This window comes from Dama dama, chromosome 10 (assembly GCF_033118175.1).
Source record: "Dama dama isolate Ldn47 chromosome 10, ASM3311817v1, whole genome shotgun sequence".
NCBI lineage: Eukaryota > Metazoa > Chordata > Mammalia > Artiodactyla > Cervidae > Dama > Dama dama.
This window is the reverse complement of record NC_083690.1, coordinates 27967202-28076272: the sequence shown is the minus strand read 5'-3', so window position 1 is coordinate 28076272 and position 109071 is coordinate 27967202. Positions and strand designations below refer to the sequence as shown.

Below are 109071 nucleotides of genomic sequence, written 5' to 3'. Positions count from 1 at the left end.
CTGGGCACAGCCAAAAATAAATAAATACTAATAATAGTTATATATAGAACATATTTATAATAACATAGCACTTTGATAAGACTTTTTGAGTATTAAGCACTGTTCTGAGTGCTGAGTATAGCTTGTTTAATTTTCTTCTTCACAATAAAATGTTGACCTGAGGATTACATTTTACAGATGAACAAATAGGAATGGAAAGGTTAAAAACTGTGCCCAGGGCTACACAGAAAGTGGAAAAGCTAGGTTCCTAGCCCAAGCAACCTGGCTCAGAATTTCTGCCCTTAACTCCTGTGCTTCAGCAAACATCGCCTGAGCGCTGCATAGTATGTACCAAGCTTGGGGCAGACCTAGAGAGGGAAGGATAAAAAAGGACCCTATAGCCTGTGGGTGAGATGCGGGTGAGACCCACCAAATCCAAAGTGTACTTGGACCAAATGTGGTAAGTGATGTGACGTGAAATCAAGGACTGTGGAAACTTCCCAAAGAGCGAGTCATCCATCAAGTAGACAACCACAGAAGAGGAAAGAAAGGTGGAAACACTGGAGCCAGGGTAACGGGGAGTTCACGAATCAGCCAAGGAAGTGCTGGAACAGGCAGAAGGGATGGTGGGGAACAGCCCTCAGAGCAGCACGCTAGGAAGTAGCAGGCTCAAACTGTGACTTCTGAAACGCTCCCTCGTGTGACTCTTTCTCCAGGCTTATCTCTCTCCGTGAACCTCTTCTGAAACAAAGGGGCCTCTCACTTCTCCTTAAAAGCCTCCTTACTGGCCATCCCTGCTCCTGCTCCAACCTTTCCCTTTGGCCATTTAGCTTCTTCCCTGCCTTCTCCTCCTCTGCTTGCCCTGCAGATAGCAGTGAACCCCAGTACTTCAGAGTTCTGTCTTTTTTTGCTTCTCCCTAAAAGCCCCAAATGCAGTCTGGTGGTGTGAAATGCAGCAGCCCTCAGACCGGTTCTCTGTAGCCTACATGTTGCTTTTAATTTTTTAAATATTTACTTATTTGGCTGCACAGGGTCTTAGTTGCAGCACTCGGGATCTTTGATCTTAGTTATGGCAGGTGGGATCTAGTTCCCTGACCAGTGGCCTTCTGCATTGGGAGTGAGGAGTCTTAGCCACTGGACCACCAGGGAAGTCCCTCAAGCTTGAACTGTTAACTTTTTCAAAAATGTGGTCACCCCCTATGATAATCCCTTCCTGCTTAAACTAAAATAAATCATATCAGCTGCAACTAAGAACTCCAATTTATACCATTGTCACTGCAGCAGGGTCTATATATTAAAATATTAGAAACCACCTAAATGCTTATCAACAGAAAATCTGGTTAACTGAGTTATTATGCAGCAAAATTTCTCAGTCTCAGCACTATTGGCAATTGAGGCCAGAAATTCTTTGTTGTGGGGTCTGTCCTGATATTGTTTCAGTTCAATTCAGTTCAGTCACTCAGTCGTGTCCAACTCCTTTCGACCCCATGGACTGCAGCACACCAGGCTTCTCTGTCCATCACCAACTCCCAGAGCTTGCTCAAACTCATATCCATCAAGTTGGTGATGCCATCCAACCATCTTATCCTCTGTTGTCCTCTTCTCCTCCTGCCTTCAATCTTTCCCAGCATCAGTGTTTTTTCCAACGAGTCAGTTCTTTGCATCAGGTGGCCAAAGTATTGGAGTTTCAGCTTCAGCATCAGTCCTTCCAATGAATATTCAGGACTGATTTCCTTTAGGATGGACTGGTTGGATCTCCTTGCTGTCCAAGGGACTCTCAAGAGTCTTCTCTAACACCACAGTTCAAAAGCATCAATTTTTCAGCACTCAGCTTGCTTTATAGTCCAACTCTCACATCCATGACTACTGGACAAACCATAGCTTTGACTAGATGAACCTTTGTTGGCAAAGTAATGTCTCTGATTTTTAATATTGTTTGTTGTTGTTTACTGTGTATTGTTTATTGTTGTTTAAATCCTAAGTCATGTCCAACTCTAGCCTACCAGGCTCCTCTGTCCATGGGATTTCCCAGGCAAGAATACTGGAGCGGTTGCCATTTCCTTCTCCAAAGGATCTTCCCAATCCAGGGATCGAACCGGGGTCTCCTGCATTGCAGGCAGACTCCTTACCATCTGAACTACCAGGGAAATCCTGTGTTTGGTATGATATTTAGCAGCATTCCTGGCCTTTACCCACATTGGATGTTTGTAAAAACCCCAGTCCTAATAACCAAAGTCTTCTCTTGACTGGAGAGGGTGGGATACAAAGTCACCCTAGATTGGGAACCACCGTGATATAACTATACCATGAGATTAAGAGAATGAGGTGAGGGACTTCTCTGCTGGTCCAGTGGTTAAGATTCCATGCTTCCATTGCAGGGGGCACAGGTTCGATCACTAGTCAGGGAACTAACTGAGGTCCCACATACCTTGCGTCGTGGTATGGCCAAAAATTAAAAAAAAGAAAGAAAGATGGATCTAAGTGTACCAGACATCACACCTTGAGACTATTTTCTAAATGAGGTGGATCTAAACCCACAGATGTAAAGACTATTTAATCTCTATTATTAATGGGAAGGGAGGAGCAAGTACTAAACAATATATGTGTAATATATTATTTAGGTTTTAAAGTAAGCGTTACTGATGTACATGTTTGTTTATGCATAAAATATCCCTGGAAGAAGAAAAACAAACTAGTAACAGTGGTTATTTCTGGGAAAAGAATATGTGAAACTTGGGATTGAACGTATGAAGAAAACTCACTTTTCCCTGGATCTTCCTTTACCTTTTAATTTAAAAAAATTTCTTTAATGTATTTATTTGGCTGCACCAAGTCTTAGTTAGGGTATGTGAGATCTAGTTCCCTGACCAGGGATGGAACCCAGGCCTCCTGCCTTGGGAGTACAGAGTCTCAGCCGCTAGGCCATCAGGGAAATGTATATTGACCAAAAAAGAGATTGACTCTTACAAAGTGACATAGCAGTAAGTGGTAAGAGGATATTGTAGGGTGAGACCAGTGGTGGGTAGTAAAAGGGTATTATAGGAGGATTAGTTTGGCAGTGGTGTGGAATGGATAGGCCTTCTGTGATGACTTTTCAATTGGGAGTTTACCAGATGAACAAGGCATTTATCAGCCCAAGAATGACAACAGAGGAAGGGGGAGGAGCCAACTTGACTGAGAGCCTATCTTCTGGGCACTGTGACAGGGTCCCTGTCCATAGGGCCCCAGCAGAAGAACAGGCAACATCTGTCTTCTTAGGGACTTTGACAGGCATGGAGTGGGGCTGTGAGCCAAACCTCGGCACTTCTTACCTGCAGTGCATCTTTGTGTGAGTTGAGAAGGCATTCCTTCCTCCAGGCCAGTACAGGCCATTCTGGGTCCAAGGCTTAAGGAGTAAAGTAGGAGCTGAACTTCACTCAGGGTGGGACAAAACCCTCACCAGTCTAAGCAGAAACCCTGAGGTGTGAGAAGACCCCACTACTTCCTATAACCCAAGATAAGAATGAAAGAAAACGACATGGTAGGTCTAATGTCAATATCAAATGATATTTCCACCTGCAAATCACCTGTGCCTCAGCCTAGAACATAATTGCATAAATAAATATTCTTTTTCTCTCTCATATGTCCTTCAAGATGCCTAGCTTCAAGGCTTCCCTGGTGGTCCCATGGCTAAGACTCCAGGCTTCCAATGCAGGGGGCCTGAGTTCCATCCCTGGTCAGGGACCTAGATCCCACATGCTGCCGTGAAGATGGAAGATCCCACATGCCACAACTAAGAAATAAGAAATAATTGCTTTATTATTTCCTTGGGCAATGCCCAGGATAGGGAGTGTCTCTGTTGGCTACTCTGGTTTTGTATCTCCATCGGAAGTTGTCATGGTAAACAGTTGTTGTTCTTCAGTGGCTAAGTCAGGTATGACTCTTTGCAACCAGCTAGAAAAGGGCCACGTGGTTCACTGGCTCTGAGCAAGAATGGCAGAAGGCCTCCAAGGAGGCAGAGCCAGGAGACAGAAGGGACACGGGGTGAGAAGTTTGGTGGTTCTGGTGGCATGAAAGGGCAAAGCTGTCCCACTGGAGCAGTACATCCACTTCCAGATGGGTTAGCGGCCCCGGGGGAACAAGCCAAACCCGAATACTGCTCCCCAGTTCATGAAAGTGAAACATGAAAGGCTCTGGTGGCATTTCCGCATCATTGCCTGTCAGGAGGGTCTCTCGCTCTGAAGACAAGGGAGAAAAGAGAAGGGCCAAGAAAAGGCAGCAGTACAGGGGCTTCCGGAGAAACAAGCAGAAACTCTAAAGAAACTTGTTTTTGCTTGACTTGTTTGTGCAAAGACCTGAACCCTGACATGCCAAATATATTTTTTTTCCAATTCATTTGCATGTTTTGACAGGAAGTAAATACAAGTAAAAGTTCTCCTTACTTTCTTTGTAGGGCAACTGAAATGAAAACTACACATATAAAAATACATCTCTAATGAATGTGCAAAGGAACTATCTAGAGCCTTAAGATCCGCTTCTGTACTTTAAAATTTTCTAGGCCATATTTTAAGAAGTAAAGCGAATCAGTGAGATATGCTGCACTATTCTTTTTTCATCCTGTCTTCAGACCTAGTGGGTTACCACTAGAACCTAGGCAAACTGCACTTACCAAGACTGTACAAACCGTCAGACACACACACACACCTAGAAGGGCCTCTGTTATAATTTCCACAAGGAATTCTATTTCCTACTAAACAGCTTTTCTTTAAAATTCTTTTTAAGAATTTTGCTGTAAGGCTCTCTCCTCTTAGCTGTCTAGAAACCAGAGAACTTAGCATCTCCTTTCTTTAGTGAAAGCTTCATATGAAATAACTTAGGAAAGTCTTACTTAAAAAAAAAAAATGTGGGGACTTCCTGGTAGTCCAGTGGCTAAGACTCTTTGTTCCTGTGCAGGAAGCCCAGGTTCAATCACTGGTCAGGGAACTAGACCCTACATGCTGCAACTAAGACACAGCCTAGCCAAATAAATACATATCTATTTTTAAAGTGTGAAAAAAAAAACATGGCATAATAGAATTAGATTTGCTTCTCATTTCAGGGGGTTTCCATTTTTAACATTATCTGTTTATTTCTTGGCTGCATCAGCTCTTAGGTGTGGTAAGTAGGCAAGCTCTTTGTTGGGGCGCTTGGGCTCAGTAGTGGTGTGCAGGCTCAGTCCCCACCTCCATCCCCCCACCCCAACACGTGGGATCTTAGTTCCTCAACCAGGGATCGAGCTGGCATCCCTTGCATTGGGAAGCAGGTTCTTAACCACTGGACCACAGGGAAGTCCCTCAAGGGTATTCTTACCTGCTGCTCCCTACTGAAATAAGAAGACATTTCTATGGGTAAATTTTTTTTTTAATTTTTGTACATTTTTATTTTTGGCTACACTGGGTCTTCATTGTGGTGCATGGGCTCTCTAGTTGTCCAACTTAGTTGCTCCGTGGTATGTGGGATTTTAGTTCCCTGACGCAATGGAACCTGCACCCTCTGCATTGCAAGGTGAATGCTTAACCACTAGACCACCACGGAAGTCCCTCTGTGGGTAAATTTGGCTTTAGCAGTTTTTCAGTGGAGCTGTATTTCTTCTCTGCAGTGGAAGAAACACATCATTCCATCACCCAGAAACCTAACCACCGTGGTATGTAAAATTGGAGATAACAAGCATGGTCACCCAACTGTATTTAATTGAGGCTTCTGTTATTTTTTTTTTTTTTTTTAACAGTTTCTCCTTTTGACCAAGTTGTTCTCTGAATGCATTGCCGGTCAAGAGTCAGGTTTTCTAGTTTCAGCAGTTTTTGTCATAAAACACCAGGAAGGACCTTTCCTGGGTATAGTGTCTCTTGTCAGAGGGTACACAGATTGGAAACCTGTTGAGGTCACATTTGGGTGACAAGAAGAGGAAGGAGGGAGAACGCCCAGACACTTTTAATCTAAAGTCCACATGTCATGCCTCGGAGCAGCTAAGCCCATGGCCCACAGCTGCTGAAGCCCACCCATGCCCCAGGACAAGAGAAGCCACTGCAATGAGAAGCCTGTGCATTGCAACTGCAGAGCAGCCCCCGCTCACCATAACTAAGAAAACCCTCTGCAACAAAGACCCACAGAGCCTTCAGGGGTCTTCCCTGGTCTCTGTATGGGCCACCAAAACGTTGACCTAAAATAAACCCACTGCCAGATATTTTTGCAGCAAAGATGGGTTTATTTAGGATCAATGGCAAATTGCAGTTGAGGGTCAGCAACCACTGGGAGCCACATACAAGTCCCGGCACAGCAGGGAAAGGAGAAGTCTTTTTCTAGAGGGGAAAAGGAAGTTGGGAGGGCTGCAGTAATCAAAGAATCCGTGGCTTTTCATTGACTAAGTCTTTGCCAGAAAAGGAGAGGGGTCTTTCATCTTTCTGATGGGCTCTCTTTCCTGTTGCATACTCTTCTGGTCTCCCAACTCTATTTAATTGAGGTTTCTGTTTATTTTTTTAAAACCTGAAATAATGTGCTTGTTCTTTATTAATATAGTCTGAATGGGTTTCTGTTCCCTACAGCGTCTCCCCCAGCATCTCCCCTCATACACACTCTCATTTTGTATGTTTAGAATTCAAAAAACCCAAAGAATATACAGGAGAAACATCTGCTCTGGTATGATTACCCAAGGTCTCACCTTGCTTCATCCCTCATCTTTACAGAAGGGTCCAGTGAGCTTTCAGACTCAGACCTCCAAGTCAAGGCCTTGTTGCCATGGTTGCTTCTCAAAAACCTTGCCCTCAGCGCCTCCCCCATCATCTCCTGGCCTCCTGTCTATCCTCAAGGGCTAAACCCCGCTCAGCCACACCCATCCAGTTTGGAGAGCCTCACAGCTGCTCTCCTCAGAGGCGGAGGATCTCTCTCCCAGACCCCAACCCAGAGCCTTTCCTCTCTCTCAAAAACAACCCTACATGTGGCATATAGCGCATCTCACTGAAACAAGTACTCTTGAATTAGGACTGCTTGTTTGAGACCAAAGTACTGAGTCCTGGGACAATTTCTGTCTCCAGTACTCCTCGGCTGCTTGGGGGCTATATTGGAGACAAGGATGGGAGACTGTGGTGGTGACTTTGTGTCAGCGTGGTCCCTGGAGACCAGGTGATAGAGGCAGAGGTGGGAGGGAGGGTGTCTGGTAGAGTGAAATGGAAAGCAGAGGGGTTATGCTTTCCTGCCACAAGGGGGAGCTTCAGGAGACTTCTTGACCACACTGTCAACTTGGCTTCTGCTGCAGATTGAAGTCAACCGATCAGACTTGATTAATGATCTTTCAAATATTCCCACTCAGAGGAACACTCCCTCCAGTAATATGGCATATGCATTTTAGAACCCACCTCAAGTTATTTTGGAGCACACTCCAGAAAGTCTCATTCTTCCGAGTAGAGAGGCAATAACACAGTAACTTAGCCAGACAATGTTATAGCCAAGGGAACAGGATTGCCAAATTTAGCAAATAAAATTGCAGGATGCCTAATTAAACCTGAATTTCAGATAAACACAAATAAGAATTTCCCAATATTGTATGGGACATAATTATACAAGAAATTACTCATTGATTATCTGAAATTCACATTTAACTGAACATCCTCTATTTAATCTAACAGTCTCACCAGGGGTTACATCTACTTTTAACAGTTTTCCAAACTACAAAATGTTTGCAGCCTTGCTCTGTGATGGCATTCTTCTGGTGTGCATTAGAGCAGACACACCAGATTCTTTTCCAATTTTTGCACATCATCTTTTCACAAGATGGCTTAGTCACAGTGTACATGGCCCTATCCTTAACCTGTTGAAACAATCTCCTGCTCCTTCTGCTCAGTTCAGTTCAGTCACTCAGTAGGGTCCAACTTTTTGCAAGCCCATGGACTGCAGCACGCCAGGCCTCCCTGTCCATCACCAACTCCCAGAGCTTACTCAAACTCAGGTCCATCGAGTCGGTGATGCCATCCAACCGTCTCATCCTCTGTCGTCCCTTTCTCTTCCTGCCTTCAATCTTTCCCAGCATCAGTGTTTTTTCCAGTTCTTCGCATCAGATGGCCAGAGTATTGGAGTTTCAGCTTCAGCATCAGTCCTTCCAATGAATATTCAGGACATATTTCCTTTAGAATTGACTGGTTTGATCTCCTTGCAGTCTTCTCCAACACCACAGTTCAAAAGCATCAGTTCTTTGGCACTCAGCTTTCTTCTCAGCACCTTTCAAAAGCTTGGCTGAGAGAAACAATATTTTTTAAAAGATTATCTCAAGAATGTCTTTTTTTTTTCTAGGTCAGTGATTATCAAGTTTTTTAGTGAGAATACTGATTCAGAAAAACAGTAACTTGTTACCAAACTTTTTAAAAAGAAGCTATCTTCTTTATCAGGAATGGAATATCAACAACTTTGTTTTAGTGTGCTTTTATTCTTTCTCCAGTCACTACAGGGCTTCATTATTTTGGTTAAACTTTCAGAAACTACACAGTATGCCAGCTCTGGTGTATCTGATGGAATGCGCCACCTTTTACCAAATTCCATGGTCTAGGCAAGAATTTTTGGAGCTGACTCGGTTGTTTTTCCTTAACTGACCCTGGAAGCCACTTAATTGTAAAATGTGTTTTGTCATTGTTTATTCAGGCTAAATGACCATACAGTAAAAGTGCACAAAGTGTGCTAAGTTTAAATCTCAATGAAACTCTACATTTGTATACATCTGAGTCACCACCACCTAGATCACGATATAGAACTTTCCTGCACTCCAGCAAGTACTTTTGTGCTCTTCCTGGTCAATACTTCCACCAGAGGTCACCACTCTTCTGACTTCTATAATCATTGATAAGTTGTGTTTCTTCTGAAATTGAATATCATTGGATTCATACAGTATGAAACTGATAGTCACTGAACATAGTTTCTGTGAGATCCATTCATGTGGGCTCACGTATCAGTAATTCATCCTTTTTATTGCTGCATAGTATTCCATTGTATGACAGTATCACAGTTGATTTACCAGTTTTCCTGTCACTAGGCATTTATTTTGGTTCTCAGGTTTTGCTGTTATGAATACAGCTTCTACAGACACTCTACTATGCTCACATCTCTTGGTGTACTTATCTCTTACATCTAATTATCTAATTATAAGAGTATTCTTATTGGGTCGTGATAGAGGTATACATTCAGCTTTACTGAATACTACCAAACAATTTTCTACCCACCCTCCCCACCCCACAGCAATGTATGAGAATTATACTCGGTCTGCATCTTTTTTTTTTTCCAATTTATTTGGCTGCACTGATCTTAGTTGTGGCACATAGGATCTTCAGTCTAACTTGGGGCATGTGGGATCTTAAGTTATGGCATGCTAACTCTTAGTTGCAGAATGTGGGATCTAGTTACCTGACCAGGGATTGAACCAGGGCCCCCTGCATTGGGAGTCTTAGCCACTGGACACCAAGGAAGTCCCTATTTATTTAATTGAAGTATTTTGCCTCCCAGGTGGCACAGCGGTAAAGAATCTGCCTACCAATGCAGGAGATGCAAGATTGTTTCAGGGTTCAATCCATGAGTGGACAGGATCCCCTGGAGTTGGAAATGGCAACCTACTCCAGTATTCTTGCCTGGAAAATTCCATGGACAGAGGAACCTGGCGGGCTACAGTCCATGGGTCAGAAAGAGTCAGATACAACTGAGCACATGAATGTGAGAGCACACAGCTGATTTACAGTGTTGTGTTAGTTTCAGATGTACAGCAAAGTGATTCATTATATATATATAATATATATAACATATATTAATATATATTATATAATATATTAATGTATGTGTTATATATTATATACAATATAAATAGTATAAATAATATATATTATATAATTATATTATATCATATGTATATAATAGTAATAATATATTACTATATAAACAATATAATTATAATTATAACAATATATAATATAATATCAGTTCAGTCATTCAGTTGTGTCCGACTCTTTGCGACCCCATGAATCGCAGCATGCCAGGCCTCCATATCCATCACAAACTCCCGGAGTTTACTCAAACTCATGCCCATCGAGTCGGTGATGCCATCCAGCCATCTCATCCTCTGTAGTCCCCTTCTCCTCCTGCCCCCAATCTCTCCCAGCATCAGGGTCTTTTCCAATGAGTCAACTCTTCGCATGAGGTGGCCAAGTATTGGAGTTTCAGCTTCAGCATCAGTCCTTCCAATGAACACCCAGGACTGATCTCCTTCAGGATGGACTGGTTGGATCTCCTTGCAGTCCAAAGGACTCTCAAGAGTCTCCTCCAACGCCACAGTTAAAAAGCATCAATTTTTCGGCACTCAGCTTTCTTCACAGTCCAACTCTCACATCCATACATGACCACTGGAAAAACCATAGCCTTGACCAGACGGACCTTTGTTGGCAAAGTAATGTCTCTGCTTTTTAATATGTTATCTATTTTTTTTTTACTTTCTTAATATGTTATCTAGGTTGGTCATAACTTTCCTTCCAAGGAGTAAGTGTCTTTTAATTTCATGGCTACAGTCACCATCTGCAGTGATTTTGGAGCCCAAAAAAATAAAGTCTGACACTGTTTCCACTGTCTCCCCATCTATTTCCCATGAGGTGATGGGACCAGATGCCATGATCTTAGTTTTCTGAATGTTAAGCTTTAAGCCAACTTTTTCACTCTCCTCTTTCCCATCTATTTCCCCATCTATTTCTGATTCTTTAAAACAAGAGTTTTTCCACTGCAAATAAGACACACAGTCATATCATAAAAATCAATACTCTTGGGACCTCCCTGGTGGTCCAATGGCTAAGACAAGGGGCCCAGGTTCAATCCCTCATCAGGGAACTAGATCCCACATGTTACAACTAAGAGTTCACGTGCTACAACTAAAGCCCTGGTGCAGTAAAAAGTAAAAAGATAAATACAGTTTCCTACATGTGTGCATTAGCTGTTTCATAAGCCATCCTCCCAACCTCCAAAATGCCTGGAATGAGTCAGTATGTTTTCATAGCCTGCATGGTCAAGAAGTGCAAAATTAGGCTAATATTGGTGCCATGTGAGTCTCAATTTCCCCAATGAATATCTGGGACTTCCTAATATTTGATCTTGGAATACACTGGAAAGACAAGTGACATAGTGGTCACCACTTCTCTGGCTGTGATAGTCAGGATGATGGACCCCAAAGAAGTTCACACTCTAATACCCCAGAAGCTAAATATTGTACATTACATGGCAAGAGAGGCTTTATAGATATGATTAAGAGTGAGGCTTTGAGGACTTCCCTTGTGGTTCCATGGTTAAGACTCCACACTTCCACTGCAGGGGGCACAGTTTCGATTCCTGGTTGGGGAAATTCCACATGCAATATAGTGCAGCCAAAAAAAAGAGAGAGAGTATGGCCTTTGAGACAGGGAAATGGTCTTGTATAGTGCAGGTGGGGCCAGTGTAATTACATGAATCTTTTTTTCTTCCAGTTTTATTGAGATATAACTGACATATAGCACTGTATAAATTAAAGGTGTACAGCATAATGTACACATGAAACAGTTATCACTAAGCTTAGTGAACATATCCATCATCTCATACAGACACAAAATTAAAGAAATAGAAAAAAATACTTTTCCTTGGGATAGGAACTCAGGATTTACTCTCTTAAATTTCATATGTAACACAGGGCACTGTTAATTATATTTATCATGTTGTACGTTACATCCCTTGTACTTATTTATCTTATAAGTGGAAGTTTATACCTTTTGACTACCTTCATCCAACTCTCCCCACCTCCACCCAATCTCTGGTCGCCACAAACCTGATCTCTTCTTCTATGAGAAGTTTTGTTTTTGAAGTATAATTTACCTACAACACTATTTTAGTTCCTACTATACAGTGTAGCTGGACTTCCCTGATGGCTCAGATGATAAAGAATCTGCCTGAGATCAGGAGACCTGGGCTCGATCCCTGGGTCAGGAAGAGCCCCTGGAGACGAGAATGACTACCCACTCCAGTAGTCTCGCCAGGAGAATTGCATGGACAGAGGAGCCTGGCAGGCTACAGTTCATGGGGTCAGAAAGAGTCAGATACGACTTAAGTGACTAACACATTTCAGAGGCAGCCTACATGAATTCATAAGGTACTTGTCTTTCTCCATCTGGCTTATTTTACTAAGCATAATGTCTTCTAGGTCCATCCATGTTGTAAATGGCAAGTTTTCATTCATTTTTATAGCAGAGTAATATTCCATTGTGTATATATATATATTATATATATACATTTTCTTTATCTGTTCATCTACTGATGGGCACTTGGGTTGCTTGCATATCTTGGCTATTGTAAATAATGCTGCAGTGAACATAGAAGTGCATATATCTTTTCTTTTTTACTTATTTCTTTTGACTGCCCTGGGTCTTTGTTGCTGCATTCAGGCTTTCTCTAGTTGCGGTGTTCGGGATTCTCATCATGGTGGCTTCTCTTGTTGCAGAGCACAGGCTCCAGAGCATGGACTCAGTAGTTGCAGCGCAGTGGCTTTGTTGCCCCGAGACATGTGGAATCTTTCCAGACCCGAGGTTGAACCCATGTCCTGTCCACTGGACCACCAGGGAAGTCTGCATATACCTTTTCTAATTAGTATTTTCACTTTCTTTGGATGAATACCAGGGGGAGAATTGACGGATCATATGGTAGTTCTGGGCTGCCCCAGCAGCTCAGCTGTTCTATTTTTAATTCTTTGAGGAACCTCCATACTGTTTTCTATAATGGCTGAAACAATTTTAATTCCCACCAACAGGGCACAAGGGTTTGAGTTCCCCTTTCTTTACATCCTCCCAGATCACATAAATCCTTAAACTCAGAGAACCTTTCCTGGTTTTGGTCAGAGGGAAAGATGTGAAGACAGAAAAAGGGTCAGAGAGATGCTACAGTACTACTTGTGAAGATGTAAGAGGGGAGCCATGAGCTGTGAATACAGCCTCTGGAAGCTGGAAAATGCAAGGAAATGGGTTTTCCCTTACAGCCTCCGGGAAGGAACTCAGTCCTGATGACCTGGTGATTTTAGCCCAGAGAAACCCCTGTCAGACTTCTAACCCTCAAAACTGTAAGATAGCAAATTTGTGTTGTTTTAAGCAACTAAATGTATGGTATTGTGCTACATCAGTAGTAGAAAACTAACACACTATTTAATCTATACTTTCCCCGTCCACCAAACACATCAGCAGTGAACCATGTGTCCATCCACTGCCTCTCTTACCAGAGGCATCCCCGTATAATTATTTTATTGATGATATTTGATCACGGTGCTATTGACTGACATTCTGCAGTACTATAAAAGTCAACCTTCTGAAACTCCTTGCTGTTTTTGCCAGAATGATACTGTTGAGGGAGATTTCCTTAACACCAAAGTGTCCTCTCCATGAGGACCTACAGGAGAAATTTATATTCTGTCCTAGTCGCTTGGGTTTCCCTCTTTGTATTGGCTATTAGGAAACTTAGAGCAGTGATTCTCAAGCTAGGGCATATTGGGGTGGAGGAATTATCAGAATCACCAGGGTAGCTTTTGCAAACTGCACTTGCACTCCCAGAAATTCTAATCTGTCTCCCTAGAGAAAAATGTTCCCTCTACTTCCCATGATATGCATTGCTTTGGTGAGTTCCTGTCCTATTTAGAGAGGTAAGTTCTATTCCTCAGGCCTTTTGGGTTGGGGAAAGGGTAAGAATTATTGTCTTTTGGAGGGGGTTCATCCTGTGTCATGGAATTTTAGTTCTGCGCCCAGGGATTGAACCCACACCCCCTGCTTTGGAAGCGTGGAGTCTTAAGCATTAGACTGCCAGGGAAGCCCAAGAATTAGTCTTTTTTTTTTTTTTTTAAGAATTATTGTCTTTAAGCAACATTTCTCAAGTATTCTTGGTAACCCCTGAAGAGACCCCAAGACCCTTTCAAGGGGTGCCCAAGAGCAGAACTATTTTCATGACATCAAGTATACAGTGTAGGTTTCCAAAGGATTCTTGACAATGATAAACCAATAGACTGGATGCAGAAGCAGATATGGGAATCCAGCTGTATCCTATTAATGGAGACACTAAGGGGAATTCCACACAGTCCAGTGGTTAGGAGTCTGCACTCTCACTGTTGAGAGCCGGGTTCTGTCCCTGGTCAGCCAACTAAAATCTCACAAACTGCCCAGCGTGACACTCTTATTAAAATCAACTCTCACTGGTTGAGCTGTTGCCAGGCAGGAAGAAAATCTTTCTTCCTCTTTCTGGGGGGTAGGAAAGTAGTGTCCCCTTCTGCTGGAGATGCAAAGTACTCTAGTATCTCTTCTGGTTGGGACCTGTATAGACATCAAGGAGTGTTTGCATGGGGCTTCCCCGGTGGCTCAGATCATAAAGAATCTGCCTGCAATGCAGGAGACCCGAGTTCGATCCTTGAGTCAGGAAGATCACCTGGAGAAGGAAATGGCAAGTCACTCCAGTATTCTTGCCTGGGAAATCCCATGGACAGAGGAGCCTGGTGGGCTACAGGACATGATTGAGTGATTGGAAAACAGTAACAAAGTATGTGCATGAGAGCTCCCCCTTCTGGCCTCCCAACTCCATTTCAGTGAGGTTTCCCTTTATTAATTTTCACACCACCTCATTTACCTTCATTGCCAACCATGGATTAGCTAAATTTAGCAAATTATCAGTTGAATCCAGTCAATTGTTAGGTCTCTGTATTTGCATTTCCTCTCCCTGATCACTTCTCATTTTCCCTAACTCTTGCCACCCTGGGATTGTACCTCCCAAAAAATCAAAAGTACTTAGGCTTTGCCTAGACCTCCCAAAGAAAGTCAATGCCAAAGAATGTTCAAACTACTGCACAATTGCACTCATCTCACACACCAGTAAAGTAATGCTCAAAATTCTCCAAGCCAGGCTTCAGCAATATGTGAACCATGAACTTCCCGATGCTCAAACTGGTTTTAGAAAAGACAGAGGAACCAGAGATCAAATTGCCAACATCCGCTGGATCATTGAAAAAGCAAGAGAGTTCCAAAAAAAAATCTATTTCTGCTTTATTGATTATGCCAAAGCCTTCAACTATACGAATCACAGCAAACTGTGGAAAATTCTGAAAGAGATGGGAATATCAGACCACCTGACCTGCCTCTTGAGAAACCTGTATGCAGGTCAGGAAGCAACAGTTAGAACTGGACATGGAACCACAGACTGGTTCCAAATAGGAAAAGGAGTACATCAAGGCTGTATATTGTCACCCTGCTTATTTAACTTATATGCAAAGTACATCATACTTTGTATGAGAAATGCTGGGCTGGATGAAGCACAAGCTGGAATAAAGATTGCTGGGAGAAATATCAATAATCTCAGATATGCAGATGACACCATCCTTATGGCAGAAAGTGAAGAACTAAAGAGCCTCTTGATGAAAGTGAAGGAGGAGAGTGAAAAAGTTGGCTTAAAGCTCAACACTCAGAAAAGTAAGATCATGGCATCTGGTCCCATCACTTCATGGGAAATAGATGGGGAAACAGTCGAAACAGTAGCTGACTTTATTTTTTTGGGCTCCAGAATCACTGCAGATGGTGATTGCAGCCATGAAATTAAAAGACACTCCTTGGAAAGAAAGTTATGACCAACCTACACGGCATATTAAAAAGCTGAGACATTACTTTGTCAACAAGGTCTGTCTAGTCATGGCTATGGTTTTTCCAGTAGTCATGTATGGATGTGAGAGTTGGCCTATAAAGAAAGCTGAGTGCCAAAGAATTGATGCGTTTTGTTTTTTTTTTTTTAGAATTGATGCTTTTGAACTGTGGTGTTGGAGAAGACTCTTGAGAGTCCCTTGGACTGCAAGGAGATCCAACCAGTCCATCCTAAAGGAGATCAGTCCTGAGTGTTTATCGGAAGGACTGATGTTGAAGCTGAAACTTCAATATTTTGGCCACCTGATGCGAAGAGCTGACTCATTTGAAAAGACCCTGATGCTGGGAAAGATTGAGGGCAGGAGGAGAAGTGGACGACAGAGGATGAGATGGTTGGATAGCATCACCGACTCAATGGACATGAGTTTGGGTAGACTCCAGGAGTTGGTGATGGACAGGGAGGCCTGGCGTGCTGCGGTTCATGGGGTCGCAAAGAGTCAGACACAACTGAGTGACTGAACTGGACTGAACCAAAGACCTCTGTTTTCTAGGAAAATTGGACAAATTGAGTATCTTTTTTAATATCTATTTATTTGACTGCACTGGGTCTTAGTTGCGGCACATAGCATCTTTTAGCTGCATCATGAGAACTCTTTGCAGAATCCACACTCAGAGTTGGGGTTATGTGGGATCTAGTTCCCTGCACAGGGTTCGAACCTGGTTGAACTTTGGGAGTGCAGAATCTTAGCCCCTGGACCACCAGGGAAGTCCCTGGACAAAGAGAGTATTGTTAGTTGTATTATTAGTTTATATTATTGATAAGAAAATAGATGTATGTGTGTGGGTACTGTTTGTGTGACCCTCCATTTCCACTCCCCATACTTCCCCATCCTGATCTGTCCCCCCAGAGGGTGACCTTTCTGGGCCACATCATGGGCGGTCTTGCACTCTGACTTCCGGTAGGTTTCAGGTAATGGGAGGAGCCGGCAGGTGACCAGAGGATAGGAGAAGAGTGAGGTGGGGACTTTCCTTCGTCAGCTCCCTCCCTGCTGAGCCACTGGTTGATAAAAGTTTTTGTTCCTCCCCTGAGGCACTCCTATTGGCTGGTCCTCTCCTACAGCCCAGCTCTCTCTTTCCCAGATCTAACATCTGCTCCCTCTCTCTGCCTCTTCAGGAGGGGCTCTCCAATATTACTGGCCCCCAAGTGCTTCACCATCCCTGATGGTTGCCCAGTTCCCTGCCTATGCATCTATAAATTAGTTCCTTCCTTAAACTGTCCTTGATTCCTCTTTGAAGCATCGTATTTCTTAAGTCGACTCCTACTGTACCTGGGTTGAGTGACTTTCCTAAGGTCATACGAAGTAAGTGGCACAACACCCGAGAGTACTTACGCTAGCACAAAGAAAGTTAGAGTCTTTTTCGGGCCCTACCAGCCTGCCCAGCCCCCTCCCAGAATCCTCTGCCCTGCCCCAAGCTGCTGGAATCTGTGATCCTTTTGTTGGGATGGGATTGAATTCCCTAGGGCTCCCGTCCCAGACCTGGCCAGCAACTCCAGTAACCAGAGCTGTGTGAGAATAAAAGGCCAAGCCATTGGGGTAGCCGCACCCCAAAGAGAGATGAAGTCTCAAGTGAGTCACGCCACTGAGGGGCCACCTTCCCTCTCCCAAGGGCCACTGCTGACCTGCAGTCCTACCTCACCAGGGACCCAGAACTTTGGCCTCCCAGCCTCCGGCCGTCCTCCCCTTCCCCCCTGGGGGGTTCTGTGCTCCTCCCTCCCCCACCCAGTAGGTGTCCAGAGCTAGGACCTCTGCCTGCCACCCCCGCCCGGGGCCTCTAGAGATGTGAGATGCACACAGGACTCTGGGTGGGGCCTTCAGGCTCCCTACTTCCTCCTTCCAGCCCCAGATCCACTCAGATTCCCAGAGATGGGCTCCAGCCAGGGAGGGCGGGGCTCTTTCTGGACCCTCAGGAGTCACGGGGTGCCGAGGCAGAGACGGAGCTGTGTGGCAGGGAGTGGATCTTCACCCATCGCCGTGCCTCCAGCTGACTCAAACGGACCATGTCCCAGCACCTGCTTCTCCCGCTTGTGATCCTTGGTAAGCTCAGGGGACCGGGCATGGCTGCAAAGGGCCTGGGTCATAGCCTCTGGGGAGCTGGAAAGCAGGACTCCAGGGGTCCACCTGGGGAGTAGGGTGTCAGAGGAGGACACCAGAAGAAGATGGGAGTGAGGTGTCGGGAGGGGCAGGAGGAATAGCCTATGAGAAGAGGGGGAATGGAGGTCTGGGTGCTGTGGGGGGATGGAGTACTTGCAAAGTTTGTGGGGAGGGAGCCAGGGAGGGCACATCATCGTAACTGTAGGTCTCCAGCCTCTTCCTGCCTCCATCTCTCCAGCCATCAGCCCCATCCCGGGAGCCTTCCAGGACTCAGGTAAGGCAGTACAACTGGGGGAACATCACCGGCAGAGGCAGAAAAGATGGGACGGGTAGCCTGGGTGCTGGCAGGGTGGCTGAGAGAGCAAGGAATTGGGGAAGAAGAAAGCAGGAAGGTGGGAGCTGGGCATTGTCAAGAGCTGGAGGTCACCAGTATTTTCCTCTCTTTGCCCCTCTGACTCCCAGCTCTCAGTCCTACTCAAGAAGAACCTGAAGATCTGGGTAAGGAATGGAGGTGGGGAGGAACCTCAGATCTTAAAGGAAGTTAAGGTTGGCTATGCAATGAGGTTAGAGAACATCACCAACTCAGTGGACATGAATCTGAGCAAACTCTGGGAGATAATGGAGGACAGGGGCGCCTGGAGTGCTGCAATCCATAGGGTCGCAAAGAATCTGGCAGGACTTAAGAGACTGAACAACAACGAAAGGTGACAGAGAGGTGGAAGTGATCAGAAACTTAGAAGTGCAGAACTTCTGGGGGTTTTTTTCCTCGGGGGACAGGGGACAAACTAAAGGGAGTGGGTGATGGGGCTTTGTCCTGAGTTACCTGGGCCTCCGGCGTGGGGGACAGGGGGCGGGCGATGACCTCCACCCTACCCCCTTGCAGACTGCGGTCGCCCCGAGCCCTCTGCCCGAATCGTGGGGGGCTCAGACTCTCAGCCGGGCACCTGGCCGTGGCAGGTGAGCCTGCATCATGGCGGGGGCCACATCTGCGGGGGCTCCCTCATCGCCCCTTCCTGGGTCCTCTCGGCTGCTCACTGTTTCGTGACGTGAGTATTCGCGCACGTCCAGTCCCTCTCCTTCAAAAAGCCGAGCCTGACCAGCAGCGGGACCCCGCGGACTCAAGGTTAACTTGAAGTTCGGCCGCCCCTGCCTCCCCACCCTCCTGAAGCTAAGTGCTCTGAGGGGTATCCGGGTTCTGAGTATCTGGCAAGGCAGCCAGCGGACTCGCCAACTATCCCCACCAGCTATCCGAGTCTGAATTCCATCTTTCCAGTTACCCGCCCCAACACCTCCAAATCGCATTCGCTCCTCCCCCTTTTAGGAAGTTAGCTCAACCCCGATCGCCCCAGCCCTAAATCTAGATGGGACGTCACCCGTCCCGGGGTGGCTGACCCCACCTTTTCCTTGACTCCGAGCCCCCATCCCCACGAGGGTCTGCCCGCTCCCTCGGGTCCACCTGACCCCCTTCCCGCCACGGCGCAGGAACGGGACCTTGGAGCCCGCGGCCGAGTGGTCGGTGGTGCTGGGCGTGCACTCGCAGGACGGGCCCCTGGACGGCGCGCACGTCCGCGCGGTGGCCGCCATCCTGGTGCCGGACAACTACAGCAGCGTGGAACGGGGCGCCGACGTGGCCCTGCTGCGCCTGGCCTCGCCCGCCAGGCTGGGCCCCTCCGCGCGGCCCGTCTGCCTGCCCCGCGCCTCGCACCGCTTTGCTCACGGCACCGCCTGCTGGGCCACCGGCTGGGGGGACGTCCAGGAGGAGGGTGAGTGGAAAAGGGGGGTGTCTCGGGAGGTGGGTGATTGGGGGTGGAGCCTACCAGGTGGGTCCCTCCCCTTGATGGGGCCATTTCTGCGATGACGTTGTCGGAAGAAGAGCAGAGAAGGGCGGGAGGGGACATTGATTTTGGGTATGGTGGATTTAAATGCCATGGCGCAAGGAGACAGCGATGTCCTGGAGGCAGTCGGAGGGGACCTAGCCATTATTGTTGCTCAGTCGCTTAGTCGTGTCCAACTCTTTGGGACCCCGTGGACTGCAGCACGACGGGCTTCCCTGTCCTTCACCAACTCCCGGAGTTTGCTCAGACTCATGTGCATTGAGTCGTGCCATGGCGCATGGGGACAGACATGTCCAGGAGGGCCCCAGAGGGAACCAGGCTAAGCCCTGGGGAAGAGGGGGCTGCATCCCTGCCTCACTGCTTTCTTCTCTGGTTCTGCCCACAGACCCCCTGCCTCTCCCCTGGGTGCTACAAGAAGTGGAGCTCAGGTTGCTGGGAGAGGCTGCCTGTCAGTGTCTCTACAGCCGGCCTGGCCCCTTCAATCTCACGTTCCAGCTACTGCCGGGGATGCTCTGTGCCGGCTACCCGGAAGGCCGCAGGGACACCTGCCAGGTGAGGGGAGGTGCCTGCACCTGCCTGCAGGACCAGGCAGAGCCCTAACCAATAGGAAGCAGCATGAGGAATAGACTACTCCTCCCTCTCTCATATGTCTGAACCTCATCCGCAAAAAGAGGGCAGGCTTGCCAGCGGGTGGGATCCATGTGAGGAATACAAATGGACGGAACTTGGGGCTCAACAAATGGGCACTTTTATTGATGGGCAGTATAGTGCAGTGGATGTCCAGTTAGAAGCTTAGCACCATTGCTTATGAGCTGTATGGCCTTGACCAAGTTATTTAACCTCTCTGTGCAGACGTTCTCATCAGAAAGATGGGGATGATAATGTTATCTACTTCGTCAGGAGGTTATGATGATTAAATAAATTTGTACATGTAAAAAGTATTTTGGGGATCCCTGGTGGCTCAGTGGTAAAGAATTTGCTTGCAGTGCAGGAGACTGCCTGCAATAGGACACACCGATTCGATCCCTGGGTCAGAAAGATCCCTTGGAGAAGGAAATGGCAAGCCACTCTGGTATTCTTGTCTGGGAAATCCCATGGACAGAGGAGTCTGGAGGACTATAGCCCATGGGATCTTTAGAGCTGGACCCCACTTAGCAACTAAACCACCACCGAAAAGGATTTAGAACAAGGTCTGGTCCTTGTGCATGCGTGCTAAGTCGCTTCAGTCATGTCTGACTCTTTGCACCCCTATGGACTGTAGCCAGCCAGGCTTCTCTGTCCAAGGGGTTCTCCAGGCAATTATCCCATACCATAGCCTAGGGCACAGCACCTGTTACTTAGTAGATACTCAACAAATAGTTCTTTTTAAAAGTGAATTAATCCTTCACAAAAGGGAGTTTTCTGGATAAGGGGCTGAAGGCCAAAACATGCTATATTTTAACCATTTTCCCCAGAAATGCCCCTCAAATGGCACACATTTTTGAGGGCACTCAAACATGCATGGTGGTGATGGGAATTCAGGCTTGATGATTTTCAGGGCCTCTCCCAATTATACAAAAAGGGGTTTCATGGTATAATGGCGAGCACTCTGGACTCTGAATCCAGTGATCCAAGTTCATGTCCCGGTGGGACCTTTCTGTTCGGGCTTCCCTGGTAACTCAGCTGGTAAAGAATCCGCCTGTAATGCAGGAGAACCCGGTTCAATCCTAGGTCAAGAATTCCCCTGGAGAAGGGATAGGTTACCCACTCCAATATTCTTGGGCTTCCCTAGTGGCTCAGTCAGTAAAGAATCTGCCTGCAATGTGGGATCCCTGGGTTGGGAAGATTGCCTAGAGGAAGGCATGGCAATCCACTCCAGTATTCTTGCCTGGAGAATTCCATGGACAGAGAAGTCTGGTGGGCTACAGTCCATGGGGTTGCAAAGAGTCAGCATGACTGGGCTACTAAGCATGGCACAGAAGCCAATTATGAAGTTCCAGGACCTATGGACATAATCCCTGCCTCTTGAACAGGGTTGCCAACAGCTCAACTTCCTCTAGACCAGTGCTGCTGTTCAATAAAACTTATGATGATAGAAATGTTTTTCCAGCTGTACTGTCCAGCATTATAGTCACTAGCCACACTGGCTATTGAACATTTTAAAAAATTTATTTATTTTTAATTGAAAGATAGTTGCTTTACAATATTGTCTTGGTTTCTCCCATACATTATTGAACGTTTGAAAGGTGGCTAGTGTGATTGAGAAACTGAATTTTTAATTTTATTAAATGTTAATTAATTCAAATACCACAGGGACTAACACATGTATCATATTGGACAGTACAGATCTGGATAATTCTGAGCTTTCCTTGTATCCCTCCTCAGGTCACAGAAATGCCTGACCTGGAGTATAGTCATATCTTAGGGACAATGCTCCAGCAGTAAATGGTCCCAGAACCCTTGTTTTAATGTCTGTTTCTTGTAGTTCTTCCTCCTTACTTACCTACAAATCATCCTTTCTTGGTGCTTTTCTAACAGCCTTTTCCTCCTGAATGCTGACATCTCTGATTTACTTTTTTTTTTTTTTGGCTGCGCGCGTTCTTAGTTCACTTGGGATCTTCAATCTAGTTCCCTGTCCGGGGATTGAACCTGGGTCCCCTGCATTGGGAGCAAGGACTCTTAGTCACTGGACTGCCAGGGAAGTGCCTGATTTCCTTTAACAGTTTAACAAGGAATTCTAACAGCTTAGAAACCAAAGACAGGCTTTAACTATTTATTGAGGAATCATTTGTCTCTGAATGAGACCGGCAGTCTTCTCAGGCATAGCCTTTACTGCATTAGCATGGTGCTCTTGGTTTTGGTTCCTCATCAGCCTTTCTGTTCTACAAGGCTTTCCCCTGCTTAGAGCTGTAGGGATCACAGAGGACAAGGCCCAGTCAATGTAGGTTTCCAGGAGAAGGTGGCTGTGTGTAGGACCAAAAAGAAGAGGTGTAGAACCTTTGTGAGGTGGTCCAGAATAAGCTGGTAGGTCCCTGGGCTGATCCAGTGACACTGAGTCATCTGTCATCAGGGAGACTCTGGGGGACCCCTGGTCTGCGAGGAAGGTGGCCGATGGTTCCAGGCAGGAATCACCAGCTTTGGCTTTGGCTGTGGACGGAGGAACCGCCCCGGAGTCTTCACTGCTGTGGCTCCCTATGAGGCATGGATAAGGGAACAGGTGTCAGGCTCAGAGCCTGGGCCTGCCTTCCCCACCCAGCCCCTGGAGGCCCAGTCAGGCCTTCCCGAGCCCATGAATGAGAACTGCACCATCGCCCTGCCAGGTGAGGAAGGCAGGACCCCTAGATGTCAGCTGGATCTGGGAGATTTGAGTTCAGGTGGAAACTGCCTGGGGTTCAGGAGGTCCTCTGACTCAGGCCTCTCACCCCCCAGAGTGTGGGAAAGCCCGGAGGCCAGGGGCCTGGCCCTGGGAAGCCCAGGTGATGGTCCCAGGATCCAGACCCTGCTATGGGGCACTGGTGTCCGAAAGCTGGGTCTTGGCACCTGCCAGTTGCTTTCCAGGGTGAGTGAAAACCCAGTCTTGGGCAGATTCTTGCTCAGTCTGAGACACTATCTAACTGGCCCCAGCCATTCCCTTGGGTAGGATAGGGGTAGGGGTGTGGGATCCTATTGGAGGTGTATGATCCAGCTCAAAAATCGGGGTCCTAGTCTCTCTGGGACAAATAGAGGGGCAATAAAAATTCGACCCAAGATTGGGCGGAGGGGTGGGGGAGGAAGGCTGAGTGCACAGTTCTCAGGTCAGGGATGCAGAATCTTGCCTGGAGACCCAGACTCTAAGCCAAGGGTGGAGGTTTAGAGCTGAGCTTGCAGGATCCAGCCCACGTCCCCAGTCTCCCCATCCCGCAGTCACATCAGCTCAGACCGCCCGCCCAGCGACCTGGACTACTGGCGCGTGCAACTGCCCTCGCGCCCGCGCGCGGAGCAGGTGGCGCGCCTCGTGCCGCACGAGAACGCCTCGTGGGACGATGCCTCGAACCTGGCGCTGCTGCAGCTGCGCGCGCCCGTGAACCTGAGCGCGGCCCCGCGGCCAGTGTGTCTACCCCACCCAGAACACTATTTCCTGCCAGGGAGCCGCTGCCGCCTGGCTCGCTGGGGCCGCGGGGGTGAGCTGGGGCTCGGCTCGGGCCGGGCGGGGCGGACCCGCGACCGGACGCGGCGGGAGCGCTGGCTCCCTCCCTTTCTCTCGCAGAACCCGCGCCCGGAGCCAGCTCGCTGCTTGAGGCGGAGCTGTTGGGTGCCTGGTGGTGTCACTGCCTGTATGGCCGCCAGGGGGCGTCAGTGCCGCCGCCGGGAGAGCCGCCTCAGGCGCTCTGCCCTGCCTACCAGGAGGAGGAGGCGGAGGGGAGCTGCTGGGTGAGCGGCGGGGGCGGGGTCTAAGAGTTGGAGTAAGACGGAGGGGTGGGCTGTGGGCGGGGCCTTGGAGGGGCGGTGAACCGGGAGCCGCGCTCTGGGGGTGGAGACGGGGTTAAGGCGGGGCTAGGACGCGCTGGGGGCGGAGCCTGGTCCTGGAAGCCTTCTGGGGAGCGGCCAAGACCCGCCAAGACGGCGGGACTTTTAAACTCTTGGGTTTAAAGAGAATCCTAAAGTGAGGGCAGCCTTCTTACTCAGATTAGTGTTGGAGCCTGGCTTGGAGATGGGTGGGATTTCTTATGTCTGAATACGGGACAGTTTCGAGTCCAGGGAAGCTCCAGGACTTTTGATGTCCCGTCATCAACTGACACGCGCATAAAGGCTGTTAACACATACACCCTCTTGCTGCAGAACTACTCTCATTGGAGCCTGCTGTGCCGGGAAGAGGGGACCTGGTTCCTGGCTGGAATCAGAGACTTCCCCAGTGACTGCCTGCGTCCCAGAGTTTTCTACCCGCTGCAGACCCACGGTCCATGGATCAGCCATGTGACTCGGGGGGCCTACCTGGAGGACCAGCTGGCCTGGGACTGGGGCCCTGAGGGAGAAGAGACTGAGGCACAAACTTGTCCCCCTCACACAGAGAATGGTGGTGAGGAGGGGCCTTTGGGGCTTCGGGGCTCCTGGGAGTGCTTAGATCCATGGTAGGGGCTTTGAGGGTCAGCTGTGGGGTCCCCACTGAGGGGGTCATCTCCTCTCCCTAGCCTGTGGCCTGCGGCCAGAGCCAGCTCTGATGGGGGTCCTGTGGCCCTGGCTGGCAGAGGTGCATGTCGCTGGAGAGCGCGTCTGTGCTGGCATCCTCGTAGCCCCAGGCTGGGTTCTGGCAGCCACTCACTGTGTCCTCAGGTGGGTGTCACCCATCTTCCTGGCAAGAGGGAGACATTGGGAGAGGGGCCAAAGGACAGTAGCAGGCTGTTCTCCGTTTAGGGCTTTTATTGCACCAGGAAATTGTTCGAAGTGTTTTGAGACAGAAGAGAGATTTCAAAGGAGGACTAATGAAGGAGTTAGTGGAGTGACCCTGGACATTTGTTCCACCCTTTCACCTGGGCTGGGCTTCCCTGGTGGCTCAGAGGTTAAAGCGTCTCTCTGCCTGCAATGCGAGAGACCTGGGTTTGATCCCTAGGTCGGGAAGATCCCCTGGAGAAGGAAATGGCAACCCACTCCAGTATTCTTCTTGCCTGGAGAATCCCATGGACGGAGGAGCCTGGTGGGCTACAGTCCACGGGGTCACAAAGAGTTGGACACGACTGAGCGACTTCACTTTTTTCCCCTGGGCTGGGAAGGATTTATCAGCAATGAGGGGATCAGGAAGTGACCCTGGACATTGTTTCTGCAGGCCAGGCTCTACAACGGTGCCTTATATTGAAGTGTACCTGGGCCGGGCGGGGGCCAGCCCTCTCCCCCAGAGCCACCAGGTGTCCCGGTTGGTCATCAGCATCCGCTTGCCCCGGCACCTGGGGCTGCGGCCCCCCCTGGCCCTCCTGGAGCTGAGCTCCCGAGTGGAGCCCTCCCCATCAGCCTTGCCCATCTGCCTTCACCCAGGGGGTACACCCCTGGGGGCCAGTTGCTGGGTACTGGGCTGGAAGGACCCCCAAGACAGAGGTGAGAGCCCTGGGTCCTGGGGACGAGAAGGGACAGGATGTCACAATGCCTGGGACAACCTTCCTTCCTGTCTCTAGTCCCTGTGGCTGCTGCTGTCTCCATCTTGATGCCACGACTCTGTCACTGCCTCTATCAAGGCCTTCTGCCTCCTGGGACTCTATGTGTCCTGTATGCAGAGGGGCAAGAGGACAGGTGTGAGGTACGGGGCCTGGGTATCCTGGCCCGGTCAGGTCAGAGGCTGTGCTGGGCAGCCGGATGCCAGGGGGAGAGCAGGGTGGGGATTCTTAGGTGCTGGGTTTCATATCGGAAGAGGCAGTGCTTTTTGACTGGACCTTGGGAGAGACCAGGGGCCAAGATGCCTGAGGATGGAGAGGAACAGTGGTTTGTGACTGGGTCCTAGGAGGCGCAGGGGACAGGAAGGAAGAGTAAGGGCCCCTGTTGGTCTTGGCCCTGATGCTGCAGGTGACCTCAGCACCTCCGCTCCTGTGCCAGACTGAGGGAGGCTCCTGGGTCCTCGTGGGCATGGCTGTTCGAGGCAGCCGGGAGCTGTTTGCTGCCACTGGCCCTGAAGAGGCCTGGATCTCCCAGACCGTGGGGGAGGCACCTTTCCTGCCCTCCAGCGGCTTCCCCCACTGGCTCACTGAAGGCAGCGACCTCTGTCCCCCTGACATGGCCAGGGCCTCAGGTTCCCCACGGGCTGCTCTTTTCCTGCTGCTTCTGACCCCCCTGATCCAGGGCTGAGGGCTGACCCCTCCCGGCCCGGGGCCCTGGGCTACCTCCCCTTCACCTCCCCACCCCCTTCCACCCTCCACTTCCCGCCCAGTGAGGCTGGAATGTAGCCCAACTGGCTCCCGTTCCCTTACCCAGAACCTCTGGAGCTCTCCACCCACCTAGACTGCAGCGGCTTCGGATAATTGGGCCTCAGTGCCCAGCTATTTCGGGCTCTGGCATTCTTGAGGGCAGCGGGAGCCAGCGGACAATAAACATGTAAACACAGACACGTGGCCTTGTGGCACGGCTGGAGGCAGGCTGAGGGGGCCAAGGGGGGGCCCCAGGGCTGGGCCTCTCCCTCCTGGGCCTCTGAGTCAGGCTGTGGGCAACCAGGAAATGTGTCTCCGATAAGGTGGCAGCTGTCCCTCATTCCTGCCCCAGGGCGGGGGAGGTTTCGTGGCCAGCTGGGTGTGTGTCACGTCCCCAGTGGAATCAGCGTCCCTGACACCTGCTGGCCACCTCAGCCTTGGCCTTGCCGCCCCTCCCCCTCGAGAGCAAGAAGGACTGAGGGTGAGGGTCAGCGGGAGAGTCCGGGGGTCTGGGAGTCCAGGGTCTGTCTGTCATATTCTGCACCCACAGGGAGCCTCCCCCATATACACACCCTGATGAATGGTGTCCCAGAGTGTACGCCTCTGGAGTCCTCGTGCACACACCACACTTGTACCATTCAAGGGCCAACCACATCCTGCCCAAAGCCCCCAGGGTCTGGACCCCATCATGAGTCCCTCATCTGTACATCTCACAGCCTCTTCCCATAACTAACCAGTGTGTGTGTGTGTGTGTGTGTGTGTGTTAGTCGCTCAGTCGTGTCTGACTCTGCGACCCCATGGACTATAGCCCACCAGGCTCCTCTGTCCATGGGATTCTCCGGGCAAGAATACTGGAGTGGGTTGCCATTTCCTCCTCCAGGGGAATCTTCCGAACCCAGGGATCCAACCCCAGTCTCCCGAATTACAGGTAGATTCTTTACCGTCTTAAACCACCAGGGAAGCCACAGCCAGTGTAGCTCCCTATATTAATTCAACCACGTTTCCTGCTAACTACTGACTCCTGGCTAACTCCAGCTAACTCAGGACTCTGTGCTTCCACTGCAGGGGGTGTGGGCTCCATCCCTGATCAGGGAACTATGATCCCTGCACTCCATGGAACAACATGGCTGGGACCTTGACAAGCCCATGAAATGCTCCCAGCATGGTGGGGAACACATGGTCTGGGAGTCAGGAGAAAGCCCTAGAGAAGATGATGTTCTAGCACAGAATAAAAGCAAAGGAAGACCCATATGGGGCAGGAGGGTTGCTTGGGGTGGAAACCAGCCGCTAAGGGTAGCAATGGGGGCTACCCCCAGTGAGGGCACCTCTGCGGCTGGAGTCACCGTTTGCAGATGGCTGAGTCACTCATATTCAGCAGAGGGCTGACTAGGCAGAGGGTAGGGGGAGACCTACAGGAAAGCTGGAAGTTCATCCCCTTTCCCAATCAAGGAATTCCCTGCCCTCCAGCCTGGGCCCTAAAGTCCTGGCTCAGAGAGCCAGATGCCTGTCTCAGAGAAGGAAGGTGGGCAAGTGGGGCTCTCTTTTTCTAAAGCTTGAAGTCAACATACATTCCCAGTTGCCTGGATTTCTACAGTCACAGAGGAAGCACCTGATTCCCCAGGCCAGGCACATGGGCCCCCTGCACCCTCCACTTGAGGACTCTTCACCTGGACCACCCTTCCCCATCTTTGCCTTGTTAACACCTTCTCAAAGCCCTTTGAGGTCTCAGTTCGAAAGGCACCTTCTTGAGGAGCCCTTCTTGATGCCAGCCTAGGTTGGGCTCCTGTCAATGGCCTCCAGGGCAACCCGCCCTGCCCCCCCCCCCCCCAGCCCCCTGCTTCTTTCTCCATCTCCAGCCTCGCCTGAAGTTATTCTGTAATTGCTTGTGTCATCCTGTGATTCAGGTCTGTCACCTCAACTTCACCATGAGCTCAGGGAAGGCAGGACGATGTCCACTTTGTCTCCTGTACCTGGAACATATTAGGCTCTCAATAAATATGTATGGAATGATGAGCATCCCCGGACATGTCACCACACCTCACCACATGCAGATGAGGTTGCAGGCTCCACAGTAGGGCCTGAAAGAGCCCTAGCCCCGGGGCAGAACCGGGTGTCCTGCGGCTCAGACACGAGGCTTCAGGAGGGGAGGGAAGGAGGGAGCAATGGCCTAAAATAACAGAGGCCAGGCCGGGCCCTGAGGGGGCTTAACAGGTATGGGAGACTTGAAAGACCTGGGCCCAAGAGCAGTTGGGTCAGGAATCCAGACATCCAGGTTTCCAGCCCTGCCTGGGGCTGCTTAAGCGACAGCTCCCCCACCTTCCCGCCTACCACACACACAGCCTAGGGGTCTCTCTCTGTCTCTCTCTCTCTCTCTCACACACACACACACAGAGCCTAGTTTGGTGAGAGGCCGGCGGAGCTGAGCAGGGGGGCGGGGCCAGGGGCGGGGCAGACAGGTAGGCACCCTTTCCTGGGAGCTGCCACTCCGGAAGGAAGGTCGGTGCGTACCCAGGGCGATCTGGAGACCGGTCCTCACCGCCTGGCTGCAGAGACCCCAACATTTCCCTTGCGCCCACTTCCTGCCTTCGAAGCCAGCCTTGGACACCTGTTTCTCCTGCCTTCCGCGATCCCGACACCTGGAGCTCGCCTTTGACGGCCCCACCTCTGGCCTGTGAGGACCCTTCCCCTGGGTGCTGAGGGCACCTGGTCCTCGGCCATGGCCGGGAGGGCTGTGGTCACTGTGCTTTTGCTTGGATTATTCCAGAATGGGATAGGTGAGTGTGGGCACGGGCGGGGAGCAGGGGGCAGGCGAGGGTGGGAAGGAGAGGAGGGGAGTCCACTGGGGCCAAGGGTATAACCCCTTTCGGGGGTACGTCCCTTATTGTGGGCTCAGGAACCCCCGTCTTCAGCCTCACTGGCTCTTGGCCTGTCTCCCCAGCTTTGGTCTCCTGGGGCTGGGGTAGAGGATGGGGAAGCCTCCAGAAGAAGCAGCAGACTGGGGGGGGGGGGGGGGCGGGTAGGGCCTGGGGTCTGAGCTCTAGAGGCTTCCCTGCTTACCCCTCCCTCTTTCTCTCTCCCTCCAGGAGCCGTTGGAGCTGAAGGTGAGGCTCACCCGGGAGGAATGGGGGAGGGGAAGGTGAGGGGTGAGGCCAAGGGTTCAGATTTCCATGGAGCGTTGGAGCACCTGACCCTCTGCAAAGCTGTTTCGTCCACTCCCCTGGTCTTATTTAGGTCCCTGGTAGCGCTTGAGGTGGGGACGATAGCCTCAATCTTTAAGACAGTGAGGGGCAGAGAAGTGACTTGCCCAACGGCACACAGCCAGTGTGTGTCAGCGCTGGGATTTAAAGTCAGGTCTGAGCCCAAAGGTGGGTTGTTTTGAGGGGAACAAACCAAGGGTCAGTCTCGTTGGCAGTCCCAGCTTCACCATGTACCGGCTATGTCTCACGCGGTCAGTCCCCTCACCTCTAAAATGAAGTTGAAGGAATTCCCTGGTGGTCCAGTGGTTAGCACGCTGTGGTTTCACCGTCAAGGGCCCGGTTTGATCCCTGGTTGGGGAACTAGGATCCCACAGACCATGCAGTGCAGGCCAAAATAAAATGAAGTCAGTTCTGTCTACCTCCTGGGGCTGCTTGAGGGGTCAGGAAGATAAAGGAAGTGAAAGCCCCTTCAGGGCCTGGCATTGCTTGAACTGTTGGTCTCTAAATGGTAGCTATTGTCCTTTTTATGAGGAGACGAGGAGGAGCCTACCTGGGTGGTTTTCCCTGCACCTGAGAAGGTGACTTTGTGAAGGGCAACATTTGGGTCCTGCTCCAAACAGTGGCCTTCACAGGGGTGGGGCTGCCCTGGAAATGAAATGAGATGCTCACACCCTGGGCTCCAGGATGTCCTGTTCATTTGTTCAACACATCCACGACTCCATTTGTGTGCCCAGCACTGGGGACGTGTGAGTCTGCCCTCGTCTCTGCCCCTAGGGAACGCCCAAGTTGATTGGCTGAAATAGACAGTGAGAATGCAAACAGCCCTGTCCAGGAAGCATAGACCCTGGGAGCTCTGAGCCATCACCTATCCCAACCAGCAGGGTGACGGCAGACTTCAGAGGGACTGGTATTTGAACCACCTCCATAGGCAAATAGAAATTGTTGTTGTTGTATTCAGTTGCTAAGTTTTGTCCAACTCTTTGCAACCCCATGCTGCCCTTTGCAGCACGCCCAGCTGCTCTAGCTACTATTTCCCGGAATTTGCTCAAATTCACGTCCATTGAGTCGGTGATACTGTCTAACCATCTCATCCTCCACTGCCCCCTTCTCCTTTTGCCTTCAGTCTTTCCCAGCGTCAGGGTCTTTTCCAGTGAGTCAGCTTTTCACATCAGGGGGCCAAAGTATCACCATTTCACATTTCAAATAGAAGTGGGCATGAGGAAGACTACCCTAGGTGGAGTGATCTGAGTAAGCAAAAGTCTGGAGGTCTAGTGTGTGGCCCAACGTGAGTGTCCAGATGGATGGCTGGAGTGGATGGCAGTGCCATGAGAGGTCTGAAATCTCTCTTAAGGGCAGAGTGGAGCCAGGGAAGGATTTAAGCAGTGGTGTGAACTGGCCAGATATGTAAGGAGTAGATCAGATGGAAGGCAGGAAGGCCCGAGAGGACGGAAGCTGAGTGAGACCTTTAATGAGCCACTTGGCCAAGGACAGCAGGTGACTGGTGAGCTGGGGGCTGGGGACAAAGCCTGACTGGCTTCTGTGAACTCACTTCTGAAGCTCCAAACCAGACTTCCTGGGCTGTATCGGGTTAGGACGTGGTCTGGTGGCTCCAGAGGTCCTGACCCCCTCCTGTTCCTCTCCCGGCAGCCTCTTGTGGTATGGTCCCTCAAGCACGTATCACAGGTGGTACCGATGCAGCTCGCGGCCAGTGGCCCTGGCAGGTCAGCATCAACCACCACGGCACCCACGTGTGTGGCGGCTCTCTCGTGTCCGAGCAGTGGGTGCTGTCGGCTGCTCACTGCTTCCCAAGGTACCCATGGGGTGGGGAGCAGGGTGGGGAAGTGGGGCGGGGCGGGGGTCAAGATTCGAGGATCAATGTAGGTCAGAGACTGGGGGTTCTTGGGTTGGATCTAGGGGGTATCAATAAAGCCTGTTAAAGATCTGTCGGGAGTGAAGGCCAGAGGTCACAGATCACAGGATAAAACTAGGATACAGAGTGGGACCCAAAAGGTCAGCTGCTCTGCCTTCACCCCTCTGTCTGCAGGGACAACAAGATAGAAGAATACGAGGTCAAGCTGGGCGCCCACCAGCTGGACTACTACAGCACTGACACCCAGGTCCGCAGGGTGGCCCAGGTCATTTCCCACGAGACCTATTCCCACGAGGGCTCCATGGGGGACATTGCGCTCCTCCAGCTCAGCAGCCCCGTTACCTTCTCCCGCTACATCCGGCCCATCTGCCTCCCCGCAGCCAACACCTCCTTCCCCAATGGCCTCCAGTGCATTGTCACTGGCTGGGGCCATGTGGCCCCCTCAGGTAAGGGACGGGGCTGACGTCTAGAGACACAGAGGGGAGCTGACTCAGGCCAGGAGACCCTGGGTAAGCATCTTTTGCCCCCCACAGTGAGCCTCCCGAACCCCCGGCCACTGCAGCAACTTGAGGTACCTCTGATCAGTCGTGAGACCTGTAACTGCCTGTACAATATCAATGCCAAGCCCGGGGAGCCCCACCTAATCAACCAGGACATGCTGTGTGCTGGCTACGTGAACGGGAGCAAGGATGCCTGCCAGGTAAATGCAGGGGGTCCGGGTGAACGGAGGAGACAGGTGTGTCTTGGGAGATGAGGGCTTAAGGGGGCTTGGCCTGGATGGTTGAAGGCCTGGGGTCCCGTCCTGACAGCAGTTGTCTGGATTTTCTTTTCAGGGTGACTCTGGAGGCCCACTTTCCTGCCCAGTGGCAGGCCGCTGGTACCTGGCAGGCATCGTAAGCTGGGGTGATGCCTGTGGGGCCCCTAACAGGCCCGGTGTTTATACCCTGACCTCCGTTTACGCCTCCTGGATTCACTACAAGGTGGCAAATCTCCAGTCTCAGGTGGTGCCCCAAATGAAGGAGTCCCAGCCCGATGGCCACCTCTGCAGCCACTACACGGGTTTCAGCTCTGCCCCAGCCCAGGGCTTGGTGGGACCCATCCTTCTGCTGCCACTTGGCCTGACCCTGAGCCTCCTCCGCCCACTGCGTGAGGACTGAGCTACTCACGCCTGGGAGCTGCTCTGCTTCCGAGACCTCCACATCACACCCAAGGATGGACACTGTTCCCGTGTTAGGCCCCACCCGGGACACTCTGGGCCCGGGGCCTGACTTGAGTCACTCCCTCCTCCCAGGACCCTGTGGGAGTTCAAGGAACCATCCTGAACTCTGAGCCCACTCTTCTGGATTGTTCTTTGGGATGGTAACCTCCACTGCAGGAGTTGATTGCCTGTGGTACTGGCTAGAACCTCTGGTCACTTCCATCTGCTGTCCACAAGCCTATCTGTTGGGCTCCTATGGAGCCCCCAAGGACCCTCAGCTATGAAAATGGGCCCTGGCTCCCTACCCATTTCTAGAAGACTGGCCAACTTGATGGCTACTGAAGGACTGGCTCAGCACCTCACCTGCTCTGTCTGATGAGCCCCATCACTGCACCCTCTTCTGGGCCAGGGCTGCCTCTGAAGTGTGTCAGTCGCTTAGCTGTGTCCGACTCTTTGTGACCCCATGGATTGTAGCCCGTCAGGTTCCTCTGTCCATGGGATTCTCCAGGCAAGAACACGGGAGTGAATGGCCATTCCCTTCTCCAGGGGATCTTCCTGACTCAGGAATCAAACCCTTATCTCCTGCATTGCAGGTGGATTCTTTACCATCTGAGCTACCAGGGAAGCCTGGGGCTGCCTCTGGGCAACAGATTTTCAAGGACAAAAAAGGCCCCAATCTTGCCTCATTGGCTGCCATGCCCCAACTTGAGCCCTGACTTCTGGACTCCGGAGGACTGAGCCCCCACCGGAACTGGGCTCCAACATGCATCTGGAGTCGGGGGTTAGAAGGAGTAAAATGTTCTGAGCACAAACGGCTGTATGTGTGTGAGACATGAAATGAATGAAGTCCGTCAGCTCTGGGACAACAGCAGCACTTTATTTAAAAAAGTGATGAAACAGGTCTGTACATATTTACAGGCTGGGGAGCAAGGAGGCATGGGTCCAGGAGCAGAGGCACAGGTCACTCACTTCTTGGAGAGTTTGACTTGCTTGTGCTTGGGGGGTGCCCACTTGAGGCAGACAGAGTCCACTGTGGGGAGAAAAGATGGATGAGAAGCAGGATGCCCCCCCCCACCCCCCTCCCCCGACTGGGCTGGTCACCCTGGCTGCTCTGCCCTGGGCCCAGGCCAGGTTTCACCTGCAGATGGGAACAAGGGCAGACTGATTCCTGGGGTGGGGGTGGGGGGGTGGGGAGGGAAGCCCAGGAATGAGTGGCCTGCCGCAGGCTTAGTCCTGGAGCTGGTCAGACTGGTTTGGGATCAGGTGACAGCAAAAAGGAGGCCTTGGCTCCTGGAGGTCCTTACACCTAACCCCCACCACTCACACACCCCTAGGGCAGCCCCTTTACCCACCTGTGATGGGTGGTTTCTTATACTGAGCGCTTTTGAGGTGTTCCTCCACCAGCTTGGGTGTGACACAGATCACGTGCTGGCCCTTCCAGTACTTGACCATGTTGAGGGACTGGAGAGTGCTGATGATGTCATTCTGAGTGATGCTCGTCATCTGGCTACACAAACAGATTAGAGCAGGTGCTGGAGAGAGGTCTACTTGAGGGGTTTGGCTGGAAGGGGCCAAGGAGAGGGGGATCACGGGCAATCGGAGGAGAGTCCTTCCCTTTGGAAGGACTTACCTAAGGTCCTTGATGGACAGGGTGCCCCGGAAGTCTCGCAGGATCTCCAGCAGGACCCAGGACCAGTAGCTTCGGTAGCTGAGCTTGCCCAGGTCAGACAGTGGCTTCTCAGGGGAGCCGACTGTGCTCTCCAGCTTCGAGAGCTCATAGCCTAGTGGTGGTGGAAACGAGGAAACTGAGGACCCACCCCACCCTGGCACCCCTCACCATCATCGCCCTTCCTGCAGGAATCACTCACTGAAAGCAATGAGGAACTTCCCGTAGCCACGGCGCTGGTAGGGGGGCAGCGTCAGGATGCAGGCCACGTTGTTCCCATCTGGAGACTCCTTCTCCTGTCGGGGTGGGTGGTCAGGGCCTCTGGGGAGACTCAGCCCCTACTCGGGTTCATCCATCCCCCACCCCCTGCCTCCCTCAACCTGGGCTTCCCAGCACCTTTGAGAAGTAGCCAACAATGTGGGCTCCCTGCCTGTCCACCTCGGTCAAGATGTAAAAGACGAATGGCTCCACATCAAAGTACAGCGTCTTATGGTCCAGGAAGAGCTTGGCCAGCAGACACAGGTTCTGACAGTAAATCTGAGGGGTTGGGGGTGGGTGGAAGCAGGCTCAGGGGGCAGGCAGAACGCCTCCACCTAGCTCCATCAAGGTCTGGGCAGGTGCTGCCACCCTGACTGGTGCAAGTGCCAGGCGCGAGTAGGCAGTGCCAGTCCGGTGAAAAGTGGGATCCTCACCAGAACGGCTGTGTTTAGCATTGCAAGGAGTCTTAGAGTCACTTTCTGATGGACGAGGATATGGAAAATCAGATAGGAATGCGCACTCAAGGAGGTCACAGCAGAGCCGGGCTAATCACGGCTACTGCTGCTGAGCGCTCAAGGGGAGTTTGATCTTTAGAGACACAGACTCTTCTATTTCAGCTCAGGAAACAGGCTCAGAGGAGACAGTGGCTCGCCCAAGGTCCCTCAGCTGATGAGCACCAGGGCAGGACTCAAGCTGGTGTGTGAGTTCTGTCTGCTCATAGCCGTGCCCTCAGACCTAGCACATGGTGAAGGGTGAACCTGGGGGGTTGGTAAATGTCTGCAGACGAACAACCCTTGAGCCTGACTCCACAGTCCAAGCTACCTATCCCTTCGGTCATGCCAGGCCAGAGACCAATGTCAGGAGGGCCAGCGGGACTCTCATTTGACCCAACGGTTGTGTGAGCCCCAGCACTGTTGACCCATTTTGCTTAAGAGGAAACTGAGGATCTGTAAGGGTGAGGGACTGCCTGAGGCCTCAAAGCTGGAAAGGGTGGAGCTGGAAAGAACATCCATGTCTGCTCTGTCTCTTTCTGCCCCTCCAACCCCACCTCCCACCCCACTGATGTTCAGGAAGGCAGAGCAGGGGGCTCACGTAAGACTATTTAGCAAGCTATTCATCACAAGGCTGGCAAAAACCCGTGTTTATTAAGTCCCTGCTCAGTGCCAAGAACTGGGCTAAGTACTTGACTTTGCTGCTTCATTTATTCCATTAACAAGTCTCGCAGGTAAATATTAGCATGACTCCTGTCTTAAAGAGGAACAGAAGACCTTAAGTAACTTGTCCAAGGTCAGCGAGGAAGTGACAAGGTGATTTGAAGCCCGGAGCCACTCAGAAGCCAGCCCCCTGCATCTTACACTCCGCTGTCCTTGCACGGGAATCGGGGACCCTCGGGGAGACCCTCCCAGACTGACCAGGCAAAGGCCAAGTTGTCCATGACAGCAAAGCAGGCCCCAGAGACCACACACCACCCCACTGAAGTCCTTCAGGAACAAGGAACTTGGCTTCAAAGCCACAGAGCTCTCGGGCAGGAAACCTCACACAGAGCAGTTCCCATCCAGGAAAAATAAACACCATTTCTTCAGGCAGAAAGAGAAAGCAGGTTTGAACAATACCCTGAGGCCGGACAATCTCCACTCTGGGTTCCAGAATCACCTGAGCCTAAGCCACCCCCAGCTACCCCCTCAGAAGCCAAGTCCCTCAGGGACAGAAGGAAAACCCAGAATCCGAGGGTGGCACCTTAGGGAGCTTGCTTTGCACCGAACACAGGCTGGGTGCCAGGCCGAGCACAAGCCCACAGGCCTCTTCTCACGCTAAGGCTGGCCTCTGCCCTTTATCGATGGTGAGGATCGTCAGGAAGTGCCTGGCTTGTCCCCCATCTCCATGGTAACTCTGCCCAAGGGCTCACCTTGTGGTCTTTGCCATCCACTTCATACACAGAGATGTTGCTCTTGCGGTAGATCTCCTTTCCCGGGGGTTGCCGCCACTGGCACTGGCCCTGGGTTGGGGGTGAGGGGGGGAAGCACAGATGTGGGGTCCCGAAGTTCCCCGCTGGGCACCCCATCCCACCCTGTGTGGCTTACAGCAGGCCTCCGCTTCTCTCCACTTCCCCAGTTGGAGACCCTGGGGCTCTACCCTTTACCTATATCAAGTAAGCCACCAACCATCTGAGGAGACGAATCCTATTTTGCAGATGGAGAGACGGAGGCCCAGTAAAAGGCCAGGTAACTGGCATGACATCACACAGCAGGATAATTACAAGTCCAGCTCAGCCTGGCTCTGGAGGGCCAGCACCCATGACACGGTTGTTTTCTAAACCACACACATCTGCCTAAGAATCCACCCTGTGGGAAACACACCACCATGCCAGCCAGGTGGCTCCTGTGTGTGGCCAAGCATTCCAACCGTCCAGGTGTTGTGGTCCCATGGCTCGGGGCTGTGCTGACTTCCTCTTTGGCACAGAGGAACCTGGCACTGGACTGGCCTTGATAAATATGTGGTGAGGGCCAGGGACACCAGAAGGTCCCCACTCCACAGAAAAGGAACCTGAGTCGGGAGGCTCCAGCCAAGGCAGAGTCAGGCCTGGAAGCCAGGTCTCTCCACCCGGGCCAGCTTTTCCTACGGCTCTGGGCCTGTCTCTCCTGCCCCTGGCCGCTGTCTCAGGCGGCCCTCAGCCTTGACGCCCACCCACTGCACGCACCAGACCCAGCCCAGCCTCACCAAGTGGAAGCGGTAGCTCTTCTCATATTTCATATACTTGAGACAGTACTCGCAGAGCCAGAGCTTGGGCTGTTTCCCATAGTCTTCGGGGAATGGGGAGAAGTACCAAGCATCGATTTCGTAGTTCCCAATGTGGATCTTGTCCACGTACTTCACCTTGGTGATCTGTGGGCGAGGTGGGAGTGGAGGGAAGGAGGGCTTGGTCGGGGCAAGAGAAGCAACAGGGAAGGGGCACCTCCGCTTAGGACCCCTCCCCCTACTTACCGCCTCATGTTCCTTCTCCAAGGCTGCTGTTGTGGGGTCCATCTCTGCATAGGTCTGAGTGAGAAAGAGCAGTGGACAGAGGTGAATAGAAGGGGCCAGGCCACCCCTCCCGTTTCCCAGACCTCATCCCTTGAACTACAATAACTGGAGATCGAGCAAGCTTATTTTACCTGGTTTCGGAGCTGGCTGGTCCAAGTTCCTCTCCCATCTGCCCACCCACCCACACATCCCAGAGCCCCCTGATGCTCAAGTCTGGACCGTTTGCCTGATGAACAGGGCTAGGATCAGAAGGCCTGGCTCCACTCCTTAGGTTGCGAAGAGCTTCGGTGTTTACAATCGGATCAATTCAGTTCTGCCATAGTTGTTGGGAGAGAAAGGAAATAATAGGTCTGGTCTTCTGCGCCCGTATCAGGAGCCGGTAGGGACACCCCAATGCGCCTGGACCTCTTTCCTGCAAGTGGGACTGCTCCCAGAGGCCCCTCCCACAGGCACAGCGGGCCCTAGGTGTCCCAAAAGAAATTCGGCCTTTCCTCCTGCAAACCTGTTCATCCTCCTGGGTTCCTCAACTCACTGGGAAGCATCATCCTTGGGCCAACTGCCCCAGACCAATAATGAGCCTGCTCACAAGGCTCCTCCTCCTCCTCTCTCAGCCTGGCATTCGAATAATGGCCACGTCCTGTCAGCTCTGCCTCCTTGTCATCTCTGGAATTGGCTCCTTTGGCCCCACCCCAAAGAGCCACTGCCACCATGTCGGGTCTGGACAGCTGCTGACAAGGCCTCTGGGGATCCCCAGCCCTCCGTCTCAGCTCAACCCTGCTCTGCTGTTGACACTCCTGTTTCTGGTCTTCATGCCTTTGAGCATGCAGTTCCCCCCAGCCTCCACGTCCTTCCCTCTTCTACAGCTGCCAGAAAACGCTTACTCAGCCCGGTACCAAGCATGAGCCAGGGAGTGCCTGACGAGGCAGAGCTTGGCGAGTGAGCACGTGTCATTGCTTTTACTGTGCTTCCTGTCTTTGAAGGCCCAGCACACTCCCCAACCCCATCCAGGAGGTCTGACTGGATTCTTCTGAGGCAGAATACATTCCTTCCCAGGTCAGGACTGCCTTGCTCAACAACAGTACCCACTGTCTCCCCCCTTGGTTTCCCTATTTTCCAAGTCTTTGGAAGGCAGGGATATAACTCACGTGGCAATCACAGCCTGCCCAGTTTCTAGGCCAGAGGCTGAAGGGGGAACCAAGGCCAGCCCGACAAGTGACCCAGGAAGGCCTGGGACCTACACCAGAGAAGATGGCAGCCTTGCCCTGTGGTTCAGAAGGGACACAGGAGCCAGTGTCTTACCCAGAACCCTCTCCATCAAGCACTTCACCCGGATGGCCTCATTTAACCCTTTGGCAATGTGGAGCCACAATGTTCTTACTTCTACTTTACAGAGAAGTAAACAGGGCGAAGTGAGTTCATTCGCCCCTGGGGACTAGCCAGCTGCCATTTATTCCAAGTACCAAGTGCTCACATCATAGGCGTTACTCAGCTCGAGCCTGAGATGGGAGTGCTCGCTATCCACACCGCATAGGAGAAACTGAGGCACGGAGAAGTGGGCTCCCAGAGCCGGGACCCAGCAGAGTGGGGCATGGGCCTCCGGTCCGCCCAACACCAAAGCCAAACCCCTGCACAGATGAGGGAAGGGAGCTTTTCCTCATGTGCCTCTTTAAAACACATCTCCCAATTCACAAAAGCAGTCCTCCTCTGCAAATGAGTTAAAGAACTACAAAAACACTACTTTTCATAAATGCTGTAAATTTATTTAGAATTAAACATTAATGAGGCCCAGGAGAACCTTGCTGATCGTTAACTCCTGATTATTCATTCTTTGGTTAACTTGCTGATTATTCATTCTTTGAGTAACTCACTGGTTATTCATTCTTTGACCACCACTGGTCCACGGTCATTCACCATGCTGACTGCCAGCTTAGAGGGACATCTTTGACACTTAATTTACCAGGGCAACCTGGCTGGGGAGCTGAGCAAACAGACTGTGCTGTGGGATAAAGTAGCCACTAGCCACAAGCAGCTACTTAAACTTAAGTTCATTACATTCAAAATAAAATTCAATTCTCAGTACATTTCAAGTACTCAATAGCCACACGTGGGTAGTGGCTACTGTATCACAACACAGACATAGCACATTTCTATTTCCATCGCAGAATGTTCAGTAGGACAGTGCTGCCTTAGATGACGCTTTAGAGACATCTTTCGGGTTTTCTTCTCGCCACATGGCATGTGGAATCTTAGTTCCCTGACCAGGGACTGAATCTGGGCCATGGCAGTGAAGACGCCGAGTCCTAACCACTGGACCACCGGGAATCCCCGGTGAGAGATCTAATTCAAAGCATTTAAAAATAATTTTTTTTTTAAATGACAGCACCAGTTAACCAGTTGGCAGTTAACCAGTTAACCAGCACAGTTAACCAGTTGGCAGTCTGTGTATACACACATGTATATTCGTAGTGAAATAAGAGCTTCTCAACTTACCTTTATTAAAGGAAAATACACTTTGATAGTTTGTACCTTGTCTTGGTTCTTCCATTTTTGAAATTTAAATGACCACAACCCACTGACTCATCTGGCAATCCACTAATAGCTGTGCCCCACAGTCTGCAAACCATTGCTGCAAAACCCAAAAGGAGTGCTCGGGAAACAATTGCACTGGGTGAAACCAACAAAAATCTGGGTGCCTTGAGAGCTCCATAAAGCCTCTTCTCATCTGCACACTCCATTTCACAAACCAAGGAACTGAGGCTCAGGGTGGGAGAAAAGAAACCCCCCAGGGGCAGGCTGACTTCAAGAAAAGAACCCAAATTTTGTTTCTATTTTTTTAGCCCAGAGGCATGAGGGATCTCAGTTCCCCAACCAGGGGTTGAACTCACACGCCCTGCATTGGAAGGACAGAGTCTTAACCACTGGACCACTAGGGAAGTCCCCAAATCCAAGCTTTGGAAATAAATGGCAGGAGTTTCTAGGATATTTCCAAGTCAAGGCTAAGGGCTTGTGCCCCAAACTAGAACAATCTAATTGGCATATCTAATTCCTGACTGGGTTCCTAAAACTACCTGCACCTCCCTTATAAACTGGGGATATAAAGCTTACCTCACAGAGTTGCTGTGAAACTTCAATGAGATCATGTTCTAGAATACTTAGCCTAATACTGTGGCTCACAAGCCAATAAATGTGCCATTATTACTCTAATTTCAGCCTACCCTTTTATATACTAACTGTGTGACCTTGGGCTAGTTACTTAACCTCTCTGAGTCTGCTTCCTGCTTTCCTCAAAAAGAATTAATTAGCTCTGTGGCATTAAGTTGTTACAGAGGACCTGATGAGCTTATCCAGGCACAGCACTCAGCACAAGGGTTGGCGATTGCAACTACCCCCAAATCACTCATTCTCTTCCTTCCCTTGGAACTTTCAGGTCCGTTTGTCATTGTGGCACAGCCAAGAGGGGCATAAAAGCGGCAAGAGGCCTGAGTTCCGGTCCCAGCTGTGTCAGTTCTTTCCCACACGACTACGGCCAAGCTCTCACCCTCTCTGAGCCTCAGTTTTCTCATCTGTGAAGAATACCTGGGAGGAGGTAGATAGTGCCCCATATACTGCAGGAGCTTAAGCAGTGGGATCTGCTGTGGGTGTGGCACCAGGACCCAAGGAAGTCCAGAGAAGACGCTGAGCCTCTGGGAGCCCAGGAGAAGGGGAGGGTTCAAGGGAAGGGGAGGGACCGGGGAAGGGGCGGGACCCGGGAAAGGGGAGGGCACTGGGGAAGGGAAGGGATCCGGACCTTCTGCACGTGGTTGATCTCATCATGCTTGCGTTTTTGGTTGCGAGTGATCTTGCGCTCCGGCTGCTCGGCCAGCTCGCTCAGGTACTTCTCTGAGTTCTTCTGCACAGCATCTTTCACTGTTTTGGTCAGCGCCAGTCGGTTCTTGTCGACCCATTCATCCAATCGCCGGTTAACTGTGAGGATGGGTCATGAGGGTGCTGCCCCTTCGCGTTCTCCCCCACCCCCGCACCCGGACCTAAATACCCTAAGTCACTCACAGCCCACGTAGTGTACATAGAATTCCTCTCGGCCCTCTTGATCGTTCACTCGAGACTGGATCACTTCAGCAGAATCTGTGAAGGGAAAAGGCTAGGATCACCGAAAGAAAACGGGCCTGGAAGGAGTGACACTGAGGAGGTTGCCAGATTCTGAGGCCAGATTCCGAAGCTAACCTCATCTGTTCACCTCTGCTACTCCCTTCAATCACTGTCTTGAGGTGGGCCAGATTGGGGTTCTTATTCTTATACTAGAGACAAGGAAACTGAGGCTTACCTATGTTCACCTATTTGAAAAGTAATAAGCACTAATATTTAAGCAATTAATATTTAATATTTAATTCGTCTGGCTCCAAACTCAAGGTCTGTATTACTATACTCAGTCGTTATTTGTTCAGAAGCCATGAGAGCTAGTTGTGGACTCACACAGCCTCACTTCCTAGCTATATTTAACTGAACAAGTTATTTTGGCTTTCTGAGCCTCAGCGCTTTCATCTGTAAATAAGGATAACAGTACCTCCCTCAAATGGTGATAAGCTTTCAGTACAGCACCAAATGGCAGACCATTCAACAAATGAGTAAGGCAACCACTGCAAGTCTGGCCCTGAGCTGGGTTGCTGCTGGGTACAGAAGATACACTGATGAATCATTAGCGGTCCTGCCCTCCAGAAGTTCACACTTTGACAGAAGACAGACAATGACAACACAACGGTACATATACTGTAGCTCAGGTATGAAGAAAATGTTGCAGGAATATACAGAAGAGAACGACTCACTCTGCCTGAAGGGAGTCAAGAATGGCATCACAGGGGATATGATGCTAAAAGGATGAATGGGGCTAGCCAGCGGTAAAAGGCATATGGTCTTAAGAGCGTGGTCTGGTCCGTCAATGGCCTTTGCTAGGGGTGCTAAAAAACAGAAAGGTGACAAAGACGAAGGCCATTCTAAGGTATTTGGGGCTTATTCTGGAAATGACGCCAAAAAAAAATAGAAGGGAGGGGAAGCTCGTTTTTGTATTCCGGGAGGTCCTCTCCGCTGGCGACTGTAGGGAATGGATAGAAGAGGAAGTCACAGACACAAGGGAGACCAGTGAGGAAGCAGGTTAACAAAAAACGGGAATAAAGCCTAAAACTGGGCAAGGAAGTGGAACGGGAGCTCTAAAACACAGAATGAAGAATTTGGCTAAAGCCCAGCCGGTGGGGATTGTAGGCGGCGCCCGGGCAAGTCCAAAAGACCGAGTTCTACCCCCTTCAGGCCCCGCCCCACCCTTAGGTCCCGCCCCGTGGCCTTGGGCCCCCGCCCTCACGCCAGGTGCTATCGGGCCGCCGGCACAGGTATGTTTCTCCGATCTCCACGGTGACTTCCGGCTCGCCGCGCGCCGGGGTCGGCGGAGAGATGCGGCCTGGGGACGGAGCGGTCCCCTCGACCGCCGCATTCTCCCCGGGTCCGGGCTCGCCCTCCCCCGCGACCCCTGAAGTCGCCGCCGCAACCGCCGCAGCTGCTCCCTGGGCCGCCATCCTTGTAGTGGAAGTGACGTCAGAATATAGCGCCGCGTAGCGCCTTTAGATCCGGGTCAGCGACGCAAGGCGGAGTCCGCAGCAAGCTGGAGGGCGGGGTCTGTGACGTGGCAGGAACTCGTTGGCGAGTGTGACTGTCTCCGCGGCGCCGGGCCAGATTGACGTTGACTGTGCTGGTAACCCTGGAGTTGTTTTCCATTTGGAATTATGGCTGCACCCTAGAGTTAAAAGAGAGGAGAAAGGCTTTCCTGATGTGATGTCTCAGCTCTATCTTTTTAAGACTTCTGGTGCCTGAGGAAGCCAAGATGTGCCAGTTATCGGGCGGCGCTGCCCCCAGTTTATCGGGGCGGAGCCAGAGCAGCCTCCCTGGACGCCTGGCTTTAGGGCGGTGAGCCTGGGGTTAACACCCAGCCCATGCACTTCCACCAGCCAAATACTGGTCTCCCGTTTTTAAAAACTGAAGAAACTGCGTTCCTTGTTCAGGATGGGAAAAGGAGATCGGATTGGGGAAGCAGGTCCAATAAATCACTCGCACAGAATCAAACCTTTGTAAAGAAATGACCAAGTTCCCTAAACAGAAACTAGCCAAAAGCCCTGGACATAATGGAGAGCGTCTTGGGCTTAATGAGTGAGCAATCCTGGGTTCTGACCCTCAACGGGGAGTGTCAATTCCCAGAATGTCGTTAAATGTCACACTGTATAAGCCATATAACCATAAAGATTGAACCATATATTTATGTCTTAAGTATATAAAACAAGTGCGTGTTGCACAATGCCAGACATTGTAGGTGCTCAATAAACATTCCCTTTGGCCACGTTGAGTCATACCTGACTTGTAATTTGGCTATTGGGCTTAGAAACAATTCTAAGAGGAGTGGAATGCTCAAGGCCTAAGGATGAGGTTACAGATTAGTAAACATCTAAGTATCTGTGAGAAATGGCAGTGGGAAGAGCTGGTAACTTGGCTTTGGGGAAATAAAGGAGTTTAGAGGGAGAAGTAAATGCCCTATCTGGCAGCATATGAAACAGAAGAAATAAATCAGGCAAGAAAAAAATTTAAAATTAACACTGTAGTACTTGTTCCCTCTCCACCCACCCCTAGAACTATGTTGATGATTCACACCGATCCCACAGAATCATTTTTTGTTGCTTCCTTGTGCTCATATTACCTTTGATGTGCTTTCAGAAGCCAGCACCAGAGGCTTGTTTGGTGAAAAGTCTCTCAAGTTAATGGAACTGTTTTGCTTTGAAAGAGCTGAAAATGGAAGTTCTCAGTCTGGGAGTTTTAAGTAGCTGCCCAATCAAATATGGACAATAAACAAATGATCATCCAGAAGAGGAGTCCATCAATGACTGTGCCGCTTACCTCTCTTGCCTGGCCTTCTGCCCTTCCCTTTCCTGCCTCCCCTACTCCCTTCTGGAAGCACTTTTTCAACAAATCGTTTGGATACAAATCTTTGTAAGATGTGCTTCTAGGGAATCCAGGGCTTCCCTGGTGGCTCAGCTGGTAAAGAATCCATCTGCAATGCGGGAGACATGGGTTCGATCCCTGGGTTGGAAAGATCCCCTGGAGAAGGGAAAGACTACCCACTCCAGTATTCTGGCCTGGAGAATTCCATGGACTGTATAGTTCCATGAGGTTGCAAAGAGTCAGACATGACTGAACAACTCACTCTAGGAAATCCAACCTCCCTTCCTAGCTTCAAACCCTTCCATGGATCCCTGCTACCTCCAGGATAAAACCCACACTTCTTGGGCTGTAATTTCAAGGTCTTTCACTCTGACTACCACCTGCCTCTCCAGCCTCCCCCTCCTCCTCCCCGCAGCACTGCAGCAGCAAGATTTTCAGCCTGGCAAATCACTAGGGTTTCCCACCACCAGATACAATTCCTGTCTCCCCTCAGTCCCCCACTTCCATCACCAGTCCCACCAAGCAGGCTTTAGGCCTTCTTCCTTCCTGGCAAGATGGGTGGGAGGGGGGGGTCACCACCACCTGCTCCCTGGAGCCCTTTGCCCTCCCTACCCGGGCTCCCCTGTCCTCTGGGGCCTGCCAGGGCACAATCCTGTGTGTTCTTTTACTTGGTAATAGCAGGCACAGCTCGCAGACAGTATTTTTAACCTTCCTTACTCAGGTTTAGGTATCAGGTGGCTCAGAAGAGTGCCCAGTCAGGTCACCTTCACCTCTATAACCTGTGACTTGCTGGGAAGAATCGGAACTGAGGCCTGAAGCTGGGCCAACCTGGGCCTTCCATATTGTCTGGGAGGCAGAAACATTTGGGAAATGAAATGAATGAGAGGTCTTTGCACAAACTGCCCAACTCATCCCCACTCCTGTTAAATTTACTGTGCAGGAGACTCAGGGCCAATTCTGTTCCTGGTCTGCCAGGCAGTGAGGATGGTTAAGAGACCAGGACATGACCTAGTTAAACCCAGGGTCCAGGGGACCTGAAAGAGGGCAGAAACAAAGGCTCACCTGCCCTCCTCACACACGGGGCCTGAGAGGGCATTCAAAATGTGAACTTTAATAACAAACAGCAGGTCAAAGTGGGGTTCCCCAGGAACGAGAATGACGGAGCTGGTTCGGGAGACCTCGAGGGTCCCCACTTCCTCCCCTCTAAGGCCTGGAGGCAGGGAAGCAATGGACCCTATGGAAGAGGGCCGGTGCCTGGCTCCATGTAAGTCCACCTGTTTGGGGCGCTAAGACCCGAGATGTAGCAGTGTGGAGCAGGGTGGTACCCTGCCCAGCCTGGGAGGTCCTGGCAGGGAGTGTGGCCCAGCCTGGGCAGGCCAGCCAGCCTAGGGCTGCGAGGTCAGATGCGGAAGCTTTCTTCCCGGCCATCGATGTGACGGAGCCGCAGGTAGACATCTGTGCCAATGCCCTGAAGTGACTGCAGCCGAAGGGAACCACCGAGGTACTCTGCGTAGGCCCGCGATGTGGGCAGCCCGAAGCCAAAGCTGGGGGTGGGCAGGGGGACAGGACACGGGCTTCAGAGGCTTGAGTCTCCTGGGTCCCCCCACCCCTCTGTTCTGGCCAAATGGGGCCTCACCCGTGCATGGGTCCCGACTGGCCACCACTGTGCATGTCCAGGTGGCCGAAGAGGGGGCTGATCCGGGGGTCCTGGGTGCTGGCCTCAGCTGTAGTGAAGTGGTAGTCCATCACCCGATCCAGGTCTTTGTGAGCAATTCCCCCGCCCCGGTCTGAAATCCTGGCAGATGACGGCAATGGGGGTTTGGCTCAGCTTTGGTGGAGGTTCACTACCTCCCGAGCAGACAGTGAGTGCTAAGTTGGCCTTCCTGTCTCTTCCACCCACCCAAACATGGAATGTAGTCACCTGGACTCTTGGGCCTTGCTTTTTGTAAGCTACTTTTCTCCACCCTCACTTCTGCCACTGACTGCTTAAACCTTCTCACCAGACTTGACATTTATTCTCCACCCAGCACCATATTTCTGACTCTTTCACTGCTCTGGGCCCCTCAGTTTCTGACAAAGACAAGCCCCCCCAGATCCACTCATGTCCAGCTCATGGCAAACTCAGGACTGAGATTGTCCTGAAACACTAAGTCTCACTAAGCTTGAGGTCATTCAGCAGATCAGGAACAGTGCCCAGAAACCCGCATCCATACCACCCAACTCGCACCCAGGGCAAACCTGATGACGAGATCGATATCATTGTTGGCAATGGTGATGACGACATCTGGGACATTGTAGGGAGTGTCGAGGTGACTCTCCATTGTGGCTCTGTGCAAGGTGCCAAATACCAGTAGGTGGTGGTGCCCCCGCCTCACCTCAGTTCCCATCTGCCCCCTTCCAATACATCCAGCGGCCCACCTCATGGCGTTCTTGAGCAGCTCAGGTAGGATGTAGTCCAGTGGCATTGGGATGAAGGGGAAACGGGCTGCCACATGTCCGTTGATGCGGACTCGGGGTGCATTGCCATACTTGTGCTCACACAGGCGTCTGTGGATAGGAGCAAGGGATTCAGACTCCAACCAGTGGGTCTCAACTGGAGCCGATTCTGTCCCCACCCTCCCAAGGACATTTTGCAATCCCTAGCAACATTTTTGTTTGCTACAACTGGGGAGTATTACTGGCATCAAATGAGTAGAAGCCAGGGATCCTTCTGAACATCCTAACAAGCACAGGCCAGCCCCTTACAGAAAAGAATGATCTGGCCCAAAACATGAACAGTACCACAGTTGAAAAATCCTGCCCTGGACCACATCCTGGGCAAGTGCTCAGACCCAGACCTTCCCTGCCCGATGATGTCCACTTCCTTACCCATTCTAGCCTCACCTGGCAAAGTCCACCCACTTTTCAATAATCTTCTTCGGTGACAGGCGAGTGCAGATGATGCCAACAAAGTCAGGCTGGTAGGAGAAAGAAGGTCAGGACCAGAGATCACCTCTACCCACACCTTGGGCAACAAAAGCTTGTAAACTCTAGACTACGGAAGCAGCCCCAGGGCTCTCCCCAGGCCCGCGGACCAGGTCCCCAGTCCAATGGGGCTCCTGGCTCAGTTCCCTCTGGTCCACTTGACAGTCTTAGGTCCCGGCGCCCCACCTTGTCTTCATGTAGTGCCAGATGGTGGGTGGCCAACATACGGATCCCAAGCCTTGAAGTCAACGTCTTGTCTAAGAAGTAGCGGACAAGCTTCTCATCCTATAAAGAGCAGGACCTCAGAAACCCTGTGCCTTTCCCAGGCACCCCCCACCCAGGTCTGGGCCCCCATTGCGCTACCCTGACCTCTATGTGCTTCCGGCTCTCACGCAGGCCTTCCGCCAAGAGGGTCACCACATCCTTGTGGTCATCCAACAGCTGTCGCACCAGTTGGCAGTATCGGGCCTCATCCGCCTGGTCCTTGATCTGCAAGCCACAGAGTTGTAAGCATGGATGGTCCAGCCCTGACCTCTCAGCCCCTCACCCAGCCCTGGCCCAGCCCTCACCGGAGGGAAGTCTGTCAGCTTCTGGAAGGCACGGATGTACAGCTCGTGCTGCAAGGAAGAGGTGTGGGAATTCACAAGGATGCTCTGGGCACAGGTAGAGAACAGTCAGCCGTGACCACCTATGGGGACTGCCATCCATCCCAGTTCATTGGGTTCTGACCCCATCACGGTCTTTTAAGTCTCCATGAAAGCTTGGGGCCAAGTCCTCTAGGACTCAGAAAACTTTAGGCAGATAGGTCTCTACCACTCTGGTTCCCTCTCCCCATCTGCCCCATGGGTGGTGGGCACACTGATTTAAGGTCCTCTCTACGCCCCCTTGAGGCCACCTTACCACGTGCAGTATGGTGGGGTTGCAGCCAATGATGAAAGGAAGGCTGCGGAAGCCCTTGATGCGGTGAGCGATCCTCACTGGCAACTCCTGCTGCAAGTAGCGGGCACTTTTCTTGAAGAAAGAGAAGAGGGAAGTTAAGGCCTGGGGCTGGGGAGCTGGGTCAGAGCTCCAGGGCCCAAGAACAAAACAAGAGGCAGGAATCTTACCAGAAGGTGACTGCCATCCTGAGAGCGGCCTGAATAGAGCATCATGGTTGGAGTGAGACGAACTGAGGGCTGGAGGGGCAGAGGGCCTTTGAGCATAGCATCTCCAACACCCTGCCCCGGCCATATTAGCATCACCCCTTCCCTGGACCCCCACTACAGCTCCAGACCCAAGCCTCACCGCCCTAGCTGCACACCTTCTCCGCTGCCACGTCGATGGCTGACTGGTTGTAAAAGGAGGTGACGGTCTTAGAGCGCTCCCGTGCCATCTCCACGTGGTGGGTATCGGTGGCTGATGTGGAGCGGGCCCGGAGCGAGAGTGTGGGCCCCAAGAGAGGCCGGAGGGGTGACCCGCCCCGGGGTCCGCTCCCCAGCACCGAAGCCAGTATCATCGTTCTGTTCCTTTGAACTGGACTGGATGGCCACTAGGGGTGAGGACCAGATAGACGGAGGCGACCCCAAAACTGGGCAAGAAGGGTGTGGGTGGGCAGGGGCTCTTCTCTGACTTCAGGGGTGAGCGCCGGTTGAGGATGCTGACCAGCTCAGCCTCCGGGGAGCAGCTCCCATCTACCAAGGTGGGGAAAGGGGGAGTTGTACAGATCTGAATCCAGAGGTGCCATCTCTCTACGTGAGCACAGGCATAATCAGATTTGACCATCTCTGCCCAACCCCTTCAACCACCTCCCCAAACACACACACGGGGAGAGCCTGGATCACCTTGCTTTCTGGAGTTACTATTCTCCAATCTAAGGCTCTATCTGGTAGCTTGGAGGGGAGGGGATCCTTAGACCAGTCCAGCCCGAAAGCCTTGCCCCTGATCTCGCGGATCCGCTGCACCCTCGTTCAGGGGGCGGGGCTGACCCCTAATCCGGCGCCTTCAGACCCCGGCTGGGGTCTGGCCTGCATATGTGTGTCACAAAGAATTGTGCACCGAAGGTCGGCTGCGCGGAAGCAGCGGCTCGGGAGTCCCCGTCCGGGTCCCTCCCTCCGCAGGGTCACTTGGTTTGGCCCGGATTCCCCCATATGGTAGATGCTGGCCCCCACCCCACCCCCGCCCTCCACGCGCGCTCCAACGATCCAGCGCAAAGGCGGAGGCTGCGGTCGCGTGATGCGAAGCCTTAGCGGGCATGGTCTTCGCGGGTCGCTCCCCTTACCGCTGGGCCAGAGCCAGGGCCGGGGTCCGAGCGGAACAGCCCAACAGTCGACAGGGCCGGGCCAGCCTCGCCGCCTGCGCCCTCTGCCGCCGTGACGTCGCGTGGGCTATGGGCGCCCGGTGCCTCCTGGGAGTTGTAGTTTGGAGCAGAGGACTCGCACCCACGCGCCCAGCCCATAGCGGTTATGTACCTGCTCCTAGACCCCCCAAATAACCCCAGAGTTACCTAGTCTCTCTGGGAAGCGGGCCCTCGGGAAAGAAATGGGACAGGGTGAGAATACCCTGAGATGCAACGTGCACAGACCAAACGCTATCTGGATTCCCCCTCTGAGGTCCGGTCCTTCTGCTCAAGGTCTTGACTCATTTGTAGAAAACCAGAGTACCTGGTTCAAAACCCAGCTCAGTCACTCATTATCTGGGGCAAGTTACTTAAACTTCTCAATACTTCAATTCCTGTCTTGCTAAAATGAGGTTATATCAACCTTGGGGTTGTGTGGTTACATGAATTTATACATGTAAAGTGCCTAGAATAGTGCTGGGCATGGAATTAACACTGTATTAGCTATTGTTATTAATATTATTACTAATTAATATCAGCAACAAACACTGATTAGGTGACATTTCTGTGCTAGGAGAGATTTGGTCTTGAATTAATATACCCTTCTGAACCCTGTAGAGGAAGACAGACAATTGATGGACAAAAGATAGACAACTGATACACTTGCAGTGTGAGTAGGACTCAGCCACGCCTGGGAGCTGGAATGGGAAGCACATATCAAGACAGAGAAGAGCCTGGAGCCAAGTGGAGTCTGGGAAGAGAGGGGCTGAATGTGGTGACCAGACCTGTGTTTGTCCTGAAGTAGTAAGAAGTCATTGAGGGATTTTAACGGAATCGGTCTGCGCCTTAGAACCCTTGGGCTACAGTGATTAGGATAAGTGAGATCAAATGCAGAGACTAGTGAAAAGACATTTTTTTTTCCAAGCAGGAGATGATGGGAGAGACACTTGTGTGTACTTAAACTGCCTGGATTCTAAATATTTTAAAAATTTAAACTAAAGAAGCAAGTAAAGCGGGAGATGTCTTTGAAGCTATCTTTTTTTTTTTTTTTTTCCTTTTTCGGCTGCAACCTATGGCTTGCGGAATCTTGGTTCCGTGACTAGGGATTAAACCTGGGCCCTCCGCAGTGAAAGCTGGACCCTTTACCACCAGCTGGCCTGCCTGAGAAATTGGCTGGAAAGTCTGCACAGATCATGAGGAAGAGTCTCTGGATTTCCTCTTCGCCCCTCATCCCCACACCATTCCCACTCTCTTTTCCCGCATCCTGGCGCTATCCTGGAGTGAAGCCGGAGGAGGCTGGAGGCAGGCAGGGCTTAAGCCAGCGGATGAATGGAGAGGGGAGGATGCTCCCGGTGGGAGGCCGGCGTGCCCATAGAGGCAGAGAAGTGCGTGCAGTGTGCCAGAACTCTGCGCTCACGTGGCCGCGGCGTGGCCGGGAATGCCAGAGACGGCTGCTGTCAGAGAGTCTGCAGACTTCCGGGAAGAGCCTCACCTCGTCCGACCCTGCACGCTGGCCCAGAGCCCGGCCGGGACTCGCTGCTGCCTCCCGGCGGTGGAAGTTGGACATGCACCTCCACGAGTGCCACCGCCAGTCAGGCCCCTGTTTAAGAGATTGACATGTGTTCGTTTCGTCTTCATAACAGTACCTCTGAGGTAGGTACTATTTTTTGTTTTGTTTTGTTTTTGTTTTTTTTGTAGGTACTATTAATATCCTCATTTTTCACAGGACGGAATAGAGGCCCGGAAAGATTAAACGGGAGATTTCCCTGATGGTCAGTGGTTAAGACTACTTGCTCCAGATGCATGGGGCCCAAGTTCAATCCCTGGTCAGGGAAAGAGATCCCACATGCCAGCAAGGAAGATTCCACCGTGCCCTGCTGGGGTCCAGCCTCGGCAGGATCCAGGGGATACCCTCAGGATGAACGGCGTTGGCAAGAGAGAGAGAGAAGACACGTGAGACCAGCCTTGATAGGGCCAAGTCTGAGAGCGAGAGAGAGAGAGAAAAAGAGAGAGAGAGAGAGTGACCAGACGGGGGGTGCAGCAGAGTCTGGCAGAGTCTGGCCGTGCTTTATTTTTTACCGTGGCTTTTATACCCTAAATTAGTACATTTCCAAGGGGAAGATAGTTTAACATTACATCAGCTTGTTCTTCACGAAACCAGGGTGTTTTTTGCATACTTCTTTGTTTATGAGGGTCTTGTACATTATCTTCTGGCCTTGGGGCCTATTAACATTTTATGCAAGTCAGGTGAATGTAAACCTATTTTCTGTATCTATGGTGACCTTAACTGAAAGGTAGCAGTCTTATAGGGCAACAGTACAGAGTAGAAGTATAACCTTGTTAACACAAAAATTAATCCTTCTGCAGAAGTTGTCAGTTGTGTTTATCTAAGAAGTTTACCCCAGACTGACTCTGCGACTTTGGTGAGGCAGCCTCTGCCTAGCACTCCTGGCTGACAATTAACAACCATCTCATTGTTACCACACTAGGGCTAAGCTCTTATTTCTCTAGATCTTTAACTATATTAACAATGGTTTCTATAACACAACCTTAGCACATTAAAAGCAAAAACACAGCAAGCAAATGTTAACCCAATAGCTACTTTTAGAATAATTTTTCTTGTGTTTTCTAATAGGGCTTCCTCACTCCCCGAAGGGCTCTATGTCTGTTAGGGCCGTTATATGATCAGGTTCTTTATGTTATTTTATGATTAGGGTATTATAAGCAATCATGCATATTAGTACCAAGGGCATAAATGCATTTGCCAAACAAACTAAAATACCAGCAAAGGAGTTTAAATTAAAACACTCCTTTCACCCCGGATAATCTCATAAAATACCACCACCTGGGAAACTTATTGATTAAAGTTCTAAATTGATTCTTATTTGGGAAGAGATCAGGGAAGGCCTTCTGCCTGTGTCACAGAAATTAGGGAGTAGTCTATTGAGGCAGGCATCAGAAAGACAGATATCATCTTTAAGGTGAGCGCCGGGGGCAGCTTTTCGAAATTCCTGAAAACCTGATCTGCCTTGCCTGTCAGGCTTTCTCCTCGTGACCTTGTCATGGGTGGGATCTCGTGAGCTGGCCTTTTTGAAACCCCTGAAAACCTGATCCGCCTTGCCCGCCAGGTTTTCTCCCTTGTGACCTTGTCATGGGTGGGATCTCGTGTGCCGGCTCCCGGCAGTGCCCCAACTAAGACCCGGTGCAGCCAAGTAAATTTTTTAAAAAGAGATTAAATAACTTTCCCCCTTCTTCCTCTCTGTCCTCACCTCCCATTACACTGGCCCACCCATTTTCCCCTAAACATACTTAGGCACATTCCACCTCTCATGAGCTGTTCCCTCTGTTTAGAACACCCTTCCCCTCCACATAGCTTACTCTCTCACCTCCTCTAAGCTTTTGCCCAAATGTCAGTTGAACAAAGCCCAACTTGATAATCTGATTTAAAATTGCAATCGCCCCCATTCCCCTCTAGTTAGTATGGCTTCCTAGGTGGGGCTAGTGGTAAAGAGCCTGCCTGCCAATGCAGGAGACCTAAGAGATGTGTGTTTGATCCCTGGGTCGGGAAGATCCCCTGGAGAAGGAAATGACAACCCACGCCAGTATTCTTACCTGGAAAATCCCATGGACAGAGGAGCCTGGCGGACTACAGTCTATAAAGTCCCACAGAGTCGGACACGACTGAGCAACTTAGCAGGAGTAGCAGCCATTCCCCTCACACTGCTTTACTCATTTATTTATTTGGCCGGACTTCAAGGTTTTGGGGCTCTTAGTGCTGGGACCAGGGACTGAACCCTGACCCCTTTCAGTGAAAAATGCTGAGTTCTAAACACTGGACTGCCTGGAAATTTCTTCTGCTCTACGCTTTATTTCATCCATAGCATTTATCACCAACAACATATTATATGAATTTCCTATATTAATTACTCAATTTTTTCCCTAAAATTTAAGACCAATGTATGAATATTTGCCTGCTATACTGATTTATCTTGTGCTCCTAACACAGTCTCCGGTACGTAACAGGTGCTCAATAAACATTTGTTAAATCAATGAAAGAAATATTGGGCTTTCTTCTCTGAGCTGATGAGAGGCAGAGTGACAAAGCTACTGAAGAAGAAATTCATAGGGCCTGGACTCCATCTCAGGTCTGTCCGTGCTGGTCGTGCTAGGCTGCCTCTCCAGTGGACTCTGAACTCTGTGCTTAGCGCCTGTGCAAATGACAATGGAAGGATAAGACCCCCTCTGGGCAGGGGTCTTGAAGATCCTAAGAGAAAACAGACACTAATCACCCCTACCTCATGTTAAAGCCTGGCTATAACACTACATCTTTATTTTATTTTATTTTTATTTTTAGAGGATCATTTTGATTGTTGCGTGGAGAATGTATGTTGGGGTGAGGGACCAGAGAGGAGACTACTACATTTATCTAGGTAGGAGCTGATGATGGTTTGGGTCAAGGTAGTGGTCTGCATAAATTCCCAGGAGTGCGGATGCCTCTGCTTCGCAGCGCTCAGTTTGCTCCTGGACTGGCTCCCCTGTGATTATTTCTCCGTGTCACCTTCAGTGTGGAAGTCTCCTCAGCCTTTCCTCTAAGCTGAGGTTCACCTCTCTGAAAGAGGAGCTTGGGCATTGCTGAACTATGTTGATCTCTGCAAAAGCAAGATGCATTTTCTCCTGAGGTCTGTGGCAGTCAGCTCCCAAATGAAGCTTATTTAATAAAGGAATTAGGTCCAATTGAAAAAAAAAAAAATTGCCAGGAGTGAGAGAGACGTCCAGGAGGAGAGTGGTTTGGGTGGATTGGGCAGGGGGGCATGGTTAAAATGGGAAACCCCAGAGAAGAGCCAGATTTGGAGAAGGTAAAGAGCTCAGTTTGCTTTTTGTAAACCATTCAGATTTTATGTATCTTTTTAAACTAATTTTTATTGGCGTATAATTGCTTTACAATGTTGTTAGTTTCTACTATACAGCAAAGTAAATCAGCTATATGTATACATACATCTCCTCTTTTGGGGATTTCCTTCCCATTTAGGTCACCATAGAGTACTGAATATAATTCCCTGAGCTATACAGTAGGTTCTCATTAATTATCTATGTTATGTGCATGAGTGCTCAGTCGTGTCCAACTCTTTGTGACCCCATGGACTGCAGTCCATCAGCCATCTCTCCGTGGGATTTCCCAGGCAAGAATACTGGAGTGGGTTGCCATTTCCTCCTCCAGCAGATCTTCCCAACCCAGGGATCAAACTCGGATCTCCCATGTCTCCTGCATTGCAGGTGGATTCTTTACCACTGAGCCAGCTGGGACTCTATTTTATACACAGTATCAGTAGTGTGGGGCTTCCCTTGTGGCTCAGTTGGTAAAGAATCTATCTGCAATGCAGGAGACCTGGGTTCGATCTCTGGATCGGGAAGATCCCCTGGAGAAGGAAATGGCAACCCACTCCAGTAGTCTTGCCTGGAGAATTCCATGGACAGAGGAGCTGGGCAGGCTATAGTCCATGGGATCGCAAAGAGTCGGACACGACTGTGCGACTTTCACTTTTTCATCAGTAGTGTATACAGTCAATCCCCAAGTCCCAATTCATCCCACCACACCCCCTTTCCCCTCTTGGTGTTCATATGTTTATTCTCTATATCTATGTCTCTATTTTTGTTTTTATGTGTGGGTGGGGGTGGTTGTTGGAGTTTTTTGAGTTGTGCTGTCTTCATGATGACACATGGGCTTTTTGTTACACTGACTTCTGTTGCAGGGTTCGGGCTCTCTAATTGAGGCATTAGGGCTTAGTTACCCCACAGCATGTGGAATCTTAGTTCCCTGACTAGGGATCAACCTGGGTCCCTTACCTTGGAAGACAGATTCTTAAACTCTAAACCACTATATCTGCTTTGCAAATAAGATCATCTATACCATTTTCTAGTTTCCACACATATGTGTTAATAAATGATATGTTTTACTCTTTCTGACTTACTTCACTCTGTAAGACAGTCTCTGGATCCATCCATGTCTCCACAAATGACCCAATATCATTTCTTTTTATAGCTGACTAACATAGGAGCTCAGTTTTGAGTGTGTTGCATTGCATCTGATTGACCTGTGAGAATATCCAAATGGTGAGGTCCTAGAAGTCCTAGAAGCCTATGGGCTTTGGAGCCCAGGAGCAAGATCTGGGCTCAGACAGAGCTCAGAAGCTGTAATCTGTATGGAGTAAGAGAAGACGTGGGTGGAAAATAAAAGTTGCCTCATGTGGCAGTTTGTATTTCCCAAAGATGCTGCACCCCACATGCCCACATGAACTTCTCTTTTTAAAAAATTAATTAATTATATATTTATGGCTGCACTGGGTCTTCACTACTGCGCATGGGCTTTCTCCAGGTGAGGTGAGCGGGGGCTACTCTTTGTTTCCATGTTCTGGCTTCTCGTTGCTGTGGCTTCTCTTGTTGCAGAGTACGGGCTCTAGGGTGTGTGGGCTTCAGTGGTTGCAGCATGTGGATTGCAGAGCTCAGGCTCAGTAGTTGTGGCGCCTGCGCTTAGTCGCCCCACGGTATGTGGAATCTTCCCAGACCAGGGATCAAACCTGTGTCCCTGGCATTGGCAGGTGGATTCCTATCTACTTGCATCACCAGGAAAGTCCCTGAACTTCTTAGTTTATGATTTTGACACTTCTCCTATCAAGAGGTAAAGTTCTGATTTCCTTCCCATTGGTTCTAAGCAGATTTGTGATTACAGTGGAAGGGATACTAAATGATGATGTATTAAGCTAGATCTTAAAAGATGATACAGGTTCTACTTGGTTCCCTGGAGAACCTCTACTGGGGACCTGAGTCGTCACATAAACAATCTGATTGCCCTGTATTTTTTAATTATTTATTTTTTTATAGTTATTATTTTGGCCATGTAGGACCCTAGTTCCCCAACCAGAGATCGAACCCATGCCCCCTGCATTGGAAGCACAGAGTCCTAACCACTGGACTACCACAGGAGTCCCTGATTGCCTTGTATTAATTATCTGTTGTTGTATGACAAATTACCCTCACAATATAGCAGTTCAAAACAATAAATATTTATTATCTCACACGGTTTCTTTGGGTCAGGAATCTCGGAGAAGCTGAGTTAGCTGGTTCGGGTTCAGGGTTGCTTATGTAGTTGTGGTCAAGATATTGCCCAGTGGTCCAGTGGTCAGGCACCGTGCTTTCACTGGCAAGGACTTAGTTTCAATCCCTGGTCAGGGTACTAAGACCCCAAAAGCTGCATGGTATGGACATAAAAAAAAAAAAAAATGTTGCCTGAAACTACAGTCATACGAAGTCTTGACTAATGCTGGAGACTCCACTTCCAGGGTGGCTGTCTTGCATGCCTGGCAAGTTAGTGCGGGGTGTTAATAGGAAGTCTCAGTTTCTCACGAAGAGGACCCCTCCCTCGGGCTGCTTGGGTGTCTTCATAACATGGCAGCTGACTTCACCCAGAGTCAATGATCTAAGAGGGAGCAAAATGGAAGCCACAATATGCTAATGACAGCCTCCAGAGTCATAAACCATCATATCTTCATTATCCCATTGGGCCAGGTCAGCCCTATTTAGGGTGGGGAGAAATTACACAACGTTATGTATAGTAGGAGGTGGAAATCCTGGAAGACAGTTTTGGAAACTGGTTGCTGTGGCCTGGAGTCTGCCATGCTGTGAGGAAGCCCAAACTAGCCCCTGTGGAGGTGTGGCTACATGGATTCACGGAGAGTCCCTGAGGCGACACGAAGGGGAAGGGGCGTAATTCTTCAGGGGCTCAGTGCTAAAGAATCCCCCTGCCAGTGCAGGGAACACGGGCCAGGAAGATGGATCCCACATGCCGCAGAGCAACTAAGCCCTTGCACCAGAACTACTCAGCCTGTGTTCTAGAGCCCTCGCATCACAATTACTGAAGCCTGTGAGCCTAGAGCCCATGCAACAAGAGAAGCCGCCATGAGAACCCCTCACACTGCAACTAGAGAGTGTAGGGTATAGTTCGGGCGAGGCAGAAGAGGAAAGACCACCTCAACAGAAGTAGGTTACCTTTATTCAGGCAAGGAGGGGCGACAGACGGCCTAACAACCAGGCTGAGCTCCGAGAGGGATCAGGGAGGCTTCATACTTATAGGGAGGTTTGTGCAAGCGATAAGGGAAATGTCAATCAGGCAGGATATTTTGAGTATTCTTTTGTTGAGATGACATTTGTAGTTGGGCAGGGGGTGATAAGTCTTCTGGGCGGGTGTAGAGGGTGGAAGGTTTCCAGACAGGGGGTGATAAGTCCCAGATAGATGCAACCGGCCTGGAGCATCAGGGTGGAACTAAAGTTATGCTTTGTTTTCTCCGAAGCTAGATGATTCAGCAAGGGGCCTTTGAGACTGTTGTTCTCTTTTCTAGGCCCAAAAGACTCCTTCAGAGGGTAGCCTCCATTTGCCGCAACTAGGAGGAAAGCCCACACGCAGTAACAAAGACCCAGCACAGCCAAAAACAAAGAAGAGAGAGAGAAGTCAAGTTATCAGCCTCCCATTGCTCCAATATTAGTCATCATCTGACTGCAGTTATGTGAACCAGTACTGCCAAGGCAAAATTCTCATATCGAATTCCTAACCCTTAAAAACTGAGAGAAAATAAAAAGGTTGTTTTTTCTTCAGTCATTATTTTTGTGGTAATTTGTTGAACAGCAGTAAGCCCTCAATGAGTCCTAACTTCCTGTATTTATATCCTTCTGGAGTCTCTTCTCACATTGAACAGAGCTGACCTGACCCAATAAGATAAATGACAACATGTGACTTTCAAGGCTGAGTCATAAAGATATTGTGGTTTCTACCTTACTCCCTCTTAGATCACTCATTTGGGAAGAAGTCAGCCATGAATAATAGGAACACGCCAGAAAAATGTGGAAAGAGCTGAGAAACTGGCCTAAGTCATAGTGTTCTGTACTAGATTCCTATTGCTGCTGTAACAAATTACCACACACTTAGTAGCTTAAAACTACATGAACTTATTATCTTACAGTCCTGGAGTTCAGAAGTCTGGCATGGGTCTCATTGAGCTAAAATCAGGATGGCAATAGTTCCTTTCTGGGGAAGTCCCTGCAGGACCAGTGATTAGGACTCAGCCAGTGGTTAGGACTCTGCACTTCCACTTTGGGAGCAGGGGTTTGGTCCCTGGTTAGGGAACTAGGATCCTGCAAGCCATATTGTGAAGCCAAAAAAAAAAAAACACTTCCTCTCTGCAGGCTCTAGGGGAGAATCCATTTCTTTAATTTTTCCTGCTACTAGAGACCACCCACATTCCCTAGCTCACTACCCCTTTCCTCCATCTTCAAGGCCAGCAACATCGCATCTCTTTTTGCTTTTCTTCAGTAGTCACACCTCCTTCTGACTCTTCTGCTCTCACTTTTAAGGACCCTTGTGATGACATTGGGACCCATAGGATAATCTGTTTTAAAATCAGCAGATTAGTAGCCTTCATTCCATCTGCAACCTTAATTCCCATTTGCCATGTAAACTAACATGTCCACAAGTCCCAGGAATTAGGGCACTGACATCTTTGGGAGCCTGGAGAAGGGAATAGCAACCCATTCCAGTATTCTTGCCTGGAGAATTCCATGGATAGAAGAGCCTGGAGAGCTACAGTCCATGGGATCACATACAGTCAGACATGATCGAGTAACTAATACACACACCACACACACACACACACACACACACACACACACACACACATCTTTAAGAGCCATTATTCCACTGACCACATTGTCTGCAAGAAGAGAAGAGGGCCTGAGAAGCAACAGCCAGGGAGGGAGGAGGGCGGTTTAGAAGAGTGAAATATAACAAAAGCCAGAGGAAGACAGGGTTCCCAGGAAGGATTAATATTGTTGGGAAGTCAAGCATGATAAGAACTGAAAAATATTCGTTGAATTTAGCTTCCTGGTGATACAAGTTATCCCGGGAGTACTGGGGGCAGGAGCTAGTTTATGTCGTGTTGAGCAGCAAGGAAGATGTAAGGAAGTAAAGGCTAAGAGTGTAAAATCTTCTGGAAAAAAAAAAAACACCAAAAACTTGTTGTAAAGGGGTAATTATTGCAGCTTCTAAAATGGGGGGAAAGTTTCAATGCAAATGGAAGGAAAGGGAGGTATAGGTGAGGGGTGTGTGTGTGTGTGTGTGTGTGTATGTGTGCTCAGTCGTGTCCAACTCTTTGCGACCTGTAGCCTGCTAGGCTCCTCTATCCGATGGAATTTTCCAGGTAATGATACTGGAACAGGCTGCCATTTCCTACTCCAGAGGATCTTCCCGACCCAGGGATGGAATCCGCGTCTTTTGCACCTCCTGCATCGGCAGGCAGATTGTTTACTACTGCGCCACCCGGAAAGCCTATCCCGGGTGAGATGGCTCGTCAATAAACGCTGTGTGTGAAAGGGAGAGGTACAGTTAGCCCATCAAAGGGTTCGAATGGAGGGACTGTTGGGTTGATTTGGGCTCAGGTTTCGCCAGGTGGCGCCACAATAGAACAGAGGTTAGGATACTGTCCAGGATATGGCGAAGCTGATGGAGCTGGGAATATAGGAGAGAGACGTAGAGATCGGCCAGCAGGAGGCGCTGGTGCAGCAGGAGGGAATGGCTGGGCAAACTAGGCGGATTGGAGGCTATACTGTCTTGAGATAATTTTAGGGAAAACGCTTGGTTCTTGATCAGATCGCAGTATGCCCTGGATTCCCTGATCCGCTGGTCTCTAGTTCCAGGATTCTCCAAAGTTAAAACAGGGCTTGGACTAGAGTAAACGCTATATATTGTTAGCCCGATTAATATAATTTGTAAAACTCCGGAGATTCCATTACCCTTGAGGCACTGCAGCCGCCCGGACTACAATTCCCATCATGCCTGGCAGGCCGTCAAATCCATAAATACCCAAGTCCCTTAATCGGTTTTCCAGTCCCAGCATCCCTCAACTGTTTTCCTACCACGGCAGCACGCTTGCCAAATCATAGGAACAACCAATTAGATCAGGGAGTGCGAGACCAGCAGGCCAATCGTTCAGTTAGAGGGGCGGGAGCGGGCGAGGTCAAATCTGGCCCCGCCCCTGCCCCGTGGCCGGTTCGTTTCCGGCTGAGGCTTCGGGCGGGACCAGAAGACATGGGCACTACCTGGCGGAGTCCGGGGTGGGTGCGGCTCGCGCTCTGCCTCGCGGGCTTAGTGCTCTCTCTCTACGCGCTGCACGTGAAGGCGGCGCGCGCCCGGGACCGGGATTACCGCGCGCTCTGCGACGTGGGCACCGCCATCAGCTGTTCGCGCGTCTTCTCCTCCAGGTGCACGGAGAGTGGAGGGCTTGGGGGACCGCTGCTCGTAAGAGCGGTGCATGGGGTCCAGGTGTGCATGGCAGCCAGGCTGCCAGATCAATCGGGGATTGGGGTTCCCGAGGAGCGGACGCGCGGGACCAGGCTGCTCAAGGGAGCGTTGCCTGGAGAAACGAGTGTGTCCAAGATAGGAGTGTGGAGCTAAGGGGGCAGATAGTGCTGGGGGCTGGGATTATTCGAGGGGATGCATGTGAATTCTGATGACAAGGAATAACAGTGACCGGGCAGGACACAGGGAGATGGGGTCGAGTGTGGGAACTGATTATGGTCTTAAGGATGGGCGTGCCTGGCGACAAGGTGGCCAGGTCTGGTTATGCTTGAGGATACAGAGTTTGTGGGATGACCTGAGACAGAAGACGGGGGAGGGTGGCGGGGGCACTGGAGATTTAGGGGTCCAAGGCAGAGAGATTCTGTCCTGGTTTCCCAGTCTCTGGTAACTCTGTAAAATAAGATGAAGGGTTATACGCACCTTACCATCATAGGATTTATTGAAAGTCTAGGATGAAAAGAAGAGTCTATGGGACAGCCATGGCCAGGCCTGATCTGGGGATGGGGGAGGATGGGGCAGTGACATGGAATCCTGCCTTGGCCAAAGAAAGGCTATGCTCGGAGGTCACTGACCCTTGGACTCATGTAGGGGTTGGGGGGAGGGTGAGATGGGGAAGGACAGTCCAGCTGGCTTCTTGGAAACAACCCTCCCAGGATAGGGCTCAGGGCACTGGGTTGACATTCCTAACTTAGGCCCCCTCCTCCACCAGGTGGGGCCGTGGCTTCGGACTGGTGGAACATGTGCTGGGCAAAGACAGTGTCCTCAATCAATCCAACAGCATATTTGGTTGCATCTTCTACACACTGCAGTTGTTGTTAGGTGAGTGGCCTTACCCTCTCGTGACAGTCCCCTTCCCCTCTTGGCCAGCCCAGCCTGAACTCTTGCAGTCTTGGTGACCCAGATGGCCAACTAAATGTGCATCACTGAGCACCAAGGAGGTGGGAACTTACAGAAGTCTTTACTGTCAGAACCAGAGGGCCCTTAGAGACTTCCCAGGAGCCCGGTTTTCTAGAACAGACTCCTTTCTGGGGGAAACCCAAGGGTTGCTGTCTCTCATCTCATGTAGAGCTCAGCAGGAAAATTCACTGTTTGGTCCCAGGGATCATTGAACACGTAGGAGAACCAGGGTCTCGGTGGGGCCTGTCTGAGCTGCTCATTTTAGAGGCTCTTTCCCCAGTAGCCCCTGCTGTCTGGGTGGCACCATGGAGTCATGGCATATTCTAGTAGTGGCCAGTTCCCAAAGGCTACGTCTGCCCCTTTTCTGCCTTACAGGTTGCCTGCAGAGCCGCTGGGCATCTGTTCTACTGAAGTTGAGTTCCTTGGTGTCTCTAGCTGGTTCTGTGTACCTGGCCTGGATCCTGTTCTTCGTGCTGTACGATTTCTGCATCGTTTGCATCACTACTTATGCCATCAATGTGGGCCTGATGGTGCTCAGTTTCCGGGAGGTCCAGGGACCCCAGAGCAAGGTCAAGGAGCACTGAGCCCTCACCCCAAGCCAGAGTGACCTTTGCCCAAGAAGGCCACATCTGGGTTCTTGGAAGAGTCTGCAAGTTGCCCCCACCATACTCCCCACACAGGACAATGGACCAAACATGCCACATTGTTTCCTCCACCTTAGTGCCTCTGTTTCTGTTCCCAATGGCTGATTTCCAAAGCTCCTGCTGTTGCTCAAGGAGGGAAGGTTCAGAGCAATAAAATTTTTTAAATAAATTGGCCAAATCTGAGCCATCTGTCTGCCAGGGACCTTAGTGTTGGGCTTCCCCTGATCTTTCCTCTTCTGGGACTGGAAGATATGAGTCAGAGGGAGAGTGGAGGGCCTGCCTGGGAAGGGTGGTTAGTCCCTTCTCTAGTATGTGGAGTCAGCAAAACCTGGGGCGCCATCAGCCCCCACCCCCAGGAAACAGGCTGGTAGTCTTCTGTGCCTGCTACCCACAGAAGACAGGCCTCATCTTCTGGGGCAGCCAGGTATGTGCTTGCAAGGGCGAGCTGACTTTCTGGTTCTGTGCAGACGTGCCTGGAAGTTCTTCCTGTAGTCTAACCTTAACCCCTCCAGCTGCCTTATCTACCACTAGAAGCCAGTCTTGACAGCCCTGGAAGGAAAGGGACAGGCTGTGTTTTTGTTTTGTTTTTCCTAATGTATCCTAAGTACTTATCCACATGCAAAGCACTGTTTAAGAACATGCCATCTGTCAACTCATTTAATCCCTATAGCAATTGTATGAGGTAGGTATTATTACAGTCATCCCTTGGTATCCATAGGAGATTGGTTCCAAGACCCACCCCACTTCCCAAACCAAAATCCAAGGATGCTCAAGTTCCTTATAGTAAATGGCGTAGGGAATTCCCCGGCGGTCAGTGATTAGGACTCCAGGCCTTCACTGCTGTGGGCCAGGGTTCAGTCTCTATAGTCAGGGAACTAATTAAGATCCAACAAGCCATATAGTACATCAAAAAAATAAATAAAATGGTGTAGTATTTGCACATAACATATACACATCTTCCCATATACTTTAAGCTATACTTTTAAGTCATTTCTAGATTACTTATAACATCTAATATAATGTAAATAGTTGTAAATACAATGTAAATGCTAGATAACTAGTTACTGGCAAGCAGTACACTCAAGTTCTGTCCTTTGGAAATTTCTGGATTTTTTTTTTTTTTGATCTGCATTCAGTCGACTCTGCAGATGTGGAACCTGTGGATACAGAGCTGACTGTATGTCTTGAGGAGGAGACTTGAGGTTCAGAGAGGCTAAGTAATTTGCCTAAGATCACACAGCTAGTTTGGGGGAGGGGTTAGGAAGCCCTCAGGATTTGAATCTACCAGGTCCATATTAGCTCCAGTGTCTGTTTTTAACCCAAGCCACAGCTGCCTCTGAGTTGGGGCCACGGTTCCTAAAGAGTCTGGGCTGGTCTGAGTTAGAAGTCAGAGAGAAAAAGGATTCACCCTGAGTATTCTTGCCTCCTGATTGAGTTTTCCAAAATCCAAGGATGCTCAAGCCCCTTAATGTTCTAGGGAATTCCCTGGTGGTCCAGTGGTTAGGACTCCACACCTTCACTGCCATGGGCCAGGGTTCAATCCCTTGTTGGAGAGCTAAGACCCCACAAGCTGCACAATGCAGCCAAAAAATAAAAATAAAATGGTGGGGGAGGTGGGCCCCACATAACCCTGGTTTCCCAGGAAGGTGGCAGAAAGGCATTGCAATTTGCTAGCTTCAGCCAGCAAGAAGCAGAGAGCCTGACCTCTTGACACCCAGTCCAGCACATGCTGCCTCTGAAGCAAGATGGGAGAAGGTATGTGAAACCCACTTGGATCCAGGCCTAGGAGAGAGGTGGGAAAGGCCTGCCTACTGTACTCTTCACCTGTACCAGCTCCCCTGCTGGGAGCAAGTTCACTCTGCCAGGCTGCGGTAAAGGCATTTTTACATCCAACAGCTCTGAGCTTTTCAGACAAGGTAGGAGGAGCTAACTGTCCAAAATCATTCACGTGTTAGGGGGATCTGGGATGTGAACCCAGGCAGCGATACCACGGCTGAGGCCCAGGGAGAGGTGGTGAATAGCCCAGGGTCACACAGCCACAGCCCCAGAGCTAGAAACTGCTGGCCCCCTTCCAGCCCAGCAAAAGCAATGACACCTGACTCCTAGCAAATTGGGGGTGGAGCAGAGGTGGAGCTAGGGAGACCCAGGTGGCCTCTCTTGAGAACCAGAGCACAGGCGGCAGATTGACCTGGAGCAGCATGAAGCAGAGCTGGGGACTGAAGCTGTTCATCCTGGGAGCCGTGGTCCACATAGAGGGTGAGTCACCTGGGTTTGGGTGGGGGGGTTACGGTGATGGTTTGGGGGCTGTCCTCTACCGGAGCAGCCCCTGAAGCTGGGTGTGTGGGAGGGAGCCTGCCTGGGGGGGTGACAGTCAGCCTGTGGCAACGTAACTATGTCCGGGTGTGTGTGTGGGGGGACACGTATGTGGCCGCCTGTGTCCAAATGGGCGTGATTTCCTTGGACTGGATTATAATCTGTGTCTGCAGGAACTGTCATTATGCCTGTGTGTGTACCCTGTGCCCTTGTTGGCCTCTCTCCTTCCACAATAGCTTTAGGCAAGTTCTGGGGCCCTTTGGTCTCAGCCTCCCCATCTTTACATACATCCCATCTCTCCCATGTTCAATGGGTGTGTTTGTGTGTGCCTGTGATGGGGAAGAGGCAGGGCAGGGGACCCTTTGGTAGCGTCTCTTTCTAGAAAGACGGGGGAGGCCAAGTCATCAGAAGAGGGGTGGGGTGAGTCTCAACTCCTGACGCCCTCCACAACTTGGACATGACGCAGGCCTCTAATCCTTCCTCTTAGGCCTCCACAGCCCAGGGCACAATTAAGCTAATGCTCTCCACAGGCACAGGCTGCTCCCTGACTCAGCGGTAGGGGCAGGAGTTGGGGGTTCTGAAGCCTGGAGGAGGGTTGGCCTGGTCCCAAGCTGAACCCCAGGCCCTGCCACTCAATGCCCAGGAGTGCTGAGCACAGCACTGGGAGAGGAGAATTAATGACTGAGTGTACACTCTGAATAGCTTCCAATAAAAGCTGTTTCTTGACCTCATATAAATATTTTCATTCTGGGAGGGGCCGGTGTGGTAGCCACAGACGGAGTCATAGCAAGGACCCCAGGCCAGTCCCCCCAAAACCTGTCCCCTCCTCCAAGGCTGGGCTGGGCAGGTCCCCTCCCCCAAGGCTCACCTGCATCTTTCTCTTCCCAGGTCTTCAAGCAGCTCAGCGTGGTAAGTTCTGGGGCTGTGGGGCCTGGGCCTTACTTGGGTCTGGGTCGTGCTGGGGGTGAGGGCAAGCCAGGGGCCTGCTGTCAGCCTGATTCATGTCTCTCCACAGCATGCGGGCAGCGAGGCCCTGGTCCCCCTGAGCCTCAGGAGGGCGACACGGTGCCTGGCGAGTGGCCATGGCAGGCCAGCGTGAGGAGGCAGGGCATCCACGTCTGCAGCGGGTCCCTGGTGGCAGACAGCTGGGTCCTCACTGCAGCCCACTGCTTTGAAAAGTGAGTCATGACTGTAGTCAAAAGATTTCTGGCTTTGGGGTGGGTGATTTGTCCCCAAGCCCTGCAAGACTGAGCCCTGCCCCTAGAGTAACAACCTACCATTTATTTAAAATGTGCCACATGCCGGGAACACGCTATCAGATTAATGTCAAACTTTCGTGGTAGAAGTCTTACAAATGTGACAGCCGAGGTTGGGAGGATGGCCCTTGTGCAAAGCCACAGTTTGGGCCATCTGTCATCTCCTTGTGCTATCTCTTACAGTGTCATTGTCTCTGTTGGCACTCAATGTTTGGGTCTTATCCCCTCTCCCCCTTCCAGGGAGGCAATGACAGAACTGAACGCCTGGTCAGTTGTCCTGGGTTCTCTGCAGCATGAAGGCCTGAGCCCAGGGGCTGAGGAGGTGGGGGTAACAGCTCTGCAGCTGCCCAGGGCCTACAACCACTACAGCCAGGGCTCAGACCTGGCACTGCTCCGGCTCGCCCACCCCGTGGCCCACACACCTCTCTGCTTGCCCCGACCTGCCCATCGCTTCCCCTTTGGGACTTCCTGCTGGGCCACTGGCTGGGATCAGGACACCAATGATGGTAAGTGCTGGCCTGAAGCCCAGAGAGGTACTTGGCTTGCCCAAGGTCACACAGCCTCAGCTGCTAACTGTTCCCATTCCCCGTCTCCCTTGCTCCTCTGGGCCCAGACTTTGGCCCCAACCCCCTCTCTTTTGCCAGCTCCCAGGACCCTACGGAATCTGCGCCTGCGTCTAATCAGCCGCCCCACGTGTAACTGTCTCTACAACCGCCTACACCAGCGGTCACTGGCCAGTCCAGCCAGGCCCGGGATGCTGTGTGGGGGTCCCCAGCCTGGGATGCAGGGGCCCTGTCAGGTCTGAGGGGGAGGATAGGGGAAGGGAAAAAAAAGAGGAGGGGGCCTGCCATAGGCTGGACACTCAATCCACAGGGATGGGTGGAAGGGCGGCCCACAGCGGGTGTCTACCCAGGGCTGGGGCTCAGATGTCTGTCTCTGACAACACTGCCCATTTCAGGGAGATTCCGGGGGTCCTGTGCTGTGCCGCGAACCCGATGGACACTGGGTTCAAGCTGGGATCATCAGTTTTGCATCAAGCTGTGCCCGGGAAGACACTCCTGTGCTGCTGACCAATATGGCTGCTCACAGCTCCTGGCTGCAGGCTCGAGCTCAGGGGGCAGCCTTCCTAACCCAGAACCCGGAGACCCCGGAGATCAGTGATGAGGACAGCTGTGTAGGTATGAGCAGCGGGTGTCAGGAGTGGGATGCGGGGGAGCCTCCCCCTGGGCTGCATGAGGACTTCTGGGCAGCAGCAGGTGGGAGCCACAGTGGAATAAATTTCAGTTCAGAATAGAAAACTGATTAACGAGGCATCCACACACTGCCACGGGGTAACAAGGGGATTTAAAGGACCCTTTCAGACCAGGATGGGAACAGCTCCATTTATGTCTGAGAGACATAGACACTTCAGAACTTTATGCATTTGGGTTCAGGTAAGAAGAGGAATTTCTGGTACCTGGCTGAAGGTCTGGGGGGTAAGATGCAAATTTCCAAGCAGAGACTCCACAAGATTGGAGAGGGCAGGGTTCCCACTCAGTAGGGCGTGAATTCTGGCGTTAAGTGACTAACATGCAAATGGCATGCAAAATAATTCCTGGGATGGAAGCTCTATCTTGATGGGAAGAGAAGCATCAGTGAGCCAGGAGTTCTGGGGCCATTCCAAGCCCAGAGGGGTGCAGACAGGCGGGGTAGAGGAATGATGAGTGGGCCACTCCCATGATGCTGGACCATCAGGGTTAAAAGCTTAGACCCTGGGTTTTGAATCCCAAGTTGGCTACTTGCCTGTGGTTACTGAGCTAGAAAGTCACTAAACCTCTGGAATGTTGGTTACCTCAGTAGTGAAAATAACAAAGATTCAGCTTAAAAGGATAATGTAAGGATATTCAATAGCACACAGGAAGCTCTTAGAGCAGGGCCTGGCATGCAGTGAGTGCTTAGAGAAGGCAGATGATGTAATGCATCTGTTTCAGCCTGTGGATCTCTGAGGAGAGAAGGCCCTCAGGCGGGAGCTCCTTCCCCGTGGCCCTGGGACGCTAGGCTGAAGCACCAAGGGAAGCTAGCTTGCGGTGGAGCCCTGGTGTCAGAGGAGGTGGTGCTGACTGCGGCCCACTGCTTCATTGGGTGAGCCCTGACTCCCTCGTCCTTGTGCCCCAACTTCTGATGGTGGCTCTGCCACCCAGTGCTGTCACTGCTGTCCTTGCACAGGCGCCAGACCCCAGAGGAATGGACAGTAGGCCTGGGGGTCGGCCCAGAGGAGTCGGGCCTGAAGCAAGTCATCCTGCATGGGGCGTATACCCACCCGGAGGGGGGCTATGACGTGGCCCTCCTGCTGTTGGCCCAGCCTGTAACCCTGGGCCCCAGCCTGCGGCCCCTCTGCCTGCCCTATTCGGACCACCGCCTGCCTGATGGGGAACGTGGCTGGGTCCTAGGGCTGGCCCGCCAAGGAGCAGGTGTGTGGACAGGAGAGGGTGCCCAGCAGCTGGGCATGCAGCCTGGAGGCTGAGGTAGCAGCTGGGTCTTCTCCCTTACCCTGCAGACACCAGCTCCCCTCAGACAGTGCCTGTGACCCTCCTGGGGCCCAGGGCCTGTAGCCGCCTGCACGGAGCCCTCGGGAGCAATAGCATTCTGCCGGGGATGGTGTGTACCAGTGTTGTGGGCGAGCCGCCCGGCTGTGAGGTGAGCCCCACTCCCCTAACGTCACCCCACAGGCCCCTCGCCCTCCCACTCACAGCCTGACCTCTCACCTGTAACCTTTCTGCCAACTGACTCCCAAAGAGCCAGACCCCCAGCCCCAGCCCCTCCTGCCCCATGCAGCCGCCTAGGAACAAGTCACAAAGCAGAGTCCCCTGACTTGACCCCTTTCAGGGCCTGTCGGGGGCACCACTGGTGCACCAAGTGAGGGGCACATGGTTCCTGGCTGGGCTGCACAGCTTCGGAGATGCCTGCCAAGGCCCCGCAAGACCTGCTGTCTTTGCAGCGCTCCCCACCTACGAGAACTGGGTCAGCAGTTTGGACTGGCAGGTCTACTTCGCTGAGGAGCCTGAGCCCGAGCCCGAGCCCAGAAGCTGCGCGGCTAACACGAGTACGTGGCCCTGGGGCCTCCTGCCAACACCTGCCTCCGCAGACCCCTTCTCTGCCGGCCTGGGGCCATCTGTCCCCAGCCACCTCCAGCTGCAGTGGGTGGAGCCGTGGACGGAGTCATGGGGATTCAAGTACTAGCTCTTGTCATTGACTGGTTAGGAGCACACCTCTCAACCTGTGCAGCCCTCACTTTTCTCATCTGTCATAGGGGCTCAGGGGCACCTCCTTCCTCTTCCTTTGAGGGAGGGAGGGAAGCTGTGAGCTCGAGACCAACCCCACCCTCCTTCCTCTCCCTGACAGGCCAGCCAGCCAACTGCTGACAGGTGGCTCTGGGACGCTGCAGTCACAGCAAGGCAACTCCCACAAAATTGCTTCTCTCCCATCCAGCCCCCTGCCTTTCCCAGGCAGGTCCGACAGCGCAAAGGGCTCTGGGAAGGAACCTGCCCTGAAAGCTCCACCCTGCAGGACAGGGAGATGTCGCCCGTGGATGCCCCCCACCCAGCTCTGCAGTCCAACACAGGCGTCCCAAGCTTTTCCTATTCTTCATCCCTTCAGATCCAATGACACCAGCCAAGTACTTTGAAAATTTCTTTTTTTGGGGGGAGCAATTTTCCTGTTTTTTTAAACTTAAATAAATTGTTACAAAATAGACTTTAGAAAATAAGTTACAAATTGTAGTAAAAGGCTCCCCATCCACAGGCAACATTTCCACCTGTGGGGGTGCTCTCTGAATCTGCCTCTCCCTGGTGTTGCAATCTGGCTGGTAAGGGTGGCCCAGCATCGTGGCCAAGCCGGGCACTGGGTTTCTTGGTGGGGCTGGTCATAGGAAAGAACCTGGTGACAAAGGCTGGGGCAAAGGAGGTCCCTCAAGGACAGGACAGAAGGAACATCTCACCCCCTCCTTGGGAAAGAAGCCAGATCTGGGTCCTCTTCAAAGGAGAGGAGAAAAGAGCTGGGGACGCCCAAACTACTCCTGAGCAAAACAAGATCAAGCCTTTCCCTGCAACTCGCCCTGCACCCACCCACCCCCCCGCCCCATATTCTGATCTTTGGAGACTGGAACTTCAGAGGGAGAAGCTGAGGTCTGCAGGCCACTGGGGTGAAGGGTCCAGGAGTGGGGCCGTGGGGGTGGGTGGAGGAGGCAATGACAAGTCCCCTCTGCCCGCCGCTGGTGCCTTTGGGGTTCCTGGGGAGAGAGAGAGGAGGTGACTGAGGGGGCAAACCCCACACAGCATGTACCCTGCTCCCTACCCCGAAGGCCATACCCCACAGTCCTGTATGCGAATTCCCAATTATTTTCCCAGACCTGGCTAATTAGCTCCTTGCTCATTCCCTTGGGGGCCACAAAAAAATCTTTTATTCTAGTATATGTGCTGCCGAAGCGAGCACATGAAATCTTTTAAAAGCACATTGTCAGCACTCTCAGGGGAATCTCACCGCTGTCCCCTCCTACCCTGATGATCCCTGGTCAAGGGGATCATCCACTCTCTCAGGGACACCCATGCACTAGATGGAAGGGGTCTTGGGATAAGGGCTACAGGCTCCTAGAGGAGGTGGACAGTGAGCCTGTGACTTGCAGAGATAACCGACCCTCCCATTCCTCCACAAGTCTGGGCGGAGGTGACTTTCCATGAAGATTCCCCTGATAAAGGACGGGAGATAGAGGCTAATGACTGTTGTTGCCACAGCTGGGCCTGGCTTCAAAGAAACAATTATCTGTGACTCAGTCCTCCAGTTAAAGGTGTGCTGGCGGGGACGGGGGTGTGCAGGTGGAAAGGGTGGTTTGGTTGGATCCCCAAAAGGAAATGCACAGCACAGAGAGAAGGATGAATAAAGGGAAGAAGAGACGCGGACCAACATGGGTGGGCAAAGGCCAAGGGTCTAGTTTCCAAGAAAAGAGGAGGGGGAGCAGAAACAAGATATGGGGAAAGAGGGACAGGGTGCTGAGTGCCAACAAGTGACCTGGTTTCCCAGAACAAGTCAGCATGGAAGCCACAAAGCAGTCCAGTCCAGGGGTGCCTCCTATGCCCCATTCCTCATTCCCGGGATCCTGGCCTACTCTAAGAAAGAGCAGAACTGAGACTATCTTTTTCTCCAGAAATCATTACTTAACTGGCTGGATCAGAAGGGTTTCCAGAGGTATCTATAGTAGCCAGATGGTAGCTGGCTACCAGTCCTCCCCAGAGAGAAAGACCATTTCTCTTTGGCTCTGACACAGCCGGAGGCTGTGAGCCCTAGCACACAGGGGAGCCCTAGCAGCTGCCTTGGCTCTGACCCTGCCACCCCTGCACTGCACCAACCCACAATGCTCTCTACTTACCTGACTCATGTGGTCAGATCTCAGCCGCTCTAAAGGCAGCATCCTCAACCTAGCTTTCTCCCTATCCCAGCCTGGGCCGCCTCCTGGAGTCCCCATGATCCTCTCACTCCTTGCTTTCCTGCCCACCACGGGGCCAGTGTTTACCCTCCACTGTGTGCCCACCTCCTCCAAGACCCTTCGGCCCTCTGCCCAAGCCTGTTGGTGCCCCCGTACCAGAGCTGGCCACTGTCCACTCTTCCTGGTGCTGCTGCTCATGCTGCAGGAAGCTGATGCGACGGCGGAAATGGCGGGGACAGTGGGGGCAGGAGAAGGGCCCCTCCCGGGGCGCGTGGACCCGCCCGTGGCCCTCCAGCCGGGCCGCTGTCCGAAAGGCCTTGCCACAGATGCTGCAGCGATGGCGCTTGGGGTCCGTGTGGGTCCTGCCATGGTTCTTAAGGGACAGCAAGTTGGGAAGAAGTTTGGGACAGAGGGAGCAGGGGTAGAGTCCCGTCGTGTGAGCCTTCTGGTGGTTCAGCAGGCTCCCGGCATGGCGGTAGGAACGCCCACACTGGGCACAGCGGAAGGGCCGCTCCTCGTGCCCAGACACCGCGGACGCGACACCCTGGCCTCCGTTGGCTCTCCCCACACTCTCACCTGGGGCCACGGGGAGTTCTGATGGGGCTTTCCCCTGACCAGGGAATTCCACCTCCTCCTCCTCAGCCCCCACTTTGGGACTTCTGGCCTCCACCTGGGGTGACACCTGACTGAGGCCCCTGGTATGAGTCTGCAGGTGGCTGGCGAGTTCATGGTGGGACTCAAAGGCCTTGCCACAATCAGGGCAGGAGAAGGTCTGGGCAGCTATGTGGTTGCGGCTGTGGCTCTTAGGGGCCTCAGGATTCAAGAACTCCTTGGAGCAGAGCAGGCAATAGTGACGGTCAGTCTTGTGGGTGCTGTGGTGGTTCAAGGGGCCCTCTGACTGGCAGGAGATCTTGCCACAATGGCTGCAGGAAAAGGAGTGGCTCTCTGGCTGGGGCTGAGGGCCACAGTCTCCACTGTCCCAGCTGTCCACCGGAGTCAGACTAGGTCCATTGGGCTGGGTGTTGCCAAGGGGACAAGGACTTCTGGGGACATTGTCCCCTGGCTCGTCTTCTGGCTTGGTCAGTACGTGGTGCCCAGGAACCCAATCTCCATCATGATTCTCCGGTCCCTGGTCTCCTTGCCACCCATCTGCTTCCCCCATGCCCCAGGATGCTGGCTCTGTGGCTTCTAAACCCACTGCCCTGATGGGGCTCTGTCTTGGCTCTGCTGGCCTTGTGGCTCCATCCTCCAGCTGAGGTCCCGACTCAGTACCACCTGATCTGTCCTCCAGTCCCTGGTTGTCAGCCAGGTTCCCCTGACCACCCTCTGTGCCGTCTGGGCCTCCTTGACCACCTCTGGTCTCTTCCTCGTGCTCTCGCAGGTGCCGTTCCAGGGACCCCCGGCCAGGGAAGCCCCGACCGCAGAGGGCACAGCGTACAGCTACCCGCCGGGACAGCCCAGCCCGCCGCCGCCGGCTCTCCGAGTGCAGCCTCTGGTGGTCCCTCAGGGCCATGCGGTTGGAGTAGGTCTTGGGGCAGGTGGGACAGCTGTACTGGCCTGTCTCATGGCTGCGCCGGTGGTTCAGGAGGCTGCCCGCGTGACGGTAGGTCCGCCCGCACTGCCCGCAGCGAAAGGGCCGATCTTCCCGGGACAGCTTGTGGGAGCCACCACCCCCACCACGCTCCAGGTGGACCCGCTGGTGGCTGGCCAGCTGCTTCCGCAGGCGGAAGGCCTTCCCGCACTCAGCACAGCGGAAACGCCGGGGATCGGCGTGGATGCGCCGGTGGTTCTTGAGGGACATGAGATTGGAGAAGCCTTTGGAGCAGGCCTGGCAGCCAAAGTGGCCGGTCTGGTGGCTCTGCCGGTGATTGATGAGGCTGCCGGCATGCTTGTAGGAGCGGCCGCACACCTCGCAGCTGAAGGGCCGCTCAGAGCTGGCTTCTGTCTGGCAGCCCTTCTCTGCCGTCTCCAACCTCGGCTCCATCTCCTCCCCCTTCACAGTCGTCTCCTCCCAGGCCTCTTCTTTCACTCTTGCCCCCTCCTCCAGGGGCTCGACTTTAAGTTCTTTCTGGAACCTCTCCACTTCAGCCTGCTCGAGGCCCTCCTCTGCCAGAGTTTGGGCTTCACTGTTGCTTTTTGCCTCTGGGACGGGCCCCACCTGGGGCTCTGAGCCTTTGCAGCGTGGGTGGTTTCGCAGGTGATTGCGGTAGGCAGCCAGGTTGGGGTAGCAGCGGGAGCAGACAGGGCAGACGAATTCCCCAGTCTGGTGGATCTTGCGGTGGTTCACCAGGCTGCCCCCATGCCGATAGGTCTTGCCACACTGGTTGCAGCGGAAGGGACGGGGCTGGGTCTCCAGAGAACTTTCCTCACCCTGCCGGCAAAGGCTGTCAGCAAGCGTGTCACCTACACCCTCACCTGGCTTTGTGTCCCCACCCTCTGCAGGGAGAGAGGTCACCGTGCCCTCAAAGACACCATCTGCCACCACCACCGTGGCATCACCTGACTCTGCTGGGTGATGCATGAGACTGGGAACCTCATCAGTGGCGTTCCCGGAATTCCGGCTTTGGTGGTGACGCTCCAGGCTCCCCAGGTCATCGTAGGTCTGACCGCAGCAGCCACAAATATGGCCATACCCAGCTCCGTCCAGCGCTTCCACCTCCCGCTGCAGCTGATTCAGCAGCTCAGCTTCTGAGAGCTGCAGTGGGGGGCTGTGGGTGGAGATTGCCCCTGCAGCTCCTTCCTCCTCCCCCTCCTCTTCCGAGCCCTCAGTCACGCCAGAGTCATGAGCCTGGCGCCGGTGAAGCCTGTAGCCAGCCCGCCCAGGGAAGATCATGCCACAGAGGCAACAGAGGAAAGGCTGGGTTGAGACGGCCTCCCCGGGCCCGTGGTTCTGGAAGTGGCTGCGAAGGGCAGGCAGGGAGTCAAATTCCTTTGGGCAGAGGGAGCACTGATAGATGCCCGGTGGGTGGCAGGGCCGGTGGCTCAGCAGGCCGGTGGCATGGGGGAAAGAATGTCCACAGTCAGAACACGTGTGGGAGACTTCAGCCGGCCAGCCCGCAGAGCTGGCAGAGCGGGAAGGGGAGCTGGGCTGGCCAGGGGCTGGTTTCTGGTCTTCCTTCACCCCAGGGAGGCCATCGCAGAAGCGAGTTCCACTGCTTTCCTCAGTGCCTGGGATGTCCACGTTGTCAAGGAAACAGGCCTCCATCCTTTCCAGTCCTTCCTCGGCACCTCGGCTCTCTTTATCACCCTGGAAACAGGCCTCATTCCTCTCAAGCCCACAGTTGTCCCTTTCGGCTGCAGCCTGCAAACAGCCCCCACTGCTTTCCATGTTGCCTTTGGCTCCACTCGGACTTGCCCTGGAAGAGTCTCGGGGACAGCCCAGGCCCACACTGTCCACTGGCTCCGGGGCCCAGTTCCCATCTGATGGGGGTTTGGCTTCTCCCCCACCGCCGGCACTGCCAGCCCGCCTCCGGTGCCGCCTGCTCCGTCGTCGACTGTGGCGACGCAAGTGGTTCTTCATGGCAGCCATGGTGTGGAAATGTTTGGCACAGGCCCCACAACTGAAGTCTCCCGTTTGGTGGGTCTGCCGGTGGTTGATAAGGCTGCCTGAGTGGCGATAGCTCTTGCCACAGTCTCGGCAAGCAAATACCCGAGGAGGCGACTCTCTGGCCTCGGTCCTGCTCTGTGCCCCTTCCCCGTGGGTCCGGCTGTGATGTTCAAGGCTCTCAGAGTCTTCAAAGAGCATCCCACACATGCTACATATCTGTGGTGCGGTCCGATCTGCTGCTGGGGGGACAGCAGGGGCCCCCTCTTCATGTTTGCACCCAGGCCCTTGATCGCAAAGTAGAGTTGTCTCTGGCCCCACTGGGTCAGGTGGGACCTCCACCTTGAGGTGGCTGGGGGGACCCTCAGCCCCTGGGCCCGTGCTGCGGCGAGCCGCCTTGCAGTGTACCCGCACGTGGTTGCGCAGGGCCATGAGGTTGGGGTACTTGCGGGGACAGAGAGAGCACTGATACTCTCCTGTCCGATGGCTGTGGCGGTGGTTCACTAGGCTCCCCCGGTGCCGGTAAGCCCGACCACACTCATTGCATTTATAGGGGCGGTGGTCTAAGGTGGTGGTGGGGGCCTCTGCTTCTTTGCGGGTGGACTCAGCCAGAGGCAGGGGAGCTGGCAGCACTGATGGCTGCCCATCCTCTCCAGCTCCTTGCCGGGGCCTGTGATGAGCCCGCACATGGTTTTTGAGGGCAGCTGCATTGAACAGCTGCTTCGAACAGATGGAGCAGGGGTAGACACCTGTCTGGTGGCTCTTGCGATGGTTGATGAGGCTCCCAGCATGGCGGTAGGTACGGCCACAGTCTCCACAGCGGAAAGGCCGGTACTCCTCCAGGCCGATGTCTTCCAGCTCCCCAGATGTGCTCAGCTCCCCTGAGCCATTCAGCATCTGTGTCCCAGGGAGCTGGTCCTGGCTGCTCTCATCTGTGTGTCCATTGGTGGTGGGCATCCCTTTCTCTTCCCACGGCTGCTCCTGACTTTCACCCTCATGGGACTGCTGGTGTTCCAGCAGCTCTCGGGGGAGCCGGAAGGCACGGGGGCAGTGGGGACACTGGTAAGGCCGATACTGGGCATGGAGTCTGGAGTGATTCTTCAAAGCCATGAGATTAGAGAACTCCTTGAAGCAGATGGCACAAGGGTAGACGCCCAGGGTGTGGCTCTGGCGGTGGTTGGTAAGGCTCCCAGCATGCTTGTACGTCTTACCACACTGACTGCACTTGTACCGCCGCTCCTCCTCAGCAGGAGCCGACTGGGTGGGCTCCTGGCCCCCGGTAAAATTCACTACTGATTCAGCCAGATATTGTTCCAAATTGCTAAGGAGACTGCTGGCTGGGGTGGGGAGTGGAGTGTCTCTGGCAGAGTTGGTGGTGGGACCCCAGCCCTCTACACCCTCCTCAGGGTCAGGCTGATTCTCCCAGCCTTCTCTTTGTCTGGTGGGTAGATCTTCCCATGTGCCCAGAGCTGCCCTAGGGTCTGGCCCAGACTCACAACCAGATGTCTCTTCAATATGTTTTTTCTGATTTTCCCAGCCTTCCCCAGGGTCAAGCCTCTGGGCCCAGGAGTCAGTGGACACTGTCTCCCCCTGGAGACGTGGAGTGGCTTCCTTGGGGCGGGGAGGCCTGCGCCTCCGACGGCCTTCAGGAGCATGAGTCCTCATGTGGCTCTTGAGCGCCATAGGGTTGGTGAAGTCCTTGCCACAGGTGGTACAGGGGAAAAGGCCAGTCTCGTGGGTCCTGCGGTGATTGACCAGGCTCCCTGGGTGACGATAGCCCCGCCCACACTGCTGACAGCGGTAGGGCCGAGGGATGCTGTCGGCCTCGCTGCCCTGGCTGGAAGATGGATGGAGCAGTTCTCGGTGCCGTAACAGTTCTGGGAGGCTAGGAAAGTGGCGCTGACAGTCAGAGCAGCTGAGTGAGGTGGGCGTGTCCTCCATGGGGCAGTGTGGCAGAAACCTGGAGGTTCAGGAAGAGCAGGCAAATGGCAGCAGCATCTTCCTCTGATGGAGGGTCCAAGGCCTAAGAAAAGGGGGCAGTGGTCAGAAGGAAGGCTTGAATTAACTTTGCCTCTTGATTTTATGAGCAACAAGTTCACCAGAGGTCACAGTTACCCCCAAGTAGCAATGGCCAGGGACCTGCTCTCTACTAGATCTATTCTGGAAATACCATTTAAAATTTCTCTGAATACAGGCTCCCCAAATATGGAAACTCTCCTAGGCCTAAGTCATGTCTAGAAGTACATATAAGGAAACTAACATCTAAAGGATTGCATCCCATCTCTAATCACAAACATACTATCCTGTCTTCAGATCAAGTCCCAAAAATCTTACTGTCCCTAACCCTCTGCTCTCTATAATTTTGAAACAAACAACCTATCTTACGTGACATCTTAAAAGGAAACTTGTACCTCTCCTAGGACCTTCAATAAGATAAGTCCAATCCTCCATCTTTCACTCCTCAGCTAGAGTAGCTTAGAGGCACTGAAAGGGGCTTCCCTGGTGGCTCAGACAGTAAAGAATCTGCCTGCAATGCAGGAGACCCAGGTTCGATTCCTAGGTCAGGAAGATCCCTGGAGGAAAGAATGGCAACCCACTCCAGTATTCCTGCCTGAAGAATCCCATGCAGAGAAGCATGGTTGGCTACCGTCCATGGAGTCACAAAGTCGGACAAAACTAAGCAACTCTCATAGAGACGCACTGAAAAAGCAGCCTTTCTCCAATAGACAGCCTAGGACCTGAGAGGTGAGGTTAGAGGCCTCCTACAGGGAAAAGGGCTGATTTGTTCCCCCTTCTGCCCTATTCCTTTCAGGGTCACAAAATCTCCTTTCTGAAAGACTCTCTTGGGTTCCCCGGATTCCAAACCATCTTCCTTCTTGGAAATTCCATCTCCTTTCTGGTACTTCGCCCCTTACCTTTTTCTTTCCCATTATTCATCACTTTTCTCCCTCCATCTCTTCTCATTTTTCCCTCTACCTTCTCTCCTAATATTGATGACAACAGCCACCCGTGCTACCTAAGCATTACCATGTGCTAGGCCCTGTGCTAAATAAAGAAAATTCATTGTGTCACCTAGTTCTCACAACTCATTGCACTGCCTCTATTATTCCAGTTGACACACGAGGAAGCCCATTCACTCAATCTTCCTTCCAAAGCCCTTACTCCATAGCAGGCCCCCATGCCTCCTACATCACCTTGGCCTTCTCTTGACTCGGACTCTTACCCGCCTGGGGGCCCCAATACAACTCCTATCTCCGACTTTAAACCTCCTTGCTGAACCTGCTCCCAGAATTCTCACTTCTCACAAAGCCCCTTCGCTCAAGAGTCTCCTCTCCGAATCAACTACCAAAGAGGTCCTCTCGCTTCATTCATCTCCTCAGCCAGTTTTCTCTTAGGACCCCTACCTCACACCGGTGGCCCCTTCTCGTTCCCGCCGCGGGTGCGTCCGTTGGGGACCGCGAACGGGAGTGCGCCTGCGCAATGGGACCCTCACCCTAACTGCAGCCGCGCGCCCCAAAGGGTGGTTGTGCGGGGGCTCTCGCCCTCCCACACACGCACACTCTGCAAAGGCTCAAGGAAGTGGAAGAGGAGGGAAAGAGGGAAAGGAGAGGGGGAAAAGGAGAGAGGTAGAGGAAAAAGGGCGCAGCTGGCACAAACCAGCCGTCTATCGCCCAGCTCCGCGGACACTTCCTATTGTTACTAGGAAACAGGAAGTGTCCTAGCCTCAAAATCTTCCCCGCGAAACTTCCGCCTTAAAAATGCTTCTGTCCCGCCTCCAAGCAGCGGTTATACACAGACACATTTCCGGTGCTAGGAGAGAAGCAACAAACGCGCAACTCCGACCCCGCCCACGTAGGTCAAAGAGCTCGTTGTTCTGCACTAACCTTAGCCACACTTCCGGGAAGATCCGCTAAAATCGTTCCGGTGCAAATTGACTGAGCGCAGAAGAGGGGGAAAAAGCCTTCTGCAGCCCTGGCCTCAGTACTTGGGCGACACTTATTGTGGGGTTCCCTGAAAAACTTCTCAAGCCAGATGGAGGGAGCGTCACTTACTGCTTTCTATTAAGGCAAATGTGGGATATAGGCAGATTTAAGTACTACAAATCTTGGACATGGCCTTTTTGTCCTCCCACCTTCTAGTTCACGGTGATCTAGCGCCACGCTAGCAATAGTCGGTGCATCCCGTAAACCTATTCCCGTATCCCTTGTCATTAGCGCCCAGAGAGACCCCTTGCAAGGTGTTTCTCCTCCACCTTCTCTTGGGGCTGCTCCGGCGAACTTTGTCTTCCTCCCTTGCCGGGAAAGCTCTCTTCCACTTCCGCTCGCCGGCCCCGCCTCCTGTCCCTCCCCTTCTTCCCGCCCCCCACCCCCCCACCCCCCCGCTGGGTCCTAGCGCCTGCCCCTCCCTGGCAGAGTCCCGGGCTCTGTCGGTGAGAGGAGCTGCAGCTGACGCCACGGAACCAGCCCAACTCTCTTCAGGTAGGAAACGCCGGCGGGAAGATGCAGAGATCCTCGGGCAGCCCCAATGCAGACGCAATCCGAGCAGGCCTCAGTTTCCCTTTGGGTGCCTAGGGCGGATGGGGTTGGCCTGGCGCGAGCGGTGCGGGCGGGGCGGGAGGAGTGCAGCCCCGGGAGGGCGCGGGCGGGCTCCAGGCCCAGCGGGTCCTAGAACCCGCCGGCTGTCCCGGCGGGCCGGCAGCGGCAGACGCCTGGGCTTAGGCGGCACGGCTGCCCGCGTAGTGCCGTGCGGACCCGAGGGTCCTAGAGCCCGCCATGTTGCGGGCTTTTGTCCCCGGCGCGCAGCCCGCCTAGCATGGTCCCTGGCGCTGGCAGCCCCCCCGCCCCGGTCGAGGTCCTGGCCGCCCCTCCCGCGGTCCTAGAGAACGCCATCTTGCAGGCCTTTGTCCAAGGTCTGGCCTTCGGTCCATTCATTTGTTCGTTCTGTCATTCTTCGTTCACCTTTTTGCTGTGTTCTCCGAGGCCACGTTTTCCCAGGGCATTTCCTGAGAAGAGCCAGCCCAGGGCCCTGCCATGTGGGGTTGTCTGTCTGGCAGAAGCGCCGACACGTAGACAGTTGCAGGGAGCAAGAAGCGCAGGGTTTCCGCAGCTCTTGGCTCTAACGCCATTAAAACTCCCACATACCTTAGAGACCCCATTTTACTGATGAGGAAACTGAGACCCAGAGCGCCATGGCGCTCTTACCTCTACTGCCTGTTAAGTCTTCCTGAGGACATTGGGGAAGCAGGTAGTTGAAGAATGCAAAAAGAGTTTTCCCACTGGAGAAAGCAGAGGGAACTGCATATGGAGATGTATTTAGGTGGGGAAGTTTGAGAATTGTAGCTGGAGCTGAGGTCGTTGTCGGGCGGGGGTGGGGGGGGCCACACTGCCGCTAGAGGCGAGGCCGGAAAAGTGAGTTGGGATTACGTTGTGGACTGACCAGATTGGATGCCTAGGAGACGATTAGCTCTCATCTCTGCGTGGTTCACAGTTACCCATCTGCCATCTCACCGGATCCCTCATGGCCTGTGAGGCCTTTTCGTGACTATTTCTTTAGACGTGTGGAGAGACGGAGGTCTGAGAACATTAAAAAAGTGGCTCTTTACTGTCCCTGCCCGCAGGGTTCTAAGCTTAAACTGGGAATTAAATATCTGGATCCCTGGCAATAAGAGTCTTCAGGCAGCAGGAAGTCATCCCCCTCCTAAATCCAGTAGTAAACAAAGATAAGGCTCCCACACGAGAGCAGTGAATCCACTGGGATATTTGGACCTTGTGAACTTGGAAAGGCAAAGAAATTCAGTACAAACTCCTGTTATGGGGGAGGTGGAAGCTAGAGACCTGGGTTCAGATACTGTCTCAGAGGTTCATCTGTTCAGTTTATTTTGGGGCACCAAGCGTGGTTCTATTTGTAGAGAGTACAAAATAAAGGTAACTGGCTCTGTGCCAGCCTAAACGCTTGCACTGGAGACAGAGAATTAACAACTGAACCATAAGATATGTAAGTGCTAGCAAAGCAATAATCAGGGGACAGAGAGCTGAAGTTTGGGAGGCAGCCCACCTAGCTTTGAGTATGGGTTGTGACCATGACTTATTACTTCCCTTCTGTGTGCCTCAGTATCCTTGTCTGTAAAATGGGGGAAATGGGGAAGACACTACTTAACATAGTCTGTTCAGTCTATAATAAGTGTGTTATATAACAGACTCTACCAAGTCTGACTATACCAAAACAAACAAACAAATGATAGCAGACTGGGAGCACAATGGAAGTTTATTTCTCATGGTTCTGGAGGTTTAGGTGTCCAAGATCAGGTGCTGGCTGATTCAGATCCTGGTGAGACCTCCCTTCTAGGAATATATATGTGACCACCTTCTAAGTTCTCACATGACCCTTTCTTCCATGCCTGCACATATTCATAACAAACTCCTAGAAAGTCGTGAAGCTTAGCTTGAGTAGTACACATAAAATGCTTACAATGATACCTGGCCCTTGGTATATTTGCAAGAAATGTTATCCAGATGGACAACATGAAGGAGATTAAAGAGGAGGGGAACAAAGAGTGATTAGCAGGGATGCAGATAGCACTAAGAAAGGTGGTCAGGGGCTTCCCTGGTGGTCTAGTGGCTAAGACTGTCCTCCCAATGCAGGGGACCCAGGTTCGATCCCTGGTCAGGGAACTAGATTCCACGTGCCACAGCTAAGAGTTCGAATGCCACAACTAAAGATCCTGCATGCCACATACAATACCTGGTGCAGCCAAGTAAACTTAAAAAAAAATTTTTTAAGTGTCAGGAAAACCCTCTTTAAGGAGGTGACAGGGAGCTGAGACCCAAATGGAATCAAAGAGATAGCTACACAAAGATCCTTGGGGAATAGTGTTTCTAGCAGTGGACACGGTTAGTGTGAAATCCCTGAGATTGGAAGGAATTTAGGTCTTTGAGGGTGGAAAGGGGGGAACCTGTGTGGGTGGAGCCTAGTGAGCCAAGGAGAGGAGAGTGGGAGATGGGATAGGCAGGAGTTAGGTAGTTCAGGGCCTTGCTGGCCATGGTCTTTGTCTTGGGAGCCCTGGAAGGTCTCATGGTTTGGCTAATAAACCTTAAGTAAATGAAGAACAGTAGAGAAAGAGCCCAGCCCAGTTCAGTTCAGTTGCTCAGTCGTGTCTGACTTTGCGACCCCATGGACTGCAGCCCACCAGGCCTCCCTGTCCATCACCAACTCCCGGAGTTTACTCAGACTCATGTCCATTGAGTTGGTGATGCCATCCCACCATCTCATCCTCTGTCGTCCCCTTCTCCTCCTGACTTCGATCTTTCCCAGCATCAGGGTCTTTTCAAATGAGTCAGCTCTTCGAATCAGGTGCGAAGAACAGTAGAGAAAGAGCCCAGCGCAGGGACTTGCAGATTTGTGTTTGAGTCTGGGCCCCTTGACTAGCTATGTGTCCTTGGGTAAGTTTTTTCGCTTATGGAGGCCTTAATCTCCACATCTGAAGAAAAAAAAAAAGTTAAAAATGCCTCTCTCCTGGAAGCTTCTGAAGATCCATGGATGTGTCTTTGGTTCTTAAATGTTAAATGTTGGTTGGGATGACCCAGAAAACATGTTTAGAATAGGTTTATGAATCCTACCCCATGGTCCCTGGATGATTATTCTCATGCCGAGAGCTCATAGAGTCATCACTGTAAGGAGTGGTGGGTGGAAGAGTCCTCTGTCAACAGGGAAGTGAGGAGCTGATAGTGGGGTTTCAGACAGGGCCTAGGCTACCTGGCCCTCCACTGCTGCTGGAGCTGATATCTTCTGGGACCAGCCTGGTGCTCCCCTCCCGTTTTCCCTGGGAAGTGCTTTAGGACAGGTTTACCCCTCCAGCTATCTGCTTTCTGGCTCAGAGGGGGAGGTTGAGGCTCAAAGCTCAGAACCCCCGGGTCCAGCCCTCTGAGAGGGAGACAGAAACATAATGGGGGCTGGCTCTGGTCTCCAGGCAATTCTACAGGGATGTGAAAAGACCAAGGTGTAACCTGAGCTCAAGAGTTCTGGTCCCCACGGGGCTAGCCCAAGCAGCAAAGTCTGGGAGGGCCCAACAACCCAAGGCAAATTAAACACCTGGATTTCAAGTCTGCTGCATGAGTTATTAGCTATGTGATCATGGGTTAATCACTAACCTTCTTGGAACCTCAGTTTTGTTTTTAATAAATTTTATTTATTTATTATTTTTGGCTGTGCTGGGTCTTTGTGGCTGTGCACTGGCTTTCTCCAGTTGTGGCAACTGGGGGCTACTCTCTAGTTGCGGTGCTCAGGCTTCTCATTGAGGTGGCTTCTCTTCTTGTGGGGCACAAGCTCAATAGCTGTGGCACACAGGCTTAGCTGATCTGAGCATGTGGGATCTTCCCAGGCTGGGGATCGAACTCATGTGCCCTGCATTGGCAGGTGGATTCTTAACCACTGGACCACAGGGAAGTCTAGAACCTCAGTTTATTCATCTATAAAATGAGAATAAATAATCCTGATCTCAGAAAGCTATGAGAGAAAAAGGTATTACATGCAGCAAAGTGTCTGGCTCTGATAAGATTCAGTAATTGAGGGCAGTAATTATTATCTCATTCAGCCCTGCCCAACCCTGAGAAGTAAGTCCTGTTATTACCTCCCTTTTTTCAGATGAGAAAAATCGAGGTCCTGGAGCAGGAAGTACATTTCTCGGGGTCAATGTACAGCTAGGAAGCGAGCAAGCTAAGATTCAAAGCCAGGCAGTTTGACTTCAGAGACTGCACTTAACCACAAAGCTACCTTGTTTCTCTGGGCCTCAATCCCTTATCTGAGAAAGAAGGTTAATGATAAGAACTTATCTCCTGGTACCCATGTGAAGTTCAAGTGAGTTAATGCATGTAAAGAGCTTAGGATATTGTCTGTTATTTAGCAGGCACTCTGTACATATGAGCTCTTATTTTTATTAAGGAGACTGTCAGACTGTCCAGAGATGATCTGGAAGGGAGGTTGTGAGAGCGTCATCCAGGGATAAGCAGATCCCTTGGAAACTGTAGGTGGAATTCAGCCCTGGGGAAGGTGGGGCCTTAAGCCCTTAACTCACCCTCCAGTCCTAGGATTTAGTCGGAAAAGTACCAAAACCAAGCTGGGGGTGGAACAGAGCTGTGTAGGATGGGGGTCAAAAAACCAAAGGGAGATGCAGGATGAGCTTCCTTTGGGAAGTAAGGCTCCAAAAGGAAGGATTGGTGAGATCCGTAACAGCCAGGAAGGATCTGGGAACTTGTGTGATGTGATGGAAGCCATGGGAAGTTCCTGAGTAGGGGACCAAGCATTACATGGCACCTTAGGGAGAAGACTCCAGCTGCCTGTGCACACTAGACTGTGTAGGTAGGGGACAGGAACCGAGGCAGGGCCACTAGGCAGAAGGATGCTGATTCTAAAGATGCACGCCTTGCCACTCGCCCTCAGAGACTCCTGTATCCTCCCCGGGTCATAAATTAAAGCCACCAATCCCTGAGGTATACAGATGAGGAAACAGGCCCAGAAAGGAGAATCCTGACCTCTCACCTCCCAGTCCACCTTCTGGGCACACCTGGCTCCCCTCCCCTCTCCATAGTATTGTCCTTGCCCCCCATCCCTGGCTGCCCCCAGCAGCTGCTGCAAGCACTCCTTAAGTGGATCTGCTATAATCCTCTTCCCTTCATCCCCCAGGGAGGATGAGCTGGTGTTAAGACTAATGTAGCCATTAATCCTATTTCCTCCCAGCCATGATCCCCAGGAGCAGCTGGGTGGAGGGTGTCTGGACTCTGAATGGAAAAAGAAGGGGCCATGGCTACAGCCGGGTGTCCCAGGAGGCCAGGCCAGAGTAGATACATTGAGTAGGAGACAGAGGCTTCTAAGTTCTGCTAGCAATGGCTCAAGCCGCTTGGAGAGTGACTGAACTCCCCATTACCAGAGTTATGGGAGCAAGAACCAAAGGGCCATTCCAGAACAGAGGGTGGACCAGGATTCCTATCTGGGGTGGAGTATCTTACAGCTGTGCGAGGCCAGAATTCTGTGTGAACAGTTGCTGCCTCTGACAGCTAACCAACCAGAAGGGAAAGACAAGATACACATGCTGCGGACCTACCCTTCCAGACAGATGATGCCAGTCACCACATTTAGCCTGCTGGCTCTGCCCTCCTCTGGACCCATGTCTGTCTTTCCTGAGCACTTAGAGACCTTCAGGCCAGACTCACATCTGGGTAGCCTCCGTGCCTGCAGCCTGGCACAGGTCTTGGACGCTGAGGTTAAGAACATGAAGATGGTGAGATGGACCGAGCCTGGGCCTTCTGGGAATGCCACAGGGCTTGGAGAAGCCCAAAGGCTGGGGAGAGAAGTGCCAGTGAACATTTGGATGATCCCAGCCTCCCCTGTCGGCTCCTCTGAGGTCACCTAGTCCAGCTCCTTTCATCAGTGAACGGACCAGAGGGGCAACAGGAGCACAGACAGGACATGCACCCGGGTGGGACATGCAGATAACTTAAGAGTTCCTTCTGAGGCCTCCGAGGTCTTTGGTGAGGAGAGAGTCCTTGGAGAAATCGGAAAGGGGTGTGGCTCCTAACTTTGATTCTCTTGCAGAGAAGATCCGCCCATCGAGGCCATGGAGGTAGAGTCTCCGGAAGACCGGTCCCCAGCCCCCGGCTACAAGCGCTCTGGCCGCCGTTATAAGTGCCTGTCCTGTACCAAGACATTTCCAAATGCACCCCGGGCAGCACGCCATGCTGCCACGCATGGGCCTGCAGACTGCACTGAGGAGATGGCCGAGGCAAAGCTGAAGCCAGAGACAGACCCCAAAGCGGAAGATGCCAGCGGGGACAAGGTGTCAGGTGCAGCGGCCAAGCCTCGGCCCTATGCTTGCCCACTGTGCCCCAAGGCCTACAAAACAGCACCAGAGCTGCGCAGCCATGGGCGCAGCCACACGGGCGAGAAGCCCTTCCCTTGCCCCGAGTGCGGCCGCCGCTTCATGCAACCCGTGTGCCTGCGTGTGCACCTGGCCTCGCACGCTGGCGAGCTGCCCTTCCGCTGCGCGCACTGCCCCAAGGCCTACGGCGCGCTCTCCAAGCTAAAGATCCACCAGCGCGGTCACACGGGCGAGAGGCCCTACACCTGCGCCGACTGTGGCAAGAGCTTCGCTGACCCCTCGGTGTTCCGCAAGCACCGGCGCACGCACGCAGGCTTGCGACCCTACAGCTGCGAGCGCTGTGGCAAGGCCTATGCAGAGCTCAAGGACCTTCGCAACCATGAACGGTGAGGGAGGTGGACTGGGTGGGCACCTCTGAAGGGGTTGGGAAGAGTGCACCAATAGGGTAAAGGCGTTGAGTGCCAGAGAGCAGAAGGAACCAATGGGAAGGTGAGTGGGATCTAGCGGAAGGATCTATGGGAGCTGGAGGGGGATCTGGCATATGATTGGCCTGGGTTCCTAGCACACAGAGAGGGGGACGCGGCTTGAATTTGGGCTGCTTCTAGGGTCTTTGGTCCAGTGCAAGAGGTGCGAGTTGGGCCCGGGTCCGGGTCATGCAGTGATGGATCTGGACCCTACACCTGTCCTGAAGGCTTTTTACTCTGGGGTACAGCGCTGTGGCCCGTAGACCAAGGCCCCAGAGAGGTTAGGGGGCCCTAACTAACAGTGCAGACAGGCAGTGGGGGTCAGGCAATGGGCTGCCACCTTCACACCAGGTCTCCGCACTCCCACAGGTCCCACACCGGCGAGCGCCCCTTCCTCTGCTCAGAGTGCGGGAAGAGCTTCTCCCGCTCTTCCTCGCTCACTTGCCACCAGCGCATCCACGCGGCGCAGAAGCCCTACCGCTGTCCAGCCTGTGGCAAGGGCTTTACGCAGCTCAGTTCCTACCAGAGCCACGAGCGCACACACTCGGGCGAGAAGCCCTTCCTCTGCCCGCGCTGTGGCCGCATGTTCTCCGACCCCTCAAGCTTCCGGCGCCACCAGCGGGCACACGAGGGCGTGAAGCCCTACCGCTGCGAGAAGTGCGGCAAGGACTTTCGGCAGCCGGCCGACCTGGCCATGCATCGGCGGGTGCACACGGGCGACCGGCCGTTCAAGTGCCTGCAGTGTGACAAGACATTCGTGGCGTCCTGGGACCTCAAGCGGCACGCGCTGGTGCACTCGGGCCAGCGGCCATTCCGCTGCGAGGAGTGCGGGCGAGCCTTCGCCGAGCGAGCCAGCCTTACTAAGCACAGCCGGGTGCACTCGGGTGAGCGCCCCTTCCACTGCAATGCCTGCGGAAAGTCCTTCGTGGTCTCGTCCAGCCTGAGGAAGCACGAACGGACCCATAGAAGCAGCGAGGCCACAGGGGCTCCCCCGCCACAGGAGCTGGTGGTGGGGCTGGCACTGCCGGTCAGCATGGCTGGCGAGGGCTCCGCCGCCCCGGCATCAGGGGCGGCGCTCGGAGACCCTCCAGCTGGGCTGCTGGGGCTGCCCCCGGAATCGGGTGGTGTGATGGCTACCCAGTGGCAAGTGGTGGGCATGACGGTCGAGCACGTGGAGTGCCAAGATGCAGGGGTTGGGGAGGCTCCTGGTCCCTTGGGGGCGGCAGGTGAGGTGGGGGGTGAGGAGGTGGATGAGAAACCACCCCAGTTTGTGTGCCGGGAGTGCAAGGAGACGTTCTCCACGCTGACATTGCTGCGACGGCATGAGCGTTCCCACCCAGAGCTCCGGCCCTTCCCCTGCACCCAGTGCGGCAAGAGCTTCTCAGACCGGGCTGGGCTGCGCAAGCACAGTCGCACCCACAGCTCTGTGCGCCCCTACACCTGCCCCCACTGCCCCAAGGCCTTCTTGAGTGCCAGCGACCTGCGCAAGCACGAACGCACCCACCCTGTGCCCATTGGCGCCCCCACGCCCCTCGAGCCCCTCGTGGCTTTGCTAGGAATGCCTGAAGAGGGACCAGCCTGAGGTCCAGGTCCCCTCTGCCACACTCCTGGGAACCCTGCCCCTATGAGGTGCTTCCCGAACCCCCCTTTGCCCCAGCTCACTCTTAGACTTCAGATCCATCTCTGCACCCAGGCAGCTAGCTCATCTTCCTGACAAAGCTGGGGACAGTGGTGGCTGGTAGCAGTTGGTGGGAGACCTGGCTCCCTCTGAGCACCACTCATTAAAGCATTCACTTGACACTGGGTTGTCTTCTGTGTTCTGGTTGGGGGTAAGTAACAAAGGAGTTTGGGCACCTGATAAGGTTTAGTGGAGATCCCTGGACTGACAAGTTAGAAATTAGAAGGGTCTTTGGGTGCATTGTTTTCTCTAAATATGTTTTCAGAATATCTTGTGATGAAGGGTTCCATGGTCAAGTAAGTACCGGGAATTCCTGTACCTTCTTGGGAATTCCTGGTGATCAAAGTATATTAAAGTCATTGATAAATCCTGCAATGAACAAATCTGTTTAGCTTTCTTTAGCCCATACTTATTTAACCTTTTACTGAGAGTTCTACTTCTGTCTTTTTACAGATAATAAACCAAGGCCAAAGTTATTATATTTCCTGTAAATTACAATAACAGACTAGAAAATATACTTGGAGTCCCATTTTCAATAACAACAAAACCCATAAACTACAAAGGAATAAAGCTCACACAAAAAACATACCAATCCTACATGAAGAAAATGGTGTCTCTATCCTGAAGGATATAAGACCTAACTGAATGAAGACATAACCATGTACCTGAATGGAAAGATACTATTAAAAGCTGTTGATTCTCAGTTTAATCTTTAAGTTCATTGCCATTCAAAAGGATATTTTTAACAGAACTTGAAAATCCTAAATTCCTGTGCAATATATATTTTTAAAAACAGTGGAGGTGATGTATTTGACACTAAAGTAATTTTTCAAAGACCAAAAATGGAAAAACAAAAATGAGGCCCTACAGTGTAAATTGGTACAACCTCTTGGAAAGACAATTTGATGTTTATCAAAAGTTAAATGCCTTGTGATGTACGTGATCATTATGCTGTACACATTAAACACAGTATGTCATATCTCAGTAAAACTGGAAGAGGAAAAAAGAAGCAAGCAAACACATTTTTTAAAAAGTAAAAGGACTTCCCTGTTGGTCCAGTGGTTAAGACCCCTCACTTCCAATGCAGAGGGCATGGGTTTGATCCCTGACTAGAGAACTAAGATCCCACAAGCCATGCAGCACAGCCAAAAAAAAAAAAAATGCACACACTTTTCGACTCAGCAAATACACCTCAAAGAATTTACACCACAAGTTTCTTTTTCCAATTCTGTGACAAAACTGAAAATGAAACATTGTTCAGTGCAGCAAAATGTGTGATGACTGGGAACACCCTCTGTGTCCATTACAAAGGACTAAAAGCCACTGTAAAATATATTATGCAACAGTTTTCAAAAAAAAATTAGGCTTATCAATCTATGTCATTGAATAATCTCCCAAAAAATGTTAAATGAAAAAGTGCAAAAAAAAAAAAAAAAAAGTGCAAAGCAGTGTGGTTAGAATCCTCCCATTTAGGCCAAATTACTCTTAAGTGCTCAAATGCAAGCTATAGAGTATTTCTAGAAGGATCCTCAGGAACTGATTCTGAACTACAAATTCCAACTACTAGGGCCTTTCACAATTATAAGACAAAGCCAAAGGTCACAGTGAACCAGATCCTCCTTTCCACACTGGCACCTGTAGACTTGGGGGCCACCAAGGTGGCAGCCTTAGGAAGTGTCTGGTGTTCAGACCCCCTCCAGCCTATGTGGTAGCACCTGAAGCAGAAGTAGTAGGTATCACCTTAGTGTCAGGGACCTCACGTCCATTCTCCATAGCAGAACAAGGGGGGCACATGGCAACAGCAGGGACCAGGCTGTAATGGCTGCAGAAAGAGGGCACCAGTTTGACCAAGGACCCTCACTGGCCATACTCACACCCAGAGCAGGATAAGCACTGTCCCCAGGCCTCCTTCCTGTTCAGGCTGGGATCAAAGTCTAAGGGACCAGGAAAGAAACTGACATCAGATTGGGAGACTGAAAGTAGGAGAACTTTTGTTTACTACTGACTTGATTTTTGGCCTTGAACAAGATGATTTATCTTGGGGGTTGGGGTGGCACCTTTTAAAAATATATTCGTGTAAAGATACCATATGGACTTCCCAGGTGGCACAGTGGTAAAAAATCATCTATCAAACAGGAGACTCAAGAGATGCAGTTTCCATCCCTGGGTAGGAAATGGCAACCCACTCTAGCATTCGTGCCTGGAAAATCCTGTGGACAGAGGAGACTAGCAGGCTCCAGTTCATGGGGTCACAAAGAGTATTTGGGCACAATTGAGCGCGAGTACGTACACATACACAAAGATACCATATACACTAATCGATAGATCTCCCTGGCTATCTATCTACAATGAAGGATGGAGTGGGTTCCCTGAATGTTCAGAAGAGATCCACAACTCCTGCTCCCTTTCTGGGCCCAGACAATCCGCCCATCCCTTGGTCCCCCTTCTCTGATACCCCCAACATCCTATACCCAAATTCCTGCTCCCTGAAGACTCAGTCTGACTTTCAAAAAAATTAACAGTGTTATTAAAATAAAATTCATGGAGAAGAAAATGGCAATCCACTCCAATATTCTTGCCTGGAAAAGCCCAGGGGCAGAGGAGCCTGGGGGGCTGCAGTCTATGGGGTTACATGACTGAGCATGCGCACACATGAGGAGGGTGGAGGGAGATGGGTTGGTAGCAATAAACTGGCAAAACTAAACAAAAATTAATACACCCTACAATTAATCTGTCTGAAGTATATAATTAAGGGGTTTTAGTATATTCACAGAGTTATGCAATCATGATCTAATTTTACGATATTTTCATACCCCCTAAAAGAAACTCCATACCCCATAGCTGTCACTTCCTATTGATCCCAAGCCCCCATTTCCTGACAATCCTTTACCCTCAGCTCTAGGCAATGGATAATTTGCTTTCAGTCTCTCTAGATTTGCCTGTTGTGGACATTTCATGTAAATGGAGTCATATAATATGTGGTCTTTTGTGACCAATTCTTTTACTTAGCATAACATTCTCAAGGCTCATCCATGTTGTACTGACAGTTTGATCAGTTCTTTCCTTCTTATTGTCGATATTCCATTGTATGGATATACTCCTCTGTTTATCCATTCATCAGCCGAAGGTCATTTGGGTTTCCATTTTGGTCTATTATGAGTAACGCTGCTGTGAACATTCACGAACAAGTTTTTGTATGGACATCTTTTTAAATTCTCTGTGTATATATCTAGGGATAGAATTGCTGGATCATATGGTAACTCTATGTTTAACCATTTGAGCAACTGTCAGGCAGTTTTCCAAAGTGACTGCACCATTTGATAGTCCCACCAACAAGGTATGAATGTTCCAATTTCTCCACATCTTCATCAACAGTTGTTATTATCTGTCTTTTTTATTACAGCCATCCTAGTAGGTGTAAATTCGTGGTTTTGATGTGCATTTCCCTGGTGGAAAATGATGTTGAGGATCTCTTCATGCACTTATGGGGCATCTATATATCATCTTTGGATAAATGTCTGTTCAAGTCCTTGGCCCATTGTCTTCAATGGATTGACTCTGTTGAGTGATAAGACTTATGTATTCCAGATACAAGTTCTTTATGATTTGCAAAAATTCCTTTCCATTGGGTGGGTTGTCTTTTTACTTTCTTAATGGTACCCTTTGAAGCACATTTTTAATTTTGATGATGTCCAAATTGTCTATTCTTTTTCTTACTGCCTGTGCTTTGAGAGGGACTTCCCACGTGGCATTAGTGGTAAAGAACCCGCTTGCCAGTGCAGGAGACTTCGGAGACCTGGGTTCGATCCCTGGGTCGGGAAGATCCCCCAGAGGAGGGCACAGCAACCCACTCCAGTATTCTTGCCTGGAGTATCCCATGGACAGACGTAACTGTCCATGGGGTCATAAAGAGTCAGAGATGACTAAAGCCACTTAGCACCATGCACTCACACACGTGTTTTGAGAGCCATATCTAATAACCCATTTTCTAATTCAAGGTCATGAAGATTTATGCCTATGTTTTCATCTTAGAGTTTTATAAACATTTACAAAGTTTATAACTTAGTTATAAACTTAAAAGTTTAAAATGCATAAAAGTTTTTTTAAAATAAATTTTAACTTTTTATAGCTAAAAGCTCTTCCGTTCAGATTTTTGATCCACTTTGAGTTAATTTTTGTATATGGTTTGAAGTAAAGGTCCAACTTCATTCTTCTGCATATGGATATCCAACTATCCCAGCTCTATTTGTTGAAAAGACTATTCTTTCTCCATTGAGTTGTCTTGACTTTCTTGCTGAAAGTAAACTGACTATAAATATGAGGGTTTATTTCTAGACTCTCAATTTTATTCCCTGGGTATATATCATTCTTTATGCCAGTATCACACTGTTTTGCTTACTGTAGCTTGGTAGTAAAATTTTAAATCAGGACTTGTGAGTCCTTCAACTTGTTCTTCTTTCAAGATTATTTTTGTTTTTCTAGATCCCTTGCATTTCCATATGAATTTTAGGATCAACTTGTCAACTTTTGCATAAAAGAAAAGGAAACTGGCTGGGATTTTGATAGGGATTGCACTGCCTCCGTAGATTAATTTGAGGAGTGTTGTCATCTTGACAATATCAAATCTTTTGACCCATGAACATTTGGGTGTTTTAAATTTTATTTAGATTTTAATTACTCTCAACAGTGTTTTATAGTTTTCAAGAGTATAAGTCTTATATTTCTTTTGTTAAATTTATATAGAAGTATTTTTTCTTTTTGTTGCTATTGTGAATGGAATTATTTTCTTTCTTTTTTGGATTGTTCATTGCTAGTGATGAGAAATACAATAGATTTCTGTAACTGTTCTTATATTCTACAACCGTGCTGAGCTGGTTTATTAGCTGTAATCTTTTTGTGTATATGAATTCCTAAGGACTTTTTATATACGAAATCATGTCATCTGTAAAATGTAGTTGTTTAGTTCTTCTTTTCCAATCTGGATACCTTTTATTTATTTTTATTGTGTTTATTTTTACAGCGTTAAACAGATGTGATGGGCGCAGACATCCTGAGTCTGAGGAGGGGAAAACATCCAGTCTATCATCATTTAAGTATGATGTTAGCTGTGACTTTTTCATAGATGCCTTTTGATAATTAGCAAGTTAAGGGAATTCCCTCTTATTCCTAGTTTCTTAAGCTTTTTTAAAAATCAAAGTTGTTGGATTTTGTCAAATGTATTTTCTGTGTCTGTTGAGATGATCAAAAGGTTTTTGTCCTTTATTCTATTAATAGTCTTTATTATTACTACATTAACTGATTTTCAGATGTTAAACCAATCTTACATTCTTGAGATAAATCTCACTTGTAGAGTCATCTTTACATATTGCTGGATTTTGTTTGCCAGTATTTTGTTGAGGACTTTTACATCTATGTTCATAAGCAATAGTGAGCTGAAGTTTTCTTTTCTTGTGATGTCTTTGTCCTCATTTTGTTATCTGGATAATTCCAGACAGTCTGACTTCCGGCCCTCACTTTTCTTCTGTCCCAACTTCCTTTAATTCCCTGGCTCTGCCAGGACTGTTCCAGGTAGTGAATGCATCTTGGGAATGCAAAATCATAGCCCCCACTGCTAGGGCAATAGCTAACATCACTCCTTATCATGGATTGGTCATCATCCCCTCCCCAGCCAATGGCTGGATACATTAGAATTCCTCACAGCAGAAAACTCTAGGACCAGGGCTGGAGCAGGGGTACGGGAAGGCAGCAGGCTTTGTAGGTGGGGCAGTGATTCTGGATTCAACCAAGGAAATTTGGTGACTTGTTCTCAGTTACTTATGCATAGCCGACTCTCAGGCTTCCCAAATGGTGCTAGTGGTAAAGAACCCGCCTGCTAATGCAGGAAACTGTAAGAGTCTTGGGTTTGATCCCTGGAGGAGAGTATGGCAGCCCACTCCAGTATTCTTGCCTGGACAATCCCATGGACAGAGGAGCCTGGCGGGCTACAGTTCATAGCGTCTCAAAGAATCGGACACAGACAGCCCACTTCAACAAAAATCCCTCTCCCTGGGGCCTGCCTTCCATTCAAGTCCTATCCCGGTTCTGACTAATCTCTTACCTGTCCCTTACACTCAGCAGGCTCCAGCCATGCTGGCCTTCTGTTGATTTGTTTCTTCTCTGTCTTGGAATCTTTGCACTTTCTCTTTCCTGGGGATGGAACCCATCACCCTAGATTTGCCCATGATGTTTTCTGTTCTTTCACATCTCAGCTCAAATCTTGCTATTTCTACTGCTGCATAATAAACGACCACAAACTTAACATCTTAAAAACAACATCTATTTCTTATACTATGATTCTGTAGGTTCAGAAGTCCAGGCTCTGACTGGGCTTCTACCTAGTGTCTCACAAGGCTGAAGTCAAGGTCTTGCCCAATGTGAACTTTTATCTGGAGGCTCTGGCATAGAATCCACTTCCAGACACACCTGGGGGTATTAACGGAATTCAGTTCCATTTGGCTGTAGTACTGAGGTCCCTGTTTCTTTGTTGGCTGTCAGCCAGAGGTTTGTTCTGTTTCTATAGGCTGTCTTTCTTCCCTGGCTAGGAGCTCCTCCCTCTTCAAGGTCAGCAATGGTGCATAAAGTCCTCCTGCTTCAAATTTCTCTGACTTCTGTCTTTCTCTTCTGTAGCTAGCTGGAGAAGCTTCTCAGCTTTTAAGAGCTCATATGATTACATTTGGCCCATGTGAATAATTCAGGACAATCTCCCTGTCTCAACTGATTGGTGAACTTAATTACATCTGCAAAGTCCTTTTTGGCACATAACATTCATAGAGATTAGGGCATGGAATCTTTGGGGGCCATTATTCTCCTTACCACAGTTCACCCTCTAGGCCTCCAAGGTGCATATCTGTCCCACAAGCAAAATGCATTTACTTCCTCCCAAGGTCCCTAAAAGTCTCATCCCATGGCAGCATCAAGTCAGAGTTAAAAAAAATTTTTTTCATAAATTTCATCAAACCAAAAGTCCCAAATCTCATTATCTAAATTAGATGCAGATGCGGCTCTGGGTATAATCCATTCTGGAGCACAATTCCTCCCATCTGTGGACCTATGAATCTAAAAAAACAAGTCAGTGGGAACTTCCATGGCAGTCCAGTGCTTAAGACTCTGCGCTTCCAATGCAGGGGGCTTAGGTTCAATCCCTGATTGAGAAATGAAGATCTCACATGCTGTGTCATGCCACCAAAAAAGAAAAAGAATGAAACAAGTCATGTACTCCAACATGCAATGCTGGGACATGCATTTTTTGTTGTTTAGTCTCTAAGTTGTGTCTACTGTCTTTCAACCCCATTGTACCCTGCCAGGCTCCTGTCCATGAGATTTCCCAGACAAGAGTACTGGAGTGTGCTGCCATTTCCTTCTCCAGGGGATCTTTCTGACCCAGGGATTGAACCTGTGTCTCCTGCACTGGCAGGCAAATTCTTTACCACTGAGCCACCAGGGAAGCCTGGGACATGCATCAGGTAATAGTAATCGACATTCTGGTTAAAAAAGAGGAGAAATGGAAAGCAAAAAGGAGTCACTGACAAAGCAATTTCAAAAACCAGCTGAGCAAATTTCTTTAGCTTTTGAGGCCTAAAAACAATCCTCCATGGTTTTATTCTGCCTTCTGAGCTGTCAGTTCTGCCCTTTGAATTAGTCACCTTCCCTAAGAAGCCATTCCTGACTATCTTTTAGAACAGCCCCCCAAATTTTTTGTCACAACACACTGATTAATTTCCTAATACCACATATCCTGGTTTGGGGATGTCCTGGCTATTTGTTTATTTTTAATATTTCTTTATTTGTTCATTTTATTTATTTGGCTGAGCCGGGTCTTAGTTGTGGCCCGAGGGACTTTCCTTGCATCATTTGTAATCTTTCTTTGCTAGGGATTAGCTCCAGAGCACGTGGGCACAGTAGTTGTGGCTTGCAGGCTTAGTTGCTCTCAGGCATGTAGAATTTTAGTTCCTTGATCAGGGATTGAACTCACGTCCCCTGCCTTGGAATTGCAGTCTTAACCACTGGACCACCCAGGAAGTCCCACAAAGATGAGTTTTAATGAAACTTTGTGGGTTAAGGGTCTTGTCAGTTCCATCTTTCACTGGTTAAAAATTTGGATGAGGGAATTCCCGGGGACTCTTCACTCGCACTGCAGGGAGCACAGGTTCAATCCCTGGTCGGGGAACTAAGATCCTATATGCTGCACAGCACAACCAAAAATGCATTTTTTTTTTTATCATTTGCCTGGAGTTTCTATATTCTCTTCCATTTCTGCTTTAAAAGTGGCCAATTATTTTCTGAGTCATCTTTCTTACAGTAACTTGTCAGATGCACCCAACAGCAACCAGGGCATGCTACTAATATTCTCTTTCCCCAATTTTTCCCCTAAATCTCTAAACTCAGTTGGACATTATTTGTACTCTTAGTTCTATTTCCAGCTTACAGTTTAAACAAATGCTTCACCATTACATAACACACATCACCATCTTTCCAACTTCCAATGCTAGTTTCCTCACCAGCCCCTGTCCAGCTCCAAAGTTAATGACACACAACTCCGGTTTTTCTTTTTATTGTAGCAACACCTCACTTCTGGGTACTAGTTCTGTAACAGCTGAACTAGACTTATGATAATGTGGTAAAAACCAACCTCCAAATATCAGTGGCTCCCAGCAGAAGTTTCTCATTTACATTACACCTCACTTTACAGGCTACAGCTCAGCTTGATGTCCTGTTAATGCTGGGTTCCAGGCTGAAAGAGTCTTCAACGGGCAATTGACAGGTTCGTGGCAGAGGTAAAAGAGATGGGAAGCTGCCAGACTACTCATTGGTGCTTAAAGCTTCTACTTGGAAGTGGTGTCTTAATATCTACTCAGATTCCAAAGCATGTTAGATAGCCAAGCCTATTGTAAGTGAGCATGAATGTATAATCCTCCTAACATGAGGGGCCCAAAAGGAAGAACAGCATGTATTTGGAACAATAATATAATCTACTACAGGGCTGTACCAGAAACATCAATCACTGAATTCGTCCATTCTTCCTTCATACACACTGTGCTGACGCGTTTTGTACCTTGTAACATCTCTCATACATCTTGTGTATGCGCTAAGTCACTTCAGTCGTGTTCAACTCTTTGTGACCCCATGGACTGTAGCCCACCAGGTTCCTCTGTCCCTGGGATTCTCCTGGCATACACCTTGGTCAAAGATAAAATCTTGACTCAAGGTAGACAATTCTCAAGTAAGTCAATGTAGCCTGACCTAAACCAATCAGGTCCCTTTTCTTAAGAATCTGAACCATGACATATTCAGTGGGTGAGGAATAAGTGGAGAAGGCTGCAGCTGAAAGGTTGTGATACAAGATGGATTTGGAAAAGCCACAACTCATGCAGACCGTGTTCCTTAAAAGTTGGGCTGACAGCACCCAAGCCAGGATTTCAGTGAAAAAAACCTTCCCATGGCCCTCACTCAGGTTGGTTTCCCTCACAGAAGGGGTATACACAAGGAAACTTGTAAAATCTCCAGTGCCTGGGTCCACTTGCCTACTAGGTCTGCTCCAAACCTGCCACTCACCTGTTCAGAAACCTTCCATGGGTCCCCACAGCCCATCGGAAAAGTTCAAATTACGGAACCCGCCATCCGAGCCCTTGCTTGGCCGTCTAGCCAACTCTTCTGGGAAGTTCTGGATGGCGTCCTGAGACAAGTAAGCAGCCTTTCGGGGGTGGCGCTGTCCAGCACTGCCAAGCAGAAGGCACATGCTCTACGTGGACACCCAGCTGCGTAGACGTGGCAATCTCCGCGTCGGTTTGACAGTCTCTGTCAGATCCCGGTAGGTGCCATGGGTTGTCAACTTCAGTTGATTCTGAAGGCAGAAAAGTGAGAGAGTGGATAAAGGCGACCAACAGGACAGGATTCCGCTGAAGAAGCAGGCCGTAGGGGAAGAGACGGAGAGTGGAGAATCAGGGAAGCCCAGAGTCCAAATCAGTCTTCCACTGGGGCAGGATCCATCCGGTCTCGGTTTCCCCATTGGGTGGACATCCAGAGTGTTTGCACGCTGCTAAAAACGAGGGGCTTCCTCCTGCAGGCGTCTAGTTTCTTCTGTACACGGTACACAGGACCTCAAGCAGGACTAAAGTGTGGGTACACTCCCGGACTCTCTAGGACCCGCAATATCCGGCTGCTAGGGGGCGGGACCCGGCCACGCCTTCTCGCATGAGGTCCCGAGCCCCTACCCTCATGGGTCTCTCCCAGGCCAGCCCCCTTCCGCCTTATTAGGCTTTTGATCACGCCCCTTGCGCTCTGTGATCCAATCGCTTTTCGGTGCGACCGCGGTCTCGCTCTGAGGCCCCGCCCACATCTAATTGCAGTTTAATTCCGGATGCTCACTCCTTCAGGACGCCCTGCGGACCAATCCTGATGCTCTTCAGGAATATTTGCCAATCCGAGCGGTCCGTTTTCCAAGTGTCTGCCCAGCCACCCCCTCAGCCACGCCCCGTATGTTCGGTGCCGAGTGTAACCCTCGGACCTGCCGCAGGCCCCGCGCAACCGCCGCTTCCGGGCCACCGGGAGGCGCTGCAGGCGGGCGCCCAGCCTCCGGTGGAGGCGGGGCAGGTCCGGTTGCACGTCACCGCGGCCCAATCCCGCCCCCTGGTCCCTCCCAGCCCGGGTCCAGGGGCGGGGTGCGAGTCTGCACCAACTTCCACTGGCCCATCCCTTCCTTGGCTCGCGTCGCCCGGGCGCCCACGTGTGTACCCCATACTTGGCGGCCGAAGCAAGCGGTACAGCTGGGCAGCCAGGAGCAGCGGCGGCGACCAATGGGATCGAAGGTGGGATGGGACAAGGCGGCTGGAGCCCCGCCCCCCAGACCTTGGTGAGGGGTCAGGCCCTGCCCCATTCCTACCAGGCTTCGGAGGCAGGAGCCCTGAAACCAAGTGTCTGGGGACAGGCGCTACATCCAGCTCCAGAAACCAGGCAGGGCGCTTGGAACTCAGAAATTTCGAGCTGGAGTCTGGAACTCAGGTGAGTCATAGAAACTCAGCTCCTTGGCCTCTTCTACCCGCTTCAGCCACAAGACCCCTGAGAAACAAGGTGTGGGCTGATTCAGAGTGCCTCCCTCTCTAATCTGAACTCTTATATAAAAGGCAATGCCACGCCAAGTGGTGAGAGGGAGCGGTAGGCGGGTGACTGGGAGATTGGCATTGACAAATATACGCTATTGCTTTGGGTTTTTGTTCAGTTGCTCAGTCCTGTCTAACTCTTTGCACCCCATGGACTGCAGCGCCGGCTTCCCTGTCACTATTGTTACACTATTGTTACTATGTATAAAATAACTAAGAGAACCTACTGCATAGCTCAGGAAACCCTATTCTTTGCTCCGTGGTGACTTTAAATGGGAAGAAAATCCAAAACAGGGGATAAATGTATACATACAGCTGATTCACTTTGCTGTACAGTAGAACATTGTAAAGCAACTATACTCCAATAAAAATTAATTTACAAAAATAAATAAATAGGGACATCCCTTGGTCCAGTGGTTAAGAATCCGCCTGCGAATGCAGGAAACGTGGGTTTGATCCCTGGTCTGGGAAGATCCCACATGCCTTGAGGCAACTAAGCCCCCGCAGCCTGGAGCCTGTGCTCCATAAGAGAAGCCCCAGATAGGAGAAGCCTGTCCACCAAAACTAGAGAGTAGCCCCCGCTCACCGCAACTAGAGAAAACCTGAGCGCAGCAACAAAGACCCAGAACAGTTAAAAATAAGTAAATTAAATAAATAAATAAATAAAAAGAAAAAAAAAGGCAATGCTTTTTTCTGAGCACAAGGCCTGGCCTGTTGAACCCTCTGCCTGGCAACCTCTTCACTGATTCTTCCCATAACCAGCCATTGGACTCCTCGCTTCCCACTGGACTCAAATATAGCCACCTCTGAGACAGGCCCTTCCTTGTCCACTGTATCCAAAGTAACAGACTCAGTTCCTTTTTCACAGTGCCTCTTCTTCTTGGCCTCAGGAATGCCCCATAGATGCCACACATGCATCCCTGTGTCCCAGCCTGGCCTGGCTCAGCCTCACTGATTTGGGCTTAGGTCCTCACAATGCTCTTTCCCCAGGGACAGTACTGAGCCACATGTGGGTGTCACCTCCTCCAGGCCCCACCCATTCTCATGGGAGAGTAGAAGGGTGCTGTCAGCCTGGCATGGTCACCTGAGACAGTCTGATTTGAGTCTGCCTGGGCTGGGTCTGTCCCCCAGGGTGGCCGGGAGGTGGGGAGGCTGGATACCTGAAGGCCCTGGACCAGACTTTTCAAGGACACACGTGCACAGGGGAATCTCCAAGCTTTTTTTTTTTTTTCTTTAATTTCTTACAAAACCACATGTCCCTGCCAAACAGGACACTGCAGGCCTGCCCCCAAGCACTGTGACCCAGGGGGGAAGGCCCCCATGGATGAGTGGCTGCCGACCCCAGAAGAACTGTCTGCCCCTCTGCACAAGGCCACTGTGAGGAAAGAGTCTGGCTGGAGGCTCTGTCCTGCCCACCCTCAGCTGCTGGGAGAGAAGGCAGACCCTGGGTCCCTGGTGCTCTTAGTGTCTGCAAGGGAAGGTGGGAGAAGAGGGTCTGAGGGGAGGAGAAAAGGCTGGGGTCGGGGATGGGGCAGGCCAGGGAGCAGGCCCACGGTATCTCACCAAGAATACGCGGCGCTGTCAAACCAACGTGGAGATGACAATGACAACCACCAGAATGAGGACAATGATGGACACACAGATGGCAATAAGGACTTTCTTCTGTGGGAGAGGAAGCGGGGTGGGGGGCCTGGGTGTCAGGGAAACTCAGGAGTGGAGGGAGGGCCAACCAGTGGGGAGGGGTAGCAGGGGGAAGGGCGGAGGCTCACCTTGCGCGCCTTCTTCTGGTTCTCCAGGGCCACCTTGACATGTTCCTGCCCACGTTCCACATAGTCGGCTGAGCTCAGAATGTTCTTCTCAATTCGGTTGATCATCTCCCCCTGCTCGGAAGAGGAGGCGGTTCAGGCAGGAAGGAATGACTGGGGGCGGAAGGCCCAGCAGCTCCTCTGCCCACCCCAACCACAGAGGACTGAAGGACACTCCTGCAGAAAACGGTGCACTAAGGAAGAGGTGGGGACAGGACCTCATCTGACAGAAGTCCCCACGCCTGGGGATGGCTTCCAGGCTCCCTCCTACCGCATGCTCCCTTCTGTCCTGAGCCCTCGCCCCATACAATTTCTACTCACAGTGCCGGCTGGGAGCCGGGCACCTTGAATGGCTCATATGTTTTCACAGAGGGTGAACTTTTGTCCCCTCGCAAATCTGTCTGAAGTCCCTTGTTCTTCAGACCTGTCTCCCAGCTGCTGGGAAGCCCTCCCTGTCGCTGCCTCCTCACAGTACCACCAGCCTTCAGATCCTGAACTCCTACCATGTGAAATCTCTCCCCCAGGACTCCCAGCTGCAGAAGGGCATTGGAGTCAGCTCCTCCCAGATGGGGCTGGAAGCTCCCCTTATCATGAGATAAGGGCCAGGGGAAGAATCCCACCTCCTACCCCATCCTTCTACATTTTAGGAGGCAGGCCCCTCTAGGGGGCAACTGAAGAGCTCTTAGGTGTATAAGAATGGATTCTGCTGCTGGAGGAGGAGCCAGGGTGGTGGCCATACCTGGTCTGGGTTCCAGCTCAAGGGATGGGGTACAAGGCATAGGGCAGTAGTCATCTGAGTAGCTACTGAGGAGGATGAAATCTGGGGACACAGCTAAGGATGGAACTAAGGGCCAGTCTGGAGGGTAACAAAAGCCTCGGTGCAAGAGGCTAAGGGTGGAGGCAGGCTGACTGTCATGACATGCTCTCATATCTGGGGGCTGGATCGAGCCCAGCCAGTGGCCTCGGGCACCCACCTGTATCTCCACTTCAGTGGCCAAAAAAGTGAAAATCTCATGAAGTTCACGGATACTGCGCTCCAGCTGCTGGATCTCGCTGTGCCGGGCCGAGATCTCATTTAGGGCCTGTCGAGTCACTTGTGTGTCCTTCAGTATCTGCAGAGTGGACAGGAGTGATGGGACAGGTCACAAAGAAATCAGCAGCATGTTTAGAAGTTCCTGTTCAGCTTCGGGGCAGCTCTTGGGCCTAGAACTAGGGCCCAGGCCCTAATGAGGGATGCCAGGCAGGCTAATATGTTCCCTCCTGGGCCTCAGCATTCCCTCCATGAAAAAGGGCCAGGAGGGCTTCCCTGGTGGCTCAGTGGTAAAGAATCTGCCTGCTAATGCATGAGACACCAGTTCGATCCCTGATTGGAGAAGATCCCATCTGCTGAGAAGCAGCTAGGCCCATGCACCACAACTACTATGCCTGTGCTCTAGAGCCCCAGAACCACAACTGTCTGAGCCCACGGGCTATAGCGCCTGTGCTCCACAACAAGAGAAGCCACTGCAAGGAGAAGTCCACACACCGCAACTGGAGAATAGCCCCTGCTCGCTGCAACTAGAGAAAAGCCCGCACAGCAACGAGGACCCAGCACAGCCAAAAATAAATTAATAAATAATTCTTTTTTAAAAAGGGGTCAGGACTCAGAGAGGACAGGGTGGGCCCAGCAGAGAGAGGCTGGCGGCGGCCACTCACATTGGACACAAACACCTCGCTCTGCCCGCTGTCCAACATCTGCTCCAGCTCCTCGTCAGACACCATTCCAGCATTTGCTGTGAAGGAAAAGGCCAGGCTCAGAGCCGGCTGGGTCAGCTGACCCTGTGTGCCGGGCACCACAACTCACTGATCTTCAGCTGCCTCCGAATCCGCTCCACGTTCTTCTCTCGGTATTCAGACTGCATTGAGTTGCACTTGTTGATGAGTTCCACGAATTGCTGGGACAGGATCCCGTGCTAAGGAGGGAGAAGAGAAGCTGGGGACCCCTGGGAGGATCCCTGCCTGGTCTGGGCCTCAGCATCCCCTTGGGTACAGTGAGCAAAGAGCATGAGCTCAGAGGTGCCTGTGGCCTTGACCTCCTTGAAAGGCTCCCCTGGTCTCTCAAAATAAAAGCCAAAGCCCTTCCCTGGGCTTACAAGGCCCTACAGGACCCGCCCCTTCCCATATTCCCTCTTTCATCTTACCTCCCCACACTGTTTGCCTCACTCCTTCCCTCCAACCACAGTGGGCTCCTGACTCCACCCTGATCAGTACACAACCCCACCTCAGGCCTCTGCAGTTGCCATTTCTTCAGCCCAGAATGTTCAGGCCCCACAGAAGCCTAGAAGTCTTTGTTCCAGTGTCACTTTCAGAAGTTTTCTCCACCTTGTTGGAACCTGCCTTCTCCCACTATTCTCAATCCCTCTTCTCTTTTCCCTTCATACTTCTATGTTCTACAATAATTGACTGATTTATTATGGTGACTGTCTCTCCCTATTGGAATGAAATCTGCATGAGGATAGAGATCATTTGTTGACAGCTGTTTCCTAAACAGCTAGAAAAGGGTCTGGCATACAGTAGGCCCTCAAAGAATATTAGTGGAATGCTTGCTGAACACCAGCGTCCCTGCTTAGACTAAAGGTGTGCCAGGATACCTGGGGGTCAGCTGATTGCCCAGATTTTGCAGGCCCACCTGGGCACTCAGCCTCTCACACAATGACTACCACAAGCCCCCCACCCCCTATCCCCAGAAATGCCTTCCCTGCTTGTCCATTTTCCTGATGTCTAAAATCTGCTCATTCCTTGGAGTTCCTTTCTCCAAGACACATCTGCTGTCCTAGGTTCAGCTGCATCCTTTCAAGATGCCCAAATTGCAGGGGGTGCAGTTCTTGAGGCCCTAGCCTACTGTGTTCCCCCTTTGTTTGGCAAAGTAATAAAGATACTCTTTCCTTCTCTTCCATTAAAAAAAAAAAATGCCCAAATTGTTCAATCTTCAATCTGGGGTCTTTGCTGAGTTCTGGGCCCACCTACTCCAACTCTGATCTCCAAGAACACCAAACCATGCCTCTCTGGGCACCCAGAGGACGCTGCTCAGACCATCTCAAATTTCCTTATTAAGATGATGATTCTGAAATAGAACTGCCATATTACCTAGCAATCCCACTTCCGGGCATACACACCAAGGAAACCAGATCTGAAAGAGACACGTGCACCCCAATGTTCATCGCAGCACTGTTTATAATAGCCAGGACATGGAAGCAACCTAGATGCCCATCAGCAGACAAATGGATAAGGAAGCTGTGGTACATATACACCATGGAATATTACTCAGCGGTTAAAAAGAATTCATTTGAATCAGTTCTAATGAGATGGATGAAACTGGAGCCCATTATACAGAGTGAAGAAAGCCAGAAAGATAAAGACCAATACAGTATACTAACGCATATATATGGAATTTAGAAAGATGGTAGCGATAACCCTATATGCAAAACAGAAAAAGAGACACAGATGTACAGAACAGACTTTTGGACTCTGTGGGAGAAGGCGAGGGTGGGATGTTTTGAGAGAACAGCATCGAAACATGTATATTATCAAGGGTGAAACAGATCACCAGCCCAGGTTGGATGCATGAGACAAGTGCTGGGGGCTGGTGCACTGGGAAGACCCAGAGGGATGGGGTGGGAAGGGAGGTGGGAGCAGGGATCGTGATGGGGAACACATGTAAATCCATGGCTGATTCATGTCAATGTATGGCAAAAACCACTACAATATTTTAAAGTAATTAGCCTCCAACTAATAAAAATAAATGGAAAAAAAAAAAAAGATGATGATTCAGTGACCTTCCCTCACCCGGCCCCTCCTGCCCCACCAAGGAAGTTCCTCTTCCTGACTTCTTGAATTCTGTCCCTGGGGCAGAGGATGTCCCCATCACATGGGTAGGGAACCACCCGGTCACTTGACTGCACCCTCTTCTTCCCGGGCAGAGCCATTAACTACCAAATCCTACCTGAGTAATGTCTTTGTCATCTATGCAAGCTTAACTCCCCATCTTGGCTTCTAGAAAGTATATCTCCTACAGCCGAGCCCAGATCATGTCTGGGGTCTCAGCAACTTCTCACTGAATGGAGGAGAAGAAGGCAAGGTGTTATAATGATTGGAAGTCAGGAGACCTGGGTTCTTGACCTTGGGGTGAATCCTTTTTAATCTCTGAGCCTCAGTTTCCTCATTTGGAAAATCATCAGGTTGGATTTAATGACCTCCAAGAGCCCTGCCTTCTTACATCTGCCATCTAATGATCTATTGAACACTTGCTAAAATGTCCTACTTCTGGGAATAATGAACCCACCTGGGTTTTTCTCATTCTTGTGTTGACGGAGTTATAATTCTCATCAGCTTCCTCCTTCTGGGGCTCTATGGCTGTGGAAAGATACAAGAGTATTGGTAGAGGAGGGGGTTTGACCTCTGGCTTCTGAAATTCATTTGGGGACTGGGACCCAGCCACCCAGCCATACAATAGAGAGAGATACAATATCTCCACAGGGCTTTTTTTTGGCTTTTTTTTTTTTTTTGGAAATAAAATTCATCATAAAATGACTACTTCTGAGCCTCTGACAGGCAAAAGTATATTTTTCTTTGCAATAAATACACCAGAGAATTCCCACATGTTTGGAGAAGGTTCCTAACAAAACCCACATCTTCCCGCCCAAAGAATACACACTGGGCAGCAAGAATTGTAGGAGTACAGATGATCCTTGCACAACTGTGTGGGTCCACTTATACCTGAATTTTTAGAAAATAAATGCATACTACAGTACTATACAATGCACAGTTGCATGAATCCACCCATGCAGAACCTGGGATGTGGAAGGCAGACTATACAGTTATATGTAGATAATGACCTGGAGGTGGGGGTGGCAACACTAACCTCTGCCTTGGACAAAGGTCAACTGGAAATGGTTTCATTATAAATAAGGGAACCTGAGAGGCAGGCATATGCTGTGGAAAGAACTTTGAACTGGAAGCTAGGAGATGGAGATTCTAGACGTTGGCCTGCTGTGTGACCTGGATATATATCACTGGCCTCTCTGGACCACACACTCCCTAGATATACCAGGAGTTGGGCAGGATCAGAGGAAAGTATCTGGCTGATGTCCTAGGAGCTCACCCTTCAGCTGCGCGCGGATGTCCCTCCCTAGCTGTTTGATCTCGTCGCGCAGGTTCTGCAGGTCCTGCTTCATGCCTAAACAAGAGAAAGCCATGATGCCCAAAGAGCAACCTCTACCTCAACAAATCTCCCTGGCCACCACCTGTGCGGAACTACAACCCCCACAAGCCCGCCGGTTGAGCATGCGTTCTGCACCCAGGGTTTCACTCACTCTCCTCGGGAAGGGGCGTGGCCAGGATGGTGACCTGCTGCTTCTCCAACTCTCGGACTTTATTCTCTAGCTTGACGATAGTCTGCCGAATTGTCCCAACCTGGGGAGTATGACCGAGAAGGCTGAGGGAGATATGGGGGGTGCTCCAGGCTGCTCTGCTCCTCGGGCCCTCCAGCCCCCTCGTGAATCCAGACCGAGACTCCAGCCTCTTACCTTCTGGAAGAACTCATCGTCCGGGCTCCCCAGCCGTGCAGTACCCGGGTGCACCACCAGCGCGACTCGCTCCTTGTCTTCATCGTCCGAACTGTCATCCCCCTGCCAGGGCCGGGGTCACTGGCATCACTTCCTTGCTGCTGCTCTCCCCCAGTAGAACTCATGGGCTTCCGGGACTTTCCTTCCTAGCCCACAGTCATCCCTCCCGGCCCCGAGGACCAGGAGTCCTGCATTCCGGCAGACCCCATCCCGTCCACCCATCCCCAACCCTGCTGCGCCAAATTCTCACCTGCCTCAGCTCGTGGGTCCTGTCCCGCATGGCGGCCCGAGATCCCTCTCGCCGGCGCCGGAGCCCGGCGGGCCTCAAGATTCTAAGTTTGGAACTCCGGTACCAAACTCACACTCTGACACTCCCCTCCGCCCTCACCCTGAAGACCCCAAATCCCACCCCAAGAGTCACTAGAGGCTCTGTCCCTGGCACCATTCAGTTTCAAAGGGAAGGAGCCGACCTCGGGGACCCCCAAGATTCCACAGGTTGGAATTCCCTTTTCTTTCCCCCCCGCCCTCTCCAGTAGCCTCGGCCCCGCCCCCTCTGGAAAGACTGGAGCATGCGCACCGGATCGCGTCCCTTCCCCACCCCAGGGAAAGTCCGAGGTCGGAAGCCGCAGCGCCCCGAACGGAAGCGAAATTGCCAGGACGTGAGAACCCGCCCCCTTTGCCGGAACTATCGCATCTTCCAGCGGAAATCTTGTTGCCAAAAGGGGTGGGAATGCGTCATTGGTACGTGATCTGAGAGGCCCCTCATCTCGCATCACCCCATAGTGCAAACCCCCCCCCCCCCCCCGCGCGCACGTCACGTGACTTGCCTGGTCCCAGCCTCTCAGACCATGGAACGTGACGCTTCGACTGTCACGTGTCTCGGCCCTGTCAACTCCATCTCTGGAACACCTATCTCCCCACGACGTCCTCGGCACCCCGCGCCCAAGTTACCTCCCTTCAGAACCCCCGCGAGGCGGGGAGGGGGCGCTGACTATCCCCAGAGACAGTGGGTGGTAGGACCCAGGCTGAATCCGGCTTTCTTTCTTTTGGGTCCGCGAGTGTGGGCAGACTGACGACTTAGAATTTGGAGCTGTCAACATCATGAGACCTTGAAATTCAGAAAAGAATAAGATCCAGCGTCAGAGAATTGCAGGGTTTTGTAGGCAGAGCATCTGGGGGTGGGAAGTGACCTCACCCGAGGCGGAACTCTCTTCTCCCGCATACTCCTGGCACAGTTTCTGACAGGTGGGCGGCTGGCTGGCGCCCGGCTTGAACACTGCAGTCCCGCTGCACTCACCACCTTCGAGCAGGGCATTTCAGGGCAGCTCGCGCTAAGAAAAGAGTCTGTTACATTGAGCAGCATGTCACTTAGACAACCCCCCAGACCCCCACCTTGCACTGGGGTCTACCCTCTGGAGCCCACAAAAATATGCCATATTATCGTGGCCTGTAGTTGCTAAAGTGAGGGCATGACTGTGGACAGGGGAGCCTGGTGGGCTACAGTCCATGGGGTCACAAAGAGTCGGACACGACTGAGTGACTAACACACACAAACTGTAGCCCACCAGGCTCCTCTGTCCATACAATTTTCCAGGCAAGAATACCAGATCGGGTTGCCATTTCCTCCTCCAGAGGATCTTCCCAACCCAGGGATCGAACAAAGCATCTCTTGTGTCTCCTTCCTTGGCAGATTCTTTACCACTGAACCAACTGGGAAACCCAGCACATGTTAGGCCCTCAGTAGATATTTGTTGATAGAATCTTAGCCTCTCATATAACTGAAGACGAAGCTTATGGTTCCCTGGTCTTCTCTTTTATGCTTCAGGCTGTTGGTGACACTTCCCTAACCCTGACCCTGTAGACATTCATTCATTCAGTGAATTTTTATTGTATGGGCCAGACACTGTTTTAGGGCCAGAGATATATCAGGGCAGACAAGAATGCCTTGCCCTTTTGGAACCCACCTTCTATAGAAGGATGCCCCAAGGTCACTCAGTCTCAGAATGGCTGAGAAGAATATTAGTTCTCCTGGATCACAGGCTGTCAACAGCCCGGGTGTCTCTGCCAGGGATTCCATG

The 109071-nt window shown here is 51.3% G+C and overlaps 9 protein-coding genes across 16 annotated transcripts; 5 read left to right on the top strand and 4 right to left on the bottom strand.

Moving 5' to 3' along the window:
* Nucleotides 1-17691: 17691 nt before the first annotated feature.
* PRSS36 (serine protease 36) lies at nt 17692-26406 on the top strand. The gene is made up of 15 exons (XM_061152351.1): nt 17692-17728; nt 18024-18059; nt 18248-18283; nt 18669-18831; nt 19268-19548; nt 20006-20172; nt 22670-22919; nt 23029-23158; nt 23503-23759; nt 23846-24009; nt 24418-24655; nt 24768-24909; nt 25400-25665; nt 25743-25864; nt 26128-26406. Exons 1-15 carry the CDS (start codon nt 17692-17694, stop codon nt 26404-26406), a joined length of 2568 nt encoding a protein of 855 aa, XP_061008334.1.
* Nucleotides 26407-28930: 2524 nt separating this feature from the next.
* Nucleotides 28931-33542, top strand: PRSS8 (serine protease 8). The gene is made up of 6 exons (XM_061153288.1): nt 28931-29239; nt 29549-29566; nt 31310-31472; nt 31707-31978; nt 32066-32232; nt 32366-33542. The coding sequence occupies exons 1-6, from the start codon at nt 29182-29184 to the stop codon at nt 32687-32689; spliced, it is 1002 nt and encodes a 333-aa protein (XP_061009271.1). The 5' UTR covers nt 28931-29181; the 3' UTR covers nt 32690-33542.
* A 44-nt stretch (nt 33543-33586) lies between these two features.
* Nucleotides 33587-45057, bottom strand: KAT8 (lysine acetyltransferase 8). The gene is made up of 12 exons (XM_061153284.1): nt 44406-45057; nt 43026-43454; nt 41723-41797; nt 41463-41638; nt 37637-37690; nt 37373-37537; nt 36561-36650; nt 34793-34933; nt 34599-34692; nt 34361-34511; nt 34083-34237; nt 33587-33760 (listed from the first exon to the last, which is right to left on the bottom strand). Exons 2-12 carry the CDS (start codon nt 43234-43236, stop codon nt 33696-33698), a joined length of 1377 nt encoding a protein of 458 aa, XP_061009267.1. The 5' UTR covers nt 43237-43454; nt 44406-45057; the 3' UTR covers nt 33587-33695.
* A 681-nt stretch (nt 45058-45738) lies between these two features.
* BCKDK (branched chain keto acid dehydrogenase kinase) lies at nt 45739-49970 on the bottom strand. Of its 2 annotated transcripts, XM_061153285.1 has the most exons (13): nt 49869-49949; nt 49432-49614; nt 48912-49281; nt 48718-48786; nt 48512-48622; nt 48181-48228; nt 47981-48100; nt 47798-47896; nt 47531-47604; nt 47066-47194; nt 46886-46975; nt 46284-46442; nt 45739-46191 (listed from the first exon to the last, which is right to left on the bottom strand). In XM_061153285.1, exons 3-13 carry the CDS (start codon nt 49104-49106, stop codon nt 46047-46049), a joined length of 1239 nt encoding a protein of 412 aa, XP_061009268.1. In that variant the 5' UTR covers nt 49107-49281; nt 49432-49614; nt 49869-49949; the 3' UTR covers nt 45739-46046. The 2 variants fall into 2 exon arrangements, with proteins under 2 accessions (XP_061009268.1, XP_061009269.1); XM_061153286.1 differs by lacking the exon at nt 49432-49614 and having other exon boundaries at nt 49869-49970.
* An 11030-nt stretch (nt 49971-61000) lies between these two features.
* On the top strand, nt 61001-63036 carry VKORC1 (vitamin K epoxide reductase complex subunit 1). 2 transcript variants are annotated; one of them, XM_061153282.1, is made up of 3 exons: nt 61006-61229; nt 62036-62145; nt 62599-63036. In XM_061153282.1, exons 1-3 carry the CDS (start codon nt 61057-61059, stop codon nt 62805-62807), a joined length of 492 nt encoding a protein of 163 aa, XP_061009265.1. In that variant the 5' UTR covers nt 61006-61056; the 3' UTR covers nt 62808-63036. The 2 variants fall into 2 exon arrangements, with proteins under 2 accessions (XP_061009266.1, XP_061009265.1); XM_061153283.1 differs by lacking the exon at nt 62036-62145 and having other exon boundaries at nt 61001-61229.
* A 986-nt stretch (nt 63037-64022) lies between these two features.
* PRSS53 (serine protease 53) lies at nt 64023-69972 on the top strand. Its single transcript, XM_061153280.1, has 10 exons — nt 64023-65123; nt 66069-66089; nt 66196-66358; nt 66677-66942; nt 67081-67235; nt 67395-67614; nt 68407-68557; nt 68642-68886; nt 68973-69112; nt 69302-69972. Exons 1-10 carry the CDS (start codon nt 65066-65068, stop codon nt 69653-69655), a joined length of 1773 nt encoding a protein of 590 aa, XP_061009263.1. The 5' UTR covers nt 64023-65065; the 3' UTR covers nt 69656-69972.
* Nucleotides 69973-70092: 120 nt separating this feature from the next.
* On the bottom strand, nt 70093-98634 carry ZNF646 (zinc finger protein 646). 6 transcript variants are annotated; one of them, XM_061153276.1, is made up of 3 exons: nt 98042-98634; nt 72051-77461; nt 70093-70703 (listed from the first exon to the last, which is right to left on the bottom strand). In XM_061153276.1, exons 2-3 carry the CDS (start codon nt 77377-77379, stop codon nt 70582-70584), a joined length of 5451 nt encoding a protein of 1816 aa, XP_061009259.1. In that variant the 5' UTR covers nt 77380-77461; nt 98042-98634; the 3' UTR covers nt 70093-70581. The 6 variants fall into 6 exon arrangements, with proteins under 6 accessions (XP_061009259.1, XP_061009260.1, XP_061009256.1 ...); XM_061153277.1 differs by lacking the exon at nt 98042-98634 and adding an exon at nt 79691-79805; XM_061153273.1 differs by lacking the exon at nt 98042-98634 and adding an exon at nt 79323-79768.
* Nucleotides 79812-89153, top strand: ZNF668 (zinc finger protein 668). Its single transcript, XM_061153281.1, has 3 exons — nt 79812-79916; nt 86026-86694; nt 87142-89153. The coding sequence occupies exons 2-3, from the start codon at nt 86048-86050 to the stop codon at nt 88352-88354; spliced, it is 1860 nt and encodes a 619-aa protein (XP_061009264.1). The 5' UTR covers nt 79812-79916; nt 86026-86047; the 3' UTR covers nt 88355-89153.
* Nucleotides 98635-100795: 2161 nt separating the features above from the next.
* On the bottom strand, nt 100796-107512 carry STX4 (syntaxin 4). Its single transcript, XM_061153272.1, has 11 exons — nt 107244-107512; nt 106955-107056; nt 106742-106841; nt 106531-106605; nt 105712-105782; nt 103234-103342; nt 103086-103162; nt 102365-102502; nt 101355-101465; nt 101149-101247; nt 100796-101053 (listed from the first exon to the last, which is right to left on the bottom strand). The coding sequence occupies exons 1-10, from the start codon at nt 107271-107273 to the stop codon at nt 101167-101169; spliced, it is 894 nt and encodes a 297-aa protein (XP_061009255.1). The 5' UTR covers nt 107274-107512; the 3' UTR covers nt 100796-101053; nt 101149-101166.
* Between the last annotated feature and the right edge of the window lie 1559 nt (nt 107513-109071).

Coding starts and splice junctions, on each gene's coding strand:
- PRSS36 (XM_061152351.1), top strand. CDS start 17,692: ATGTCCCAGCACCTGCTTCTCCCGCTTGTGATCCTTG. Junction 24,010..24,417: donor AGGCGGAGGGGAGCTGCTGG/GTGAGCGGCGGG, acceptor CTCTTGCTGCAG/AACTACTCTCATTGGAGCCT. Junction 24,910..25,399: donor GCCACTCACTGTGTCCTCAG/GTGGGTGTCACC, acceptor TTGTTTCTGCAG/GCCAGGCTCTACAACGGTGC.
- PRSS8 (XM_061153288.1), top strand. CDS start 29,182: ATGGCCGGGAGGGCTGTGGTCACTGTGCTTTTGCTTGGATTATTCCAG. Junction 31,979..32,065: donor GGGCCATGTGGCCCCCTCAG/GTAAGGGACGGG, acceptor TGCCCCCCACAG/TGAGCCTCCCGAACCCCCGG. Junction 32,233..32,365: donor GGAGCAAGGATGCCTGCCAG/GTAAATGCAGGG, acceptor TTTTCTTTTCAG/GGTGACTCTGGAGGCCCACT.
- KAT8 (XM_061153284.1), bottom strand. CDS start 43,236: ATGGCGGCCCAGGGAGCAGCTGCGGCGGTTGCGGCGGCGACTTCAGGG. Junction 34,934..36,560: donor TGGATGGCAAAGACCACAAG/GTGAGCCCTTGG, acceptor CCAACCCCTCAG/ATTTACTGTCAGAACCTGTG. Junction 34,238..34,360: donor CTGTCCATCAAGGACCTTAG/GTAAGTCCTTCC, acceptor CTGTTTGTGTAG/CCAGATGACGAGCATCACTC.
- BCKDK (XM_061153286.1), bottom strand. CDS start 49,106: ATGATACTGGCTTCGGTGCTGGGGAGCGGACCCCGGGGCGGGTCACCC. Junction 48,229..48,511: donor ACCCCACCATACTGCACGTG/GTAAGGTGGCCT, acceptor TCTTCCTTGCAG/CACGAGCTGTACATCCGTGC. Junction 48,101..48,180: donor AGCTGACAGACTTCCCTCCG/GTGAGGGCTGGG, acceptor TGTGGCTTGCAG/ATCAAGGACCAGGCGGATGA.
- VKORC1 (XM_061153282.1), top strand. CDS start 61,057: ATGGGCACTACCTGGCGGAGTCCGGGGTGGGTGCGGCTCGCGCTCTGC. Junction 61,230..62,035: donor TCGCGCGTCTTCTCCTCCAG/GTGCACGGAGAG, acceptor CTCCTCCACCAG/GTGGGGCCGTGGCTTCGGAC. Junction 62,146..62,598: donor CACACTGCAGTTGTTGTTAG/GTGAGTGGCCTT, acceptor TCTGCCTTACAG/GTTGCCTGCAGAGCCGCTGG.
- PRSS53 (XM_061153280.1), top strand. CDS start 65,066: ATGAAGCAGAGCTGGGGACTGAAGCTGTTCATCCTGGGAGCCGTGGTC. Junction 65,124..66,068: donor AGCCGTGGTCCACATAGAGG/GTGAGTCACCTG, acceptor TTCTCTTCCCAG/GTCTTCAAGCAGCTCAGCGT. Junction 67,236..67,394: donor GGATGCAGGGGCCCTGTCAG/GTCTGAGGGGGA, acceptor TGCCCATTTCAG/GGAGATTCCGGGGGTCCTGT.
- ZNF646 (XM_061153276.1), bottom strand. CDS start 77,379: ATGGAGGACACGCCCACCTCACTCAGCTGCTCTGACTGTCAGCGCCAC. Junction 70,704..72,050: donor GTGGACAGTGGCCAGCTCTG/GTACGGGGGCAC, acceptor CTCTCTCCCCAG/GAACCCCAAAGGCACCAGCG.
- ZNF668 (XM_061153281.1), top strand. CDS start 86,048: ATGGAGGTAGAGTCTCCGGAAGACCGGTCCCCAGCCCCCGGCTACAAG. Junction 86,695..87,141: donor GACCTTCGCAACCATGAACG/GTGAGGGAGGTG, acceptor GCACTCCCACAG/GTCCCACACCGGCGAGCGCC.
- STX4 (XM_061153272.1), bottom strand. CDS start 107,273: ATGCGGGACAGGACCCACGAGCTGAGGCAG. Junction 106,842..106,954: donor ACGATGAGTTCTTCCAGAAG/GTAAGAGGCTGG, acceptor CATACTCCCCAG/GTTGGGACAATTCGGCAGAC. Junction 106,606..106,741: donor CACGCCCCTTCCCGAGGAGA/GTGAGTGAAACC, acceptor TCTCTTGTTTAG/GCATGAAGCAGGACCTGCAG.